Source organism: Drosophila guanche, unplaced genomic scaffold (genome assembly GCF_900245975.1).
Source record: "Drosophila guanche unplaced genomic scaffold, DGUA_6, whole genome shotgun sequence".
Lineage (NCBI taxonomy): Eukaryota > Metazoa > Arthropoda > Insecta > Diptera > Drosophilidae > Drosophila > Drosophila guanche.
In genome coordinates, this window is record NW_022995743.1 from 17,546,999 (window position 1) to 17,691,177 (window position 144,179).

A 144,179-nucleotide genomic window follows, 5' to 3' on the forward strand; every position below is an offset into this window, starting at 1 on the left:
CTTTCCGGGCATAATTATCTGTTGCAGCAACTGCTGGCCCCTTAATTACTTGGCCGACTTTCGATGGAAGTTTATACAATTTGCGACCTTTCTCAATTCTCAATTCTTTTGCAATCGCCGCAGCTTCCTTTTTACGACCTGCGTCAGCGTCCGGCTCTCCGCTCCGCTCCCTCCGCCAAAGCGCTCATGCAAAAGCAATTTCCTGAACTTTTTGTCCGACCACAAGCACAGGCACACTCAGATACACAGATACTCAGATCCGTGTACACACACACACACTCTGATACCCGCTGAGTCGCACACACAGATTAAGTCGGCGACCCCACTCGAAACGCATTGGCCAACTTGGATGCTTCAGCACTCGGAAACCAATACGAATGCGATTATGCCTCACTTGGATGAGTGTGTGTGTCAGTGTGTTTTTGTGTGGCTTGGTGAGCTTGGGCTCTCACATGGATACACACATACACTCACTTACAAATTGCGCGCTGTAAGTAAGAAATCATTGAGGTTGGTCGGCACACTAATGGAAAACGACAAGCGGCATGTGGGCAAACGTTTTGCCGTCCATCTGCCCCGTCCCTTGCCCCTGCAACTTTCAGCCCATGGTTCTCTCGGCGAGGGAAGGTTGATTTCCCTCTGTCCTCTAGCCAGATCCGTGCACGTCGCTGTCGCCGGATGTCGGCGGGCGATAGTTGTCGTTGTCAGCCCTGTGGGCTGTTCCCTGCGGTCGGAGTTTACTTCACGATTGGGTTTGGTTACCGCAAAAGTTTAGTTGCAAGTTGCGGCAGCCATCCTTCCCTACCTTCGACGGCTACTGCTACTCGTCCACCTCTCCACCAGTCCACCAGTATGTCCAACTGACAGTTGCATTGCGGGATCAATTTGTTTGCCACTGATTCGTAGACACGTCCTTTGCTTACCCCCGATGTCGCTTTTATCTGCGAATTCTGAGTGAAGTATGTCATTAGGTCCCCTTCCATTTTAAGAGTAGCCTCTGCCTCGTTTCTAGGATAGGTAACAGGAGCGGCAAGGCAACGGCAAAGGAAGAGGCAAAGGTAGAGGGAGCCAGAACCAGAGCCACAGCCAAAGGCACGTGACATTAGCAAAGTAAATTCCACTTAGAAATGTGACACAATTCGGGCATCTTTTAGCTAAGTGAATTTGAATGCCGCCGAGCCGAAGAGAGCCAAAGAGATAAAAGAGCTCTTGGAAGGGCTCTCTTAAACTCTCTGCGCGCTGGAAGTAAGGCCCAACAGCTGTCAGTGGGAGTTGCATCGCGAAGTGAAAACGAAAACGAAGGCGAATGGGACCTCAAAGCTTTCGCGAAGCTTTCGCTCTCCGCAGAACAGCGCATGCTTGGCGCTGGCCCGAAACTGGATTCCTGCCTGGCCTGCTCACGGCGGTCGTCATCGTCGTCGTTATCCTTTCAGTTCACTTCGTATACTCGTTGAAAGCTGTGCACGCTGCGGAAGCGACAGCATCGCCCCTCTGCCACACGGATGTGCATACAAAAGGCAGTAGAAGCAACAGCAAAAACCAGAACGCCAAAGGAAAAAACAAAAGGTAGCCTTTTAACACAACAATAACAAATCCGGAGAGGTGTGAGAAGAGGACGAGGTTAAGCGCTGCCGGCGGCAAAAGTGCGTTTTGAATTTTTTGAAGCAAAGTAGTAGAAGGAAGCTCGAAAGAAATAGCAGCGTATCAAGTTCAAGACCGGCCTACAGTGCCGTTTCGTTTCGTGTCGTACATCGTTGTATATCCTTGAGAACGCATCTGTGCGCGTGAATTTCGCTCTGTGTGTGTGACAGTGCAAGAAAGCCACAAGGCGGAAAATTTGCCAACGCCTCCATGTGAGCAGGCAGCTGGCCGTCGACTTTGTGTATACGTATGTGCGTGTGTGTGCGCGGCCTGTCCTGCTCCAGTGCTCCACTGCTCGACACATTGTCAGCGCAACTCTGTGATGCAGCTGTAAAGTCAGCAGTGACAAAAAGTGAAAGCGGAAACGGAAACAGAAGCGCCAGAGAACCGAGTGGTACGGGCAAAAGCAAACGCAGAGGTGGAGGCAACTGCAACGGCAGCGGTAGCGGTAGCGGCAACGTTAACTGCGACAACTGTGAAATGTGCGGCTGCATTGTTGTTTTGTTAGTACTTTGACCCAAATCGTATTGCATAGCATCGCATCGCATTGCACTGAACTGTACTGCTTAGGATAGCATAGTATAACAAAGCATTCACTGCCAGGTGTGTCGGTGTGTCGGATTTGAGAGCGGACCTGCATGCATGACCGATAAGCTCAGTTGTCACCAGCAAAAGAAAGTCGCGAGTGGCAGGTCAGCGTCGCCCGATAATCAGACTGCTTTTTGAGAGAACCATCCACAGCTTGCCGCCTCTCACATGTGAGTATGACACGTGCCTTATGTGACTTTCACTTCCACTTTTACCTCAACTTATTTTACAACGCCTTCTGGCTCTTTTGTCTTGGATTATTTATGTATGTGCGATCTGGAAGTTTTTGGCTTTGGTTTATGGCCAGCGGCAGCAGAGAACTTTACCTCTGCCCAAGACACAAACAGTATATGCATTTATGTTTTGTTTATTAGCTTAAGAACACATCATTATTGTCGATAGGTAAATGTGTACATGGATATATGTATATATAAGGGTTTTGGGTGAGAGCAGAGAGCAGAGGGAGGACCGAGATTTAAGGGTGTAAAATGAAGGTTTTTGGCATCGAATTATCCCATTATCTAATGGATATCTCGCCTGTTGCTCTGAATGGACTGCTAAAAATAATGTATATAAAATGTAGGATATTGTTAATATACATACATATATGTATTTAATATATTTTTATTAAAATATTGTCACTCTTCTCACTTGGAAAGTAACATTCGGATTTTCCATGAATCGAATCTCTTAAATGAAAAGGAATATAAAAAGGAAAACATTCCTCTTAGAATGTAAATTTAAATTTCAATTAAAAATTATATTAAAATCATTTTAGATATTAAGTGCTCTTACTGAATAGAAGAACGCAATTTTTTCATATTAAACGAGATTCTCTCCCGCTCAAAGTAATAATTGTAATTAGAGCCATATTCGTAATTCATATTCTGAGAAATTGTTGAAATAGTCCGGAAATCTCTGTCGAAGCGTGAAATGCATTTAAAGGGGTTACATAAGGGTTACCCGTAATTACATTTCTCCGAGTTAATCAAAATCGTCAACGTTTATGTTGACTTCTGCTTATTTATGATATGTGGCGACGCCCCGGGAAGTTTTGACAGATCCTGCCCCAAGGAAACAAGACGAAGGGTCCCGCACCCTCTCTACAAAGATTATGTACCAGGTTGCACACATACGCACATGCTGATTTGACAGTCGGGGGTCTGTACTAATGAAATGACAGAATGAAAACATATGAAAATTGTCAAGAAAAGCGATATATTTGTATACACAGAGGCAATTCCTGGGAGACACGGCGCTAATGGGAAAAGTCGTTGTCGCGGCTACGTGCGACAGCCGGCGGCAAACCCACTGCTATGGGTTTGTTTGTGGGCCAGCTTTTAGAATAGGTGCGTAGACGCGTACTTGGAGGAGCACGGTGATGACAGGGGATGACGTCCCAGCTCTGAAAGCCACGCAGAAAGCAATTAAATGTATTTCCGCTTCGATGTCAAAATTAATGTGAATTTGATATTAGACGGCGCACGCATACACACACAGACACACACACACAAATACGGGACAAAGGACAGGATTCCCAGGTGTTTGGATGCATGGGGCGTGGCTGTCCTATATCAATGTTGGGCCACTGTCATCGTGAAATCCAGCAACAGGCGCAGGAGCATTTCGTCACCTCGGGGCCAGACATTGAAAGTCTCCTCGCCTGTCTGCGTGTGCGTGTCCTGTTCCAGCTCCTGCTCCTGCTGCTGGCCTTGTCCAAGCAAAGTCGGCCTAACCTGGATGTGGGCATATTTTATGACCTCCATTCTGACACTTGGTGCGAGGTTTAATGAGTGTTTTGGGCATGGGTCGAGTGCGTTATGCTCTGGTATATTTATCATACGCCCCGTTGTGTCATGCCTTACTTGGAGCCAGGGCGAAGCCGACAAGTCAACTTGTCTCGATAAACATGCCAGGGCAAATATTTAAATTGGAGCACAACCAAAAAGTGGATGAAAACAAGGCAGAATGTATTTTTACTGTGTAGATTGTTATTCCGACATCTTGTGTTGTCTTGTTTCTAGATTTGATTTGATTGTGTGCATATGAGTGGTACAAATGTATGTATGTATGCATATGTGGATGTGTGAGTGTAGGGAATATGATGCCAGCTTTTTGCTTGACTTTCTACTCTAGACTCTCAGTTTTTCCTCTAGTTATTTATGCAAAATATCCCCAGGCATAATAGCAAAGGCAAATAAAAAACAAACAATATTTAAATAAAGGATTACAACTCGGAGATGGAACAAAAACAGAAATGGGAGCATGCCCCGTTGGACGACATGTAAGTTTGCCATTTAGTTATAAGCTCCTCCACTTGGCCGGCTGCCGACTCGGGGCACTGGATCATTACGTAGACTGGCTGGCAGCCTGCTGGGTCTAGGTCCTGCTGCTCCTCTATTTTATAGTGTCTCCGGCGAGAGAGTCTTTGTCTTGATTTTAAATTCATTTTTATTCATTAGACTCCCCAGATGATTCTCTTTTCTCAGAGAATGATGTCATGTTAACCATGTCGCGTCTACACGCACGTTCCAGGCATGACGCTCATGACCCACACTAGATGCTGACATTTGTCGGAGCGTTTGGGATCTGGATTGCATTGTCATGAAACTCCAACACGAGCCATTAAATATTTTATTTCATTGGAGGACGGCTAATCATAATTTGAGGCGCTGCTGGCTGTTCGATTTTCTTTTCATGACCGCCTCAAACAGGGCCTCAAACGTTGCCAACTTTTAATTTCCATTTATTTTTGAGACTTTCGCTCGGGCATGGCTCCTTCCTCGCTTATCTGCGTGCCATTGTGCATTGTTCCGCTCCTTCCATATGCCCGCTCATATCGGGTGGCAGACTTGTGTGCATTCCATTTGATTGGAAGTTGCACTCTGAGATTGTTACCCATTCCGTTTTCCATGGTCGGACAAAGAGGAAAAGTTTGCAATTGTGCAGCGAATCGTTTCAGAAATAATCAAGTCTGGCCACTCCGGAAGTCAATCAAACCAGCGGCTTAAGCAGCGCATTGCATGCTTTATAGCTGGAAGTCAGATTACACTCCATTTTACATAAAAATCATTTGTAAGGCGCAAAAAAGTGTAACGCTGTCAATATCTAAATAATATCGCTTTGCGAGCGCTTAACAGACTATACCCGTAGTGAGGACTTTGCATAACCAATCCGACCGAGACGAACGCGGCTCAGGCTCTCATCCAATTGCTGACTGGAAAAGAACACAAGGTCTGGTAGGCAGCAATAAATAATGATGGATGGCCCGGGCCCCACCTGTTTGTAGCCATCAGCTGTCCAGCCTACATCCAGAGTTTTGTTTTCCGTTTCATTCTGCCCCATACTAGGAGCTAAATTATTGAATGTATCAGCTAATTATAGTAAGAGCCTTGTGTTCTCTATTCTGTGTCCCCTGTCCTCTGATTTGTGTGTTTCTGTGTCATGTGTTGTTCTACCTTGAATACAAACATTATATTAGCCCTGAATGAATTATTAACAACTGTGTCAGGCGGTCTGCTAACGAGATGTCGGGTCTGTCTGCTTTGGCAGCCTGGTCTGGGGCGTATGTGTAATTTACGGACCGGATGGCATAGGCAACTTGGCTGGACACTTAAATTTTCTGTTGCTATGTGTACTTAGGCCTAAGCAGAAAATCATTAGTTAAAATGCGCAAATATCTCTAACGATTTTATTAGCCAAGCAGCAAGTAATTGGCCTCAATTAGGTCTCTAATAGTATGGCCGTAGAGAGGCGCTGCATTTGGTCCTAAGCACACACACACATCAGCCAGCTACCTCTCATTTACGTCTGTGTGAGTGGGTGTTCAGATAAAGACAGAAAGAGAGCATACGAGAGCTGAACGTGAATCAGTTCCTGGTCTGGGACGTCCTTCGTCCGTGTTGTAGATACCATGGGGATTTACCCAAAGCGTGAATACGTTTTGGTTGCTCGTTAACTAAGAATTACCCTGTGTGCCCTGTGCCGCACTGTATGTGTGGGAAAGCTCTTTTTTTGTGTGTTTGGTGTCCTTGTGTTTAATTTCGACCCTCGTTTACTTAGTATTTTTATTGAAGCCATTCTTTCGGGTCGTCGGAAAAATAAGGGGCAAAAAAAAACTACAGAGACAACTAAAATGTTGCCACTCCACTCAGAAATGTTCTAAGGCAAGAGCCAAGAAAATTGTCTTAAGTCCTTTTCCCTTTCCCACTGAATGCAGCGAGTATTCTTTGAGCTTTTGTGTTTTGTGTTTTTTATACTCGGTACTTGAAGAGTAAAAAGGGTATATTGTATTTGTGCACAAAGTATGTAACGTATAGAAGGAAACGTTTCCGACCCCATAAAGTATATGTATTCTTGATCAGCATCAATAGCCAGGTCGATTGAGCCTTGTCTGTCTGTCCGTCCGTCTGTCCGTCCTGATGAGCGCCTAGTACTCAGAGACTATAAGAGCTAGAGCCACCAAATTTTGCATCCAGACTTCTGTATGCTCACACTGTTACAAGTGTATTTAAAAAAAAATGAGCCCCGTCCCCTTCAGCCCCCGCAAAATGGCGAAAACCTGAAGATAAAAGAAAATTAAAAACGCCATTCCGTAGGGAAGGACCATATCTATCAGACCAATTGGGTTCCGATTGGATAATTATTATAGCCAGAATGAAGAAACTAATTTGCAGGGACCAAACCCACCCCGTCCCGCAGCTTATATTTGTTTTTTGCAAATTCTCTCATTCACACTCTGCTTCGCGCAGACAAAGGAGCGTGTTGGCGTGAGTAGTGTTGTTGATGTAGATGACAGATGAAGAAAAAATGTAAAATTTGACAAAACACCGCTAAGGTGCAGATATAGTACTGAGTGCCGGGTATAAAAGTTGTGACGCGTAAGAAGCATCTCACACGTCCCTTCTCGTTGTATTTTGTTTTCCCTTCGCTGGTTCTTTGTGAATATTTTTATTGTCAATTCCTTTCTCCATCGGCAGTTATTTCCTTTGCTCTCGGCGCACACTTTGCGTACAAAAACGTGGCGACAGTTCTTGCTGTACGCCAGCGCTCTGGACTACTTATGAAGAGACAAGCTCACGAACGGAACAGGGAATAAGTTCCCACAATTTATTATTCCGACTGACCAAGCGCAAACAAATAATAGCCAGATATACTCGTACATTATCGTACATTCTCCTCTCCGTTTCGTTGCAGGCTTTAATTTTTGACTTTGCTGGCTGGTCGTGCATTCCTGATATTTTACTCGTAGATTGATTTTTATGGAGCTGTTTTGCATACAAATATACACAGAACAAAAATCAAAACTCATTATTGCAAAAATTCAGCATTTGAATTTGGAATTGAAATTTATGGAGCATATCCCGACACTGCCATGAATAAACATTGAATAAACAAAGTTAGTTTCGATGGATTTAAGCCGCGCCTGAATTCAATCAAAGTTCCCGAGTAAATCATTTCACAATGTTATGGGATGCACTAGCAAAAGTGGATTATTCACAAATCGCGATGTCACTGGTCCTCTCTGGTGCATGTCAGTTGCTCTTTGTTGCATGGCAATTCGTTGGCGAGTTCAAGGTCCTTGTGGAGTCCGAAGATAAACTTGCTGGGTCGAGGAGGCACAACAGAAATAAAAAATGTAAAGGGCCGACAAACAATGACAGGGGCAAATGAGCACACGACATGAAGACTTAAAAACGGAGAACAAAAGGAACATCGAGCAAATGAAATGTGCGGGATTGTAGAGGAACGAAAGGACACTTGACGCCAGCAAAAACTGTAGCTGAAGAAATGGATGTCTGCAGCGCTCTTTCAGCAATTTGGCAGCCAATGAACTCTCAAGTGAAATTACGAAAATAAACAGTTTTCACGCCTGCACTGACTTTAATGCCAAAGGATGCGAATGTTTTCGGCTGGAATGATGTGAAGGCATCGCCAGGGGAGAGCTGCTCTTCTCCATATTCACTGTCATGTGATAAGCCTCTGGATGCTGCGGGTGCGTGCCAGAATATGCGTCGTGTCAAAAAATGTTCTTGGCTTTTCTTTTTCCTTTGCTGCTGCTGCTTGTAATGCGAGCTCATTACCATAAAAGCGTTGCCTTCGCCGCACACATGAAAGGGGTGGTGTCTGGGGGTGTGCTGGAGTGCCAGTGTGTGAGTGTGTCTATTGGTATGCATGCACCGTCAATGGGCAAAGGCAACTTATAGATGTCTTCAATTTCAGTAATAGCACTTTGGGGCCTGTGGGATTGGGCCGAGCTTGAAAGACACTCCTTTGCCGAAAGTTTTAACTGCTGCCTGGTGGATATTAAAGTGTATTGGCAGTCAGTCTGCCAGCTGCAGGGTATAGCCAGCCGATTATATCACCACACACACAAAGACTTTAGAAATATTGCATATGGCTGGCTGGTCGTAGGGGATTTGGCCATTAAGTCAGAGCCCCAGCCAACGCCAACACAGCCAATATTTACTATGTGCCCGGGGGTACGGGACTGGCACTGGGACTGGCACTGGCACTGGGACTGGCACTGGGACTGGGCAGAATTCATCAACACATCGGCCCCAAATATGGCAGTGACTGCTCCCTCCCTGCAGCTATACTTGGTAGGTAAAGGAATTTCTTGTGCAGCACTGAATGTCCCAGCCCGAACGCTTCAAGAGTTTGAAAATATGGCAGGAGGGCAGACTATGTATGGTATAAAGATGTTATGGAGGAAGGGAATACGCAAGGCATTCCAAAGCTTTTTGGCCCAAATAGCTGCCACATAATCTACAGACAGAACCGGTCGGTGTGGGATTGACTTGCGTTCAATTCCAGCTCAAGCAAAGGCTTCCACCAATCCTAGAGAATTGATTTTTTGTGCGCCCAATTTTTAGTGTGTGTCTCTCTTAAAGTGCAAGTATGAGAGGAGGACAGATCATGGCATTATTTTCGACAAATGCCTCGATATATACACGTAAACATACCCATAGCTCGTATCAGAGCAATCGTTTTTTATCTAAAGGCGAAGCGGCTCGTTGGCCCTGCTGAATGGCCATCTAAACTATATTTGCAGACCCAATGGCCGCATTCGCATGCGGCTTGCCAATGCCATTATCCGTTTATGCCTTCACTTTATCATAGCGTTCGAATGCCATTGCTGCGTTCCATGGTCAGGTTTTATGAACTGGAACAGAGCTTTGGCCAGATATTGGTGGCACCAAAGTGTGGTACCCTTTTCGGCGCACTGAATCCTCCTTTCCCTGATCATAACCAATTATGTTTTGCGGCTTGCGGCCTGCAGAGCGGAAATTAATTTTGTGCTTTGGTGCAACTAATTCGATTATGAGCACTCACTCGCTCCACATCCATCCAAGCCATGTCGTTCCCTGCTGCGTGCAACATCTACACTAGCACCCAGACACGTAATACAAGGATTTGTGTGCGTGTTTGTATGTGGAAGAATTGTTGATTTGCATTAATGGCTATTCATAATTTATAGCTCTGCATTTTCTGGATTGTCGCGTGTATGTTTTAAAATATTGCGCACAAATTAATTTATTGCTTTATTATATTTTTGCGCGTCATAAACTTTGATGGTGCTTCCCTCCCTTCTCTTCGTGTTAAATAAAACAGCCATTGAAACGGAATTCAATTAGAATTAAAAGTGACGTCACGTGCTTCTAATTAATTAAATTAGGAAGGGAGCAAAGCCGGCAGCGGAAGCTGCTTGGGATATAAATAAGGAAATAAATAAAATTCACATTTACCACAGGCCGAGTAAATGAGACGGAAACTGCAGAGTAGCCGATGCTGGAGACCAAAAATAAAAACACAAAACGGAATCCTATCTGACCATTAAGAAAAGAGTACACTAAAAGAAACATATATATCTCTTGTGGGAATCGATGGGGAAATTTAAATTAAACATTAATCTTACTCCATTGCATTTGTGTAGCTTTGGCATTTCTTTAAAAATGCAAAATATATATTTGATTTAATTTAGTGCACTGAAAAGCGATCAGCAACATTAAATAATATTTATTTTTTTCTATGTGTACATTATTTTAGTGGAGCGAGTATTTTTTGTCTCTTTATTTGGTTTATCGATTGCGGGCTGATGACTTTATCAACAAGCGATGCTTGTCTCGTCTCGTTGCCATCTTTGGTCACTTGTTACGGTCGACACACTCATAACACTCGCACAAATACATACATATACACAGAAACAGCCATTCAACTTCCATTTACACAGAGGAAAAGTTCCCCGCCTTCTCCTGTGCCGCCGTTGGCAATAGCCCCGCAGCGCATGTTTTTGGTGGCTGCGCATTTAATGTTGGGGCTTTCAGGGCGTTGTGGCATTTGCACGCTTCATTTGACATAAAGAGCAAAAATAACCTCTGGCGATGGCCATGGTCTAGGCTGCGCCTACGCCTGTGCCTGTGACTGTGGCCATGGCTATTTGGACGCAGATTAAGTATACGCCCCGTGTTTGTTTTGTATTTATTAATACGCCTTACCATCCCTCTGGTGTGGTCAGAGTGGAAATTTCCGCGGAGTTGTTGTTGAATTAAATCAAAATATAACCTTGCAACATACAGCCACCAGTGTCGGTTGTTTTTTAGGGGCTTTTCGAACTTTCTGGAGTGTTGGGATCTAGCCATACAGACGCTGTGGCCACTGCAGCAGCATCATCATTAGCATCTGAAGCTGTATTTAATTTTCAGTGGAAATTTCGCGGGCGATGTAAAAATAAATAGTCTGGCAATTGAAATTAACATGAGTTAAATAATTGAAATAAAGATATACTGTGGGAAAACGATATCGCATTGGATGTTGTCATTGATTTTCAATTAGCATAAACAGGCAATAATTGCAGCAATGTGCAAGAATCATCAGCAATATGGCCTCACCTCACGATGAACGAAGTATATAATTATGTATGTTGTGCTATCGTTTTCATCGAGCAGACCGCACATACACACACACTCATACACACACACAGTGCTTGGACACGTGGAAATTGTATTAAATTTATCCGTCAGTTGCTCATTTCGAATTGGTTTACGTGCCATGGAAGGTAAATGGCTCACAGCAAATTAAATTGACTCTCCTTCTATTTTCTGAAATGGCTAAAAGTGCTCCTGGACTGTAGAATTTAGACCGGGCAGGGACTGGCACTCACAGATTTGATCGCATGCGGTTTCAGTAAATTTAATTAATATTTGAAATATTCATTGGCACTTTTGCTAATTGCAATTACACTCTTATTCGTGGTCGCCGGCTCATCTCAAGTTTCCAATCTCAAAGCGATAACCCTTGTCATTGGCAAACATATTTACCTGCTGTTAGGTGATTTGTCATCTTTCGGCTTGCTTACACACAAGAGTCTGTCGAGGACGACACTGTCAACCGAGGTAATTCAGATAATTGAGAAAACAGAATTCCGTTTGTATGCAAACAAAGGAGCCTCTTAACATCAACAGCGCTATATAAAAGGAAATGAAATACAATAATCTAACACACAAAGGAAACCTGGAAAATGAAAAGATTCTCCATTTTTCCTGCCATTTGTTCTGCGCCAGTCATGTGCACAATTTATGTGTCGCCCATGCTGGAAGAAGCCGAGAGACACAGCGAGAAATGCAGAGAGAGAAAACGGCATCATGCATGAAACAAAATCCAAACATTAAATTAAATTGTACACGTCCCAATTTAAAACTAAACAGACTCAGGCAGGCACTAAGGCTGACGCTGAGCCAGAGTGGAAGCTCTGGACTGGCAGCTGTTCGGTCGGTCTCGTACATCATCAGTATGTGGCCATGGCAGTGGCAATGGCAGTGGCAGAGTCCCTTCAAATCCCTTCTGCCCAGCTTGGTCCTGGAGCGCTTTTCCGAGGAGGGCCAAACCCTGCACAACCGGCTGTGCCACAATAAATCACAACATTTTCAGATGCTTACACAAATGCCTTTTTGATCCTTAATTTTCTGATCAAATACGTGACATTAAATATGGTCGGAAAGGAGCTAGTACTGGGCCGGGGTGGGGCTTAGGGGATGCCAACTAACAAATCGTTAGGATGTTGAAAATTGAATGAAAGCACTGAGAATACGAGTATCCGGCATTGAGCTATTGACATTTCCCCCAACGCACAAATCTCAACGTGGTACGAAACAAAGCGGATGAATTTCTCAATCCCAGCCGCTGCGAGTCCCTGCACGATTGTGTTCTCAATAAGTATCTGTGTATTTCGTATTGGATTGCAGCAGCAAAAACACCAGCGCTTGTATTGTAAAGTTCACTTTTATGACTGCATGAAAGTGATAGTATCCCCTAACCAGTGCCATAGCCATAGCCATACCAACATTCGAACTCATAGTCGTAGCTATTGCTTACAATGTTGCTTGCATGGGCATGGGTCTGTGTCTGGGTGTGGTTTATACGCTTGCTTACTTTTCAATTTATTACGCAACATTAAAAGCTGCTTTCAAGATACAATCACACCCACACACACTAGAGTGAGTTCCGATTTCTGTACTGTTCTGTGTTGGATAGGATATACGGAGAGGGAATCAAGGGAGGATTCGTATTGTATTGTCATTTGACAAAATGTCAATTGCCATGACTAAGTATTAGGAGCTACATTTGTGCCCAAACAGAAAGATGCAACAAAAACGTATCAATGCTCAATAATGCAGAATAGTAAAAAAAAAAAGATTAAAAAATACAATTAAATAACATTACATTTGTTTTTTGTTGCTGCAGGACATCATTATACGAAAGGGGTAAATAAGGTATATTGTATTTGTGGTCGGAGCAACGTGCGGTACGCACAGAAGGAAACCATTTCTGTCTGTTCTTCCATCTTTCCGTCCATCTGTCCGTATGTATTTCTATTTGTCCGTCCGTTTTTATGAGCGCCCCCAACAAAGAGCGAAAATCTCTCATATCCACAATTCTGAAGATTAGAGAAAATTGAAAACGCTGTTCCATAGAGAATATCCGTATCTATCAGATCCCCGAATTAGGATCGGAAAGAAGAAATTCATTTGCAGTGGCTTCCCCTTACCCATTCCTGCTATGCCTATTATTTCTTACTGTTGTCATTCTTTCTCCGAAGTTTATTAAGCTTTGGAACGTAAACATTTTTCTGCGCTATTTTTTGTACAAAATATTGACTCTAAGAACTTGGGAAAGGTCAAAAAAAGTATATCCGAAGTCTCCATTTTTTTACAAGCGCACGCAATAAATTATTGCTTATTTATCTGTCTATCTAATTTGTACCGCAAAAAAAATCGTAAATATTGCATTTGAAAGTCGTATACATATGTAACTACATATGTATTTCCCAGACGGTAAACTTAAATAACTATGCGATCAGGTTGATTTTTTAGCTGCATCAAATAGCTTTTCAGAACCGCTACCTTTTGAGAAAGCTGTAACAAAAAATACAAGTTTTTAAACATTTTTTTTCAGTAGTAAATAAAGGTGAATTGATTTTCATGAAGAAAAAAAAGTTCGATTTTGTCGAGTAGTGTAATCAGAATGAACATCATCTGCCAATCTCTTTCAAAGGATTCTGCATCTGAAAATGCTGATGCCTCGATTGTGCCTAATCCAATGATGCACATTCAGGAGTTAAATGAAATTAGGCGAAACTAAACTAATATTTACTTAAGTCCTGAGTTCAATGTTGCAGCTCGTCGACCCTGGCATAGAAATCAGTTCCTGCAACTAATACGACCTCGCATTATCGCTGGAAGCTGCATAATCGCCAAATTGGGCTGCTAGTGAAATGTTTATGCGGGGCATAAATGGGGCATATATTAATGTTTCTCAAACAGCGCCAAACTTGACCTGTTCACAATTATTGGACTTGTCGAGCGTGCCGTGCCATTTGCGTTGAAATTGTTGAGCAAAAAGGAACCACGAAAGGGAACCTCGCAAAGACGAGCTATTGGCCCCTTCCCGGCCAAGTTCGATGCTCTTGCAAGCGTTATCATTACATGTTACTAGGTATGCAGCATGCCTCAAACATTTCGCAAAGCCCGCAACTTTGTCCAGGCAGAACTTTGGCCATGTTAAGCTCACAGCTGCCACAGTCAGAAACCACACAACCCAACCCCTTTCTGCTTGCTCCAGGCTTCAACCTTCGGCAGAGCCAAATATGCAAATACACACACAAAATTATAATTATTATAAAATTTGGGAAATGCCTGGGATACTAGCAACAACAAGAGCAATTTCACGTTGCTGTCAACGGCAGTGTGGCAGTGCTCTCAACACTCTTGCCACAAAGCCAAATGCCAAACGACAGTGGCAAGGTGAAGCCACCATCTCTCCATCTCCATATCCACCTCCACCTTTCCCACAGTCACCACCCTCGCTGAGAACCCTTTTAAAGTTGCCAAATTTTCACTGTGACTGGCAGAACATTCAAAAGGGCCCCACATTGATGCCTTATTTGCAATTCTTTCCCATGAACCGGGAACATTACCAGTTTATGGCAGTGTGAAGGAGGGAGGACGAGAGTACAAACAAAGTAAAGGAAGAGCCCAATTTAATAAAATTTCGATTTGCAGGCAATTTGGCTTAATTAGTCAGCTGGCCCGAATTGTCAAGCGGCGATTAATCAGTTTGTCCCTAATCAATATAATTTTTTCTTCCGGCAAACCCAATCAATGTGAAATTGCGGCAAGAATCAGGGACTCATTGGAAGCCAAAATTAAAAATGTCCCTATCCTAGATTTCTGACCAGCCCTCCGTTTCGGAAAATTTGTAATGAATTGCATTTAACGGATCGACGAACGCCCAATACCCAAACCAATCCCCCATACCACATCTTCTGGCATCACAATAATTTGTCTATTCAAAACTTTTTCGCCGTCTACGTCGCTTTGTGTTCGCGCTCGCATTTGCCTTTTTATTTGCATGTCATTTATTTTGTTAATGTTCGTGAATAAACAACCACAATCGCTGCGGAATGAGAAAAGGAACTCTTACTAGGCAGCATTTAAGCGGCGTCAAGTCAACAGCTTCGCCAGCAGCAGCGTCATCAATTTCAATTTCTACTCCACTCGGCTTCAGGGGGTGGTACCGCTTCCGAAGGCAATAAGTACATATTTCTGCTAGGTGGGCATGGATCCAAAAATATGGCAACAATTTATAAGTGATTCATCATTGTTTATTGGCTTCATCGATGCGCAAAGCGCTGGCGGCCAAGTCGTGACCAAGAAATATGGCAGACATTTTCGGCTGTGGCATTATCAAGCTGAAAGAATTGCCATCTGAGCACAAAGGTGCAATATTTGATATTGTGTCTTCATTAGTTCCAGATTAGTCTGATAGCAAGGAGGATATTTATGTTTAGCCCATCAGTATGTAATGCAAACTGGCTTATAAAAATCAATCGGAAAGGAGCCAGAGACATGGTGGAGCGCAGACAAGCGGCCACGACTTTTCAACACTTGACGACACTTGCAAGCCGTGCCGTGAAAGTGCTAGCCGTGAAATCCTCCCAGCCCTAAGTAGAATTGGCAAAAATGGAGATATAGATGGGAACCGGCTGACAATTGCAGTTGTCGTTGCCGCTGTCTGTCGACGCTGCTGCCAGTCTTGAGCCTTGCAGAAGTTTTCTGCACAAAATGCAAATACGAAACTTAAATGAAATGCACTTTCGCATGCCCGAAAATGTAAACTTTTGATTATCAAACCGGCTGTGTGTGCTTGTGTGTGCGTATGTTTGTCCCGAATAAATTCCCTGGCACAATATTAAGTGCAAATTGTTTTGGGGCAATTTTCGGGCTCGCTCGCTATACGGCTGGGTCCTTTATTTATTTTATGCACGCCATGGCGACAGCTTAAGGGTCAAGCCCAAGGAATGGAAGGAACGCGCTAGGAAAGAATGGAGTGGAGTAGAAGTAGAACTTGCCAAGGCGACGACTATTTCTGGCAAAGCGCTTTTCTATTAAAATTTTCATTAAATTGAAAGCAATTAGTGTGAGGAGGGGAATGTGCCACACAGCCCCGAGCAAGCTGGAAAGCTCTCCACTTGCCAGTTGCCACTTCCTTCATTTCGGTGCTGCTGTTTGTGTTTTGATTATTGTCTGAAACTTGGGCAGCAGCTGCAACTTGCGGCACATCATGGAGGCCAGTACTGGCTGGCAGGCGAAAATTGCGTTCAAGATAACAGCAGCCATCATCCTGCCATCAAGATCCTTGACAGTCGGGTAGGAGGCTGGACCCTCAAAATTAATTTGCTGGCCGCCTGCAGCGACAAATAAATTCGTACCTGGAACCATTTGGAATGCCCCAGCTGCGCTTTACTTGTTGGCCATTTTCATTTTTACAAAGCCATTTTGTCAATTGCGTTAAACACTTCCGGCTAAAGAGATCACTGAACTAGAAATTGATAGCGCACGGGCACGGCACTATAACTTTTGATGGCCGACATTATGTGGGCAACACAAAGAAAGGAATTGATAGCAAACCGTTGACAGCTGCGCTGCTTATTAAGCACTTTGTGCGAAAATCCTATATACTCGTACAGCCGGATAGTCTGAACAGACGATGGCCATTTTTTTCATGCTGCTACAACTGCTGATGTTAACACAAAATCGAGCAATAAAGTATTATTTATGTGTTTGTTTTATCTCAGTTCAAAATTAAAGTGAACTTGGAGTCGTTGTCCGTTTTTTGGATGAGATTTAAATGCTTAATGCACACCCAGACACGTGACTGTTGAACTTGGCTTTTGTTGTATCCAGTTTTTAACATTTTCCTGCATGTATTTGACATTGATAAACTAAATTCCAGTGAGAAATATGAAAAGTAGAGAATAGTCGATGAAAAACAACCACACAAGCCCCTCCCAAAGGTCCATTTAAATTGTTCACCAAACTGATTCACATGCTTTTTGGACTCGTTGGGCTTTTTGAAAATGTTTTTTGTGATTGGAAATTTTCCGTTTTGCCATTGAATATGCCTTTGTACCTCCAAAGCTTGAGTCGTAGCCGGAGGATACTGAGTTGTTTTCCTGCTTGCACGTGCGGACCCTAACGCAGCTTCTGAAAGGCAATTGGAAATTCGAACTTGTTTGGAGGCATATAAAGAATACCCAAGACGTCTCCACAAGGTATAATTCTTCTCCTCTTTAAAGTGAGTTTGCCAGGAATTCCTTTGATGAATGTGGGTGAGTAGAGAGGACTAAGTAGGACAGCAACAGCCAACCCAGTTCTAATTCTAGGGACAGGTCTCGTGAGTACGAGTATGTCAATATTTCGTGCATTTTGACAGGCGCACGCACCGTTCCGTTATTCGTGGGGAGAGAAAGTGAGTGGTTGGGGGCTTTCCCGTCAAGTCTTCCCACCGCACGCGATTTTTACGATGCTTAATTTCTGTCACCGAGCCACGCTGCTATTTATTTGCATATTTGACATGGCGCACATTTATAATTAATTGTGCGTTTAACGGTTAAATTTATACTTTATTTTTTGGAAATGTATATTCTTGCGATGTGCCGACATATCTAGGAAACCCCGATCACTCGCCAAAAGCCATTCTGCTCCCGCTGACTCGGGACTATTTCTGATTGCAAAAAAGTCATAGTAAAAACACAAATAAATAGCCAATAGCCCACACCAGGTGACAGAGGCTACGGACGATGGTCTGGTTTGGTTTGGTCTGGTCGGGACTAGTTGTCATGGCAATTGTAGGCTCCGGACTTCATCCCGGCACTGGCTTCTGCCAGGCAGACACACTTAATTTATCAACATCTTTGCGGTTGACAGTGACAAGGCGGAGCGAGCAGCAGCTGAGACTTTCGCTGCTCTAATTGAATTTTCCCCGCTTCTCGCGAGTTAAAGTGCCTCAAGTTCTTCGCGAGAATTAAGCACCAAAAGCGAACTTTGGGGCGGACGGAACATACCATGCCCTTGCCGCTGATGAGTGTCAGCCTTGTCTGTATTACCGTGCTCTGAGGCATACATCAAGCCACGCATTGACATGCATCGCGCGCCTCCCCAACGGATGGCAGGGGCATCAATTACGCTGCGATGCTGAGCAGCATCCGATGCGACGAGTCGTCGGCACTAAAACGGATGCCAAATGACGCCCCATGGCCGATGCTAAGACGTGCAGCAATAAATTAAATCCCTCTAAAGAGACTGTGAGGCACCACATGCGCACACATGTAAGCATCCACAGGAAGAGGCATTCAATAAATAAATTTATTCATGACTTTTCGTTTTCATTTCAACTGGCAAAGAGGCTGTGCATATTGTCATATTTGAGTGCTGCCAGGATGCGTCATAATAAATGTTATAACACTCCGGAAGGAGCAAGGCAAGAAGGAACACACAAAAATGAACTCAGTTATGTATGCATGTATGTATATGTATAAAAATTCAAATGTAAGAGTGTGCAAACAGAGTTGAATTCTTTGATTTCTTGCAACATTCTTTCGGAGTGAAGCGATTTTGGCTTTCGTTGTAATTTGCTGAGGCCATAAAAGTGCATGAGGCCAGATTTTCTTTTCATTTATTTTTGGCCATAGCAAAACAAGATTCTGAACTAAATGGAGTGCCACTATAACCAGCATGGAGGCAACAGAATCGAAACATCGAAAACTCAAAATGTCGAGAAACGAACAAACAAAATTTCATTTACAGCGCCTCGTAAATTGCGTACACATCAGCAGCACTAGTTTACAGTGCGCCTGTGAGAGTATCTGTTTTGCTGTTCTGGGGGTGCAACAAAAATGTTGACTGTATGTGTGTCAATGCCGTTGACGTCTAGTGAGCGTGAAACAAATGCAAGCTATAAAATCTCAAAAGCAACAAAGCGCAATGCCAAAGGGCGGCAGTGAGGAGCGTTAGAAGGAGGTCTCCAACGAGCGGTTCTTATTTGTATTTGTACCATAAGCAGAGCAATGGCTGCCAATGGCAAAGACACTCACAAACACACACACTCACATGCAGGAACAAGTGCACGCACACACACTTGGCGAGATGTCGTTAAGCTGTGCAAACAATTTCGCGGAAAAGGGCATGAAATTCTTTGCAGCCAGCCACACCATCGCCATCGCCATCACCATCACCGGGAAGGGAGGCAACAGCACTCGTAAAAGTGTAAATGGGAAATTAGTGAGTTCACATAGCCAACGAGAGACTTTAATGGGGACTTGGAAAGCATTTTATGCGCTTTCCAATATTACAAAGTCGCGGCTTGTCAGCTGCAAAAAGGCAGTTACTTCTTTCTATTTATAACAATATTTGGTATAGCCATTCCGTTCTCCGCACAAGTGGCACCTATTTAATTGAGTCCAAAACTAAAAGATAATAAAATTAATAGACGTGCATTCGTCCTGTATTCAATACAACATTTTATAAATCCGATGTAGAGTAGTTGCTAGTTTTAGTTGGGTTTTGGTTTTCAGTTAAGTTGGTTGCCAAAAATGTTCTACTTAATTCCACCGCTTATCACGATGACGCGTGGCAAATGTGGCCTTTGTATTTCAACGATTCCTGCTGACTCTGAACTGAACTATACTAACTGTACTGGTTCGGGTAAAACTGGCATGGTCTTGGGTTGAGCCGCCTGCAATGCTGATGACTGTCAGCGACAGTAATGGAACGCGATTTTGGCTTCCCGGTTGCTGGAGAAACTTTGGCTGCTATCCCCGTTGCCATGGACATGCCCGACATCAACAACATCGGTCGTGTAATCACTTGTCATGAGGCTAAGCTCTGGGCCGCCACTGCCACCCAGATACCCCACGAAACGGTATGCTTTGCTTATTTGTAAACACTTGGCCGTTACGGCTTCTCTTCCCATACAAACAGAGCAGAGCGAGAACAGAAAACTCGTGGAAAACTTATGGGAACTTATGGGCCCCTCAGTTTCCTTGGCTTGGTCGCAAAAATTGTGCTTTGAGGTTTTGCCCAGCCTGTCAGAGAGAAAGATACACAGAAGGCTCTTTTCGAAAATATTTTGAATCACAAGTTGCGCAATTTATTGAGAAGATAAATTTTGCCGTTCTTGTTTTCCTGGCATGTTGTCGCTCAAAATTTGGAATTTATATGAAAAGTTGTATAGTCTTCACTCTCTCTTTCTCTATATTTCCCTTATTTACTCTCCTGCTCCTTCTTTGTGGTGGTCCTTGTGAGATCAAAGTAGCGAAATAAATTAACTTGAAATGTTAGGTACGATAAAGCGCAGCCGATAAGCGGACCAACATCGGCCGCTTGATGGGAACTTTCATGGCCCTTATCGCCATTTGAGTCGACTCAAAGTGTGTCCCTGCCACTGCCACTGCCACTTTCTCTCTCTCTCTCTCTCTCTCTCCCGTATAATTGTGTATGTTATTGTTGTTGTTCCTTGCGCATGGCGTGTCCTAATGCGGGGCCTTGCTGGTGCAAATATGTCAGGCTCAAAGCGCCGTTCCCTCGGCCGTGCAATTGAATTATTGCATGCCGTTGCTAATTCCGCATGTTTGCCCCGTCCTGTAATTAGCCGAGCCCTCATTAATTGAAGTGACTGTCACAGGCAGGAGAGTCCTGGGGAGTCTGGGCATATGCACACACCCGCTTCAGTAGCTATATAAATGCAATCCTATGCAAAGCCATTCCACCACTAGGCTATACTCGTACTCGTGCGAGCGTGCAAGGCAATGGCAGTTGGCTCTGACCTGATGTTATCCCGTGCACGGAGTGGAATGCATTATTAATTTGCATTGATGCATGCATATGATCAAAAAAATATGCATTTAACGCTGCTTTGCGGCATGGTGTCCAGCAATTCGGTTAATAGAGAGGCCTCACCAGGCTAGAACGCTTGAAATATGCATGTATCGGAGTTGTAGAACACAATGAAAAGATGGAAATGCATTTTTGTATACGCTTTGTCTGCCGAGTACTTTAATATTTTTTTTTGAAATACATTTATATTAAAAGAATCGTAGACTTATTTGGTGTAAGAGGCCCAGAATTTACGGGGATAGTGTCCGACGCTCCGGACAATGTTAAATGACAATTTATTATATTCTCATATTGTCATCAGTCCCGGAAAGGAGTAAGCCCAAACCTCGTTGAGACAGGAGGAACTACCGTTGCTCTTTGCGATTTGGAGTACTGTGATTTTTCCGGCCTAGACAGCCGATGGCCGATCCAATTGGGGCAGGCCGGAACTCCGTCCAGGACTTAATAAGCGTAAATATTTGCACATAATCATCCTTTTTCGTTGGGCTGGCGTGCTTCTCGGACTTGTGCATAATTTTGGTTGAATTTCTGCAGCAGCACAATGTGAAAATGTTTAAATATTTATGAAATTATGCTAAAGTTTCAACAAGTCATAAATCTCTGTTGATGTTTGACTTTTTATGCAAAATTTATTTCATTTGCATAAAAATGGCTGACAAAATATTTTCCCAGCAGTCGTGTGGGGACAAGGGGGAGTGGAAGGGCATTGCTGTTGTGCCAGGGAACGGAGAGGGCACAACAGGGAGCGCCAGCTGAACAAAGATACACGAAATTCAAACAATAAACACTAACAAATGCCCCACGAACAACCCGGAGCGCACACCTGTCCACGTCCACTGGTGGACTCCAGGGCAGCCCCAAGGCTGTTGTGTGAGAATCTGTTGTTTCTGCCATCGCTAGCCCCCCACGGTAGTTCATCCCCGCTGACGCTGTCATAAACACGAGAGTTTCCCAAAAACTTTTTCACGTAATCAATCACGCTTCATTTATTGACACGAACAAAGGATGGGTCATTTAGCAGAATGGACGGGGCCTGAGGTTGGTGCCGAAGTTTGGGTTGAGGCCTCTCAGATTTCTAGGCTGGTCAAAAGTTTAGCATCCCTCAAATCTGACCCGCAAAGCACCCTTTTACTAATCCAACTCGTTTGCTGCCAAAGCTCACACCTGCGAAAAGGTGTTGGGTAGATTTACGAGTACGTCAGGAAAATATTTGAGTACACCATGCGACGCCAACTCACATGCGTCATGTCATGTGTTCGGCAAGGGAAATGTTGGCAATTTACCAATTACTGAGCGATTATGCGCAGGACAGAGAGGTCCTGCCAAGAAGCTTGCGAATATCTCATTTACTCGGCCATGTACAATTATTTCGAGTGTTCTGCAAGCGGATGGATGTTAAAGGCAGAGGGGATTATTACTAGATAAATTCCATTGGAAAAGCATCAGATAGGTTGGAATCGTGGCGGCGATGTGCAACAAATTGCAACCAACCAGCCCTCATGTGGGATCTAAAATGATGAATGGCAGATTGCACAGCTGCAAAGGCTCTCCATGTTGTCAGAGCTGGCCCAGAGCCAGAGGCAAGTGCACAAGTACAGGCCACAGAGGCCGGGCTTGGGGTGGGCCAGATCAGAGTCTGATGAAAGTGAATTCATAAAGCCGCATTTAAACTTGGCATAAAATAAAAGCCACTGTCACAATGCCAGCTGTCAGTTTCCGACAAAGCCAAAGGCAAAGGCAGAAGAAAAACAGAATCAGAGACAAGGGTAATGACAATGACAATGACAATGTCAATGGCAAAGGGAGCGTGGCAAATCACTTTGTGTCTTCTGCAACTAATTGCACCTCGTGAATCATCCAGAGTGGAACAGAAGCAGGCCTCAGGCATCGGGTTCTCAATCGACAAAATAGGAATAGTATTTGCTGAAGCATCTTGAATTCCAATTATGTGGTCTTTGAGTTGGCCAAGCCACAAAATAATGCGTGCAGCATAGAAGAGGATATGACAAACAAACAACTACCAAGCAGCAACCATCGGAGTGCTCTCTTGTTCGCCACTGACGGATTTCGGTCGTCGTCGATGCCTTTACGCATTGTTGTTTTAAGCTGATTATGGAATGTGCGGAACGTGTGTGAGGCCAAAGCCAGATACCAGTACGATATGCACACCAAGAACCAGAGAGAGAGAGAGAGAGAGAGAGAGCGCGAACGCGAACGCGGCCCTTCATGACAGTTGACAGTTTGACACAGAGCCGCAAACAGGGAATTCGATTAATTTTTGATGAATCAATGTCAACTCAACTACTGCTGCAAATCTGTGAACTGTCAGCGCGGCTGCAGGCGATGGGCCTCCGGCTGTCCAGCAAACCCAGTCCTCTGACGGCTCTGGCGGCTCTGGTGGTTCTGGCGGCTCTGACAGGCGGATGTACGCGTATCTGGGAAGGTGGCATGCCGAAGGTCGCTGCTCAGTTTACCCTTTTGATGGAGACACGTAATGTCACACACGCACTAGCACACACGGATACGCATATCGGTGACACACTGCATAATACAGCGTCGTAAGAGAGAGAAGGCGTTATACGGATGGCGAGAGTGGCTTCGTGGAGCCTGGAAAGAGGAACCACACGAGCATTACGAGCCTTTTCAATCCTGTTTTTTGGGCAGATGATTTCCTCGCCTTCCGAGGCGTCGGCGGCAGAAATTGGCATATCAACTCATATTTTCTTTCGCATCAAATGGAAATGTTATGCCGCCGCGCCCCAAGAAAGTGGCGAAAAGTATGTTCGATATTTTTCAATCAAATTTCCGCAAATGTCACGTATACGCAGCGCAGCGCTGGCTGTACATACTTATTAATAATGCTCGCAGGCTCCGAAAGCCTCGACGCGGCGTTGGGAGACCGAGACCGAGACCTCTTAGGAGGACCAGGCACCAGCAGAAGCAATGTTGATAGCGCACTCGCCCCCCGACATCTCCTTGTACATATGTATGTATGTACGTGTATGTACACATACAAATATGTACGAGTACGAGTAGTGTTTGCGTATTAAAGTTCATTCTTCAGTCGTTGCCAGCGTCTGTTGCCACATTTATGCCCATTAACCAACTTTGCTTCAAGCATTTTTGACATCTCTGTGCTGGTGCCGGAGATGGTGGTGCTGCTGCTGCTGCTAGGTTCCTGCTAAATTTTTGATGAACTCGAAATTGCCGATGACAGGGAACCGTGCAAATTTTCAGCTTTGCTGCCACTCCCGTCACGGATCAGGGAAACACTTGGAGACAGCAGTGGTGTCAGTCGGAAATACTTGGACATATTTCGGGGAGCTTTTTATGCTCGACAGCTAAATATTTAACAGCGCCGAGCAATTTCATTAATAAATATTTTAGCCAGCCACCCGGTTGGTCGGAATAATATACGAGTGCGAGTGAGTTTATGTATATGGAATTCATTTTCGTGCCTGGTTTAACAGGGTGGTGGCATGATTGGGACATCGTTCGGAGGAGGCCAGTGAGGCACGAAATGAAAGCAGATTCTAGTGAAATTGGGCAAATATCTGATAAATTAGTCCTGGTCGGCTTTATTATGCAGGTTTCATCTGAAAAGGAGGAGCAACGAACTTCCAGTTCGAGTGCTCCTGGCCGCCACTCCAAACAGGCTAAATGAATTCTGGGCACGACGGGGCCTGCCACAAGGATGCTGATGCGGATGAGAAATGAAGCCAGGCTGTCCCTCCCCTCTCCATCTTCTGGTGGGGGGCCCGTCAGCACCTTTGGCATTTATTTATAGTTGTGGGCATCCCAGCCAACGTTGTGCGTGGGGGATATGTTGTATGGCCTCCTCTCCTTTGTTCGGGCTGCCCGCTTATGCGTGTATAGCTCGTAAATAACAACGCCGAAGACACATGCCACTTTATGTCAATTATTTTGACAGCTAACAAGAGCAAATATGCAGCCAGGTCGACGTTATTATATCACATTTAACGGCACAGCCCCGGCACACACACGTGGCAGGGCCATCAAATAAAACTAAGGGAACATCCGCATCCCCATCCCCATCCCCATACCCACACCCATGCCCATTTCCATGGCTATGGCTATGACAGGTGGGAGTGGGACTTCAGCTGGAACACTAACTTTTTGCCTTCTACGTGTATGCATTGTAATACGCATTAATCTGGGCGAACGCTGAGGTGTCGGACACAATGGCTCAAATAATTCATAGAAAAGAGGAGGCCCGATGAATGTATTTTGTTTTCTTTTGATTTGAAGTTATTGCTTGAAGTTTACTTGAGTATACGTAATGATGGGACGGTGTGCACAGTCCTCTTTTAAAGAAAGGACACTGATGGTTTATTTATTTTAAGTTATTCATAGATTATTCCATTTGAGTTGGTTTGGCTTAATTTAACAGATTATACAATGTGTGTAGTACGAGACTCTGGCGGCGACCCCATGCGCCCGTCACTCTTTCTCCCGTTGCAACTGAGTACTCCTGCTATCGATATATTAGGGTAGAGACAGACGATTAATATGTGTGACCGCTTCTGGTGTTCTTTTTCCCTACAGTACCCCAATCGGATCCCACGGGTGAAAAAATGGTTTTATGCTCAATGAATTGGTACCTACGTATATTGACTTTTACGGTATACATTCACTACAGGATTGTAGTTAAGCAAGCCAAAATGTAACAGAATGGAAAATGTACGATTTATCGATTTCCCACTCGCTAATCCGGGTTGTGTTTGAATATTTAATGAGCTCGATCCAGACTAAAAGAACAAACAATTAAACCGTATCATTTGTCAAGGTTTAAGTTGCACCATGCCTCTGACGACATAACCTAGAGAGGCAGGGTTAGAGTGGAGTTCCCCAAAGGGTCTGGCCACGGCCATTAAGTACATAGTACCAGGCTCACGTTGGACTCTACACGTATGTACATCAACTGCAAAGGGGCCTCCCAAGCGGTAATGAAGTTATGTCATGGCCTTGGGCTGCGGGCGTGGTCGAAAGTCCAGGGAGTGGCCCCGAATCTTCGATGCGGTGCTGTTGCTGGGGCTGCTGTGGGGTCATATCAGAAGGCGATTTAATGAAATTACGGTCAGTATTAATCAATGTCAAGGCTAATTGAGTATGAAAACAAGCACGGAACGGAGGAAAGAATGCAGCATGTGAAAAGGCTCCAGCGATTGTCCCATGCATTGCCCTACCCATGGTCGGGCGGCCGTTCCTCTTGAATCAGCGTCAGCATTCATTAGACACATCTGGAGACAAGAAAAAACTCAACCTGACATCTTAAAAGGGTTTGTCTGCCGCTCCCTTATCCGCATCCACATTCACATCCATCCACGAGTCTTTGTCTACCATTTGACATCGACATCCCTGAACGACCGTGTGTTAACGCACGCTGACGATGAATACCTGAGGAACAGAAATGTGCGAGTTGCTCGCCCCTCGAATTCTCCCATAATTTGTATTATTTCTGAGAGGGTGACGACGAGTGGGCAGGATTTTTCATTTGTTCATTGGTTCTGCTGCAGCTGGCAGTGGGTCCTGGCCAGTCCTTATCCACGTCCCCGTCCTCGCTCTGTACTTTCTTTGCTTCATTCCGCACATCGTTTGTCAATCGTAAATTGTGAGCTGACAGGGACAAATGGCACTGGAAGTCTATTTTATTTTCCGGCGATTGTGGCAAATGAAGTGGAACGATTTTCTTGATTCCTTTTTTGTTTTACGAGCGGAGGGAGCACCCAAAATTATTGCCACAACCTGACTGTCTTGGCCAACATGCTCGTCCATGTCCATCCTATCCCGTCCCGTCCCTTCCCAGCCCCGCTTTAATGCCTAATGTAATCAGAGCTGATGGCAGCTACCGAAAGTAAACATTTTGCACATGCAAAATGAAATTGGGTGCAACGAGCAATGTCGACAGCTTGCAGCTGTCAAAGTGCGGGACATGGGCAGGGAAAGGGGCTGCCATTAACTTATTGAATTTTAGCCAATTTAGCAGCAAGCACTTAGCAGACCACACAGCATCGCATAGCAGAGCATCGCATCGCATCGCATCGCATCAGTCTCTCACCAGAAGGAGAAGAAGCTGCAGAAGCACGAGCGCACAATTGCCCGGGGGCATGTGTCTGTCTGTTCACGGCCATGTCCATGCGGAAGGCTGGCTGCCACATCAAGTGGCGGTCCAATTTAGTGTGGCAGCCCAGCTCAACCCAACTAAATCAAGCTGTGCTGCCCTTTCCTTCCCTACCCTACCCTGCCGGAGCCGTTGCACTGGCCACCTGTCAAGTGCATGTAGATAAATTTCCCAGCTAATGGTACCGAGCGCCCTGGCTAGCCGCAGAGAAATGTGGCATCTGTAGCTCCAGCTGGAGCGTTAGCCGGATCCAGAACCAGAGCAAGAGCTGTGATTGTGATTGCGAGAGCAAGTGCAGCCGGGAGCTGTTTAAACTGCTACAAAATACCAGTGATCCGGCGAGAGGCGAGAGGCAGCTACTCTCACAGTTAACTTAATTGAAAATCACAAAAATTGGTCATTCCGGCACAATGAGCAAAGCAGCCAGGGGGAGACTGACAGAAGGGGGAAAGACCCGCAAGAGTGGACAGCGGCAACGATAAATGGCAAAGTGCACGGCAGGAAGCGCAAAAACAACATGTTCGGCAAATTCAATTCGCTTTAAAGGCTCAGCGCTGAAAGGCTTTTTGCTGTACAAAAAAACTCCACTGGAACGAAGCGAAACGAAAACTGAAGTTAAGTTAAGTAAAGTAAAGCAACGTAAAGTAAAGTAAAGTAAAGTAAAGGGGGAAAAAGTGAAGTGGAAACCCGGGGCCATGAAAAACACACTCTTGGCTTGTGCAAACCATTTTCACTCAGGCCGTGCTGCCACTTTTTTTCGTCCGTCTGCATGTTTAGATAAAAATAAACTTTTAAACACAACTCGTAGAGGATCGTTCCGGTTTCCACGCTCCACTCACTACTGGCATCCTGTGAGAACTGTGGCAACCTCACAAATTCCAACATTAAATCAGTTGATGGCTAAAACACCATCGTGCATTGTTTGGACTCCCCAAAATAAACTCAAATAGTGGCAATCGATTTTGATGTGCCACCCAGGATGCAGCCATGTGTGCATAATGGCATTACAATCCGTTTTCAAAGGAAAAGCAAACCACCCACCCGCACAATGAATCCATCCCATCGAACTTATTAATAGCACGAGTTGGGACGGAGGACGGGGACGGACTTTGGCTCTAATTTGCCTCTCATTTCAATAAACCCTTCGCTGGCAAGTAGAGTCTTGAGCTCATAATTCAGTCCCAGGCTTGGGCTCGGGCTACACTGGAGCCTCACAGCTTGAGTCACGAACCCCGGCCTAGCAAATTTATACTCGAGTTCAGTGGCACTCATTTTTAAATCTCCCAGTATCGGCGGAAATTTATGAGATCCAGAAAAATGAAAACATAAACTTGTCAGTCACACGTAGGCACATAAATTGCCAAGGGTCCCCGTCGGCTGTCACTTGGTTGCGGCATGTAATCCCAGCTCATAAAGTTCAATAAACTTGAGGGGATTATGTGACCGCTACCTCCTACCCATGACGCCCAAGAGGCCGAGGCCCTGCAGGAACGGAAGTGCACTAATTTATGGGATGGGATCCAGCGATGCTCGTATCTCTTTAGCACTGACCTTTCGCCTGGCCACACAAATAAATAAAATAAAATGTCAAAATGGCATAATCGCCATCGTAAAATGCGGCTCTGGAGGCACAATTCAAATGAATGAAATTGGGCATACCATACCGGCACTCGTACCGTGCCCACTTTCAGTGGTCAAGGATGTGCGGCTGCTCCTTTTTAAATAACTCTCCACTCTGAGGTGTGTCCATGCATGAAAATGGACATGGATACGGGCACGGGTACGGGCTGGAAATGGGAATAGTCAAGTTGAATGCTGTGGTAGGGGCATGGAATTGGGATTGGAATACTTTGGGTCAAAGTTTTACTTAGGTACGGTAGGGGTGGTGGATGAGGTAGTCGTAGGGACACACGAGTTCACGCCCACAATGTGCCACATTTTGAATAAATTCAATTTGTTTGCAGCTGGCCATACTTAATAAGAGGTCATTTCATGTCATGGGCCATATGGCTAGGATAGATGAATGAGAGGCATGCTCCAATAATTTCATTAGGAAGAGAAACAGGATCGCTGTCGGAGAGCCCGCAGCTAATTAGGCGTTTTAAATGTCAGACGAGGCGGCTTAAAAGGGATAAAGCTGAATTTCTCTGCAACATATGCCAGAGGCGGTCGGTTCTTCCCAGTTGCCGACACAATATGGCCAAAACAAAGCTCAATATGCTCATAATCAGACGAAGCTGCCAAGCTCCCCATTAATTATGCATGTGTGTGTGTCCGCAGCATATGGACAAACTAAGTCGAGGGGCGGATGAGGAAAGAGGAAAGCTACCGAAAGTAGCTGTCATTTAATGGGCTTAATTAAATAAACAAATGGCAGCGCGCTTCTGGCCATAGTCGCATTAAAAGTGTATGCAACACAGAACGAGAGTGGACCAAGGGATTCGCGCAAATGGTAGCACGGAGCACAACCTGGCCAGTGAGCATGCAAAATGAATCGGGATGCGAAAGAATATTAATGGATTTTAATTTGTCAGTTGGTACGCCCTGCCTCTGGTCTCTGTTGCTAATCGAATATTTAATTAGTTTGATGCCCACCGAATTGGCTTGAAGATTAGCAGAAGTTTGAGGGAGCATTGTTCTCGCGGGTGGAACCCACCCCCCCCTAACATGTTCTAATCCCAAACCCAAACCGAAACCAAAGTCAGAGTCAAAGGCATTTGCAAGATTTCTGATCGGTCAAACAAACCAAAAGAGTGGGACGGGGCGGTTCGGGAAAGGTCCACCGCCTGGGTCCTCTGTGACCCCCGAAATGACCTCAGATACAAGATTGAGAACAAGAACTAAATTTCTTAAGTGCTTTCATGTGCCAAGTCAGAGCAGCCCCACGGGCCGCCCTCGCTATTGCCGCCAATGATGTTTGGAGTGATGGGCCAGGGGGCGATGGATGATGGGTCTTCGCCGGACCCTTCGTCCTTTTACTTTGGCTTACTTTGGTTTGTTTTGCCTCTGCTTTATTACACTCAAATCATTTCCAAGAGTCAACTTCAGCGGCCTGCACCCTGCGAGAAGGGGTTGAAAACAATTCTGAAAATTTATTTTCATTAATTTCAATTCGCTGTAAAAGTTTGCTGGCCCAAACAGAGCGAAAAGGGAGCAGATCGGGTGAGACAAATAATTACTTTTTCGGATTGGACCAGCGTGTCCTTTTTTAATTATTTCGCCAGAAGCTCTGTTGCCTCAGCTCCCCTGAGCACGCGACTAGCGAGGCGAGCATAATTAATTTATTTCATTTTTTCAGAAGAACGTTGCCAATATTTAATTGAAACAGCACGAAGAAGGAGGCCTTCTGATCTACTCTTTGGTCTGGCTGACAGCGGATTAGGAGACTGCCATGGGTTGTCTGACTCTAACCCGATGACAGGCCCAGTTCCAGCTCCAGCTTCAGCTCCACTGAAGTGGCATTGGCGAATGATGACGCTGATGTTGGGGAAATGAGACTTGGGCTCGCGCAGTCTGATTGCACTTAAGCCGCTACAAAGGGCACATAAAACAGACTCCTGCCCTGCCCTGACTAGGATTCAGAGTCAGAGTCAGATTGAGATTCACATTTGCTTGCGATCCACCACCTCCTCCTCCTGCTGCTTCTGCCGCCAAGCCGTAATGTCAATAACATGCAAACTGCTGACGCCTAGGCTGACATCCCTGACTCAGCAGGCGGCAATCAGGCCGGCTCGTTCAATGTCAATGGATGAATGTGTGTATGTGTGTACCTTTCCCACCCTACCCTCTCTGTCTCACTCTTTCTCACTGACTGTATGTGGCTGTATCTATGCGCAAGTTGGGGGTCTGCTGTTTGTGTTGCAGGCGCAGCTGCCAAACACAACAGACGCTGAAAAACTTTACTCTGTTTGCTCGTCCTTATCGCTGGGGGCCTGCACTTTGAACCCCGAATTCGCACCACTTTGATCCCCTACTAATTGTGTTTATTTCTTCTATTTTTAGATACCATCATCGTAGCGCTGGTAAGTAAACGAACGAGAGAATTCCCAAAAGATATACGTGTATAATGCCCCACAGTCCTGTGCACTCACAGTCCTTCCATTAAGACTTGATAACTGTATCGATTTATGGGAACTGGCATCCGCCAGTTTCACATGCAGATGGACTGCTTGACATGAGAAAATTAATTGCAATGCTTTTGGTTAATGAACTATTTGAGCAAAAAACCCAATAGTATCAGCTGAGGTCACAATAGGAGGAGGAGGGAGGATGGCACTTGGGGCAGTGGCGGTGGCAGAAAAAAAGGACAATTTGCAAAGTGACGTCAAAACAATTACGTGCAAAAATACGCTTGATAATAAAATGAAGTGGAATGGCACCCAGAGCCAGTGCTGGTGCCAGTAGGCGGTTCTGGGGAGTGCTCGGGCTCTGTGAAATGCTGGAACGTGTTCAAGTGTTGACTTTTATAAATTGTGCAGTCGTTTCTCCTCTTCTTTCTGGGTCTGGGGCTGGTTCTGGGGCTCCTCCTTGAGTTTGCCCAGGTGAAAATGTGTTGGCGTGCACCCAACTTGGTCAGCAATTAATTACGCCTGCAAGATGGAACGACAGATAGATATACATAGAGACAGACAGACAGATGGATAGTCAGTCAGGCAAAGTGTGGATGCCCCAGCTAAAGATGTCTTTAAACCGTATTTAGCTAGGCCAAGCCAATCAGCTTTAACTGGCTGGAGCTGCTCTTGGTGGCCCAGATTGTTCAATAGACTACTCTGACTTCCCCGCTGTTGCCTGGCAGCAGCTTTGCTAGCATTTTTGCCTACCATGCCTGGTACTGCCTCTCAATGATATTCCAGCAAAGAAGTGCGGGAGTGGAAGAAGTGTCCGCTTTAGTTTATCTCGCCGCAGTGAGCGTTAAAATAATTGCAGGCTTTCCGTTCAGCCTTCTGTGATTCTGTTTCTGTTTCCCCTCCTGCTGCTCTGCTTTCTGGAAATGCTGTTTTCCAGCCCTTGCCGCAATTAATGCCAACAGATTAATTATACGCATGGCTGCATATTCTGCATGGGGTGTTTTTAAATTTATTTTTATTTTCTGCCGCAAACGCAACAACAAAAGCGGCAACCATAAAACCACAAAAGAATCCAGAAAAAAGCGAGTTAAACAAAAAGGGAATGCGATGCGGGCTGCTCCTAATGAGGGGACATTAGCCGATCCTCTGGTCATCGTCGGAACCCTAATTTGGTGTGACAAGGGGTATGAATGTCGGATAATCAAGTTGCCAAACTCTGCCTCATCCTTCCTAATGCCCCCTGTCGAGTCTGACAGCCTTAAGCATATTTTAAGCGACTGCAATTTGGTATTGATAGGTTCGAGGCAACAGATGTGGCAACAATAACTTTGTGTCACGAGCAGGGGCATGGGGAGTACCATAAATCTTGGCGTTGTTGGTATTAACATCACATCCCATGTGTAAAAATGTCAACACGCGCGGGGCAGGGAAAACTACTTCAGTCGGGGCTTCAGTCAGGAACAGAGCCACTCGAAGGGTCTGCGCAGGTGGTGGGCGAAGACACATGTGAAAGGCGTTCGGGCGTGCCAGGACCCCGGTTTAAGGGTCACTGGCCCCTTGGCTCTGGCACTCGCTTTGATTTATTTGCATTGGCCGTGAGAAAAGCGAGGCGTATGATTTATGTTACGACGGATTATTCATTAAAACATATAAATAAGCGACGGCTGTCGTTCTCATATCATTAGAGAATACAACGCACATTAATTGCACATAAAAACCTCCAGAGGAAACATTAGGAGCACTATCTGTGAGTCCACCCAACCATTGGCTTCCCGTCATTCAAAAGTGGAAGGGCAGCCAGGCGACAATTCGCAGATACTCATACTTCAGAGGCCAACAGCAGCTCCAGACGTTTACTTTGTCGTATAAAGTAATAAAAATGTTGTAAACGACATAGAATGGAAGTAGAAAACTGCCTCGACCGGGGCAGCAATGCTAAGCCAGAGTCTGGGAGTAGTAACAGTACGTACTTATAGCCAAGCTGTACGGCAACATGGCGTATTAAATATTATAAAAGGCAATTTGCAAATCTCATATAAAACCACACGGCAGAGACCGAAATCTCCACCACACACTCAGGCATACAGCCACACACACAAACACACATAGCACGCCACCAAGTCACGTGGGTGGGGTAGTCGTAGTCTGCCGGCAATCATTAGCAAGAAAAGGCCGTAAACCTACAAAGGAGAAGCAAAACAAGAAAAGGATAGCTACGTACGTGGACCGAAGGGTTTAATACCCTTGTATACCATATTCTTCCCATTTGGATACAGGTTGGCTGAGCTTAGAGGAAAAATGCAGACTGTCTTGACAATAACAGCTTGAGATCCTTTCATCACTGCGTGGCAAACATATACTCAATTGTAAGATACCCTATGGAGAGTATAATTATATCTAACAAGTGTAAGCAGTCTTCCAAGGGCCAAGAAGGATGTCGGGGCAACCGCAGGATTTAGCCAAAATCCCTTGCCAGATGACTTTGCCATGAAGCGGAATAGGGTAGCTGGAAAGGGAATACATACATTCAATTGCATATGCCAGACGCGTTGATAATTGTGGTAGAATTAAAAGATTTTGCCAGGTTGTTGGCACAGGTTTTGTTTGCACTGGGTGACTGTAATTAAAGACATCATCTTCCCGTATGCTGGCTTCGAGAGGAGTCCTGCAGGTAATTACCATTTTTATGTACTTTTTCATTATGGGACCGAGCCAGTGAGTAAGAGCTGGATGGCATACAATTTAAACTTGATTTATGCTCAAGATAATAAATTCAACAATGTCAGGCGAAGAGAGCAAAGAGTTTATTCTGGCCTTTTCACAGGGCGCCTCTTAACGCTGGATTAATTTTATGGTTCATTCGATAACGATGCCTAAAAGCTTTTTTTAATAAACCAATTTTAAAATGTTGTCCACATGTGACCTGAGCTTTGAGAGAGCTGATCCAATTTGTTGGGCTTGCTCTGGTTAAATTAATAAGAATATATGTATATTCAATTAAATATAACATGATAATATATGGCATCAACATCTTCCTTCCTTCGACTATCGCTTAAGAGCCCCCGCTTGAGTATTGTAATTGAGATTTGTCCCTGTTGTTGGGGCAGAAACCAAAAGCCAAAAGTGTGCCTAAGCTGATGATTAATGCATTCGCTAACTGCAGTCGGATCGCACCTTCCTGTGTTCCTGCTCTGTTTGCCCTCTTGGGGGATAGACACTGTGCGGGCAATGCATTTTTAATGGCTCATTTTTTCGCACAGGCTTATCATTTATTGATTGACTACAGTTGTGCGGAGGCCCCATTAATGTTTAAACACTTCAAAATTGTGACTTATTGGCGTGTGCATGTATGATTTATGGCCCCAGCGAGCTGACGTCAATCAAGCCGAACAGCGTCCACCCTCATTGTTTGCCCAAAATGAAGCAATCAGGGCTCCTCCGCACCAGCTCCGCGACCGCAATGAGCCAGCAGTCAGTCAGTCAGTCAGTCAGTCAGAGCGACAGCTTGAGTAGTGAGGACTCCAATCAAACTTTTCCAATAAAGTCTTTAGCCTAAAGACAGTGGATAAATCAAGCAATCAGCCAGCGAAAAAGGGCTGCTCAGGCTTTGCCTTTCGCACTAGCTGTGGCTCGAGTCGACTGAGTGTGCGTGCCAACAGCTTCCGACATAATTTATGGCGTGCTTTAAACTTGCTGCCCAAAACGAGTCTCTGGCGGATACGACGAGAAAAAACGCGCTGATACCCGTAATATGCGGCCGTATGGATGAATCGAAAATCAGGCCCAGACCAGTCGAGTGCCGGAGAGTGCGAAATTTAACTTTGTCGATTACACCGTCGAGACTACGCTCCGTATACGTAATAATGGGCGAGAACAGACAATCGACATGGTAGCGTGAAGAGTGTGAGGGGGGCCTGCGTGCATAGTTTGATGTGGAGCGACTTTGTTGTTAATAAAAAGGTTGGCCAAGCAAATGAAAAATACTTTTTTCCATCCCTGTATGGGTTGTTGGCCAAATTGACTTAATCCAAAATAAAAGTTTAGTGCTGAGCCAAACACACACACACACGCACCCATAAATGTGTAGACAGTCATAGGCGCACACAGGCATTGGATTTTTTACTGCCGAAGGAATAAGGGTTACGGGTTGAGGAGGGATGTGGAGGGCGTAAACGAGCTAGTTAGGATCTACGGAGACATCTAAAAACAGAGAAATAGAATGGAGGCAGCATGTTAATTTCCCAGGAAACGCACGATAAAGTTGAATGCTTTTTCGAAAACTATTTTACTTTTGGGCAGAGAGCAGGCGGCCTTGGCATCGGCATCCTTCTGTAGGACGACTGCTGCTGCTCCTTCTGCTGCCTGGAGCCCACAAATAAAAACCCAAACAGTCGTTATATACATCACATTCTGTATGGCTTACACTCACCTAGCAAACATACGATATGTGCAGCAGGTCCGTTCAGAGAACCTTTGGCCCGACGGATTCGGTAGGACGCTTCAGAATTGAATCAAATAAAAGGGGCAAAAGTTTTAATAAGGAAATAAATTTTACGAAAATGCTGAAAAGGCAACAAGATTTACGATGCACAAAAGATAAATTGTGCAAATTCTCACACACAAACACACACACGTTCGAGACTGGGGAAACTGCAAATGAAATGGCAATTCATTTATTACCCCGTCAGTGTTTATGGGAAGCAAATAACTAAAGCATACATATTCCGCACACATCTGCATAATGTGGGGCAATTACATTTAAAAGATCATAAAAAGAGGTGGAGATAAGACCGAAAAAGCAATTCGAATTTAAATGCCCCTAAACAAGAGCTCAAACTAAATAATGAGGCCTCTGCTCGATTGGATTTCAGGGCAAGCCGGTGACTGAGAGGAGATGGAAACCAAAAAAAACCGCATAATTTCCGCAACCAAAAAACACAACTGTCTTGCGATGATTTCCACTTAGTCTAGTGGCTTGCTTCATCGTGTTTGTGTATCTTCTTCAGGCTCATTTACAACAGCGTCTAGGAATTTGGTGTTACCCCTGGGAGCGAAACAGAAACGTTCCAGCAATGCTGTTTGATTTGGTGCTCGGATTGCATTATCTTCCATTATTTACGGCCTCTCTCCTTTTGGATGTGGCGGGCCTCCTGGGCCATGGGAATTAAATATTTTCGTGTGCTGCAAGGGATACACACTGACTTTTTACTTTCATTTGCATTCGCATTCGCATTCGCATTTGCTTTTGAATAATTATACTCCCGGTCTTGCTCTCGTTTTCATTTTATTTAAGATTTGCAATTGCAGCTCTCTGTAATTAATTAAAATATTCAATGCCCGCAGCGGGACTGAAGAGCTGATCCTGGGTCTGGGTCTGGGTCTGGGCCTGGGCCTGGGCCTGGACTGCCGTTGTCGCTGACCCTTGGCTCTTGCCATCAGAACTTTATCTGGATTCGGGCCTCGGGGAGCTGACTGTGGGAATATTTTTGGCAACGGCCGGAATAGGAAGAAGTCCCTCCAGCTATCGGGTATTCATCTCCCATCTCCCATCTGGTAGGATTGACTTAATTCGGGATGCTTCCTGACCTCCTCCCAGCGCCTACTCCCGCTTGCCCGTTTTGTCAGCTTTATAATTAAGGCAAAAGTTAATTTTTTTGGCTGTGTTTGTAGTATGACTCAACTCCATCCTCTCCAGGCCAAGCCCAGGCTGCTTGTTTGCATGCTATCCGGAAAACTCATTATTTTTAAATGGAACTCTTGCTTTGTGCCGGGCTTACTCCGCTGCCAGTCCCACCTCTCGCTGTGGCCCGACCCTACGATGATCCCAGTCGCAATTAACTCAAGAAAATAATGTTGCGGCAATGACGAGCAGAAATGTAATATTTCTGCCCCGTTTTTCTAGTACGAGTACCGGCTCGGCTTCCCCCTCCATCCACTTTATTCTGCTCTGCTCGGCTTGAGAATGCTGCATTTGTAATGGCTTTGTAAATGGAAATGAAGTGAAAGTCTGAAGAAGATTTGATGCTGTCCGTATGTCAATTGCATTTCTACACTCTCCCAGCAACAGTCCAAGCTCTAACCCGTATGGAACGGGGCCATGTACAATTGTCCCACAATAATTATAAGTAACACGATGGGGAACAGGCGGAAACGTCGCATTGACAATGATTTCCAATGAGGCAGCTGCAGAAATCACAAAGCCCTTTGAACACATGCATTTGCCCAGCCAAAGGGCCCAGCTAAAGCTGCAAGGAGCAGGTAATGGCACGGTGAGGGTAATTGAAATGTTTGAGTGCGGGCACGAGCTGGCAAACTATGCGGGGCAATGGCAGGTGAAGGGTTGGGGTCGCTGCCGGTGTCGGGCTCTCTACCAGGCTTAAGTTTAATGAACCCAGCATGCAATCCTGGAAGAGATCTCCTGCTTCCAGAACCCGTTCTCTTAAATGATTGCATGCTTGGCTGGGATTTGCTTAATTTTACCCTGGCACACACACACACACACGCACACACCTACATAGATGACTTGGTGGCTTCACACATCAGACTTGTGTATTGTGGCATTCCCCCCCACGATGTGTGCCGTGTTGCTGGTGCTCTTCCAATTCTACGGTTATGGCAACCAGGGGAATTCAGTCACCCCTCTGGTTATTGCCAGAGCATTTCGCTCGCATTGAACGAGGCGTAGCACGAGCCAGAGCAATAGCAAAGCAATATCGAGAAGTAGAAGCAAAACAGCTAATCAATAATATGTAAATCTTTGGCACTTCTTTCGCATTGTTTCCGCCGCACTTTGAAGTTTGAAGCATAAACACCCAAGTCGAAAGTGTAATGACAACACGAACGGCAAGGTAAGCAGCTGGCGCCAATTGGGACTATAACGCACTCGCACACTTCACCGAACATTTTCGGGAGTTTTGTTTGATGTTTGTAAGCTGTGCATCCATATCCATTTCTTCCCATACATCTATACACGTGCTCTGATTCTGAGGTGCAGATATTCGGGCGATTTTCTAATGCCTTTCATAAAAAGGGAAAAATGTGTGTCGCTCGGGGAGCAATTGGCAGTTGACGGCGGCTCTGCCAAATCCTACCAAGTCCTCTTCCCAGCAGCCCCGATATTAGTTCAATAGTCATGACTGTCCAACTGTTTCGCAAAAGCCTCTGAGGTCGAGCCCGCCGCTGCTAGTGGCCTGTCCATTTCGATTTCTATTATTTGAGGCGTGCTTGTAGGCGGTCGAGACCGAATGCGAGCCCCAGCTTTGCTGTTTGCCTGCCTGCATGCTCGTTTGGAGGGCAGTTTATATTGGTTGCCCCTGATTTGGCATCCATATATTCTGCCACCAAATCCCCATCCTCCCCACCCGAAGCTACATTCAATTCTCTGATCGGTTTTTAGAGGGGAACACACACACACTCATACACAGATGTATGTGCATATGTACATACATATATTAAAATCCGTTGGCTGTTTTGCGGTTGTTTGGCGAGCTCTGAAATCGCCTTAGGAAAAATATTGACGCTGGCAGCGGCCTCGACGCCCCAAAAACCGAACAAACCAAAACCAAACACGTTCTGGCGCTCCATGTTTTACTGCAGTTTTTGTTAGGAGTTTTATGTGGCCATCTATAGACGCGCCGTTGCCTGACTGCCGGGCTGACAGGCTGCCGGGAGGAACTGGGTGGCTCTACCACAATGGGCCTCCTTTTTTGCTGTTGTTGCCTAGCTGTAAAAATCATTTTATGAGTTTGCATAAAATTTTGTGGTTTTCACGCCCATGTTTATTGGGCGCTGCAGCATATGCCACCATTGTCGGGGACGTTGTCATCTATTGATTTTATTTTTTCCCCACATCCCCATGCCATTCTCTATTGCCAGCTGACTCAGATGGAACTTTCTCTAATAAAATTTGTCCCCGCCGCCCATTGTCCAGTGTCAGTGCATTTTTTAAGCTTTTCGTTTTTGTGCGGGGATGCGGGGATGCATTTTCCTTTGTCGAAACAAAATGAATTTTCGCCTTAAAGCCCCTATCGTCGGGAATTGGCTTCTTCTTCGATGGTGTGGGAGGAGGGCATTGAGCTTGAGCTGCCCGTATTTATTGATTTCGCACTCTGAGGAGCTAAGTGGTCCGCGCTCCGTGCTGGGGCCGATAATACGGCTCATTAAATGATTTGGCCACGCGTCAAATAACCATCAAATTTAATTTTCCAAAAGGCAGGGCACTTCCACGGCTGAATTAGGCATACAATTCGACGCCGACACCTGCTCGTCATGGCCTTCTGCTGGTCCCAAGTCGCACCTGGCTGCCCTACCCGGTGTCGTTCTAGTAATTTCCCGTCCATTCTAATGACACAGAATTTTGATAAGCATACATTAGGCAACACAGAAGTTTGTGTGTTTGTAATTACCAATCACTATAAGCCAGCAGGATAGGGCTCTTAGATAAGTTTATCCAAACGAGATTCAGCGTTGCTTGTTTCGATTCGATTCGATTCGATACAGGACACGTCTGCAACTTGGTCTGCCGGCGGCTATAAAATGGCATTTAAATCCCTGCCATGAGAATCCGACCCAAGCCAAGCCAAGGAGAACAATTAATACTCGTGTATTGGTTATGCAACAAAAACCTTTTGTTTTTAGTGCCACTCCAGAGCACTGCTCGAGCTTCAACAACACACACACACATCAAATTGAGATCCTCATGCATGCCTTAGGTAAGGTTTTGGTAGGTTTTGGGTGGTGTGGAAGCTTAGAGTGGTGTGGTTTAGTGCGGTGTTCCCTGCAGGTAAAATAAATTATTATTTATTACGGTCATTAGAGCTTAATGGCGGCAATGATGTCCACCACGCAACGGGTAACGGACCAGCCGAGCCACGGGCAACGTGGCCGGGCCGGGCCGCGGACTTCCGCCTCTTAATCGAAAACGAAAGAGAAACATTTGCGGCCGGACAACCTTTCTGCCGTAGTCCCAGATCCCACTCACACTCCCCGGATCCCTTTTTAATGGCAACCGGTTCACATTATGTGGCCTGCGTATTGTCCTTGAAAATAGTCCGCATGGCTGGAGCGGACGGCAGCCGACAACAGAAACAAAACCGAAAATAAAGAAAGAATGCCAGAATGGAAAGAAGAAAGAAATGCGGTATGGAAAGCGTTTATCGTAAATTCAAGTCGTTATTATCTGGCCGGGAGGTGTCGGCGTGTGGAAATATTTATGCATTGCTAAAGTTGTGGCCCGGCCATCATAAATATGCTGCTGGTGCTGGGCAGAGTAGGGAAGGCCCACAAAAAATCAGGCCCACAAACCCTTGCCCCAACACCAAAGTGTACTCGGGGCCACCCACTCAGAGGGAAAGGCATATTAATGGTGCTCCGCCTGACACATTGTAAATTCAAATGCATTTCTCACGCTCAGCCCGAGGACTCTGCTTGGAAGGCAAGGAAGCGAGCCAAAAACTTTGCCCAAAGCTTTCACCGCAAAGTGAAAACAATCAATCAAAACTCAAACACACACTCGCACACACACACTCGCACACACACACATCCACATAGTGAGATATGCAACGTTTGGAGGCGAAATTAATTTCATGCATTTATGAAAGCGACAATTTGCATAAAACAGAGACCAAGATTTCGAGCTGGAGGATTTCGTGGCAAAGCGATAAAGAAAGTGAAAGCTTTTGGCCCAGATGATGGACTACCCGCACCCAACTGGATAGCCAGAATCTCAGCTTTAGCTGAAATTGATGGCCATAAAAATAATTTAAAGCTTATAATTGATCGAGGAATTCGATTATCAATCAATACAAATATTCTCTAAATATTTGAGCTGATTATGGGTTGCATTGATGCGCATCTTCATGACTCTCGTGGTTATGTTGCACAACAGTCAATGGCACAAAAGGTGGATTAAAACTCATGATAAACTATCTCTAAAGAGAGGATCGAATGGGCCAACCCAAAGGGGTCAGTCAGACCAACTGATCGGTCTAGCTGTTCGTTGGCACACCTCGAACAGCCTTAAGGTGCTTTCTGAGTTATATCAAGAATACCACAGCAATGTCTCGTCTTTGGGGCGTTCGGTTGGAACTGGCAGTGGAACTCTTCTCTGTTGCCCGGCCGGGCACACACGGCTGAGGCGCATGTCGCTCTGTGCGATCTGTGTAAATTTATGTTGCGCGTTTGTATGTTGAGTTTATAATTTCTGACACCAAATTGCATGCACATTTCCCTGACGTGTGACTGTGTGCCATGCAGTAGTATGTGTGTTAGTGCATGTAATTGCGCTTGTAGTTGGGTGTACTGTGCGCGCTTCCTTCGCTGGTACAAGTTTCTTTGCGTTCTTCTGCGTTTTGTCCCTACTCCTCTGTGCCTCTGCTTCTTTGATAAATGCGCATAATTTCAGTAGTTTTTCTTGAAGGAGCAAAGGAGCGAAGGAGCGAAGGAGCGACGGAAAAGTTATCCTACGGCCCAGCCCGGCGCGACCCAGTCCCGTTGGGAGTTCAGAGTAGAGGTGTGTTTGTGTGTACTTGTGTATGTAATAGTCTTGCTGCTGCGCTTTATTGTTCGCAGTGCCGCGTTAAACATTATCCCGGATGGCTGGCGTGGGTGGATGGGGCTGATGGGCGATTGGGTGAATGGGGGGATGGGTGGGTTTCAGTTGAGTTGTCTTGGCGCGAATTATGAACACGATTACATGACTTTATAGTTGAAACTATATGTTCATATGTGTGTACGTACGTCTGGCGCATAGTTGCCACTGCTGTACCCCCTGCGATGGCGGTAGGCGTGTCTGCGGGGTGTCTTCACATATTTATGAGCAGCGGTGCGCTGCGACATCGCCTGTCGCTGGCTTAATGAAATACCTGCCAAGATTTATGTGCCGGGAAGACACACGTGGAAAGGCAAAAACGAAATTAATTTTCTATGAAAACAGTGCAGTCACGTATTATTAGTTATTCGGCGGCGAACGCTCCTGTCAGGGTACAGGCAGGATGCAGCAGCTCCCATGATGCATCAAGGATAAGTCCCTGTAAGCCAGAGGGGGCCCAAGAATACTAAAAAAAAAAAAAAAAAACAGAGACTAATGGTCCGGTGGTTCGAACCAGAGCACAGAAGATTACCTCGGCTACAGCTCGGATACAGAATTTACATACTCCGCCAGATGGAGCACATATGTACATAGGTACATAGGTTGTTAGCTTTACTCTGCTTTTCTAGGCGCTATTATGGAAAATACATCGGTAGCTGGTTTTATTTTTTGTTTTTCAGTTTTCAGTCAGCTTTGAGCTTCTTTGAGCAGCTTCCTTTCACCTGCCGCTTGCCGCATGGCAGTAAACTGTTCCTGCCTCTTTCCGGCAAATAATTCAGCTGAAAAATTCATAAAGTTGCCCCACACACTCTGCTATCTGTGTCGCTTGTGGGGACTTCCTCTTTGTCCCCGGCCTGTGATTGCTGCTTGGTGTTTCGTGCTTTGTGTTTTTCTTTAATTGTTTAGAAAATAAATCAGTGAACGGGGAAATAAGTTTACAACACCACATGAAATAAAAACGAGCGAACCAGTCGCGAAAATGGAGCAGTCAGGGCTGGCCGTGGAGTGGCGCCGGTGTGTGTGGGGAGGGGAGTGTGTGCTGCGCGCTAGCGTCGAGCGGAAACGGAACTAACAAAGCACAAAACGAAACAAAAATTCCCCAAAAAAATAGGCGAAACTCAACTGCTAAAGTAAGAAAAATACAGAGAACAAAAAACGGCAAACGAATAAAAAAAAACGAACAGAAGCGAAGCGAACGGAAAAGCAAAATTGCCAAACTAAAACTTTGCTGCAGTCACGACAGAAAAGGCAAAAAAAGAAAATGCTGCACGAACCGTGGGGTCTTGATGGGTGTGGGATAAGGGGAGGGTATAAATAGAGTAGCACACACACACACACAATACCTAGGCGATGGCTGGGAAAACTTTGGTTCTTTTGGCCTGTAACAAGCGTGGCAAAGCACAAAACAATTTACGAAAATTTGTACAATTTCTAAACTTAAATAAACACTACGAATAGTTTTATTTTTATTATTACTGCCACCATTTTTCTTTATCCCCCATACCCCCCACACACAAGTACAAACACATACCACCCATCACAAAAACACGCGGACACACGAAGGGTTCGAGAAAATGGGGTCTTAAATATTTTGTGGCATTCTTATGGACGCCTTAAAGCAACTTCCTGCTATGCGGGCTGTCGTCAACTATTTCTCTGCTTTGCAATTATAGATTTTAATTAAAGCTAAATGAGCAGCTCAAGGCTCGGCATGCCCCAGACGCAGGATGGGGGAATGTGTGTGGCGGCGGTACGGTGCAGCGTGTCTCAAGTTCAACAAACTGTCCTCGCAGACACGCAATGGCATGGAATAATTCAAATGTGGCCAATGCACTTTTTAGTGGTAAATTAACAAGCGCAAAACTTGAGACCAAGCCCGAGCAAGCGGCGTGGCGACGAGTTTCAGAGCGATGGCGCGCAACGGGCTCAAATTGAAAAACTTTTTCAACTTGCAAGTTTCGTTCTCCTTTAAATGTTGCTAACAAGTTTCCAGCAAGGATTCATTGCACCCCGCTGGCAAACAAACAAGTTTGCAGCACACACAATGCGATTGGGAGAGCGAACCGGCAAGCGGCTTAAACGCCTCATCCTCCGACCCTCGTCCCCTGTTCCCTGTTTCGTACGCGTAATTTGTGTCAGTTTCAAAAAGAGATTCATTTGTCTGTGGAAAGTTGAAAAGCAGTATGAATATGGAATCAATAGAGGAAACCAATAAATAAATAGAAAACCTGAAGATATGTACATAGGTACATGCACAGTGGTATCTACTCGTACATATGTACTACATACATACATATGTGCAATGTTTTAGCTGGGACTTAGAAGCGATAGTGTTATATCTATCAGATGAGCGCTTGGGATTAGATTTGATCATTATTTTAGCTGTTCGGAGCAGCAGCAAATATATAATTGTTAAGATCAGCTCGACTTGTTTATATTTATACTCTCTTTATAATCTCTTATATTAATATGCTATTGTCGCGCTCATCGCTCCCTCACAGCACTCGTCTCACAGTGCTTAAATTGCTTCGCCCTTTTCTGCGGACCAGTCAAAAATATTGTCGATCGCCGCTCATCTCCGAGCAGTCCAATTATTTTCTATGTCCAATGCGAACCCGTTATTTTAATCGAGCTCTAAATTAATGTGAAGTTTAACGCACCGAATCGTAGTTCACGGCCACGCCCCCTATCAATTGTATAAATTCGTAAAATAATAAACAAATATATCAAAAACTAAAACGGAGAATAATTGTCGTAAATGTGGAGTCAGAGTTGCCGAAAAAGCTCGGCAGCTTCCAACAATAGCCTTTGCTTATGCTTGCTTTTTGCGTGCTTTAAAGTGCATGCAAATTCTGATGCATGCGCGAACAATTGGTCCATTATTAGAGTCGTTGATAGGACTCCTATGGCTGTAAATAAAAATTGCGAAAATTAAAGCCATTCAAGTGCAGCGTAGCGGAAACGGAAATGTACGCAAAACAATTACCCGAACACAAGAGATGCAAAATGGCCACGCACGAACACAGACACAGCTACAGCCACGCATATACCCGTGCGTACGTATGAGTGGATACAAGTGCATTCAGTGTAACTACAATGTCGGCACTTCAAGGGGAAAATTTATATAATGCGCATTTTTATGCAGGCACTCAAGTGCAATTGCAATCAAAATGCGCTACGCGACGTTTCCATTTGAATTCGTGGGCGTGTGCGTGGATACGGGCGGGAACAATAAGCTGATCATCCACATCCAGCAGCCCACAACGCTGGCCACAGAATGGACATTGTTACGGCTTGCTGTCCCATTTATGGCATTCGTAATGCTATTTGACATAACTTTCCTGCTCTGCAAGGGAAAATGGCAAATGGATTCGGACGAGAGACCTCCCTCAAATAATTATCTAATTTCGCCACAGGCCAATGTAATTACGATAATTACAAATGCTAATTAAAAGGCCAACCAATGCGGGGAGCACCAAATTGATTTTGGCTCAGCCAACTTTTGAGAGCTGCAGTTAGTGGCCAAAACTTTTGTACCGAAAACTGTGTGGCCGCCGCTGGAAATTAAACGGAAGTGAATTTAGTTGGTTATCCCCCGCAGCGTTGAGCAAGCAACACCCGCCGAGACAGAATTCCCTGGTTTGATAGCAGTCCATCATATCAATCATACGCAGTGTGATGCAACTTTTGGTCTCTTCTGCTGTCAGTAAATGGCTAACTCCGCAAATAAACATTTTAATAATTTACTATCCATCGCAATTACTGTCAGCAATAATACACGGTCCTTTCACATACTTATTTATGCATGTTCCTGTGTGTCTCTCTTCTCTCTCTTTCTCTCTGAATGTTTACCATTTTGGCATGCCGTTACATTTCCGACAGCATGGCCAAACGACTGCAATAACAATATGGCCAGGCTCAGCGCCCCATCGGAGTGCATTATGCAACTAAGGCATAGCCAGGCAGGACCAGGAGCCAGAGCGAGAGCGAGAGCGAGAGCTAAAGCCAAAGCCAACGGACGAGCAGGGCGAGAGCAAGAGCAAAAGCAAGAGCCAGAGCCAGAGCAGAAGTCAGAGTCAGATGACATGCTAAACAAAAGCTACAAAATGAAGTATGAGGTCAGACCAGAGGGAAACAAAGCACGAAAGAAAAGCACATGATTGTCGCTTGAAACTTGAGCCACAGCAACTAACCTCATGACATCAGCTTTTTGGTTTTCAACTTATTACAATTTCCATATAACCTCTAAAGCGCCAGAGGAAAGAAAGAAATATCCAGAAAGAGGTGGTGGAGGAGGGGAAACAGAAGGACGACTGTTGGACTACGAGAGTGTGTGCAAAATGCAAACAAATGCGCATATGCAGTGCGAGTGGAATGAAAGGAGAGCACAGCAACATAAAGAGAATGAGGAAGAGGATGGAGAGGGGGAAGGGGAAGGGGAAGAAGAAGAGAGTGGGCAGAAAGAGGCAAAGGCATGGCAAATGCCATGTCCTTCAGCGCTTGCCCTCGCCCAGGCACTAGGCAAAAGCAAAGGCAACAGCAAAGGCAAAACTGCTGTGGGGGTCTTTAAGTTTTATGGCACCATTGTGTCAAGATAATAATATGTACGTCTATGTGTGCAAGCTGTGTCCGTGTGTCTGTGAGCGTGTGTACGTGACTGCATTTAAGTGCATAGTTGTGTTGAGCAGCACTCACACATTGAGAATTCAGATACATAAACAAGCATTCCTCTGGCATGACATTTACTCTGCGAATTACTCTAAACTGCTGCATTTGTGATACTCGTACTCATACTCTTACGACACGGCACGAGAGTGCGAAAGAAGCAAAGTACCAGCAAATATCATGCTATATAATCGTACAGTATATGTACATACGAACGCTCAGGGCCACACCATTAGATCCACAACCCCAAAATACCCCCAAGGATCCCACCCATAAGCCGGGCAGTATAATCAATTTAAATGAATTGTACACGAGTGTGTCATAAATTTGGGCCGCATGACATTTGCTAATGTTTGTCCATGAGAGCGCCGTTAATTAAATACCATCGCACACTTGGCAAGCGTGGCGAGCGGAAAATGCGGAAAATCAGGAAATCGCAGAGCAGAGCCCCGAAAGCCGCATAGTTTTGTAATTAAAATGAGCGAACGCTTTGGCAATTTTGCGGGCGAATTTCAATTTTAATTTATGTGCACAACGCTTCTCAGACTCGGATTCATTGACGCTGTTTGCTCGACAAGTTTAACACAGACCCGATCATAAAACGACGAAAATTTAAGAGCTACTCCATATTCAGCTCCTGCTCCGATATAAACAAAGAAATAAATATAAAAAACTTGAGAAATAAAAAAAACCGAAATAGAAGAGCGAAGAAAGAGCGACTCAGCAGATAAAAATGAGAAGGGACGTGAAAGACGCTTCTTACGCGTCATAACTTTTATACCCGGCACTCAGTACTACATCTGCACTTTAGCGGTGTTTTTCACATTCGGGGCGGGGTGGGTTTAGCCACTGCAAATAAATTTCTTCATGGCTATATTAATGATCCAATCGGATCCCAATTTGGTAATCTGATAGATATGGTCAGTCCCAACGGAATGGCGTTTTTACTTTTCTTTTATCATTTTCGAAATTTTTTAAATACACTTGTAACAGTGTGAGCATACAGAAGTCTGGATGCAAAATTTGGTGGCTGTAGCTTTTGTAGTCTCTGAGATCCAGGCGCTCAACAAGACGGACGGACAGACAGACATGGCTCAATCGACTCGGCTATTTATGCTGATCAAGAATATATATACTTTATGAGGTCGGAAACGCTTCCTTCTGTGCGTTACATACATTCAGTTTGTGCACAAATACAATATACCCTATTTACTCTTCGAGTACCGGGTATAATTATGACATCGTACAAAAGTTTGACCAAGTTTCCAGTGCTCTTCGCTTTTTATGCGCCGAGCATAAAAATTTAAATAAACTCACTCACGCGTGCATGCAAATAAATACAAATTTAGGGAGTCCCAGACTCCACCCTCGAAGCTCTGCCGGAGCCATAGCCACACTCCTACTGAGTGGTGTCCAGCATTCAGGTCCAGCCCGGGCAATTGTTCAGCCATTCATTCGTTGGCCGCGGTGGGCGCTTTGCATAATCTCGGACAAGTTGCTCCCGCTCGCACTGACCTATAAATAATGTGGCAAATTTGGCAGAGCAATAAATAAATTTCATTCTATATGCAAATGAATTACAATCCCCGCAATCTATCTAGCCAGAGTTTTACCGAACAAATTAATATTTTAATTGGGGAGCGATATTGGTCCACATCTTTAAGATCTTAAATTTTCGTCTGGGAATCTAATACTTATGCACTTTGTTACCCTCTTTCTGCTTTCCAGATAATGGTCTGGGTGCTACCACAAAACTCTACAAAGGACTCTCAGAAAAAGTGCTGGTGCTCTCAAAGGACATTACATTAGAAACGATTCATCATCGCCCCTACCATTGTTGTTGCCAAAACAAAGCAAGAAAGCAACACGAAGCACGCACTACAGCAAATTGAATGTAATTTCAGAAAAAGCGAGTGTTAATTTTTTGCCGGCTACACAGTAGAAGACACTATAGATACACCCACTGCCACGGCTACAGCTACGGGTACAGATACAGATACTGAGGCAGCTAAACACAGACACAAATGTATGTAGCTTAATGTGCTAACGCGCTGTGACATGAAAAATGATGGAGAGCATGCAAGTTGTGCCTCCACGCAGCTCCTAGAGAAGAAAGGGAGAAAGAAACGAACAACAAGCTGCAAATTGGCGACGTGTTGCAAGTGGGGTAAGGACGTATTGTTGCACGCAGGACAACAGGCGGCATCAGACAACATACAACAGACAGCAGACAACAGACATCGCATTGACAGGAGACAACAAAAAAGGCAACGCTGCGCATTGGAAGAGCATCATTTATCAGAGGCATCTGAGGCAGCTGAGAGCAGTCAGCATCAGCCAGGCATATGTGCGCCGGAGATGCTGGCATTGTGCAGTAGCCGGAGCCGGAGCTGAAAGGATTCTGCGCGTTCATTCAAAAAGCCATTAACCCTAATAATCAGCCACAAGGACCAGCCGCACAACACTCGCCCGAACCGCCGCCTGTCGATGTGCCTGCCCCAACGTCTAAGATCTAGGCAGTAGGCAATAGGCAATACGCAAAGAAGAGTTTTCTGAACAGAACAGTGACTGGACAGGATCGGAACACTAGGGAAGCTGCCACTAATGTTGCCCCCACGGCTGCCGGTCCGTCTGCGGCGGCCCATCCATCTGATGGAACTGAGTATCCTTCTGCTCTGCGTGCCGACGCTGCTGCTGGCCACAACACTCGAGCCAGGTGAGTACTGGTATTCGTTTACTATTCTGTCCCTAGCCCGTTTATGCTCCTACCAAGAATTTAATTAGGGCTATTTCTTCGGCCATGAGCACTCGCCGGAGGGCCTGGCGAGAGGCTTAGTGAAGTGCTAAGTAAATTAAAACCAAATTTATTCGCTCTGCTCTACTGCCACTGCCGCGCTGGCCCATATAATATCCAGTTAGCCCAGTTGCTGCTTAAACTCAAAGTAAGCAGCAGTTTATTTTAATATTTACTAAAAGCCAACAAATCGTTACAAGCCCCATCCTCATCCGCATCCACCGAATCCTCCTCAGTGCTACAATTAAAGCCCCTTAACGCGGAATGAAAGTCGGCATGGAAACTTTGCCAATTTACGGATTTATTATGCTAGAAATTTTATTATCATCGGCTTGCCGCTTGCCATTTCCTGCGTGCTGCTGAGAGATGGCTTGGCCAGGCACCTGCGGCACAAAGTTTCGACCGAAATTTTTCATTAACAAGATGGGCGATGCAGAAAAAAGTGTAGGTTGAGTTTTTAAATGTTTGCAATTCATTTCGTAAATGGGATGCAGCAGAGCGTTGTCAGGTAACACAGGCCCCTTCGAACATTGCTGAAGAATGGGAGAGCAGAGTTAGGAGAGGGATGGGGAAGACAGGCAGCTTTAAGCAGCTTTCTGAATGCAGCTAAGCAATTTAAATCTTTTGGCAATTGCTCTGCAAACAATAATTAATTTTTCATTCGCATCGCCTCGCGATTTGACCTTTCGCTAATTTACTTTGAATGGGCGGTAACGCCTAAAAGCGCGCCACACCCAAAGTATTCGCCCTCTCTCTTCCTGTCTGTATGTGTTCGTTTGCGTCACGTATACGCATCGTTAGACCGTCTAAGTTATGGCCAACACGTAACATTCACAAATAATAAGGATAATGAAAAATACACAGGGGAGAGATTAGCGTTGAGGGCACCGCGACCCACCTTGTTGGCGGTCGGTTCGGTTGCTGTTCTTGTGTGTAGCTGCTGCCCTTGTGGCTTTGGTTTTGACCTGAAAGTGCCACGCAAAGTCGGTGCTGCCGCGATGTTTCCTGTTGTTGTTCCGGCGGTCGAACGCGTTACGCATAAATTATCCGCCTCCAACGAGGACACCTTATCGAAACGCGCGGCCCGCTCATTACGCAGCCTCCAGAGGGAGATTGAAGGTGGAAGCACGGCGCCTCGGTGGTTCGGAGGGGGAGAGTGGCTGTGAAAACAAACGTAGCTCGCGTGACAATGCAAAAATTGAAAATTTATTGCGACGCCTTGTGGCTTGAAAATCGTTGTCGAACAAAAAAGTTTCCCAAATTGACTTTTAAAGTGCGCACAAAGCTGAAAAGGAGGGGAGCTACGAGGGTATAAACTTTGAAGCTGGAATGACAATGCGCTTATACTCTTATTGTAGGAGCATCAGGTCACGGCTAAACATCCCGAATGACACGGAATAAGAATGGAAGTTTTCCTATAAGATTAATATTTCATAGTGGCATTGCAACCCAACAGGTTAAGGGACCCAAACCAGCTACATAAAGGGCTTCCGCAGACATATGTAATACTGGGGCTTCTAGCGCAGCACGAGCTTCGCAAAATAATACCATAATTTTCACAGTCAATGCCAAAGGCGTACAAAGTCTGCTTAGCCCTTCTGGCTGACAGCCCGAAAAGGTCACATGCGCCTTCTTCCTTTCTGTCTGTGCCACATTTCCCTTACTCAAGGTCGCTGGGGCAGCACACGCGCACGCACTCGAGCATTTTCCAATCTTCCGTTCGCACTCCTTTTACCTTTGGCTCACTCGTTTCCATGCTGCTGCTGCTGCTGCTCCCGCTGTAGCTTCACAGTCAGCTATTTTACAAATTTGCTTAGCGGTTTTAAAATTGAGCTCATGGCGCATATGAGTCTGCGGAGTGCGAGGAGGTGTTATGCAAGACGATGCGATCTTTGGCTTGCGGTTTAAGGTTCAGGTTCAGGCTGTGCCATGCAGAGCCGGGCAGCTTAAAAAGTGCTAAGTACTTGTGGGCCAAGCGGGAAAAAGAGCGTCGACTTAAGCGGCTTTCGTTCTTAATACTCTCTCAAACACATGCATACACACACACACAGTGCCTGGCATTAAAATATTAGAAATACGCAGAACTAAAGACAAAGGCGGAGTCAACGACAGAGATGTATATGGAGATGGAGACAGCGACAGAGACAGATAAATAATAATTTGAAACATGACAAGTGCGCACAACTACAAAACCAACAAGGACAATAACCAGTGTGTCGTGACTTTGCGCCATACGGCTTAAACGGTCGAAGGGAGGGAGTGATAAAAGGATGGAGGAGAGGCAGTGTGGCAGTGTGGCAGTGGCACGGACGGGAGATTGACAAGAAATATTTATTATTAATAATAAACATGCGAGCATGCCAGCCGCACTTGCTGACTTCATTATTTATCGCATTTTAGTGATGGGTGGGCAGGGCCGGGCCGGGCCGGGCCAGGCGATATCGAATGAAAAATGCGATGAACGAAACGAAAACTTATGTATTGCCAGCTTTTTCTGCCACTTCCTCCGAGCCATCCGGTTTGCCCTGTGGGGGAAGCGAAGGTGTGAGAGGAGAGTGAAAGCAAGTGGGCTGGGCTTTGCTGGGCGGACTCTCTCGCTCTCTGTTGGCAGTGCCGCCGAGGACCTTTTTCTATCGCTTCTTGCGCAAGTTTTATTACTGTTGCCTACTTTCAGGCATAATATAATTCACACGCCTAAGCCGCAGGCAGCTGACATGCGCACGTAGGGCCACAGTCGGAATCGGATTGGGAGTGGGACTCGCTCAGAGCAAAGAGGATGCGTTTAAATACGCGGCTTTAGCCTTTTTATTAGCAGTGCGTGTTTTTTCACTATTATCGAGCTCCGCCCGCTCCACACGCCACGCTCTGCACCACAGCCACAGCCGTTGCCTCTGCCACTTGACCTTACGGTATAGCCATCCCACTGTGCGTTCTTTGGCTTTGTGTCTGAGTCTTAGTCTGAGCATTTACATTCCTCTTAACATTCGCAATATATTTCCACTTGGCTCTTGCCACATATCCAAAATGTATATGTGTACATATATTTATATCTTTGCATTTGTATGCATGGCAGGCCCACACACACACTCGCACCCAAACACATAAGATAAAGATATATGTATGTCCAAATACATATATACCAACAATTTATGTTGTCCTCTCTGACCGCCAAAGTTGACCTGACCCATCATAAAGCCGCCCCAAGTCTACTTGAGACAAGTGGAATCGCCTTTGTCTTCCTTGAAATATTTAATGCTATTAATAGTTTAAAGCTTCGTATGAAACGGCTGAAGCTGATACGATGCTCCCCGACACGTTCCCGAATATCATGAAAAACCTCATCCCATTTGGGGACAGTGGAACAAATTTAAAATCAATGCAGCGTGACCAGAACTTTGACGTCACTGCGGACTGCGGCCAAATAAATAACATCGGTGCTAACAAAGGACAATGCACACACAGATACGCACCAATTCAAGTACGCATACGCAAACACAAACACAAACCCAAGCACCACTGTGGCAGTGTGTCTGTGTGGCACTGCATACGCATGCCTAAAGTATGAACTATAAAAATTTACGAGGCAATAAAACTGTGAGCTCGCTTCGCTGTGTTTTATAGCCGCCAGCGAGCGTTGAGGAAGGTGGAGCCGTGTATTTTTCCCCAGCCTGCAAAAAACGACACTGCGCATTTTGTATTTCTTGGAACATTTCTTGTTCGAAATTTCGCAGAGCTCACATCGCATCCTTGGCTGCTGAAGTTTTCTGCATTACGTTTGCCTGATTGATTGAGTGAATTCCCCCTTTACAGCCGACTTGCCCCAACACCCACAGACACACTCCAATTGGCAGCAGCAGCGGATTAATAATAGATAGATAGTTCACCTTTCAGCGGCCATATTCCAGGGGCTTGAGCACGCAGCCGAAGCAGAGTAAAAGCAAAGTGTACTCAGCCGTAAATTAATCTTCAGCGGCTAGACGGACGGATGGTCATCTCCGGACTGTCCGACAGCGTTACCTAGCCAATCAAAGTTTCCTAATTAAAAAACACACTCAGAACTGAAAGTGTAGCCACTCTGACTAACATTAAAATTCGCTGCTTCCGAAAGGAAGCATCTTAATAGCGAACTAAGCAGCAAAACTTGCTCTGTTTCAACTGTTATAATACTCATCAATTTGCAGAAGTTGTGCTCTCCAAAATGTTTCCTTTTTCCATAAGTTGCAGAGACTCTTTGAAATGAAATGCTCCTGCCACAGTGAATTCACTTGGGCACAGCAGTCCGACTTAAACTGATTTTAATTACCAATTAAACAAATTTATATTTCAAACATTTTTCTAAGAAGTATAAGTATACATATATAAGTATCGTATGAGAGTGCTGCTTTCGGCGAAAGATTTTGCAATCCTTTTCAGATAGCAGATAAGTCAACCTGTATGGCGTGTCAGGCAAAATAAACACAAAGACAAATTAAAGAGCGAGTCTTTTGTCAAGTTTGAGTGTCTGCGTGCTCTGACGTACTTGTAGGGAGAAGGAGAACGGGAAATCGATAAACGCCATGTAGCGGCAATAATCATAAATAACACGCTGGGACCCCCGGTGTCAATCAAACGCTTTATTATTTCAACAGGCTTAGATTTTAGGTGAAATCTGAAATGAAGAATAGAAGATTGTGGCTGAGCTCGGGTCTGAGTTGGCTTTTTACTATTAAAAGGCCAGGCACATCCACTTGGCAGCTACTCCAGCCTTTCACTTTGGCTGATTGCATTGAAATCAAATCAATCGGATTTGTGGAACAGGACGAGAGTCCTGTCGGGGTACGGGAGGAACACTAAACACAATTTGCAATTGCACTTTCCACTCCCAACTCCACTCTCGAGTTGGTTTTGTCTTACGTCCTGGCTGCTCTTTCTTTGATTGCAGATCAGAAGTCAATACTCACAGATAACGACTGGAAGAAACTATGGATGCGCGGCGGTATAAATGCCGATTCCAAATTGGACAATAATCTCGACTCGAGCGACAGTCCAATGTTTGAGGATAGCGAGGTAAGTCCGACTGACGGACAGCCTTTGTCCCACAATCCCACAACCCCAAGTGCAATGAAGTGTTATTTGAATTGAAATTCGAATTGAATGGACTGCAAACACAGGTGCTACGTGCTGCAGGCAACCCAGCTCCATTACAGCAGCAAGGACAAAGCCAAGCAGGGTTCAGGAGTGTCCTCCGTCAAAATGTTAATTTTGCTGCACGAAAGTATGCAAGCAGAAGAGGAGACATTCTGACCATTGGATCGATGCCAGTCCAAGTCCAATAGCATCGGGATAACACTAATTACCAGCAGGCATGAGGATGGGCCCGATGTGGATCAGGATGAACCCGGCACTGCCAGTCACTGCAGGGCATTGCCCGGCAATAATTAATCTTTAGTGCTTATTTATAATTCATCTGCACTGGCTTCGAATCTAATTATAAAAATGGCAAGCCCACCGCAACCACAAGACAACCAGACACGGACACTGGCCCGGTCTCGGACCCCGTCCAGACCCAGACCCAGGCCCAGATCCAGATCAAGACAAAGCGGCCACTTCCGAATTCTCGGGCCCGACTCTGATGACGTAGGGCTGTCGTTGTCCTTGCTCTGGTTCTGGTTCTGGCTCTGGATCTGGCTCTGTTTTGCTGACTAATTGTTCGGCTTGGGGCGCGTTTCGTTTTTTATTCTCCCTTCGACGCCATAAAAAATGAACTTTTAACTTTTTGTCTTGTGTATTCTCTCTCTGTTTCTCCCCTTCTCACTTTCTCTCTTCTTCTGTGCTCACTCCAACACATCTCCAACAGCTGATGGCGCACAACACAACCGTCCAGCTGGGTGGCACCGCCTTTCTGGTCTGCAAGGTCTCCGGCGTGGATAGAGTGGGTGTAAATTGGGTTTGTTTTTGTCTCTTTAATTGTACCTCGTCGAACGACGACAACGACATGCCTTCATTGAGTTCTATGTGCACACAAAGCCCTGCTTCCTCCATTAACATCCTGCATCCTCCTCATCCCTCTAATCACTCCTCTGCATGCCATGCATACTCGTAGTTTGTGTAGCTATAGACAAGCGTTTTGTTTAGTGGCTGCAAAATTGAATCTCCATCTAGCCCAGCAGAATGCCAGAGATATGTACATAGGTACCAGTGGATAGATAGAGATCTGCTAGTAAGTACAGCTGCAGCTGCAGCTGCAGCAGCAGCTTTTCTATTTGCATTTTCCGCCCATTTTCCCATTGTCAGTCCCTCCCTTCCTCGTCCCCGTCATCGTCCTTCTTCCCACCTTCGTTGCCATTCACGTTTACGTTTTCGCTTTCGTTTCCCATTCTAATTATATGGCGCTTTCATTTTGTTTTTTTGAGTTTCCTCGACTGCTGCACGCAAAAGTCTAATTTGTTAAGCAGCCGAGCACGAACATCGGACCCACAAGAGCTTAATTTGTAGCTGAAAGCAAACGTTTGGCAGGATGACAATTTCGGTACACATTGTTTGACATTCTCCTGGGTTAACAGCCAATTAAGCGTCACAATGGACACGCAAGGGACGACGTATTGCAGTTGTTGGCAAAAATATCTAGTAATTAATTAGCCCACGGCTGTCCGCACTTTGTTCAGATCATCTGCGATTATGAATTGGCCATTAAATTGGGTATCTGCCATCGGATAGAAGATACCACCTAAAGCGGCTGTTGGTAGAAGAGAAAACTTTTTTGTCCCGGTCATGTTCATTTACATATTTTCATTCCAGTTTATGCATTTTCAGGTCAATGAATCTCCAATTAAATGACACGTACTCACACACTCGCATATTCCATTAGTTGTGTTTTTGTGTATGCATTAAGTTAGTGGTATTAAAAGTAGTTTTTCCCCCGGTAATCACATGTCGTATTTCATTTTAACACAAGCTGCCACCCAACGCAACACCCACAAAACGACTGCGTTGATTAGCTTTTTATAATCACATTCCTAGAGCACTCGCATGTTGACGCTAATTCCATAACAAGCCCCTTTTATGTTCCACACTGTCGGTGACTGTCGATAAATGTCGGTTATCGGACTGTAATGCTAAGTTATCAATTTGTTCGGATCGTTAATTGTGAGCCCGTGCGTGCCGCTCTCCTCAACAGAACCAAATTTCTTGGATACGTCGCCGGGACTGGCACATCCTCTCATCGGGGGCCCAGCTCTACACTAACGACGAGCGCTTTGCGATACTCCACACGCCCGGTTCCAACATGTGGACTCTGCAAATAAAGTTTGTACAGCGGCGGGATCACGGCATGTACGAGTGTCAGGTGAGTGGGCGTGGCAGGTATTGGGTGTGGGTGGCTCCATATTTTATGCATACGGCGCAGTTGAAAGTGAAATTTGCATACGCTCTCGTTTCCAGCTGTCTTTTATTCTTTCTGTCTGGTTATGTGTGCGTATACGCAATATTGAGGTTTTTGGGTTTTTGGGCTTTTTGGGCTTTTTGGTTGTCGCTGATTTCACGTCACGTCGATTTGTTCGCATGTGCATGATTTAATTGTAAAATGCAAATGAAGTTTTATATGCAAAAGTTCGATTTAAGGAAACTGCCCCAGGACATCTGGTCATCTGTCGTTGGCATTGGCTGTGGCTGTGGAATGCGCTGGCATGGGCTCTGCTGTGGGAATGGGGACTGGGGAATGGGAATGCGCATGAGGACATGGACATGTCCGCTTGTCCGCCCATCCGAAACCATGTGACTGGCAGGCCAGAGGCTGGCACGGAACAGTAAGGAACATAAGAGCAGAGCACTCGCAAGAGGAGGACGGGACCGACAGATAAACTGGACGACACTGACAAATTTTGGCCAGTGACTGCACCACAGTCGCAGCGAATGTGCTGCAGCGCGTGCGACTGAAACTGTTTCTGGCACTCGTCGAAGTAATGCACAAGTAAACCCCAAAGTCATGCGAATGCAAATATGGAAAGGGCGTGTTTGTAGCCAGGAAAAAAAAACGAAAGCAGCTTAGGAGAAGCAGTGAAAAGGGTGAGATGTGGGATCCAACGACAACTAACAGAAAAGCAACAAAGTTAGACACTACTGAAATGGACACTTGACAGTAACTCTGTTTGTGCAGCAGCACAAGTGCCACTCCTGCCTGGGCTGGGGCTGGGGTTCGGGCTTGGGCTTGGGCTCGGGCTGCTTTGACTAGATGGATATACATAGACGGAGGGTATAAGGGCTGGGGATGGGGAAGCAGTTTCGGAAACGTAGCTTCAATTTCAAAATTGTTTGCATGCAATTTCAATATGAGAAGCCGCATACCAGGGCCCGAGTCAGCGAGTCAGTCGGGGCAGCCAGCCAATGTCCTCTCCGGAGTGGAGTGAGACGAGAGCTGCATGCAAATATGCCGAAATGATTATTTTTCCCTCTCCATTGCTGCTGCAGAACTAGCAGTAGCAGTAGCAGTAGCAGAAGCAGAAGCAGCAGCAGAAGCAGATCCGGAGCTGCTGTAGCGATTGCTGCCTGCCGGATATTTTGGAGGAGCAGTTGGGACATGTAGGAAGCGACGGAGCACTTCCCCACTTATACAGAAAACGTTCGTTTTTGTTTCATTTCTGCGTGCCAAATTGAAATTGTTTGATTTGCATTTCAATGAGTGCAACATTTCTTGCACTCACAACGATTTCTCGACAGTGTGCGGGCTAGAAGCTGTTTCTCGATTCCTGCTTAGAGTTTACTGGGGCATTAAGACTGGAGTTGATTACGAATACCAATCGCACTCAATTGCCGCACTTGCTCTCTGCTTTCTTCATAAAACATACAGGTCTCGACACCGACTGGCATCATTTCGCACTTTGTGAATCTTCAAGTGGTTGTGCCGGAGGCCTTCATACTCGGCTCTGGCGAGCTGCATGTGGACATGGGCTCCACAATCAATTTGGTTTGCATTATTGAAAAGGTAAGACCCAGCCAGAACTAGACCATGAGACTGCAGAGTGGAAAATCCATCTGCATTTTCTCCGTGCTGTCGGACTGGAGCTCAACTTTTCTCTTTTCGCCTTTCTACCACAGAGCCCAACACCACCGCAGTACGTGTACTGGCAGAAGAACGATCGGCTCATCAACTACTACGATGCCAGGCGAGACATCTCCATAGAGACCACACCGGGGCCGAGGACCCAGAGCCGCCTGATCATTCGTGAGCCGCAAATCACCGACTCGGGCAACTACACCTGCTCTGCCAGCAACACGGAGCCGGCGAGCATATACGTCTTTGTCTCAAAAGGTACGGGTAGTAAATGCAAGAGACGCTGTCTGAATGGGAGTGGGGCCACAGTCTGGTGGCTATATTGAGTTTCCCCTTGATTTTAGCATTTAAATAGACATTGAGAGCATTTTGATAATGATGATAGGACGTGTAAATGAAAATATGCAAATTGCGCGATGCCTGCAGCTTATTAAAATTAAAATGCCAATCCCCGGGAATGGGACGATGCAAATGCACGAGCAGTGGCGCTTCTGCTACTGCTGCTCGTAATTGCAATTTCTCTCGCTACCGCTCTCGCTCGAACGAAACAAATTCTAATTCGGATTCAAATTTATTCCGGCTGTCACTTGCAGGCGACAATATGGCGGCCATCTCCAGGCGGAAGACTTCCTCGGCCGATCGCCTGGCGCACATATTTAGGTCGATGCTGGCGCCCTGTCTTCTGCTGAACACTGTAGTTGTGAGGTAAGTGCGGCTCAGTCAGCTGCCAAAGCAATTGCATCAAGTCGCTAACTGCATGCAAATTCTATATCTTTTATCTCTTGTTTCGCCCCCTCTCGCATCCTCAGACGCATCTTCCTGACCTAAGCACATGGCTGGGAAAGCTGGCCAGCTTTCCACGTGGAAACGTGCGAAGTGCTCGCACGATTACAAACAAAAATCCTATTTAAGCTATTTCAGTGTTAGACTTAAACTAAACGGCCACAGCGGGCGGTGCAAGATAAATAACTAAACGAAGAAACGAAAAACAAAACCAAAAGAAGTAAAAAGAAACCAAAGGTAGAATAATTGCTAAGCTAAGCTCGGTGCAAGCTTCAAAATCAAGTGTAAAAATCATGCAAACCCAATCACAGTCAAAGTACGTTACGTTTTTATGGGTATCGGTTCTCCTCTTACGGTACCGATACTCGTATGCGAGTATGCATTTACTCGTATGTATGCATGTGTGTATGTATGAGCATCCCGGAACGTTGAGATAAGCCTTAGTTTACATAGTTGGGAACACACTTCCCCCACCCCCGCCCCAATGATTGTGTACTGACCAGTATGTTGACGAATTTTGATATGTATTTGTATGTGAACAACAGTTATGAATAGGTTTTTGTTAACTTGTTCACCATTATACTCCCCTCCGTACTCCCTATTTACCATTGAATGAATCCGGATGCTGCGTTGTTTTTACTGGCACTCGTATGAAATAGTTGAACCGAAAATGGATACGAGTATTTTGCTATAAAATGTCTCAGTCGGAGTCAGTAGAATGCCTCATTCCGCATCACATCACATTACTCTCGTACGGAAACGAAATTTGCATAAGTAGCCAATTTCAGTCCATTAAATCAAGGTATACATACAGACAGGCATACAAACATGTATGGAGACATAAAACACAGACATTAAAACACTATTACAACTGTTACTAATTGCAAATTGAAAACTAAAAGTATAAAAGATGGCAAAGGGCACGTCCAGCCCATAGAAAAGGCCACAACAAAAATAAAAAATCGGAACGATTTCAGAGCCGAGAACAACAACATCAACCTATGATAATTAATTTTGTTATTAAGTTTGTAAATAAATTTCATTGCAAATGGCATGGCACCCACACATACGCACACACAAGGACACCCGAACAGAACAATTCAGAGGCAGAAAAAAGCGTAATTTAAATTGTGTACATAATCATTGAAACCGTACTCAAAAAAATGCAGGCTGCAACTGACTGAAAGTGGGAAAAATTTGAGTTTAGTCAGGCCCAAGGTATGCATTATGGGGGTTTAAGCTGTCAGAATAAAGCTGTAATTAATTGCAAGCACTCATTAAGGGTAGAGCGGAGGAGGGAGACACCTAGCTACATATAGATTAAAAAGCGTAGGATAATAAAACTTCATCAGTCAGCCAAATCCGGGAATTCCTTCAATTCATCTCGTTCGTATCTTCAAAAAGTGTCCATTTAATTTCCCACATTCTCCGGACACCCATCTTCACTCCTAACATCACCTAAACACCTCAATCGATCAAGCCAGGAAAGCAACAAACATCTACGTAATATATAAAGTATGTACAACCTCCCGACTGTTTCTTACACTCTGCCCTCTGTCGCAAGGGGCAGCAGTCTACAAACATATACGATATATCACAATGCGGCAGTTTCCCCGAAATGCAATCGGTGTGTTGTCAGATTTAACCAACCAACAAAGAAACAAACAAGAAAAAATAACTAACATTCGTTCAGTGTCAGTACGTAATTTACAACATAAAGCTGTTGAGAGATACTAATTGAAGTTTGAATAGATTCCTTAGTGTAAACCGAAACCAAAATCTTAGCGTAATCATTGAACCATAGTAAAAATATTGAAGATATTGAGAAATCCGAAAACTGATAGTTACATTCCCAGAGTCTCCTTGATGTGTTTGCATGTGTATGCGTATGCCCAGAGCCCGTTGAACAACTTCTACTCATTTTATTGGATTGAATTTAATCGAATTAAATTTAATTCAATCGGATTGTATGGAACATTTAGTTGTTTTCCACTGTTAAGCATTTTTCCACTGTAAATATTTTTTATTAAACCTTTATTGTGAATGGCTAATAGTGGCCAATCGATAATTATCGATTATAATTAATTAATTATAATAAATGAAACCCACATATGGCAAAAAACAAAAAATATTATAAATATTGTACTTTAGATAAGAAGCGGAAACATAGCGATGGATAATTAAATACAGAAACAATTTCAGAAGCGATTCAATTGTTTTCAATGTAAATGCTCGTGCGCATAAATGTAAAATTTCAACTTGCAACTATTTAATGAATATGAATTTAATAATAATAATACATATTAATAAAAGTAACCAAAACCAAAACGAACAAAAGATACATTGTGCTCGCACACACAGATACAAAGAATGAGAAACAACAGATAATACTGGATAGAAAAGGGGAAATATGATGGAAAACAAAACGAATCAAATGCATTCGAATAAATCAAGTGATTATCATGAGAAAATAAATGTAATTTAAATAATAACTAAGCTCCTCTGTTTTTTTGGTATCTCCGGCGGGGGGAGTTCTAAGGGCAACATATTTTGTTTTTGTTTTAGGTAAGTACCGGAATGGCAATTGGCAATTGGCAATTGCCAATCAGACCAGTCCGACGTCCACTAAACTTCTCGACAGATGCCAATTCGAGGAGCATTGTGAGGACGGCGCAGGTTGACACGCCATAATTGGTCTCCAATATCCACACAAACTGTAACAGTTGAATAAGAAAGGGCGCTACTTATTTGTGGAACTTAGTACTTTTTTGGAACGGCGCGCCAATTATTTTTCGACATTTTCCTTAAGCCTGGCAGTTTACTCTCTGTCATCATTTCATTCAGCAACGCCCTCGTCGCGGTTCATTTTGCCAGCAAAAATGTTGCACTTGGGCACACACACACAAATATGTACATACTTAAACACAACCACCTCCACACTCTTGAATGTTGGCCAAAATCAAATGCATTGAACGCTGGCGCTCTAGCCAAGAAGCAAACTTTTGTGGCCACCAAAGTTTTCGGCAAATCAAATGAACCCCGAGTAAATTTGCCATGCACAAGTGGCAGGTAGGGCCGGGTCTGAGGCAGGCCAGGCTAAAAAGGAAAACATTCAACTGAAAAAGTAACGGAGAAATTTCAACAAGAAATTATAGTGTACACACACCAACAGGGAGCCGGGTCCAACGAATCCTTCTTTCTTTTTCATGCAGCCAAACGGGCGGAATTGGCTGTTGACAGCCCAGAATCGAGTGTGTCGAAATACTTCGACGTTTGAGAGATTGAAAAGTTTGCCACTTTTTTCTTTCGATTTGCCGTTTTGATTAAAAAGTTTCGCACGAAACCATCCCGACAACTCAGGCCTTTCCACAGTGCTACCTAATTTCAACGCCCTCCTTCCAGTGCCTACCGAGTGCTAAGGTCGAGCAGATAGACATATTTAGGCAAACATGCAGAGTTGCACATGGGTACACATGGGAATACATACATACATTCGAGCGCACACACGGCCACAGCCCACACGGTGACAGCTGCTAAGCTAAGCTTTTGGCCGCCTGTTTGCTTAAAAGCTCAGTCCCGTGACATCAATTTATGGTAAAGCTGTAAAAATTGTAAATAATCGAATTTTCCAATGCATTAACTTTAATGGCATTAAAAAACCCCTGACTCTCTTTCCCGCCTCTGCCGCACAGCTGATGCTGCAACATACGCGACAACATTATTTCATAAATATTTTCCTTAACAGCCTCGACTTATACCTTTTTTGCATTCCCCCAATAGGAAGACAGTAAAAATCCTCAAACTTCTTATCAACGGGAACTGATTAAAATCTGATTGGTCAAACTAAATCATAAAGCAATGGGACTGAACTTAAATTTTAGACACATGAAGTGGATATACATAAAAAATCAGTCGCAGCAATGTATTTGCTGGTAATCAATTCTTAATCAGTAGAATTGAGGTGCAAATTACAGAGCAAGAATTTAAGTTTCTACTCAGTAAATGTAGTATGGAAAACGGATGCGTCTTCCAATTAAGGACGCATTTTTCATTACATCCGCTCAGTTGGGTAGGCATGCGCTGCAGTATTTGCTTCCCACGTTCCGCATTATCATTCATTAGGAGGTAAAGGTAATGGCAAAGCCAACGGGAAGCCACATCAATCACAGTTGAAAGGACGAATGTGCACACAATAAATTTGAAAATAACTTGCAATAACTGTAATCAAGTGTGTTGGGGCAGCACCCACCCACCCCCAACATGCGGGATAGCAACTTAAAAGAAAGGACGGGGAGAGGAGGGTAGTGGAGCAACAGCGAAACAGAACGCAAAACAATCATTCAAATTGCGCATACGCTCCGCGGTCACAGGTGCAATCCGACAAGCATTTGCAGGCTACCAGGCATTAACCTGTCATGTTTCCCGCTGATGCTAGAAATTATTGTGCATTTGTGTAGATCCGTGCCGCACGGGCGTAGTACTAGTCGTTGTAATTGATTGGAAAGCACTGGTACTTTGTTCTGCTCGGTTTGTTTCGGTTTGGTTCGATTCGGTGGAGCAAAGCTCAGCGCTCGCATACAAAATCTGCCCTTGGCCTGCCTTATACCCTCGCCCCGTCTATCTAAGCCCCCATCTGTATCTGTCTCCGACTTCTGCTACTGTTGATGCCCCTGCCCGGCGCCCCCTCCAGAGCAATTGTTTAAAAGCTTTTGCAATATTGCTGGCCACAATGTGGCAAAAGTTTTTCCAGCTGAAAAATGCGCGTATCTCGTGTTTAGCACTTCATATTTATTACCTGTCGAGTGCACTCAAATCACTTGCAGTTGTTGTTAGGTCATTGGAAACGGCACTGCGTTTGGCTGAGGTTGGGCCGTGCTCTCGGCGCCAGCGGTAGGGCAGCAGTTGGTCAGCAAAACTTTAGCCCTTCAGTGTTTTGATAAGCATAATTGATGATGCAACCGTGCAGAGCATTGAGAGGGTGAGAAAAACGCAGAACACAGAAGCACAGGCACAACATCAAGAGCTGGAGCAGAGGCAGAGGTGGAGGCACGAAAACGCCATAAAATAAAGCCACAAGCCATTTACGTTGCTGCCCATACCCAGTAACAGAAGAAATATTTTTTCACATATTTTATAGCACATTTGTGTATTGAGTGCAAGTGCTGAAAAAAGTTATCATCAATGGCTGCCGGGCGCGCTGCTAGGAGTGCATCATCACGTCCATGCTGTATTTCACCCTGCATACACACACACACACAGAAATACACACACGCACACTTGCCCTTGCCTCCCTTCACTGCCACTTGGGTGGACTTGCCCACTTGCCCACTTAGACGAAGGTCGAGCAAAAAGTGCAAGTATAAATTTAATTTTATGTTCTTGGCATAATTAAAAAAGTTACCCGCATACACTCGTCGTATGCAAACGGCTCTGAGTGGTATAATGTAAAAGCACTTTATTATTTTAGAGTACAGAAACAGAACGGGAACACAAGGGAGTGAGCGAGAGGGCAGTATAATTTGTTTGCTTAAAAAGCTACAAATTTAATATGAATAATTGTTTGTAAGGAAGAGATTAACAAGTTGATGATGGAGGTATGCAGATATGTACGGGTATAAACGAGTTATAGAGTAGAGAATAAGGATAGACACCCGATCCAAATAAACGTTGTCTACTTTGGGGGCACTCTGAGCTTATTCCAAACTAGCAAGGCCACAATCAACTGCCTCATCATACATTCATGAACAGAACCAAAAGATCCAAAGCCATATTAACTGACACCCATTACTCATTAAAGCTTAGCCCTTTATACAGAGATTCACAGATGTGAGTACGAGTATATGCATTTTTTTTAGGTAAGTCGAAATCATTAATTTTAATGAACAGGATATTGACTGCACTGGGATCAGGGTATACTCGTATATACTAAGCTAAAAGCCATACGTATGGTGTGCCCCAGCGGAAACGTACACAGACACACGCCAGAAATTGCGGCACGGACATGAATACGCACATCGGTACCTCGGCGGCAATGGCAACTAATGAGCGTCTCCTGGGTGCGGGTGCGACTCCGACATTTGCAGATTGCATGTCGCCAAGCGGAACTTAATTGACACGCCAGCCATCAATGTCAGATAGGAGGCATGGGCATTGGCATGACATTTTATATGACCTTGGCTTGGAATTTCAATAAGAACCCAGGGGTTGCATACTCACTTTATCAGCTCCGCACCTTGCACGTATGTAAGCTGTACATACGCTTCCGCCAGCGGCTGGCTGACCAATTTGGAGTCGTTGAACTGTCTGTCCACCAAGAGAGGGGGGTTTCTCTTAGGTCATTACATAAGCCCGGGCTGCCAGTTGGATATTCTTTAGTACCTACCCCCCGTGGCCATCACCCGTCCCGCACGTGCTTGTTATGCAAACAAGCTGCCATTATTCAGACGCTTGTCAGGAAGCCTTCGACATTCTGTACTTATAATTTGTTGCAAGGCAAATAAACAATGTCTAGAAGTGGCAGGGCGGCAGATGGGGGCAGGGGGTGGTGGATCAGACCTTTCTGAGCTGCATGCAAGTCGAATCCGAGAGAGGCCGGAGGGAGTCTAGTGTTTTGTGATGGCATCATGCATGTTTTCCATAACCCTATCCCATATTTTGCGGCATGCAAGGGGTCTGGTTATGGTGCTCGTGCTCTTAAGAAATCAAATATGTAAGAGCCGCACACACACAAAATTCAATACACACGTGCATATGTACTGATATACACTCATGCAATGGCGCTTTGAATTTCCGCTTCCGGCTATTTTAATATTATAAGCGAAGGCATTTTGTGCCGTGCTCAGCAAAAGAACCTAAAGCAAAAGAATTACCTGGAGCTGGAGCACCAGCTGACGGACATTGCACCATGGGGAATTTGACCACTTTTTGTGGCAAAAACTAATAACTTCAAAACGAAACAATATTTGTATACCCGGTACTCGAAGAGAAAATAGGGTATATTGTATTTGTGCACAAAAGTGGATTTGTGTATGTACATATATATGTACATATATTCTTCATCATCATCAATAGCCGAGTCTATCTGTCTGTCTGTCCGTCTGTCCGGCCGTCGGTTTTTTTTTTTGGTCACCAAATTTTTTTCTCCACACTGCTGTGTAGTTTTACTAAAAGAAAGAAAGAAAACTAAAAACGCAACTCCGTTGGGAATGACCATATCTATCAAATAACTGCATTGGGATTAGATTGCATAATTATTATAGCCAGAATGAAGAAATTAATTTTTCAGCAATTTTTTTTTATTTTGTACACATTTTCTCATTCCACACTCTACTTCGTTTAGTGTGCAAGGGAACGGTGGCGAGATAAAAGAGCGTGTTGACGTTACTAGTGATGTAGCTGTATATGACATGTGTAGAAACAATTTAAAATGTCTAATGTAAAGTTACAAAACACAGATATACCAACTGAGTACCGGGTATAAAAGTTGTGACGCGTAAGAAGCGAATCACACGAACCTCTCGTTTGATTTAGTTGTTTGACGTACAATCATTTTAGTCGGTATTAGCATAGGTATTTTTCTTCAGTGTAAAATCTTATTTTCTTTAGTTTTTTAATTTTATCAAACAAAAAATGACAGAATTATGTTGGGCAATGCTATGTTTAATATAAGAGGCGTGCCAGGATTTTTAAAAATTCATTTTTTTTGTAATTTAATTAATTTAAATTTAATTTATTAAATTTAATTAATTTCGCTACAGTGAAATGAAACGATGAGTCCAGGTACAAATGTTACTAAAAATTTTGAACTCAAAAAGCGAATCACACGTCCCTCTCGTTTGATTTAGTTGTTTGACGTAAAATCATATTAGTCGGTATTAGTATAGGTATTTTTCTTCAGTGTAAAATCTTATTTTCTTTAGTTTTTTAATTTTATCAAACAAAAAATGACAGAATTATGTTGGGCAATGCTAGGTTTAATATAAGGGGCGTGCCAGGATTTTTAAAAATTCTTTTTTTTTGTAATTTAATCGCTACAGAGAAATTGGTTGGTCGCAGACGATGAGTCCAGGTACAAATGTTATTAAAAATTTTGAACTCAAAAAAGAGTTGTTTGCCGAACGAACACTAGAAATATAAATATTTTTAAATATTCAAAAATAGAGTCGGATTTTTACTTTGAGTTCTCTGTATACTTTAAAAATACTACAGAAATACTTAGTGTCTTTGTATTAAATTATTATATTTACATATTTATATCATTATTATAATTTTACGATTCTACACGAATTTACCCAACCTGCACATTTTCTTTCGATTTGTTTCACGTTTCCCGTGAAATTTATCAAGTTGATCGAAAAACGGTTCAGCAAATCTCCTAGTCTTATCTCAGAAGATCCTTTATCCTTCTCAAAACTAGTGACAGGTATTACCGCTTAAATGCAAAGGAAATTTACATTCTCTCTTCCAATTTTGTTTTCCGCTTAGTACAACAATGCAAAACAACTCAAAATTTCCAAACCTTAGGTTTCGCCCTAAAAAGTTGAATTGCAGAGAAAGTGCACAAAATTGCTGTACATTCATAAAGTAGTCTGCCGCCACGAGGTGTCACTCTTTTTGTAACCCTTTTCAAAGAAACATTTTCGTAACAAATTTATGCTTCTTAATCGACTGGACACAACGCAAAATATATAAAAGAATATAATCCAAGTAAGTATAAAACACATAATTAAAACCTCTAACATTGGTAAGCTCTGTTAAATTTTGGACACATAACTTAGAAAATCAATGTTTTCGTGTACATCGCTGTTAGAAATACATTATTTCAGGACCTTTTCATAAATGGGTTTTTGACAAAAAAATGGTCAAGTCCCCCATAGTGCTTGCACGCATGAACATTTGTGTATGTGTTCCTGTGTATGTGAGAGAAAGAGAGAGACAGAGAGAGAGAGAGAGAGAGAGAGGGTATAAAACAAATGCTTATGCAAGCAAAGCGACAACGAATTATGAAAAAATATTACGAATCAAGCATTTTTCCTTCGTTTTTACATTTAAATTAATAGCCCTGCGGCCGTTTGTGTTTCATTTTCAGAATCGCATAAAATATTTCCCTACGCTAAGATGGCTCTATCGCCATCCTCGTCATTGTCATCATCATCATTATCGTAGTGTCCATACTACTGCCATTAATAGTGCAGTCTTACATGCGCCTCCTGGGCTTCATGTCGCTTCACTTCGCTCAACTTCGGCTTCGGTTTAATTGCCGAAGCGAACTTTGCTTTTATGTTTGACGGAAAAATCCACTTTGCTGTGATATCCGGGACAAAGCTGTGCAAAATTAAACAGCTCGCCAGGTCGAGAGGGCCCTGCCGCAGCATTTAAAAATGCGCCAGCAAGGCCAAGTAGTTTATATTCATTGCAAACTCGCCTTCGCTGGAGCTGGAGCTGGCGCTGCACTAACTTCAGCAAAGATTTACGGCGAGCCCTTAGCCGACTCATTTCAACTGCATTTACTCGTATGTGGCACGTTGCTGAGGTGTTAAATTTGCCATTTGCATAATTGATAAAGTCGGGGGCAGATGAGGGGACAGTCTCAGATGGAGTCCGACACCAACACCGACCTAGAAAGAGGTGGGGACGTAGACGCGGACGGACACGGAGTTCAAGTTGCTGGCAAAGTGCTTAGCATGCTCATTTCTGAATTTCTGACCTATGTCGGATGTCCGCATGTCATTCTCATGGCTCTGGCCCCGGCTTGGCAGCTCCCTTGGCTCCGTTTTCTTTGCCGCATAATTCAGATTTGAACCATTATGGGCCACAAACTTCCGGTCGACCTGTGTGAAGCGTCTCTGACGGTGTGCTGGTGTGCGCCATTCCTGTTGGCTGAGAGCCACTCCACTCCACTCCACTCCCACTTTCCATTCGCATTGGCATGCGGTGAGTGCATAAATTTTTAGCACAACTTTCTCACGTAGCAACTGCAGCAGTCCGAGTCCTGGACATTGAGCTGCCTTCCTCCACTTTTGATTTAGTGACGACTTGGAGCGGGTATTGCACTGTGCATCTGAGCCTGTGTTTGTGCTTGGGAGAAAAGTTTTATTAGTTTGTGCATTGTTCGGCACTGCCAAAGGAAGAAAGAAGCCTCAACTGCAGGCAAGTCGACTGTCGCATCCGAACTTCTGTTGGAAAGATTCAACTTTGGTTATGAGTTCCCTTACCCGAACCCTTACCCTTACCCTTACCGCTACATTACCCAGATGGCTTTGTCAAAACAGATCGGAGCTGAGCAACTCAGGTGTGGCCTTCAATCTCTCTCAATTCCCTTAGCCATTGGCATCTGTAAACTAGTACAATTGAGAAATAAAATACAGATGTATTGTACGAAATATCTTAGCAGTGACTCATTAAAGAGCCTTATTAGAGAGACTCAAACTAACTGGCGATAAAATGAAGCGTGAGAGAGTGCGGAAGAGACCATAAAACAGAGGCAACTTAATAAAAGAATGTCCAGTGAGTTTGGTAAGGAGCGAAGCCATCCCACAGGAGTCGTCAACACAATTCATCATCTTGAGAGCCGCAAAGTTTATTTATGAGCCCCGCTTCGGATAAACTGTTTATGTATGCTCCAGAGGAAGCGAAGCGAGGATAGAGAGCGCACGCCTAGGGCCAATATTGACTGGGCACAAACTTAACCAAGTTGGACTAGGCAAAATATATTTTAAAGGCAACCAAGAGGGCGGTCTAGTCATCTATTCTACCTTAAATTATTCATTCGCTGTATAGTATGTCACTTTCCTTGGAAATCTTTCTATGGTGGTGAAGTGACAGTCGTCAGTGCGTGCCTGTGCCTAATAAACTGAACGCAAAGCTCAGGGCCTCCTCCTCCTCCTCCGCCTCCGCCACCGAATCCGCATCCATCATTCGCAGGAGTGAGAAATTACGCTGACTGCCCAAATGTATGCAATAAACATTTTTCAGCTAACGCGCGCCCTCACACACACACAGATACTGCTCATCATGGCCAAGCCGCGCGACGTCTATGGGCAGTGTGAAAAATGGCAGCCAGATGTTGGTAAACGGTAAGCGAGGGATGGTCATGGGCAGAGCACAGACACCGGGGAACAGGCGCTAGTTATTAATCTGCAGTTGGATTCGGAAGCGCGAAATGAGAAGCACTCGTCGGCATTTAGATGTTCGCTTTGGGTGCAAATAGAGCCCGAGATGGATGGGTCATCCAACAGAACGTTGTAGCGACTGGCAAACTCAATGCACCAGCATCAGCATCGGCATCAGCAGTAGTATCAGCAGCAACTCCACATCTCCTTCCCAGGCGGGAAGGTTGCAGTGTCGAGCACAATTCCATGCTTAATCGCCTCTGGCGCTGTGAAATTTAATTTGCCACTGATTGATTGCGAGCGATTTGGTGTAATGTCCCCAACGGACGTTGGTGGAAGTCTGTGTTTGGGTATGGCCCCCTTCTTCGGCTCAAACTGTTGGCCATTGTTATGGGGCGGGCCTCTTGTGAGCGCCATTTGACTTTTGACTGCTCGCTCGGTCGTCTCCCTCTGTTCGTTCGACTGATTGAATGCTTTTTTGGTGTCCGAAAGCGGAAAAAATGTATTTGCTTGTTCTGCTCATTGAATATTCGGAAAATCGAAGGGAGAGGGTTGAGGGTGGAGGGTGGAGGAAGAGCAATCCAATCGGTTGGAATTTTCTTTTTTCCCCTTTGAAATTTCTGCTAAAATTTCATCACACACACACACACACACGCATACTCACGCAAAAATGTAGCCTTAATGAAATAAAATTCCAGACGGCGCTTTTGTCTTCCTCTTGGCAGTCTCTTGGCCCGGTTCCCTTTCTGCGTTAATTTATTGTCCTGCATTGAGCATCTATAAGCATTTTTATCTTAAAGTTTGCCAAGTTCTTGTCGATTCATTCAATGGCACTTTATTGAGTTATTCCCCGGCTCCTTGAAAAGTTATCTAGGTTTTTGCAGCTTGTCCTTGTCGCTCTGGATTTATTTTTTTTTTTTTTTTTTTCATTTGGCTAGAATATTTTTTATTATACCCCAAGCTAAGAAATTAGCTTGCACATTTCCTGGCAGTTTATACACCGAGACAAAGGACCAAGAAGAGAACGCTGAAACTTGCCTGACATTACCATTCTTGGCAGATCTCTTCCCTGCCAGGATTCTTGGCCATTATTAGAAAATGCTTGGCAAGGCCAAATTGGAATAATTGAGATGTTGCCAAGGCGCCACCAGCATAGCCTGAACAGTGCCAAAATTTATTTTCATTTCAAAGTTTCCGAGAATATTAATTCCTTTCTGAGCGTATCGGGGGACAAATCTAAATTAAAAGACATATACAACTCAAATCAAATGTCTGTCAACTTCTGTCCATCCCATGTCCGGTTTTATGCTCTTTATTGGCTTACAAATAATCGAATATTCATGTGGTCTGCTCGTGCTCCCTCTGCTGTCGCCACCGTATCCAGCTTAAGACCTGTGTCCTGCCACTCCCAGGAGCTTAATTCGGCTCTCCATCAGATATTATTAATATATCCTTTATTACCTTCTGACTGCCACTGAGACTGAAAGCAGGCACCACTTCTCTTTTGAGCAACAGCAAACAGCAACTACAGATGGAACCCGAATGTCGTCCTTTGGTAGCTGAAACATGGATTGTATTTTCAGTAAATATTTAAATGACATAACTGGCTGGCAGTGTGCGTATGTCTTCATAACCATCATACATATCATACTCAAAGGGCTCGAGCAGTATACTATGCTAACGTATTGCTTTTCATAAACATGAAACACATCCCCGTCGCTCAGCTCCACATTCAAATAAAGTTGTACTAGATTTTGTGAGCGAAAGCAGTGAAGCCAAGTTGGCCATCACAGACACAGCCAAAACTGCGACTATCGATGCCAGTTGAATGCAAATGCTAGCAACTGGGAAAACGGGTTTATGAAACAAAAGATATTTTCCAGCAAGTTGGGGAAATTGTATGCTCCTGGGAGAATTTTTTTCTACTCTATTCTGAGCACAAACAAAAATTCAACTGCAATGTTCAAAAGGAGTGCCGTAAACTGTGCGAGAAACGCTCGCTTTGAGCATCACTCTGTCTCCTGAGGATGTGTGCACCGAATACAAGAGACCCGCACATACGAGTACATTCATACAAACATACATATCTAAGAACACATACACTCCCACAGAGTGGCTGTCAATCGAGAGTGAAGAAAAAAACGTAGAAAAGTTGACGATGCCGCATCGCCGAAGTATGAAAATAGTTCGATTGTGGCAGGGAAAACTGCTGCTGGTGTGAATAGACAAAAAGAAGGCAGTTGCCTTCTTGCTTGTAAGCTAAGTTAAAAATTTGACGGGAAAAATCGGGACGAACATGCTCCTAATTGACAGGCACACTGACGCATTGCGTATACCAAGTGTATGGCAAGTTTACCTTCCCTTTACCACCCATTAGAAAGCGCATTTGCTTGCGGTCCGTGTAACTAAATAAAAAGGCAGCACAAATGAATGACTCAAAGCCCCGGTGCATTGAAGTGCTAGTAGTTAACATCAATCTGTACAAACAAATGCGCCCCTACCTGCACACATCTTCCATTGAGAGCCATCTACCATATGCAAATGGCAGGCGTGTGGGCTGTATAGCTGCTGGATGCTGAAGTGGAGGGGTATGGTATGAGTGCTGAGGTCAGCCAATCAAGTCTCTGTTTGAACGAGAAAAGGTGAATTTTAAAGTTTCAGAAGCAGCCAGAGCAGGAACAGCAGCAGCAGCAGCAGCAGCAGCTTTGTGGTTAGTTCTGTAACAAGCAGCTGGGTTCTTTGGGAAAAAATTAGGCAGCCTTCAGAGCCACCTTTTCAATGGAAGGTGGAGAAAGGAGTGAGAGAGCGAGGGAAGGGCTACGATGCAAAATGCAATAAGCACAAATTTCAGACCCGTCTGCCATTAAACGAAGCATGCATTTCTCCGCAACGACAACAGTCGGCAGTCCGCAACAGCCAGGCCATGCTCCAAGGGCCAAGAACAGCTAGGCAGGGCATCAGAGTGCCGGGGTTTTGTTGTCCATTTGCGTCAACAGTTTTATACGAGCACCACACACACACACACACACAGGCACAGGCACATGCAGAGAAGCAGAACAAATAGAGATGGAGCAAGAGGGGAGAGTGCTTGCTATTTGCCAAGCAGTTTCAGATAGATACATAGATAAAATTGAACTGGGATTTGGGGATTGCACAAAAGTAACTGAGCAAATTTCCGCAGCTAGTTGAGCTTTTGTGAGCTGCTGCTGCTGCTGCTGGGCTGCTTTTCAACTTCTGCTTGAAACCAAGCAAATTGAATGCTGATGCACAGCATCAGAATCAACAGCAGCGGTGGAGGCCACTAAAAGTTGGCCAAACTGTAGAGACGTGTGCGCTTGTTAAGTGGCCAAAGTGCGTTCAATTTAAAGTGCGCCCATAAACCAGCTCGGGTCCATGTTCAGCAATTAAAGACAGCGCAGACAGAGGCATCGGGGATGCTGGGGCCCCTGCTGCCCCTGCTGCTCCTGCTGGCGGACAGCAATTTACAAACAACAGGAAATTGCATTTAGCACTCGACGCTAATTCACACCGGAAGAGCAGCGACACACATCGAGTCCCTCGCATCGCAGGACGTCTTATGGCGCTGCCTGCGACTGTTACTGGGACTCCGAATCGACCCAAGAACCGTCCATGAACTCGCCGAGGGGCCACATACAATGTGCAGCTCCTTTTATTAATAATGCATCCGTCACTGTTGGCTGCTGTTCTGTTCTCCTCGCAGCTCGCGAGTGCTTTCCTTTCCTCTCTTTTCCCTTCATTTCCTATTTGCAGGCAGTCATTTGTAGCAGCAACAACAGTAGCAGCAGCAGCAGCAGTAGTATCAGCTTAAATCCTCATTAGTGCTGATTTAAGGTTTCAAATTACACTCTGGTCCAAGAGGACTGTTTCCTTTGAAGCTCTACTATGTTTATCAGCTGGCAATTGAGGACATTGTGAAATAAAAGCCATTCGTATTGGAACAAAATTATTATTTCGTTCAGATGTAACAGGAAAAGTCCTGTCTCACGAGAAACTTTAAAATCAAAGGGCGAAAGTGCAACTACGAAACTACCCCAAACAACAGGGGCATAGTCAAGGACATGCATTTTCCGCCTAAAATCCCAGCCCATACCCCTATATTGATCAGTGGCGAGGGGAGAATGAAACCCCACTGCAGTGCAATAATTTATTGCGGCTCCTGCATTTGACATTTATGGGCTGGGCAGGTAGCTGCCAAACGCCCACAAGGTGTCAGAAAATGTGTGGGCGTGGCCGATGGCAGCGACTAAAAACCAACGGAGATTTGATTTCGACAGAACCAAGAATTCCAGTTCTTTGTTTTCGAAATGAGACATGAGAGCTGAGGGAAGTCAAGTTCTTCTTACAAACTCAACAAACTTTTTGCTTTGAGAGAACTATGAAAACTCTTTGAAACTTTTAGATGCAGTCTATCTCCCGAGTGTGAATGTCCATTGGCAAGCATGCTATTTGAATGATATTCATTAAACATTCCACTGGAATTTTATTGAAAAAACAATGCAGAAAATCAGCTCTGTACCGCCTATTAGCCTGAGATTTGGGTCTACGGATATTACAAAAGGACTAAAGGATTTTCCTTTTCTAGTTCCAAGTTTCAGAATATTCGTATGAAAATAAAGGTTTGAAAATTAAAGAAAAGAATATAGGATAACTAATCAGAATATTCAGAGGCTCAGTGGTTCTTAAGTATGGCCTATGCACTTGTTAAGCCGAAGTCTGCTAAGCAGATAACTAATTTAAAGAACAATTCTAGTTGGTTAAATAAGCCGAGAATATCATACTTTGGAATTGAACGATTCCATTCAGTCGAACCATGTCTCTATATTTCGTTGCTTATTTTCACTTGTGAACTAAACCAATCCAAATTCGGGCCTGCATTTCACACTCGGAAATTAAGCACAGACCACAACTAATCCTATTTTAGTTTTATTGTTCGCCGTCGAATATTTTCCCATTTCCGATGCGATTTAATATCATGTCAAACATAAGCTTTCCTTTCTTTCTTTGCTTTCTGTGTTGTTGTTTGTTTTTATTGTTTGCCACACACACGCTCACTCGCTCGCTCACTCGCTCGCTCCTCAACGTACGACAAATTGTTTATTTTGGCGTTTAAGTTCTCCTTTTTTTTAATACTTTGCATTTCACTTTTATTTCGGTTTCGGGTTTGCCAATCGATGGCATTAGTGAAAAATCAATTGAGCGATGGCAGCAATCAAAACCGTAAGCCACGAAACCAAAACCGCACATCAGTTGTGCTCCTTGTTTGTTGTTGTGTTCGCTTCACTTTGACTGCCTCAGTGTGTGTCTGTGTGTGTGTGTGTGTGTGTGTGTTTGTGTTCTTGTGTGGGTGCACGCGCTAGGGTGAGTGGCTGGGTGTGTTTATGGGTGTGTGCGTGAACCATGTGCGTGTCTGTTTGCTCTGCAACTTAAATCGCCTTTGACAGGCTTGTGAAATATTCAATTTTTATTAAATTGAGCACTTTTGTAAATTTATTTTAGGAGAAATAAAAGTGGAATGCGCATACGCCTAGTGAGAGGGTGCTGCCTACCAGTTCTTTGCTTCTCTTCCACTATTTTTTATCTGACGAAAAGTGGCTTGGTAAAAGCATGTTTCCAGTTTTATACTATTTGAAAAATGTGCAGTTTTAAGAATTTATTTTTTAATGTCCAAAGCAACAGACACCCAGTGTCTTGGCAACTATTTTGTTTTCTTTTATATGAATGGTTGGCGCATGTCTGGCATACTTGTATTCTCATCGGGCTGCAATGAAAAGCGAAATTAATTGAGCACTTTCTGTTTTACTCCGCACTCTGAAGTCCAATCCCTTCTTCACTTTGTCGTCTATTTTCTGTTTTGAATATTTCTCTCATGCACTTGGCCCCCTGTCTCTGGGGAGAGACATGCGAGAGGGCCATTTGCATTCAGTTTTTCACTTTTTTATTGTCTGGTCGCGTTTAAGTTTCCGTTTCGGTTCGCCTTCACTTTGAGTTTGAGTTTCGTTTTCTGTCACTGGATGGTGTCTTTTCTTGTACTAAATTACGTGCAACTATTTTGTATGTCCCTTAGCCGCTGCCTTTGTTTCAAAAGCTGTTGTTTCAGGAGATACTGACTTCTTATCGCTGCAAAAATAAATTTATCACGTTCATTTGAATGGGTTCCAAACGAACAATTCTGTGAGGCAATAAAGTGCGAAAAAAAAAAATTTCTTCGTAATCTCACTTTAATTTGACCCAGATCCACAATAGTTCAAAGAACCCCAACTGTGAGAGGAATCGCTATGGGCTTCCCCTGCCTTTTATTTTTCCTTGAAATTCCATTGGTCTAACAAGCCTGCCAAGCAGGTTTTTCTTTTATTTAATTCTAAGACTAAACAGCTCTTTGCATTTTGAAAAACTTGTCGGAAAAGCCACTAAGCCCTAGACACGACACTCACATGCTTCATGCGTAGTTCACATTAATTTCACTTTCTTTCGCACACACACACACACATACAGAGAAGAGAATCGACTTTAATGATACATTGTAGTGTGGGGGGACGGGGGAACAAGTTTGATATCAACATAATTAGTCACGTAGCTGTTATGCTTGTTTTAATGTGACTGCGAACGCGTTCATAATGCTCCATTATGAATGAGTGTGTGGTGTGGCATGGGGCAGGGCGTGGGGCAGGGGTCACAGCAGCTGCAAATGCTATAAAATAAACAAATTATAAACGAGGAGGAAGCGCCAAAGATTTCGCTGTAGCTGTGGTCTGCCAATAACTTGTAATTAACGTTATTGCCACACGGCTGCCATTAGGGGCACTGCAGATGGAGTCTTGCGGTAAGAACCGTTGTCCAAAGGTTACATTTGCTCCCATCACGATTCGCACCCTCTAAAATGGTCCGACGAATTTCCGTCGCTCTTGTGGCTTCATTTAAATTTATTTTACCATCATAATTACGCGCATCCAGAACAATGAGCGTGCCGTTGATGTGGGAAATGTTTTGGGTTGGGTTCGGTTCAGCTGCACAGTCGCTAAGTAGTCGAGGAAAAGATTTCTTAGATTGTATCCAACAGATACGCGGCCTGCGCAGCAGCAGTAGCTGGCAGATTTATGCACTCACCGATGCCGGGCAGAACTTTCACGAAAGTTCACAGACCACAGACCACCGCTGCCAGCAGATACTCGCTTCGGTTCGCTTTGCCTCGACTCGACTCAAACGTGAGCGTAATCGTGCTACGTGAGACGCATGCGTCCGTGGCTCCGCCTGTGGGTCTGGCAGCGACACTACAACTGACGCAGACGTTGAGTCGAGTTCGGTTCGAAAGTAAAATTAGCAACTGCGTGAAAATTATTCAGCTCTCGGGCCGTATAGAATATCGGGATGGAGCTGGAGCTGGAGACTGCCATTTTGCCGGCTTTTGCATGCGGCAAGTTGAAACGAGCTTGAGAAAAGCGACAGGCACGTAATCTGTGTCTCTGGGGTAGAGGTACAGTCTGGGAGTTGAAGTTGTTGGAGGTGTTGAGAAACTGTGCTCTGACCTTGCGCTAGAAAATCCATTTGAGGGAAACTCTCTGAAAAGCGAACGGAGGCTGTGCTGGGGGCTGGGGGCTGGGACCAGGCCACACTGCAGCCTGCCGCTGACGAACGCTTTTGTGGCGATCTTTTTCGAATGGGCGAAAGCTGAATGCCGTTTTGGTTATTTTCACCCACGACGACGATGGCAGACGACGCTCGTCAAATGTAGTGTAAGCAATGAAAGCGCTCAGTTGGCTGGCCATTTATCAAAAGGCTGCAATTGAAATGCTGGGCGCACATTTGGCTTAGAAATCTGCTCACCGCTCAACAGAAATAAAATATGTGTGTATGTATGTACTCGTGCCACCAGCAACTTACTTGGCCAATCGAGCAGGGAAGGTGGCAGGGCCGCCCTGTACAGAAGGGAATACTAAAATCTCCCATAAAAACTAAATCGCAAGAGTCAATTTCCACACAGTGAAAGAGAAATGGCAAGCTAGAGAGGTGGAGAGGTGGAGAGATGGAGAGAGATAGCCAAACATTTGGGCACTAAAGTAGTGAAATAATTTTCGTTAATCGAAAGTTGCGACGCACGTTTAAGTTGACTCTGCTGTGGCAGGGCCAAAACGACTCAAAGAAAAAAGCAAAACGACACGCTGTGCTCATAAAAAGACAATAAAAAAGTGACATTTTGGCCAAAAGCTATTGGCATAAACGGAAGCAGGGAAAAAGGCAACAGGCTACGGGTCTACAGGGCAGGAGGAGCAAATCAAATCACAGCCAAAGTGGAAAACAACAATGCCGTAGCAGCATTATTGACAATTTACGTGGACTTGACTCTGACACTCGTACAAACAGGCACTCGGACATACGAACATTTGTGTTGGCTGTTGTGTTTTTATACCCGGTACTCGAAGAGTAGATAAGGTATATTGTATTTGTGCACAAAGTGAATGTATGTAACACACAGAAGGAAACGTTTCCGACCCCATAGAGTATATATATATTCTTGATCAGCATCAATAGCCGAGTCGATTGAGCCATGTCTGTCTGTCCGTCCGTCTGTCCGTCCGTCTTGTTGAGCGCCTGGATCTCAGAGACCATAATAGCTAGAGCCACCAAATTTTGCATTCAGACTTCTGTATTCTCACACTATTACAAGTGTATTTCAAAAATGTGCCACGCCCTCTTCCGCCTCCGCAAAAAGGGCGAAAACCTCCCAAAGCTACAATATTGAAGATAAAAGAAAACAAAAAACTCCATTTCGTTGGGAATGACCAAATCTATCACCAAATTGGGATCCGATTGGATCATTATTATGGCCACAATTAAGAAATTTATTTTCAGTGGCTAAACCCACCCCGTCCCGCAGCATATATTTGTTTTTTTTTTTTTGTGTGCAGACGCTGCCTCTGCCGTGAGTTTGGAGTGTGTTGGCCTAGGGAAGGGGGGCGAGCTAAAGGAGCGTGTTTGCGTTTTACAAAACACCGCTATGGTGCAGATGTAGGACTGAGTGCCGGGTATAAAAGTTGTGACGCGTAAGAAGCGTCTCCCACGCCCCTTCTCGTTTTTTTACGTCTTTAACGTCCGAATGGCCGTCCTTCCGTACCGTCGTTCAGACTGCTCTTGGCTGTTGCTTTCCGCTGTTTACTGTTGCCTGTTGGCTGTTGATTGTTGGTGCCTTGGTGTCTCTTCCCACACGCTACGTGCAAATCAATTGGAGAGCCCGTGAAGATGCTCGTATGAGTGTGCTTTTTTGGCCAAGAAAAGTGCTTTATAAGTGCCACTCCATCAAATCAAAATCAGCCGATTCAACAAAACGAAAGTAGTTTGTTCTATGCCTAACGCTATTAAACTTGATGGTCGAATGAAAACATAATTACACGGCCCGCAAGCAGCTGGGCAACGGGTAGCGGCCTAACCTTTCCATTATGCGAAATTGAAAAAAATAAGCGCGGAACAGAGCCGACAAAGACACCGAAAAAAAGCTGTCCAGAACATGATGTGTCGTTAGCCAGTTGGACCCTGTGGCTATAGCTTGATTATAGTGAGCTCCATGAAGACATGAAGCTCATCCAAATAAAATTTATTTAGCAGTAGCAACATTCGCAAGCACGCGGTAGCCATTCCGTGGCAGTGACAAGAACAGCACGAAAACAGACCAGTCGTCCCACTGCGTCAGCCCATCCCAATCCCCACTTCCTCTTCCATTTCTGGTTTCCCAGTGCCTTCCCTTATTCATTTGTATTAAATTAACCACGGGGCTACCATTACCATTATCGGGAAATGTTGCATATTTGATTTTAACCTTTTTGTCTTACGTATAACTCGTTAAAGATCACCATCACAATATGATTTTCTTAAATGCATACAAAATATATCTTTTGTGTAGGGTATCACATTGAACACATAGCTAAAGTCACACTGCTGCTTGCTTAATTTTCGTCTTTCCTCAGCCGAGTGTGATTTTTTATTAATTTTGTATGTGTTTCTGGGTCAATTCCACAGACGGAAGCCGTTTGACTAGAATCCACTTTTGCCACTCTTGCGCGCGGCTTTGTGTGAGGAGACGGAGACCCGTCCCGCCCCTCCCCTCTGACTGGCAAAAAGACAGAGAGATATTATTTTGAGGGCCTTTGTTAGCTGCCTTTCTTAACACTTTATTTATTATGTTTTTCGCGGACTTTCTTTGTCAAACTATGTATTTTTTATCTTTACGCCTTTATTGTCTCTTGGATGGAACTTGCAAAAAAGAGAGAATCGCCATGAAAGGCAAACCTATAGAATTTTGAGTAATAAGGCTTTTGCTATAATTAACTTCGTACGCTTTGACTGGGTATTTTATATTGAATTCGAATTACAAAAAGATCGAGGGAAAAGCAAATATCTTATAGTTTGTTGAATAGGTGTCCGACATGCCAAAGCGAGCGACTTCTGCCGACATCAATAGAAAATGTACGGAGAGAACCAGACAACGGCTGCGCCAGGCTATAAAAATTTGTGAAAAATAACTTAAAGCCAAAAGCAAGTCAATTCGTTTTTTCCTCTCTTCCTTTTCGATGTAGGAACTCTGTTTTTTCTTTCATTTTCCTACAGCAGAATAAGCAAACACACAAATATACAAAAGAAAGAAACGAATAAAAACAACACATTGACAAAATAATTAAATAATAGCCCCAGAGCGCAGTCAAGCAGTGCAGTCGCCTCGCTGTCTCCTTTTCAGTCGCTTTTGCTGTCGCATTTGTCAAAAAAAGAACTAGTAGGAATCATATTCGACTCTGATAAAGAAGCAACAGAGGCAGCGAGCTCAGCGAGTCCAACCCAACTGTCCAACTGGCTCTTCAGAGAGCCAGCCGAACCCGAGATGGAAATGAGCCAGGGAGAACATAAATAAATAAAATTAAATGCAGCATGCCCACTTAAGAGATGAGCATGCAATTTTAAATAAGAATTAAAAGCACAAAACTGTCGAGTAGCGCAGACACAGCCAAAGAGGCATGGAACAAGGCTTAACAGTTTTCCGTTTCAAGTATTCCATTTATCCGCCGAACGGAACATTCTGGTGCCCCTCCCCACTCCAGAGACAATGGTCCGAAGGCCTGCCTGCTGCAAGAGTATCATCCTCAGCAACAACGGCAGCCATGCAGCCATGCAGCCATGAAGCCATGAAGCAATGCAGCCATGGAAACCTCTAAACGAATCTTCAATTACAAAATTGATTACCATTGAAAATTGAAAATTAAGTACAGTTTTGAGTTTTCAGCATGCTCGTAATTACAGTTGAGCTCGATTGAGAGGCGGCCAAACCAAAGTGCACTGTCATTAGACAGGGGACGGCTCGGTTCGTATCGGATCGAATCGAATCGCCTCGGCAATTGTTCTACCGTGTTTACCTTTAGAATGATAAAGTGAAATAGGCAAAGTCCACTGCTGACAGCATGTCCGCTCGTTCAGTAATTCTCTGCGGCCTCTAGAGAACCAATCAAGCCAAACGTCAGATTAATTTCATTTAACGTTCAAGTAGCATTATACAAGACTACTCCTCCCTGCCCACAACATTGACAACAAAGACCAACAACGACTTTAACGACAAGGGACAGTGGACAGTGGACAGGGGACGGTAGGCCCACTGTGCAAGCATTGCGGAAAGAGGAGTGCCTAAAGGACAGAACTCCCTATTCGCAGGGGCAGATTCGTTTTGCATTATTTTGCTTGTCTGTTGGTTCTGCTCCATTCTTGTGTTTGAATTCTGTTGACAAACTGGGAATGGAAATGGAAATGTTCGAGAATTGAATTTGGTTTATCATCAATTTTATTGTCACTAGGCATTTATGTGCGATTATTTTAGTTGTTTGCTTTTATCGTCCAGTTCTGGACTAGAATACAATGCCGCTGGCATCGACCCGATATGGCTCGTAGCATTTAATTTATAGTTGAGGCAAACGCCAAATTTTGATTTATTGGTCCAAAGGTTATTGACCACCATTGACTACCACTATGCTGGGCATATTATTCAGTTGTACCTCCACCTCTTCCAGCTGGTTGTGGTTGTTGTTTAATCACTACAATTATGGTGGCTCTGTCCCGATTCATTTATGCGTCCAATACATGACGGCGATAAATCATCACCGGAATTCAAATGAAAACCCTCAAACACTTTCCTATTCTGAAAGCTAATAACCGAACCAAGAGTCCAGGCTCTGGACTATATACTATAGAATAGAGTATTCTATACTATCCCAACATCCCAATTACGCGTGCATTTTACTTCATTGTGTGCATACAAGTTTGCAATTATTTGAATTTTCCATCCCCCAGAAACCTAAAAAATGTTTCCAATACACGAAACCCGCCTGCAACTGTTGCACATTTCTCTCATTTGTCTGTGCCCCCTCCTGTTCTTGCAGCATTCTGTTCTGCTGCATTCAAGAGGATTGCGGTTAAACATGCAGCAACAACAACAGCAACAAAAAGTGGCAAACAAACAAACAGCAAGAACGTAGACAGAAGTGGGATATTCATAGGGGAATATTTAAGGCCCATCGCCCAAACACGCAACGGGCCATTCTGAGACCGAAACGGTAAAATGCGTGCTCGGATGAGGCCCGGCCCAGCTCCCAGCTCCCAGCTCCCAGAATCTGAATCTCCGACCTCTTGGCCATCCTACCCCTCTTACCCGCTCCCACAAATCGACTTCGAGGCAATGCCAGTGGCTGAGGCAAGGCGAGACTCGATAAGTCTAGGTGAGTCTTGGTGAGGCCCAGGTGGAGCGGGCCTGTTGGAAACTTTTGCTTATTTAACTGTTATTTCTTTATGCAGACCACAGAGTCAGCAACGGGAGCTGGAACAGCTTTTCATTTTTAACTGCTAGACGTGTCTCAGTAGTTTACTGTAACAACGATGAGCGCATGTGCAGCAGAGGCAGAATCAGAAGCTGAAGCTGAAGCTGAAGCAGAGGCGGCAGTAGAATCAGCGGCAGCAACACTTGCCCCGGGGCCAGAGATTGTTAGCCCGATTATCAGTCAGCCAAGCAATCGACTCGACTCCATTCACAGTCTCACTGTCAGCATCTCCATTTGTCCATAGACGCAGAGCTCACTGTGCCGAGCACATGTGCGAGCATCTGTGTATCTGTGCTCTCGAGTGTCTGCGCGTCGCGTCGCTATGGGGATTGAAGTTGTATTGGAGTGCAGCTTCGTCGGCGGCACAAGTGCATTTCACTTCTGCTTCAGCGCGTATTCTTGCAGGAAATTAATTCCAGTGAACGATGCCCCGCCTCTCGGTGTGGAGGCCTGTTGCTGCCTGCTTAAGGAGCATTTAACGTAAGCGGATTTATGTGAGAGGTTCAGCTGAGCATCTCATTAGCATGTGGGTGTCGACTGCCTGTGAAGACGCGGATGGTGCCTATGTCGATGATGATCAAGCTGATTTCCAGCTTACTCAGAAGTTTACCGTGCCCGTGCCCGTGCCCGTGGCCCCAACCATTGCATGATGATTATGTTGATGCATCGTCACAGTTGCACATGTGCATAACGGTGCAGTCAAAGGCGCGTAATTGATTTGTCATTCGGCGGGTCTCTGGAAACGCAACCAAATTGGAGAACCAACCCAATGGGCAAACAAAACCGTGCAACCCAAATCGATAATGCATTTTAAATGAACAGACAGACAGACATGCATTTGGTCGAAAATCCAATTGACGGTGCAGGCAACGGGGTCAGAATGCAGTAGTCTCGTCAATGTGTTATTATTGACAAATGAAAATGTCAAAATGAAAAATTAACTGCAAATCAACGGCTAAAACCGCAGCAGGAGAAGCCACACCAACAAATGACAATTGAAAATGTCAAAATTCACGAGCCCAACAAACGTGTAGAAGAGGTAAGAGGCCATGCCATCATGGGAGACTGCGCCTGCGACTGGCCAAATGGGCGTAATGGAGCCGAAGCCATCCGAGTACCAACCAACTAACCAACCAACCAACCAACCAACCAAAAGTTGCATGTTACAAAAGGCGCGCTAGTAAAACGGTCAGCCAAATTGTATCGCCAGCAGCAGCGCCAGAAAGGAGCTCGAGCAACAGCAGTAGCAACTACAACAACCATACCAACAACAACATTGGTGGCATGCCTATGCCTGTCATCGATGGCCAGTGAATGCCGACACTCAAACAGCGCGACATTTGAATGCGAGTGCCACCGTGTTGGTGTTACTCGTGTTGTTGCTGCTGCTGTTTCTGTTGCAATGACCACTTGATAAATGATAAATTAATCTGGTATTGCCAAATGGCATAGTTGCGCCCATAGAATCCCCTAAGAGAATACCAACCAGTGCAGTGGTTGGTAAGCTGGCGAATATGTCAATGGGAATCATCGCCAAGTACCAGTAGATTGTAATAAATGCAATAGTTTTCACCAGAACACAGCCTCGATTTTTCTCGATTGCAACTTCAATCAAATGATAAATGATCAATTAATCGGGGCTGTTGTCAAAAGACACATCTGTTCTCATTGTACACAACAATTCACTAGTTGATATCAATTGTTGATAATCAATGAAAAAGGTTCCTTCAACTTCAATTATGTTGCTTCAAAGAGCATTCAAATTTGGTTTTATCATATGATTAATATTTTCGTGTTTTGGCACTTGAATCGTCGACAGCCGGCGAAGGAAATCGCTTCGAAGCATCGAGTGTCGCAATTTTCAGCATGCATGCCTCGTCTGTGGGTCACAAGGACGTCGCGTCGTCTGTGGCAAACAGACAAAAATTGTACAATCTAAAATTGGTCGGAGACTTGGTAACGCCTCCGAGTGACCAACACCTAATATTTTTTTCTTTTCTCCGTTTCTCTACACTGGTACGGTACTCCGATCACCGCTGCAATTAGTGAACTTGCAAATTTAATTTTATTTGCATTAGGTGGGCTCTGACATGCTAGATAACTCGTTTTAATTAGTCGATGAGTTTGTTTAAAGAGGAAATTGAAAGTCATCAATGGATGAATGTGAAATCTATACGAGTATATTTCGATTCACCAAAATTCGATTCACCAGAGAATATAGAGGAAAATGGTATTAGGAAAAGGAAGATAAATTATATTTAAGCCAGGAGCGAGGCTAAATAAAAACGTTGATACACAAATATTTGCACAACACTTGATTCTAAGGTAATAGAGGTAAAAGCTGCAGCAACACTCTCAATTTGGTTAGATGAGCACACACCGATACACACTCCTCTTCACTCTACTCCATACATACGACAGCAGTCGTAGCGACAAATACACACACACACACAATCTGACCAGATCCAGATGCACGTCCAGAGACCTGCTAAATGTTGCTTATTTTCACAGAGAAAACAAAATCAACAGAAATGCTAAATTGTTTAATTGAATTTACCGCAGATGCGCTTAAGTTGCTAGTAATTTAGCAAAGCCATCTACTCCTATTCCCCATCTACATACATACTTACAACATGTGTATCTGTAACTTTGTGGCGTCTGTATCTGCATCTGTGTCTGGAGCTGATGGTGATGCTGAAGCTGAAACTCTATTTGCAGCGTAACTTGTAGTTGCCGAGACGTGCCAGACTCTCCAGCACATGGACTTGATTGTCGTCGCAATACAAATAGAGCAGCAACAATGCCACGGCAGCAGCAACGAGGATAACCATGGCACAGTTGCGGTGCAATGAAATGTATCTATAAGTTGCACATCTGTATCCCAATGTGTTAGCAATAGTTTGTATGTTCATATGTATGTGTATTGTAGTGTGTGGCTTCTTCCTGTAACTATGCATTAAATTGAAAACGGCAAAGAAAGTGCTCCACAGACGCCAGTTGCGTTGCCGTTGCTTGGCTCGAAGTTGTTACTTGGTTCTAGATTTCTCCCAGGCCCAATTATGTTGCTGCTGCTGTTCGACGAATATTGTGTTTTGTGTGCATCTCAATGTGCTTTCCTTTCTCAATTGGACAGTTTTGCTATGCGGACTGTCTATCTGTCCAGCTGTCCAGCTGTCCCACAGTCTTTCCCTCTGTCTCTCTCTATTCATTGCTCAATGGAAGACCGATAATGCTGTTGGTATTTAAGATGCCTGCGAGGGTACTACCTCATAAGCTGGATGTCAGAGTTCGTCGCGATTTGCATGCCTGCAAGAGGTTGCACAAGCCTCTTGGCTTTTGTAATGTTAATTAATTTGTGCTTAGATTTTGGGGCCCAGAGCGCGCTTCTATTCTACGGCTATCATTAGTTAAAAGTTAGCTGTCGAAGGCTATGACCATTGAGTGACCAGCGAATGTTGGGCAAGTTGACACCTGAACCGACTTCTGTTTCACTTTTTACCGCTCTGAGTTGGTTCGTTTTCGGTCTGGTTCGAAGGTGGGCTTAAAGATCTTGTTCGAACTGCAACATTTGCCTCATCTGCCGCATCTGCCGCATCTGCCGCATTGTGGCTGGCACCTCGCTCTTTTCTAAGAGCAGAGCCAGCACGAGCCCGCGCGCGTGCGCAGCCGGTAAACTCTCTTACGAGCCAGCCCGAGATCGCTCGGTCTCTCTTTCTTTATGCCACACTCTCTGCAAGCTGCTCTGCGTCTTGACCATTTATGTGCTTTGAGAGTGTGTTTGTCCGTGTTTGCGTTAGCTCTTTTGTTGGAAGCCTCTACTTTTCTTTCGTGGCCAACTTCTTGGACTTTCTTGGCAACATGTTTAAAAGTCTTTTGGAAGCGCCAACTCAACGTTCAGTTCGCTGTGAGCGCTTATAGCGTTTGGTGCGTTTTAACGGAAGAATCAGTGCCTAACGAACCGATCCATTAACCAACCCATTCACCACGAACCCACAAGCGAACAAAAAAACCACAGCCAAGCTGAAACAAACTAAAGGATATAATCCATGCGCATGCGATGCGATTATACATAAAGCTCGTCTACAGACATCAAAAGTTGTGCGTGCAATGAGCCGTGATTCGAATGTGTCACGATTTTAATTAAATCGCCAGTTATTAAAAGAGTTGAAACAAAAACAGTTGCATTGAATTTCATCGAACGTGAACCCCACAACAGAGACACGAACAAACAAACAGCGCGTTGCACGTTGCACGGTGCACGGTCCAAACTTGCATCCACGGCGACATCGACATCCATATTCATATTCAGCGCGCGCGAAATTCTTTCTGTTGTTCCTGTTGCAGCAGGACTGTCCTTGTCGTATTGTTTATGGATTTGTCTGCCTTTCCCATTCATGAATTCCTTCTCCTCTAACACGTAGCAGCGACATCAACAGGTAAGCCTTGCATTCCGCCAGGATAAACTTTGCTTAAAATGTTGTTGGAACAACTAAAGCGACATCAGTCAGTGTCGGGTGTTGGGTGCTGGGGCAAACCAAAGCTCCTGGGCCGCAATCACAGCCATTGCAATGCTAGGGCCAAGCTCTGGCCTGTATCCGTATCCGCATTCACTGACACCTCCACGTCCACACCCACATCCACATCCACATCCGCAGCCAAGTGTCGGCAAAGCGGATTACCATATAAATATTTACAAGCTATAAAATGGTTTCCCTCTATCTTGGATGGGTGTGCTATGATGTCCTTTCATACATAGTCCATAATGGCATTGGCCACCTTAATTGGATGATTTTATCTGATCTGGTATCTGTTGAGACGTTGCTGCTGCCACAGCGACCACACATAAGTGAAAGAATGAAATGAAAACTTGTATTTAATTAAGGAAAAGGAGTGGAAAAGAAATGAGGCAGCGGCAGTGGCAGTCTCCAAGCCAGAACCAAGCCATAGCCAAAACCAAAACCAACCCAAAGTAAGACAAAGCGGGGAGCAACAAGCCCACGGGGCAGGCGCGTAAAAAGTCAACGGCAGCAGCAGCAGCAACAACAAGTGCAGCAAAAACAAGTACCACATACAGATACACACACACACAATTTACACAAACACACATTCAGAGAGGGAGAGAAGAGGGAGAGAGACAGATACCACACACGTGTAACTGGAAACAAGTTAAAATGCCTCGACTACATTTGGTCAAGTTTACATGAAGCAATGGACAGGCCACAGTCCCGAGGCCGAGAACTGTTCTCCGATTCTTGCCCAGAGGCAAGTTGATGTCGAAACGGGCGTTACCCGGTAGAGAGCGAACGGCGGCAATGTGATTTTAATGAACTACTAAAAACTAAACCCCAAACAAACATAAACCGACTTGACTCCCTTCTAGATTGCATTATGACCCCACTTCCCCTGCAACGACAATCAGCAAAAGCAACAGCAACAACGGTGGAAAGCTTGGCAAACAATGCGGCAATCTGTTTTATATTTATGCAAGCATCCTGCCACCATTCCCAATCCCAATCCCACTGCCAGCTGTCCGTCGGTGGACATTATACTCAGCTCTGTCCATGGCCAGTGCCATAGAAAGAGCCAAAGCCTGGTAAGAGACTTAAGCCGACAGCCGCCAGTGCACAAAATGCAGAACACTTTGAGTTACTTTCTAAATAGCATTTTACTCAGTCGCTGTGGCAGTCGCAGTCGCAGTCGCAGTCCCAGTGCCTGCCCCAGCCACTAGCTGGCTGAGATTAGTGCAGTTACTACAGTTGCATCCACATCCACAGTTGCCGTTGTTCTTATTGCGGTTGCTGTTACTGTTGCGGTTAAATAAATAAAGCAGCGTGACTCCAATGGCTCAGTCCCAGCTTTGGTCTCGCAGTCACTCGCAGTCTCAGTCTCACATCCATCTGCGTTCACTTTGGTACTTCTTTGCAAACAAGAGATTCCACGGCAGCAACAATCAGCTGCTGCGGAGCTGAGATGATTTAGAAATTATAGATGCGTTCACTTTGCGTTCCAGCCCACTTCCTTTTGGCCTGGCCCAATTAGTCGTGGTCTCGCCTCCCCTTCCATGAACTACTGCTGCAGGCCGAACCCAACCCAACCCAAATGAGCTCTCAACTGTTCGAGGACTGAGAAGCTGAGAGGCCTCAGCATGACGTTCCGTCTCATCTGACACTTTGGCAATCATAACTTAGCCAAGATTAGCCATGGTCCTGACTATAGCTCCTTCCTTGGCTTGCTCTCTGTCCCTACTTCCTGGCCTAGTGCCAGTATGAGCCAAGACTTGGCTGAGCTCTTGCATAAGCAGCTGATAAACTTGCACGGAGTCAGCTTATGGCGAATGAGCACGCCAGCACCATTAAAAACTGCTGCATTTTAATTAATCAAGTTAACAAACGGAGGCAGTGCAGCAGCATCAGCATCAGCAGCAGCATCAGCATCAGTAGTGGCATCATCTGTCAACAACAATGCGCGCCACAAACTAATTACATGCTTCCCTGTGGTGGAGTGTGGGGGGGAATGAATGTTAGTACTCAGCGGCGAATAGCAAGCATAAGACCAAAATCCAAAACCAAGACTGTGCGGGCGGGCTCTTCGTTGAAAGGTTTGCATACGATGCGGCTGTGTGCAGTGTATGTGCGATTACCAAATTAGATTTCTGTCTAATTATGGCATTGGAACTGCAGCACAACAAAACTCGAAGAAATTGCAACTGAAATGAATAGTCTCGTTGGTGGCAGGCAAAAGTTTGCTCAAACGACGACAAGCAAAACTCTGGCCAAAGTCAGGAGAACTTCGCTTGGCTCTGGCTCCAGCTCCAGCTCTGGCTCTGATTCTGAGGATACAGCACTTAATAATAATTAAATAATTTTCGCCAATTATAGAGCCAGAACACAGCACACGCACACAGCCATATAAATGGGCTTGGCTTAGACACTGCATCTGTATCTTTATTTGCGTCTGTTTCTGTCTCTGTGCCTTTATTTTTTCCCCTTGTTTGCTACTGTGCATGCCAAACTAATAAATAAGATTGCTTTTAATGAAGAAAAAGAAAATTGTTGCTCCAGTTCCAGGCCCAGTGCCACTCTCCGCTAAGATTCAAACTCAGATGTAGATTGTGCTTCGAGCCAGCAAGAAGCCAGCGATTGCAGTTGCAGAACAATGTTTAACTTCGGCCAAAGACAATGCAAATAGCGCTGAATGATCCTCCGCTTCAGTCTGGTTCTCTCCTTTCCTGCTGCTGGATCTAATAATCGTATGCGGGTTCAATTTAATTTGTAATTGAATATGGAAACATTATTCAAATGGAAATTAAACACAAATCTCAGTAATTACTCGGGATAATAGGATTTCTCATTCCCCTCACTCTCGCTTTACATTTCAGGCATTAATTTGGCCCCTAGTTTCAGAAGTTTCATCCAGCAGGCAGCAAGGATGTATGTGCTGCTGCCTTCTGATGCTTGTTACGGAGCAATTTCCCGTGGCAAATTTTGTAGTCACCTGCAGCTTTGCAGGCAATGAAAGTGTGTTCTTGGTCGTCGGTTGCACGGCTTTAGGGTACACACATAGAGACAGGTTAATTTGAAAGCATTTGAAAGTTTTTGACGCTAGTTACCGAGTATTTGGGCTTCGGTTGCAGCCCGGCTGAGTTGGAGTCAGAGTGGGAGTCAACAGCAAAATGCAGAGGCATCCACGTCATGGCCTGACGTTGACTTGTGGTCATATTGCTGGCAATACGAGTACGAGTACCAGTACACCCATTGCACACCCCCGATATGTGGCACATGTCATGGGAAATTTCGGTGAGCCAGTCAGCCAGAGTTGTGCAATCATGGGAGTGAAATATTTTACTTTGTTCATTGCAAATTTATTAATAAACATTTTTCACTGTTGCTCGGCTAACGACACGGCGCGACGGTGAGCCAGACCCCGAGCCCCTTTGCCAGCTTCCCACTTGGCGCTGTGGAATTTTTAATTTAATTTATATATTGGATTGGTCGAGGGGAGCTCGAGTTGCGTGCATTGCCAAGTTCTGCTTCTAGACGGTTTGGCCTTTAACTGGCCCAGAGCTGGCAACGTGACGCTAGACACGAACGGCGAAGGAGCACCATAAACAGAACCAGAGAGGTGGAAGCGGTTGACCCGCCTTTGTTGTCCCATAATAATTTCATTTGTGTGGTACAAGTGGAGATTCGGAATAACTCATGCGCATCTGTGTTAATATTATGGCAGTCTCTGCTGTCGGACTACCGACTACCGAATACCGAATACCACTACCACACTACCGAACGAACCCTTTTCGCAAGCCCAACCCCACCAACGAGCCGGATGACTTTGAACTTTTGACACATTTGGCAGTTGGCTGTCATAGTTTGCCATGGGGTAATAGGTCACTGGGGAATTCATGCTCGGCTGGAACCAAGTCCATCCCTTTTCGGCCGGGAAACAAGAGCTCCTCGGCTACATAAATTCTTTATGCCTCAAATTATGAGACTTGACCCATGGCCCTGCCCAAACAAAAAAACAAACAAAAGCAACCAAACACAAGAAACAAGCAGAAACACAGACAGACAGGCGGACAGATAGACCTGACACACTGACGCCCTGACAGACAGATTGTGTTTTGCATTTTGTAATCGGTGGACAAGACTCGAGATGCTATGCCCCATCTGACCTTCAGTGGGTGTAGCACTTCTGTTAACTGTGTTATTAAGCCTAATTAAGCGGCTTATTCATCTGTCGCACTCATCCCAAGCGTCTGCCCCACAAGCCAGCCCCAGTAACCACAGGCCACATTTCATCATCAGCGCCCATCGAACACACAATCGCTGGTTGAATGCCGCAATTTATTTTGTATCACATTAAGAGGGGGGCGTAGCATAGCATAGCGTATTCATTCCATTGTAAAAATGCTATATAGCTTACAATAATATATTAATAATAACAATACAGTACAACAGAAAATTCGATGAACGTTATTGCGATTTTCTTTATCAGCGTTTATGCAATCACTTTCACAAAATACAAATTGAATTACCATTGCCATGTCCATTTCCATTCGTATCACACGAACAAAAAGGTAAACAATCAGATGGATGGAGGAAGGGAGGGAGGTCGAGGAAAAAAGTATCGGAAAATGTAATTAATCATTGTGCAAATATTATTCGCTCTTGTGCACCCGACTTTAAAGCATTAATTGAGAATTTCATTTGCTACAAGCGGTGCATGTCAGAGATAGCACTCAACTCATCCGGGATGATTAATTTGTTGACCCTTTGAGCGATGCATTTAGTGGCAGGATCCGACGACCTGACCATCGCATTCATGAGTTGGTCAATCAGCACTTAAGAGCTTTTCCGAGCGGCCGCTAACAATATGCTTGCTGCCCTTGCCACTGCCATAATCCATTAGAAAAAGTAGCAAATTATGATTTATTGCACTTTTCCCGAAGAGTGGAAAATTTTCATGAGAGCCACAAAGTGTGCGACCGCTCCAAAGCATGTTCCGTTGAAAGGAGACCCGAGGAGCAGCTTTGGCAGCAGAAGGCCAACGAGGAGAAGGAAAATACGAAGGCGAAGGCGAAGGCGAAGGAGCTGCCGCTGCGGCTCTCATAAAAGGCAACACAAAAAAAAACTCCTAAGTAGCATACGAAAATGTAAAACTCTTGTAATGACGGTAAACACCACCTCTTCGCTCTGCATATTTATGGGTCTGGGAAAAGTTTTTGTTTCGTTTTCGGCTATGGTATAATAAGTATACTTGTATATAGTACACTCCACTACTGCATTGATGATGTCGCTGCATTTGGGGAGGAGGGATCCCCTAACCAATTAGTGCTCCATTTACGAGTCAATTTGACAGACCAAATCTCAGATCTAAGGTCGCCTGAGTCCCAATTATACGCACAAGAAATATGCGTGTTTGTGATCCGTCTCGAGACTTGTGTTTTTTTCCATGCTTAACGAGCACACAATCGGGTCTTGGCCTCTCTGTTTGGACGCATTACTCGTACTCGCAGATAATGGGTTGTCCGAGTATTAGATTGGTACACACCCGCGGCTTACAAAGCCAATGAAGCGTCAGCTGAGCATCGGCTTAGTTAATAACTTTGACCGAAATACCAGAGACCAATAACCGAAAAGTAAGTGTCATTAGCATATATACTTAGCACAAGAACCTGTTTCCCCTGTCACTCTTTGTTGTGTCTGCTGTTAGAGTGCTCAAAGAAAAGAAAAGAAACTAAAAGAAAGGCAGGGAAAAGAAGAGCAGCGCAGCAGCAGCTGTATGGAAATGGGTCAAAAAGTTTCCAATTGATTGAATTTCATTTCAATTAGCACATCCGAAACGATGAGCAATATTGGCATATATGCAATCAACAATTTTATGGATGAGAATCAAGTGCCAGCCTCTCCGCTAGATTGATGTCTCAATTATGGCTGCTCCAAAGCCGTCAAGAATGCAGCTCGAAACGGGCACAAATTGAATGACTTGGCATGCAGAAGGTAAAAAAAAAAGCAGAAACATATATACAGACGGAAACTGAAACATTGGTGGCGATGACTAGCATGGCTTCCATGGCAGCTGGCGAAAGGCGCATAATAAACCATAATGACAAAATTACTATATTTAGTATGCTAAAAATCGGTCAAAGTGTCAGTAGGTTGTCCACCACAGTCCGCCTTCATTAGTAGCCAGCACACAGATAGACAGACACAGGTCTAGGCAGACACAGATCGCTGATGATTTTGCTCTCACTTTGGCCAAAACGCCTGCGCTAAGTAACATGATATTGCAATTTTTGGTATTAACTTCTTTTCACCTGAGCGATGAGTCTGCACCTCTTCTGCCGCCTCTTAGCGACCTCTTCAAGAGCATGTCTAGGCCAGGCATCTGCTTCTGCTTCTGCTTCTGCTTCGGCTTCTGCCGATTTACCGTGCGTGACCAATACATGAAAATCTGCCGTTTCCGCACCTCTCTCCAACGTTTATCATTTCGTCGCTTTGCTTCTCCCTCTAGCTCGGTGAGGAAACTTTCATTTTTGCCGCTGTAGAATATCAATGTACAATGGACATAATAAAAAGCGTATCGAACACATCAATAGGTTATTGGCATATTTGTGCTGGTTTCTGTGGTTGTTGTACTTTACAGCGCTTTGTTTGTTTCCCCATTCATCGTCTGCTCTCGAGTGGGCACAAGCGGCTCAAGTTGATTGCTAGAGCTCCTCTCGACGTCTTGGGTTTCCTCTCGACGTCTTCCTCTGGCGGCTGGTGGCTGGCGACTTCAAATGCCTGCGCTGTGGTGTATATTTTGACGCGCTTTGAGAGACGGTGCTCTTGAGGGCTGTAAGCACCGTAATTAGTAGCAGCTTAGCGGACCGCAAACAATGCAGAAGCCGATCAACATGTGTCGTATTGCATCTGGCTGCATCTCTCAGCCATCGAGAGTTCGTGACGTCGACAAGGGCGGCACTTGGTTCGACTTACACTCAGAACAATAGTAGAGGAGAACTAAAGAGTCGACAGGGTCCCCAAAGTGGCGCACAGGCAAGAGAGCCAATTCGGGAAAGAAAACAAAAATAAACTTGCACAGTATGTTTGTATTTGAGCCGATGAATCAAAGTCACGACCCAAAAGTTTTCACAAGTTCATTATTATTACCCAGTATCTAAAGCTGAACCAGAGATACCGTGGAACTCACAATTTTCTGTCAAATTATAAAAGTAACGTCGCACTTGTTCCGAAAGTAATAGTTTTTAGTACATGCTCGTTTGTCTAAGTGTAGAAAATGTATATCATATTCACCAAATATTCATTTAAATATGTAAAGAACAATTGATGATAACAGCAGAAACTACAGCAGCGTACAATTCATAAGGCTTGGATCGCTCTCCTTCCTTCTTCCGACTGGAGCCAACACCATATTCCCTCCCAAGTTATTTGCGAATGCCAGGTATGCAGACCTGGACACAAAGATACCCACTCACACAGAATTTTGAGATGATTTTTGGTAACGTTATAAAAATTGAAAGCTACGCATTCAGGTGACCTACATTCGCAGCATGCCAGCTCCAGATCCAGCCTCAGCCTCAGCTCCAGCTCCAGTCGTGGCTTCTGGTTTGGCATCAAGTTCATGTTGCTGTTGTTTTCGGTTTATTTTTGGTTTTTGGTTTTTTTTTTTTTTTTTGGCCAGGGGCTTGTTTTGTTCGCTGTCAGGTATTGGAACATGTTGGTCCCCCAAAAACAACGGCATCAACAGTGTCTGGCCGTTTTATTTATGCTTTGGGGCTCTCTTCTTTCATTTTTGGCTTGAAATCAATCTCTCGGCCATGCCGGAGCAACTTAAGTATTTCAATTCGTGTAATTTTGTTGCTTACTTTTTGCGATGCCTTTTTTTGTACACAAGTTGAATTTTAAATAAAAGATTTGACGCTTTCGTTTGCTCCGAAGAATGCCGCAGGCAAATGCGATTTTATTGCCGCCCACCTTTTGTGCCCCGGGCTTTGTTAACGTCATTATTAACTTTTGGTCATTCCTTTATTGAACTTCAATTAGCAACGACCCAGCAGGGCCGCATTTCCGCCGGCACTTCAACCAACTCTACTCCCCACCGATGCTTTCATTCATCTGCCTTCTGCTTTTTTTACATTTTTGGGAAAGTGAAGCAATTAAATTTTAATTGCCATGCCAATGAGGCGACAGCAGACAACGACAGACCATCGATTGGCACGTGCAGCGCCAATTGGCAGGGCCTAATTATGTAAAGCAGCCGCAAAACTAACTTATTCACTGCAAATTACTTATATTCCACTTAATTAATTTACTCACCCCCTTTACACACCCACCCACTCACCTTCAAACCTTTGCAGGTATCCCCCCTGTAGAGATGAATGCGCGGCTAGCGGACTAGACTTATTTGGTGAGTGCTAACACAGAGTTTCATGTTGAATTTTAATAGCTGTCAAATGTAATTAGAATATTGGTTTTATACGGGTGGTCTTTCTGCCTTTCAGTAAGTATTTTTAACACCAACACAATCGGCAGTCGATTCAGTAAATTCATTCATAATAAATTCAAAAGTAAACGCAGAACTTAGATTTTACATATATTTTAAGACAGCTTAATGCAAGACTTATCAAAATAAGAAATATTGTTTAACAATCTACGTATAAAATCAAATAAGTGCATTATAATAATCCAAACAACATTTATCATTTGACTTTAAGATACTTCAACTTGCCCCTTAAAAAGGAAATCTTTTATTTCTGTAACAGCTGTAATTAAGCACAAACATTTGAATAATATTTAGCGGTGCTCTGTGTGATTTTTCAGTTATATCCGTTTAGATTTAGGGAAAAAGGCAGCTGGTGGGGGGATTTGCATAAACCCCCGTGAAGGTTTTTGATACCCGGTACTCGATGAGTAGATAGGGTATATTGTATTTGTGGGCGAAAGTAGATGTACAATCATATATACATATGTAAGGCACAGAAGGAAGCGTTTCCGACCCTATAAAGTCTTGAGCAGCATCAATAGCCGAGTCTATATCTGTCTGTCTGCCTTTCCGTCTGTCTGTCTGTCCGTCTTGTTTGACACCTGCTCCTAAGAAACTATAAGAAATAGAGTCACCAAATGAACACTCATTTGATTTCTACTGAATCAAGTTTGTTTCAAAATTTTGGCCCGCCCACTTCCGAAATTTCATTTATTTTAAAGAAATGAAAAAACTAAAAACGCAATTTCGTAGAGAATGGAAGAGAGAGAATTTTAAATCTTACATTTTTTGATGGTCTGATAGTTATTATATCAGACCATCAAAAAATGTAAAATTTTAAATTCGAAAAATTTCACTATGGCTCAGTATACTGACGGACGCGTACGAAGCGTCTCACAAAAGTTCCTACTCGTTTAAAAGTGCATAGTAACTCTATAGTTTTGCCGCACACTGGTAAACACATATCTGGTTCCAGGGTCCAGGACCCACACACATCCCAACACTAAAATGGATTGAGAGAGAGGGAGACTGCATGCCCCAGTGCATCAGCATGGCTAAATGGGTATGCAGGTTTGACATGTGGAAAAGTGAAATTTATTGCTAATTCAAACTGCCAAAACTTTCAAACATTTTATTGAAAAGCAACGAACACGAGCTCTGCCAACCAAATTATTTCGAATGTCAACGGCGAAATCACACGGGCTGCCAGCTTACGCTTGCTGCCACGAAATGCAAATAAAATCAAACATACAGCGCTCACAGGAACGGCACGGACTTTATAGAGAGTACGAGTATCTGTCCTGCAGCAACATCAATGGCAACAGCAACAACAGCCGCATCTGCAACAACAATCAACAGGGCGAGCTGCCAAATGAAATGTTAGGGAAAATCAAACATTTTTTGCACATTGAGCTTTTAAGCCGCTAAGGGCAACCGGGAGAGCAGGCGAACAGCGGAGCGGGTTCGAGCACATGTCACTCTTCAGATACTCGTACTTTGATGTGCGTCGACCAAAAACAAACACAGTATGGCGGCTGTCATAGCTCTATAGTATAGAGTCTAAACCACTACGTCCATACTCCGCGATACCAAGTTTGTAGAGTTCAACTGTCCATTTGTTTGCATATAAAAACAGCCCGTCGAATTGAAATGTACCAAATGTATTTGTACATAGAGGGTATAAACATATATATGTATGTATATATGTATGTAGAGGATTCTTTCAAATAAGGTCCAGTCTGAGGGCCTGAACCGCAGCGCTTTTCCACTCTCCTGGCTCAACAAACAGGCGGCATCGGAATTCGCGACGTGGGTGGAATGGAGAATGCAATTGGTTAGCTTTAAAATTCAAGTATTGAAGAGAATGTCTACCGTATTTAGTGTTTAAGTAGGTTATTAAAAGGATTATCCTTTTAATACGTCATAATACATCCTTTTATTAAATAATTACATTTTAGAAATCCACGTTTAATTAATGCCAAATGAGGTTTCACACAAAATATACTCTCACGCTTAAGAATAATATTATTATTACCATTACTATTCGAATTATTGTTCCCATTATTATTACCGTTATTTTCTCTCTTCGAAAGTCTACCCATTCAGTCAATATGGCATATTTTTTATCTCAATCAAATAGTTTTTTTCTTATTCAATAATGAAACCGAATTGAACTTCTGGCCGAGTAACAAAAAGTAAATAGCTCTCTGAATATTTTTCTGTATTTCTTTTTTGGGCAAACAATTTCGAATTTGCGTTGAATTCTTTGACGGAAAACTTTTCTGCAGCCGATCGAAAAAATTTAGAAATCCCGACCATTCCATAGACTTTGATTGGATCAGCGGGAGGAAAAAAAGAACAGAGAAACAAAATAGTTAGGAGGCAAAAGTCGAGTATTTGGCACACTCAAGCCGCGTATCCGGGCTAATGAAGCTATTAGGAACGGCTCTGTTATTGACCATTATTGACACTGCTCTGCAGTTGGCTCGGGATTCGTTGGTCCTTTTTGGAGGACGGGAAATGTACGTTTTCCGCATCCAGCTACAACAGTACAAATATTTTTTACTTGATTTGTTCGGCGTCCGTGCCCATTGCCCACCCTGTCCTGCCGGAGTTGGGAACGAGTTTATGCCAGTTGGTTGATTTCTGTAGCATTTCCGTTTTGTTTCATTTTAATTCTCGAACTGCTCTTTGACCATTTTTGATGGCAAGCGCACAAATACACAAATACACAAATACACAGAGGAAAGGAGAAGGGGATAGAGGAGAGTCAAGAGTCGATGGTCGGTCTGGTTCAGAAAATGAAATAAAATGTTTGACTATTGGCGGAAGTGCGCCATAAGTTTATTTCTTGTGCGCCATTTTGTTTACATATTTCTGTGACTGTGTGTGTGTGTGTGTGTGAGTGCTGCAAGCTCTTGGCAGAGGCCGATTGCTTTTAGTTTTGGCCCTGTGTTAGTGTGTGTGGCTTATTGGCCTTTATGCGCCATAATGTAACGGAAATTGTCCAAGTTTTTAAAGGCATAAATATTTAAGTCCCCCGCTGCTGTGCTGCGAAACTGTTGCTGCCCCTAGCTAAATGTTCAATTTACTGCCCCCTAGTTCCAGCTCCGCTTGCAGCTGTAAGCATGTACTACTGCAAGTACATGTACGTATGTTTTTGTAGCCATAGCAGCTGCTGGCAGCCATTAATATTTTTCAACTATTTGCATAAATTAATGCGCGCACACAAAATGTTGCCAAAATATTACCCAGTGCTCTCTGCTCGTTGGTCCTTGACTGTTCCTCCTACTGCTGCAGCAACTTATGGTCCTGCTTCTCCCACCCTTCAACTCTTACGAGTGCAAGTCTTATACACAAACAGACATATGTACATACATACGTATGTACATACGTGCATACGTACGTCGCCAGGGGCGTGGCATGTGGGTCAGATAAACTCGGCTCAGAAGTGCTTCTGGCTTAAAGAGACTTTTAACAGCGATTTAAAGCGCCTTTGTTTGAATTTGAGTTTCGCATGCGCCAAAGTTTTTGCATACGAATTTGAAATGAAATTTCATATCGGCCGCTGGCATATTATACCTAAATATGTACATACAAGCATGCAAATGTACAAATGTTTGTGTGTCCACAATATTCCGTCGAAAGCTTATCTATTCTGGCACATGATGGGAATCCTTACAGCAGGGCGTTAATTCACAATTACATATATATGTATGTATGTATGTTAGTACATACATGTGCTTAAAGGGGGGGAAAGGTAAGTGCAGCTGCTGCTACAGCATTTTGATGCAACCCCAAAATGCATAATTTGCTCGACCAGGCATGAGAAACCTTCTTGGAAGTGGGTGCGGTGCCCAGAAGAGCACATAAATATGAAATTACTGTAATCCCATTTACACTGAGCTCAATCTAATTCCTATTTGTATATCTGACAAAGCATAAAGGCGACCTCTAGCAACTCCACCATTGACTTTTCCCACTCACATCTAGAAATTTGAATTTCTAATTTCTAGTCAAAATTTTCACCCGCTGCATCTAAATTTTCCCCACTGTTTCATGAGAGTCGCCTAGTGTGGCTGGGACTGGGGTTGTGGCTGGGGTTGGTAATGGGGCTGGGGCTGAATGGTAATTGAGTTTTTAGTAGCTGTTAGCGGTCCCACACCAACTCTTTGCGCCACTTAATGGCAAAGATGCACATATAGGGCAACATCAAACACCAGCGCATTGTTGTTCAAATTAACTATGTGCCTGTGAAGTAAATGTGTGTGTGTGTGTGCACACAGATCCACGCGAAGTACGCAGTGAAGTACGTGCAACGCTGCGTAACCCCGAAAATCACGTTTGCCAGGCACTGAAATGCAAGTTGAAGTTCCATGCCACAGACAGCAGGAGCAGCAGCAGCAGCAGCAGCAGCAGCAGCAACGCGTTGCAACGTGAGAGGCAGCGACAACCAAATCAAATTTGCACCAAAAACCAAAGGTAAACTTTGAGCGCTACTGGCGACCACACGCACATACATAAAAAGATCCACACAGCTTCACGCGTATGTACGTGCATATGTATGTATGTATTGCATGTAGTAATAGCAAACACATACAGACACACAAATTCGCACGTCGCTTATTTGGTAATTTGCGTGAGTGCGAAAATGCATTGCGTGTTTGCCTAACCTGTGTGTTAGTGTGCTGGTGTGTGTGTATTTCCTGCTGCAAAGTTCATAAACTTGAACACACACCTGAGGCCACAAGCCTACGAGGGGGACACACCCACTGGCACAGGCACAGGCACAGGCACAGACCGCTGCGATAGCGCCTTAATTGAGTTATCCAGACATTTTTGGCAGCAAACTTTAAGCCCAAGTGCGGTCAGAATACTAGTTTGCCCAAGTTCCTGTCTGTGGCACAATAAATTCGCATAATAAATGGGCCACCGTTTAACTGTGTCAACAGCAGCCGGGCCCTGCATCTCAGTCTTGGCCTGAGAGGCTGTGAGGAGTGCAGCAGCGGCAAAAGTGTAGCAGCAAAAACTCAAAATGACGGCACCAGCACCTGCACCTGCTCTGGCTATGTGTACATAGCTCCAGCTACGAATTCTCATCCATACAAAATGGTAAACAGCAGGCTAATGTCCAAAAAGATGCGCCACAGTGGCCAAGACGCAACCCTGGGTAGAGGAGGTGCCGTGGTGAGGCTGAGGGCCCTGCTGTTGACGTTGTCATTGCGACGCCAGCAACAGCCGAGCGAACGGCGGAAATTATGCAAAATAGGAAAAGCAGCTTTGCCGAAACTGAAACTCAGCTGCAGGCACTAAATTATGGTCTCCAGCAAAGCACTCGACTAAAAGGCCATGTCAATGCAGGTCAGCTCCGGAAGCACGATAAAAAGCGAAGAATGAAGGTCGCTGAAAAAGGCTTGATCTGCAAAAGGCTTCAGAGATGATGGACAACTTTATTTAAGATTTATTTTAGGACTTCGTTCATGAATATCAGGTTTATATTTCTGACAGGAAATTGGGTTCTACCTTTGGCAGCTCAGCTGCGTGGCTGCTCTACTTAGCCAAGCAAACCAATCACACCTATCTTGTTGTCCTCTCGGGAATGGACTGTGCATGCGAGTATGTCCAGGCCACAAATCTTCATAACTGTCCGCACATTTTGGCATCGTTACTTTGACCGCATATCTGTGACACAGAAGAACGGGGCACAAAAAACTTCCTCTGGGTATTTGTCAACACAGTTTGTCCCTGCTTCTGCCTCTGTCCCTGTCCCTGTAACTGAACCGGAGATAGAACCGGCGTCTGAGGCAGCAGCGCCAGTTCTGACAGCAAATAAAATCTTATCTGAGGCGCACGCGTTTAACTGCCATTGTCAGAGCCCAGTCCCAGTCCCACTTTAAGTCCCCGCTCCAACTCCAACTCCACCTTCAGCTGCCAGGGCTGCAGATAGGTGGCTAACTGATTCACATGAAAAATGGTCGCACATAAGAGTATATATATAGTTTGCGCCTTTGGCTTCAAAGCTGCTGACTGTTCACACGCTAGGTAGCCAGAACAGAGACCAGAGCAGGAAGGTCATTTGCATGCGTTTGTTTGCAGTCTTGATAGCGCATACGGCATACGGCATACGGCAACCAGCAAACACCAACCCGCAGCTATCTTTCGCTTTATCCTGCCGTGGATGAGGATGTGGTTTGGTGTGCAGGTGTGCTGGTGTGCTGGTGTGCAGGTGTAGAGGCAGGCATCCCCGCCCGACTCATTTGGATGTGTAGCAAGTTTTGTAGTACCAAGAGATGATGCTGGGTCTGAGAGTGGATGCCTCTGGTTGTTGCCTAGCCATCGTTGGTGAATTTAAAATGCAATTAAATAATAGATTTAGCTCAACTCGGGCATGGCCTCATGTAATGCGAGCAACTCGATTATGATAAGCCCCACCGACTGGGGTTAATTAACATGACTAATGCACTGGAAGTGGCTGACTCACTAGTCATCAGTCGTCGGTCTAGTCTCTGTTCCTTTGAAGACCAGTTGAAGACCTAGCAATTACGCCCAGCTGATAAAGCTTCGGGGAAATGGTGCAAGTCATGGCTCAAAAGGACACGGATATCCCATAACATGGGAAGCGAGTGTGTGGTCCATCGCCATTCTCAGAATGACTGGACAGAACTAAAAAAGCATTGCCCTTGGGCAAGGGAATAAAGCACTCAAACTCAAACTCACACTCACACACACACTCACATACAGCAAAGGCAGCCTAATCCTTTCACACACATCCCCACACACACGCTCAGATTGCAGGACAGCGGCCTCTAACACTCGGACCAAAGAAACGCAGTTGGGCATGAAAGGATACGACGCCCTTTATGTATTGCTCGGCAAAAGGATTTTGTGCACCTTTCAAGGTCCCTTTTTTACAGTTTGTTGACTGTAAAGTCCAGGAATGAATGAATGCTTGAATGCCTTATGATTGAATGTGCCTGTGTGTATTATGGTGGCAGGGGGGAAGGACTGTGGGGATCCGTATCTGCCTCTCCAGCAGCAGCCCAAGAATCGTCATACTAATCAGCCGATGCCAGAGGCCAGACTAGAGGGGAATAAATTGAAAAATTTGCTGTTTTGCTAAAATGTGTTCGAAATCAAAGTGTTTGCAGGAAGATTCCTTTTACGTTTTTCTCCCTGCCCACAGCGGGGGTCAGTCCTTTTGCTTTTGCATTCCATATGCCACAGACCGGGACGGAATGGAATCGAAGTGGTCAAGCGCAAAAGGTCGTCCATGTGGAAGTCAAAGGCGTAGCGGCATTAAGGACACGCTTGTTAGTAACCAAATTTGGCAGAGTCCACTGCCTCGAGTATTCACAGTGTCAAAGAAGGAAAACAAAATATTGCTGATGCTTCCGAATGTTGTCAATGATAATTACTTTAAGTGTGTGCAGTTCATGGTGCCGAATATTGAGAGCATCTTTTTTGGTTGTCAGCTTAAATCATAATCCGATTACCTGGAGTTGGCTCCGAGTAACACGATGTTTTCAATTAATATAGAAGAAATACAACAAATTATTGACAAGTTATTTTCGACTTTCCAAGTAAACATACCTAACAATCATTTAAATCTTCAGTTCTTGCATTATGTACATCATGTATAAGCCCGGATACAGGGTAACCGGTAGTCATAATGCAGCCTTTAGCTTTCCCACTTAATACCATAAATATACGAACTGAAATTAAAAATATGATAATGGCCAGCAATAGCATAAGAGATTAAGCGGTGCGTTGGTTCTCTTCTGTTTCTCTCACATTAAACCTTTATCAATGCGAGTGCGAATGAAATGGATACGCCACCGCGTATCATAATATATGGTATAAATCAGGCTGCAGTCAGGTCCACAAAGCAGGAGGCAGCCAGGCAGCCAGGCAGCCAGGTCTCCCCAAGTGTTTTACTTAATTAAAGCGATATATGAATGCTTTAAAGCATTCGTATTTCACGCAACAAGCAGTTGTTGCCACCTAATTAATGAAAATTATGATATGGTTGCACATCGTCTGGCACTTCGCCCAATCTCCTCCAGCAGCAGCCCGGTGCGGTATGCCGTCCAGGACAAATGCAAATGCGATTCGTGTCGTGCACGCGCCATTTGATAAATTGCCCCAATCAGAAACTTGTATGCCACGTAAAGCGTTGCTAACAAGTTTCCCCATGCCAATGTCACTGCCACTGCCACTGGTGCTGGTGCTGCAAGATGCATTTACAAATCACGTATACGCCACGTTAGGGCTTTTCGAAGTTTTTGCTAATTAATGTCAAAGAGTTATATATTAAAAGTCTGCAGTGAGGTCCCCGTCCACGTGTCTTAATCCCGCACACGCCGGAGCCAACGCCGACGCACACGCCCACGACCTGGCCTCATAACTTTGACAGTTGCCCCAGCTGCAGCCGGAACGTGTCCGGACTCTGGACTCTGGCAAGCTATCGAAATCACAGCAGCGATGACAGTGGCAGGAAGATCTAACGCTTCGATGGGCAACACGTGCAAAGTCAAACAATGCGACTAGAAGCATTTATTGTTACAGCGAACAAACTTGAGAAACTATAAAGCCAACTTAGAGCATCTTCGCCCAGGGCCCTGGATTTATTTATGTTGAAGTGTTGTGCCCCAGTTCGGTGTCAGTTGCAGACATGCTACGGATACCGGCTCCGTCCTGTCCTGTTCTGTCCTTCATAAATATGAAGTCCACCTACACCTCCTACACACAGAGGAGTCTTCAGCATCGGATCTGGGAGGGGACGAAACAATAATGCTCGTAGAACCAGCGAAAGAATAGACAGGCAGATAAGAGCCAGAAAGCCAGCTAAAAAAGTTTCATAGCCAAATGAAGATTGGCATAGAGATATGCACGTGATTGGAATGTAATGCCGAAAATTATATCGAACTCCTGTGGCGTGCACAATCTTTGCCCAAAACAATATATGTCATCCACACACACTAACACACGCACTGACAGGGGGATTCACACTCACACATGCATACATACTCACACATCCGGAAGTAGCTGGGCCAGAACAACCGAAAGGCGGCAGGCAGCGGCACAAGTTCACGTGGCGAATAAATGGCCAAAGAATTGAGTGAGTCCCATAGAGCAGCAGCGAGCGGCACTGGTAGCGGAAAATAAAATGCACATTAGCCAGGCCAGAGGCGCTCAACTGCCAGAAGCAGCAGCAGCGGGAGAAACAGTGCCGGACATGGCTAAGAGGAAGGAAATTGTTACGTCGACCGAGGTGGAAAAGCAGCCCAAGCAGGCAAAGCAGGACCAAAAGCCAAAGTGAATGCGGGTGTTGTGAAAGAAAAGCGCAAATCGAAATAAATAAATAAAATCAAATGTGCTGTGCACAAGAAATGTTCCAGTCCCTGGTCCCTGGTCCCTGGTCCTTGGTCCCGGCCTCGACCCGGTTAGGTAAATGGCAAGGGCAGCTACTGGGGAGCTCTGAAATAACATCTTATGAGCGTCTGGAGGTTATGTACATACATACATACACACATACATATATACGCAGCGTACGTAACGAAAACGGAAACAGAGCGATAAACTTTTGTTAGTGTAGCCCATGCCAATCCACACTAAGGGACCGACCGCGAGAGCGTAAAAGTGCGAAAGTGCGAGCACGGGAGAGCTCTGCAACTGCCACAGAAAGACAAAAGCAAAGCGCGTCCAAAAGGAGGTACGGTGTAAATGGTCGGCCAAGCCTCGCATTGGCTCGCTCAGTGCAGCTCTCGCTGCCCAAACACACACCCAAACAACAACAGAAAGGAGCAGAACGAAACTCAATTCAGATTCAACAGATTGCCTGTGGTGTCCTGTACTGAACTGAAATCTCTATGAGGACACTCTGCCTTGTGCAATTTAAAGTAGACGGCGACCCTGATTAAGTGGTCGCTGCTGTAATGCAATTTGCTTTAATTTCCTTGGAGCAAACGAAGACTGATTGGGCGCCAGTGTGCGTTTCGCTCTGTGTGTGTTTCGAACAGTAAATCCAATAAAGAATCAATGGCTAACAAGCAAAAAACAAACCGAAATAAGTTTTGGTGGCCTTGGTGGAAAATCTTAATTTTCCACAACACACAAGACGTGACACATTGCTCTAACCAGAGCACTCGCACCAGCCTCAGCAACCTGGCAACATGGCAAACTCTGCACAACTTTCTAGAGGCAACTGAGTGGGTGTGTGTGTCTGGTTGCGTGAGTGGGTCATTTGATGGCCGTTTGTCTACATGGTTTTTATTTCTTGTTGATTCTGTAGCCTTAAAACCAATTTCGTCTGTATTTTCGTCACACGCCACTTGGCAAATAAATATCCAAGTTGTAGGTAGTTCCTTCCTTTCTGGAGACCAACAGTTAATTCTCGGTCTCGGATAGCCAATATTTATTTTGCGGTTAAGGTGCCGCCGAACCACTCCGACATAAGCAAGCATGCCCAAAAAGGTGTATTTTCTGGTAATTAAAATGACATTGGGGACCAATTAGTCCATCAGTAGGAGAGACCAAATAGCAGCATAACCATAGCAATGGAAATTCTTCAATACACAGCAAGGAGCTGGGATCAACCAATGCATTGCAATCATTGCAATGATAGGAATTCGCGAGAACATAAAAAATATTTCAGCAGTATGATAGTATTTTATTAATTTATCCGCTTTGTAGTCGAGTACAGGTGCATGTCCTGTACGAAGGACCTGCCAGACACGTCCTAAATACACTTTTGTCGTTTGATTTATAGTTGGACCGAAACTTTTGGCAGCCCGCAAAAAGTATTTTGCATGTGTTGCGATCCCTTTCTCTGTGTCCATGTAAATGTTCCAGTGATTTGTTTAAACAAACGTCCAGTTTTGTCTGGGTGTGTGTGTGTGTGTGTGTGGAGCAATTTGGCTTCGCTCCGTGTTTCGTTTGCATTCGTGCGCTTGTCTCTAGAGCTGTCAGGTCCAATCTTGAACCAAACGGAACCTGAACCCGGATCGCACTTCTTCTAGTGTTTGCCCCTCTTTGTGTCCTTGTGGGTGTGTTTGTGTGTGTTCCCTGTATGTGTGCCTGTCGTCGTCCACTTGTCATGTCACTCTGCATCATTGTCGGTCCAGACAATGGCATGCCCGACCAATCTGCTCTCCTCCCTAACAACCTGGCAGCATCCCATTCCCCTTCCCATCTACATCCCGTCGCAAGCACTCGAGGGGAAAGCTACTTTTCACCCACTGCATTTCATTTACATTTCAATGGCGGTGTAGAAGAGAAGGACGAACCTTTTCTGTTGCCTTTTACAGGACAGGACGGACACCGCTGACAATCGTAATTTACCGTTACAAATCAATGGCCCAGTTATGGATCTAACGAGTCCCCGACGCGTCGGTGGGTGGGAGTTTGATACATTTGAAAGATACATTACTTAAATATACTGAAATATTTTACGAACAATTTATGTTAATTTTGTTGTTCGTTTTCCTCTACTCGCAGGCCACAGTTTAGCCATAAAATAGGCGGACCAAAGAGAGGGAAATTATAAAAGAAACGATAGTTTTTGGGACCGAAGTTTGGCATACCCTTACAGTGCGGCACTCATTCAAGAACAAATATACTTTTATTTTGACCGGTCCCTTCCAAGCCTAGAGCCCCTCTACAGGCAGATATTACCCATCCGATCGAAACTAAGGGAATGGGGTTCACAGAAGAAAATCTACATGATTATATTATATCGACAATATATCCATGTAGCTCTGACTTCTTTGCTCTATTAGGGTATGGCCACAAATACCACAACAAGTGGAAAAGCGAGGAGCATATTTTCATGGAACGACTTGTATATATATGCGCGATTTTTTCTACATTGACCGGTAATCGTTTAGCTATCTGAACAGACACATATAAGCATGCACGAGTACAAGTGCGAGTATCCTTGGGTTTGTACGTGATGTGGCAAAGTTTTTCGGGTTCAGAAAGCGAGCAATAACTGGGGAGTTGTGGGGTGGAAGATTGGATGTGGCATGTGTGTTGTGGGTGGTGCGTGTGTGCTAACATTTTGACAGGCAGGACTTAAAGTTGTCAGAGCACTCTTTAGCCATTCTCTGACAGCCCGGCTGGGTGCTGCATGGTGGATCCTGGATGCTGGATTCTGTTGGCTATTGTGCTTATTAACATATTGTTTGTTATTTTCCCTCATGTCGCGCCATTGACAATTCATTTGTGTTATCACACGCACACATACGTAAAGGGCTTAGTGACATAACAAAACCCCGGGGAAACTGACAGAATTGTTGAGGGAAGTATTTGCACAGATTTCTGATGCTGATAGCAAGTGACAGCCAACAACAACGTAAAGCCATCAATGAATACAACAACGAATCTAAGTTTAAAATGAGCCACACTTCCCATAGACCTTTTCTCCATCTGGACAGATACAGGCATGGAGAACAATTTTCACTTCATCCCACTCCAAACACCTGGAATATACGAAGAACCTGGAATTTAATTTTAGTAATTTAAGCAATTTTGAGAATTCTAAATAATAATATAATAGAGCAGGAACTATCCCCATGTTCAATCTCTCGCTTAGAATGGAGGCAGAAAACCAGGAACCTAACCACCTAGTGTGACGACTGCACTTTCTCGAGCGGCACTAGCTGCCAAGTAATCCCTCAGCATGCAGTCTGGTGTCTTCCAATCGGAGCCAACACACTATTGTTTCCCGTGGTAAATGCATTAATTATATGAACAGAGATTTATCTCCGCTTGTCTATTCCTTTGTGCTCGTTTCCGTAGGGCTGCCTAAGAGTCTTATAATCGCAAAGTATAACCCATATTCTGGTGTAAGCCACCTCAGATTTCTGCAAGATAGAATCCAGCAGCTGCTCTCACTACCCCACAGCCCACCCACGCACACACATGCAGCTGCACCCACCCTGCTTGTGCCCAAATTGCCAGCCACTTAGCCAAAGGCATGCCTTACTGCAAAGACGTTGCCACCAATGGCATTAGCTCTTCTCTCGCTGCTACCCTACCTACCCCGCTTGGTCCGATGCGGCACTCATGTGGCAGCTCGTTATTATTAGCATAATTACAGGCGTATTAGCGTAGCGAGCTTCAGGTGCCTGGCAATTTACCTGCCCGTTTATGACACGGCCTAAAAGTGTGCCACATGCTGAGATGCAACGCTGGCAGCGCTGCCCTTTAAAGTCGTCCTTAAAGCAGACCTTGGCTTTATGCAAATGGCATTCCCTTTTCTTGCTCCCTCTCGCTCGTTCTCTTTGCCATATACTCGTACTGTTCATTAACATGGCATTAATTAGTTTTTCATTTCACTTTACTTTGCAGCTTTCGCTTGATGTTCACGCAACAGACGCGTCACGACTTGCCGCATTAGACGGCAACCCGACAGCAGGACCCTTTCTGCTCTCTGGCCCGCGAAGGACAGCCAACCAATTTTTAGATAAGTCCGAAGCTAAAATAAAAATAAACGCCCTGAACAGGGAGTCAAGAGAAGAGCACAGGCGAAGGATCAGCAGAAGGACGACAATGCGTTTCGAGCGCATTTTACCGCTGCTTTGGCTCTGGGCCTGGACCTGCCTGGGGCCGGCCACAGCCTATCCAAACACGCAGCAACAGCAACAACACCAGAAGCAACAACAGCCGCTGGTCACCTATTCGACCACCTCAACCACATCATCCAGCCAAAGCAATGGTCGTGCTTCTGGACCACTCCTTCAACCCGCCTTTGTGTATGACGCGGCCATGCCCCAGCAGGACGAGACATCCCACTCCCAGCCAAAGACAGAGGCATCGCCATCAAAGAAAGTCATCGGTTCCAGGTGAGTACACACACTGGTTTTTGTTGGCATTCGCGATTTTAGCTGCTATTGCGTCAGGGACAATGGTCAGTGGATGAATGGATGGATGGATGGGGGGATGGGGGAATGGAGAATATAAGGAATATTTTCATTTGCCTCTTTGTTTCCCACGCCCACTTGTACTTGGCCATTGTTGCGCCCGTTTCAACCCGTAGTTACTGTTGCTAGGGAAAATCTTTTGTTTGCACAGCTTTTTGCCATTTTTGCCACTAATTGAAATAGAATTTTCCTGCTTTTCTGTTGTTGCTCCCACTTCCACTAAGGCTGAGGTTGGGGCTGCTGCGATTGAGAGTCGTGGGTCGGTCGTGGGCTCTGGTCAGTGCGGGCACATGCCTCAGTATTTTTAATTAATTTCCTCGCCAGCCACAAAGCGTGCAAAACGTTGCATACTTCGCGGCCTCGCGCTTCTGAAAGAAAAGAGATGGAGACAGACAAACTGTGAGATAAAGAGAGAGAGAGAAAGGAAGAAAAAGTGCGAGACTAAGAGATTCGGTTGCACAGCTAATTGAGTGCTTAAATTAAATCATTGCTAATCAATTGAGTTTCGGTGAGTAATGCTTTTGATGCTACCAGACTATGGCGCAGAATTCATATTTCCTTATCCTTTAGCGCTAAAGAAATGACCAAAAACATTTAAGGTCAAATAATGTAGGCGAAAAAATAACAATTTACATTTTTGACAGCGTTTGTTCATGGTCTCCTTTAAGTTTTTTCCGCCGCAGTTGCAGAGGTCTCCGGCGCCAGCTGCTGGCACTGGGCCTCCCTGCCTTCCATGTGCCGATAGTGACTGCGAGCTGTTGTCACTGTCAACGGTACGGGTGATAGTGATGATATTGCTGACAGCAATGCAAATATCGTATTCCGATCCGTCGGTCGGTGCAGCAACATTTACTTGCATTCATTTGATTATTTCTGTCCAATTAAAACAATTACAAAAATTTACTTGCCAGATATTTTTCGAGCTGTGCGCCACAAATACGAGTAATGCATCCATTCTACACATCTATACGGCATGTACTTAATGCTTTCTTCAGATTGAATTCGGCTGCAAAATTTATTTAAATAATTGAAATAATCATTTTAAGCCATGAGTCTAAAATACACTACTATTAGTTTCAATTTGGAATTTGGAATCAATTTTTGGTGTTAGTGCTGAACATTTCTCTAGCTTTCCTGGCTCTAATCCCACCCCAAACACAATTCCGCGCTTGGCTTTTCCATGAAGGGATTTCTTTGCATAGCCCTGATGACTCGGACGACCTCTGCAACCTCTGCACACGCAAATGTACCTACATCCATGGCTGGCAGTAGCACATTTGCATAGTGCATAGAATATACAGACACGCGGATGGGAATGGGGATGGGTATGTGGATGTTTGTACATATGTAGTATTATGGAAGCAGGCAGCTGTATATGACTAAGCACGCATCGACTCACGTGCTTAAATGTTAATGATGTGCTCATGCCGCACGCGGAATTACTTTCATTCTGCACACTCGCAAATGGAGACTCTTGTGCGGGCTAAACTTTCAGCAGATGCAGATGCAGATCCATTCTGGGGCTGCATGCTGGAATGGGAATGGCGGAAACCGTCGACAGCGTGACTTTCAGCAGGAATTGCACAGTTTTCCATTTTCCATTAAAATGCCAGCGTCTGCGCCGAAAAGCATGCAGCATGACTGGCATAGATGGCGAGCCAAAGGACACTTTCCTGCGGTATATATAATAGTAGTCCTACCACTGTGATTGACGATTTCTCGGAAACTAGGTGGCAGGAGGCATTTGCAAAGGGAAGACGTGGCAAGGATATTACATACAAATAGAGTAGAACTAGAGAAGACTTGCCATTAATCATCATTTGACGTCACTAACATATGTTTCCTCCCTCTCCCTCCTTCTGTTAGTGTGGCCTCATCGGTTGGAGCAGTGGTGCTGGATGGCAACGAACCACAATTCACTGACGCCCTGGGCCACAAGGTGCCCAAGCCGCAGCCCTCGCTGCAGGTGGCCAGTCCCATAGATCTGCTCAATCCGGACCGCTATGAGTTCTATACGTTCGACGAGCACGGCGAGCTGGTGAAGCGTCTGATGACCATGCAGGAAATACAGAGCATTGTGGCCAACGGTGACGGGGAGGGTCCCTCCATCATACACACAGCTCCGCCGCTGTCCGAGCCCAATCCCGAGAAGAATGTCCAGGACATTGTGGACAGCGTGCAGAGTGTGCTGAACAAGGAGGTGGCCTCCAGCTCCGCCAAGAACAGTTCCGGCGAGCTGCTGCTGCCCCTGCTGGACACCCCTGATGTGTCCTCCTCCTGGTCGCTCATCCTGCCGGCCATTTTCGGCAACACGGGCGGTGACCTTTTCCTGCAGCAAAAGCCGCAGCAGATTGTGATGACGCCCGAGTCGGAGCTGGTGGAGGCCTCCACCCAGGCGGCGCCATCACCATCCCCCTCGCGGGCCACCAAGAAGCCGAAACCCGCCAAGCGGAAGCCGGGCAACAAGCGCAAGCCCCCCAGCACCAGCACCACCGAAGTGACGCCGCAGGTGGTACAAGAGGAGCTGGACCCCATGGAGTCCGTGTACACGGGCATGCAACAGTACCAGCACGTGGCCGCCAACATGCAGGACTTCGATCTGCTCCACATGCAGCCCATCTACCAGAAGCTGCCCAGCACCACGGACAAGCCGGAGACAACCACCCGCCGAGTGTTCTACAACAATCAGGAGATCATCCACACGCCCACCTCGTCAAGCAGCGCCCCCTCAACCACCGAGAAGACAGTCCTTAACCACACACTGGCCAAGAAGCCACCAAACGTGCACAGGAAGCCATCGCAGCCACCACATAGGGTGAAGAAGCCCACTAATGGGGTTGAAGCGGAGATAGGAAGTGGCACCACTTCCCTGCCCAGCGGCGGCAAGCAAAAGGTGAAGAAGAAGACAACAACAACAACAACGACAACAACGACAACACCACCACCTGTGCCCCCAACTGAGGCAGCGACGAGCCAGCCTGAGCCAGAAGTAAGCGCTGCAACAACCACAGTCCGTACACCTGCTGCAACCACGCCCAAGAAGAAGAAACGCAAGCCCACACGTACGCCAGGCACAGGCACTGGAGCAGCCAGCAGCAGCAAGCCATCGAAGCCCAAACGCAAGCCAACCTCAAAGCCCAAGCCAGGGCAAATACAGGCGGCAGAAACAAGTGCACCGCAGGTGCAGGTGGTCACCCAGAAACCAACAAGGCCCCAGCGTCCAAAAAAGAAGCCCAAGCCTACGGCCACACCTACGCCTACGCCCATCACGACCACTACGACGACGAAACCAACCACTCCAGTGCCAGAAACAACAGTCACATCAGCCGCAGAGGCAGAGCCAGGTCCCACACAACCCCCAGTTGTGATCTCAACCAGTACCATGGCCAATACTCCAGAGCCAGAGCCACAGACAGAGCCGTCGACGTCAACAACAACAACAACGACAGCAGCAACAACAAAGACAACGACAACGACAACCAGGCCGCCCGTGGTAAACAACCAGAAGCCGCATGGAAAGCCAGTGAGCTCCACCAAGAGGCCACCAAATCTTCACCACAATCGCATCCACAGCAAGCCGGTGCACACGACTCTGGCCACTCTGACGGAGGCAACTAAGTCTGAAAGTTATGGACTGGTCAATATAATTGCAACTCAGGCCACAACCACAACAACCCACCACCCACCAGTGTATCCTGTGCCAAGCTACAATAAAGATGCAGCTCAAAATTTATCCACTCTGTTCGCTCATGTCGATCATTCCCCCCTGAAAAAGACGCCGTTGCCTTCGTTAGCGCAGCTGCAACAACAATTGCACCAAAGCTCGCCATCACCAGCTCCACAGTTGTCTCCAGACCAGATGCTCTCGATGGATCAGATTGTGCAGTCCCTGACACAGGACCTCTCCGCCGCAGACAAGTCGGATGGTGATGATCTCGATGGAGCGGGCAGCGTGCCAGCTCTGGTCCCAGTTAAATACGAGAGCGCCGAGACCCCTGAACAGATGCAGACGTTGGCCAACAAGAAGAAGGTAACAGTGACCAGCAGTACGACAACATCAACAACGTCAACAACAACGACTCCCAGAACGACGACTACTGTCGGTACGACGAGAAAGCCACTCATCGCTCACTATGGAGGAAGCACTTTGGCCACCATGCTTTCGGAAGAGGAGGAGAGCAGCGAAGTGAAGCAGTCCACAGACTCAGCAATGGGAGATAAGACGATAACGACACTCAGCAGTCTGGAGGATGAGCCGGAAGAGGAGACTCCTGTGGTACTGATCACGGCCAGACCGCAGTACTTCACTGTCACCCCGCAGCCAGTTCCCCTGAAGCCGTTTGTTCAGACAGAGAAGGCAACCGAGGAGGAGGAGCCAGAGACCACGGAGTTGCCTGGAGAGACGCAGTTCCTGGTGACCACGCCTATGGCTAGTCTGGACGAGATCGAAGCGACCACCGACAAGCCCGTAGTCGAGTCCGAATCCGAGTCCGATCATGTGGTGAAGTTTGAGCCGCTCTATGCGGATGTGCCGGAGGCAATTGTCACCGAGCTCAGTGAGCCAAGCTCCACGAATGGATACAACCAGAAGACAGATGGGGCAGGTGAAGAGCAGGAAGTACCGACCACAGAGCAGGCACTGCGTCTGCCTGTCTCGGAAAGCAGCACTGCCGCCGACATCGATGCGGACAGCACCGAGGTAACGCCCATGATAGCCGACCTGGTGCAGCAGCTCAATCTGGAGATGCTGAGACCGACGGACCAGATATCCATGGCAAACTTCCAGACACAGGCTGCGACGGTGGCCTCCACCCTGGTGGATGGCAGCAACACCCTCGTCTCGGATGTGTTTATGAACTCCAATGAGACCAAGGACGAGCTTGATTTCCTCATGTCCGATGTTATACAGCAGATAACCCAAGGGGATCAGTACAAGCCACCAGCCAAGGCCCATCCCGAGGATGACTCTCATCGGCAGACCAACTATGCCCAGCTGAACACATCTTTCCTGCTGCAGCCAAAGCCACAGCGGCCCGAGGAACCACAGAAGCTCGAGAGGCCACAAAGCCCCGGCGTGGTAAACAAAGTGGAATTGGAGACGACAACGGAGAAGCAGCAACAGGAGAGCACAACCCTCAAACAGGAAGCCACTTACCCGAGCGACGCCTTTCCAGCAAGTCCCGTCCACGTGGAGACGAGCACGCACCGGATCCCCATCCTTTCGCTGTCCCAAATTTATGCACAGCAACAGCAGGATGAGGATGATGAGCAGCAACTGTTTACCAACGAACGACTGGACCTGCAGAGCCCGCAAGCGAAACCAACTCAAGTGCCGGCCAAGCAGGAAGCCATTCCGATTCCCATCACCATCACCAACCCCATTGTAGAGGAGCCCGCAGGAGCCACAACAGACACTACAGAGACTACAGACGCTTCCTACACTACGGGTGCCGCTGAAGCCATCACTGAGCGTATGCAGTCAGATGAGTTGAGCCAGGAGACCTCGGCCAGCGAAGAGTCAACGACCAACACCAACACCATCACCAACATTGTCGAGAGCTACACGGAGCGCAGCGAAAGTGAAGAGCAAATGCCCGAGATGTTGACAAATGGTTACAACGAGCAAATTCTGATGGAGACCAGCTCCAGCTCCAGCACAGGTCCGTCCGGCGAAGGAATGGAATCCATCTTTACCACGGAAAAGACTGCAACGGAAGAACCAACAACGGACGCGACCACCACCAGCAGCAGCAGCTCTGTCACGGAAGCAGCCCTGTCAGAGGAGCAGACAACGGCGACAAATGTTTACCTGGATACAGATGATGCAGAGGATGCAGAGGAGCAAACATCAACATCGGAGCAGCAGCTACAGACAGAGGAGGAAGCACAAACAGCAGATCTGCCAGCCAGTGCGGAGGACAGTGCCATCAACGCGGCCCAACTCCTGCCCCAATATTCCGCACAGCCAGTGGATGACCAAGACCAATCAGAACAGCAGCAAGAGGAGAAGGTGGTGGTGGTCACAGAAATTCCCGGAGATACGTCCGTGGTATCATCTGAATCGGACATGTCGCTCAGCTCCGAGCAGGTCACGGAAAAAATCGAATTGAGCACGGTGAAGTCTCAGCAGCTGGACGACGAGTCAATGGAGGAAATATCTGATGAGCTGACAGCTACCATTTCAGAAGAGCAGGACCAGGAGCAGGAGCAGGATGCAGAGGGCTCACCAGAGTCAGCGACAGAGACAGATGCGGTGACAAGTGCACAGAAATTGCAGCTTGACGACGAGGATCCATATGTGAAGCTGGGCGAGACGACGGCCAGTGTGGTGAGGCCGCTGCCCCAGCAGGACAAAAGCTCCATAGAAGGAGGCCCAGAGGAAGACTCCTACAAGGTGTCTCTGCCCTTGGCCAGCTATGGCAATCAGCCAGGGGACCAGTCAGATGAGGAGGATGAGGATGATCAGGCAGGCTATCAGAGCTCCACCAAAGCGTCCACCACGACAACAACTCCCACAACAACCAGCACTACGAAGCGCTTAAATACCTTGAAGCCGGTTTCTTACTACGTCCAGCCCTCACTTCTGACAGGCTACAACCAACTAGACAACCAGCCTCCAAAGGGTCTGCCCTACAATGCCAACAATGGAGGCCAGCAATTGCTGTCCTCCCAGTCTCAGTCCCAGTCGCAGCAACGACCGATGCAGAGACCCGCCTCACTGACCAATCTGATGGCAAGTTCAACACAAGCCACCAGGCCGCCAGTGAAGCTGGAGCCAAGTCCGGAATCCTCGCAGGGTCTGGAGGCATCCACGGCGCACATGGACGAGGACCTGCACTCCTTCGCGAGGCTCTGCAACGAGCTGGCCTTTAGCTACTGGAAGGCCATCACCTCGGAGAAGATAAGCTCGGCCAGGAGTCTGGTCATATCGCCATTCGCCCTGACCTCCATGCTGTCGATGGTGTTCCTGGGAGCACGCGGCAGCACCTCTGGGGAAATGAACGAGATCCTCAAGCTGGACGACATGGTGACCTTCAATCCGCATCTGGTCTTCAAGAACATAACATCTTCGGTGGAGCAGGCGATAGACAGCGACATAGCCACGGCCGCCTTTGTGCGGGAGATCTTCAGCGACCGCGCCAACGGCAAGATCCTGCCCTTCTTCAAGGAGAAGACACAGCAGCTGTACGCGGGTCACGTGGAGGAGGTCAACTTCCATGTGGTTAACGACATTGTGAGACGGCGCACCAACCTGCTCGTCAAGCGGCACACCATGGGCAAGGTGCTGGAGTATCTTCGGACAAACAGCGTGTGGGTCAATGGCCCTCTTGCTACCATTTCGGCTAATCTATTCCAGACAGACTGCTCCCACGGATCCACGAGCGAGCGGGATGGGGAGATGTTCTTCCAGGTGCATCCCACTGTGCGCCAGCGCCGCTTGGTGCCCATCCCAGCCGTGCTCTATCGGTCCGGCTTCACCGCTGGCTACGAGCCAAAGCTGGACGCCACCATCGTGGCATTCGGGCGCATCCAGGACACAGTGAGTACCATCTACGTAATGCCCGGCCACCAGAGCTCCATATCGCCTATGGACAATCTGGACAGACTCGAGCGCAACCTAGTAGACATGGCCTTTGGGGAGGCCCAGACCTGGAGCAGGCTGCTCACCTCGCTCATGGATCGCCCTGGAATGGAGGTGCAGCTGCCGCGCTTCTCGCACCGCTCCTTTGTGAATGCCTCGCTGGGGCTGCAGAAAATGGGCCTCAAGGGTCTGTTCAAGTCGGACTTTGCCGATCTGCGGGGACTGACTGGGGCCGGGAACAAGGACATATTCCTGTCCGACATGATACAGATCAACACATTCAGCACCTGCGGCGAGGAGAAGATCTCCGAGCACCACCACGTGGAGATGTATCCTGCTCCTCCGCTGCGCAAGCGAAACAAAGATGTGGAGAGCAGCGATGACGATGCCTACGACTCCTCGGAGGCTGCGGTCGACTTTGGCTCACTGGTACAGGAGTCGGCCCTGGGACGCGGCTTCTACGACGATCTGCTGGACCCGAAGTATCTGGAGCTGCCGTTGCCGCTACGTCCGCGCCAAGCGCGTGTCCCGGACGCGCCCCGGCTCCGCTTCGACAAGCCGTTCCTCTACTTCGTCCGCCACAACCCCACGGGCATGATACTCTTCATGGGACGCTTCAACCCGCGCCTCCTGCCATGAGTGCACGCGCCCTAAAGTAAGATAAAATAGCGACTATCAAGCAGTTTTCTTGTTGAATCCGGGAAAGTGAGTTAGTGAATTTACTATATACATATTTTACTCGTAGCTGCCTACTGAAATGCCAACCATTAGGCTAACTTAATCATTAATGAATGCCCTTTGCTGTGCCTTAATCCCGTGTCGTCCCGGAACCGGAACCGGTCCGATCCGATACGATCCGACCTAGGATCGTACTCGATACGAGATTGATGCGCAGCAAACGATTATGTTTGCCATCCGGTCCCCCCGATTACCCAGAGTAACAATATTAATCAGAAATGTTTCTCAACTGTTTTAAAAGCATTCTGCACCAATTCATTCACAATTGCTAGCGTTCGAGTTTGGGATTTTCTTCATGCATCCCGCGCATATTCATATTTATATTCAAAAAATACACTTTTTATCCCGACAAAATGCAAATGTAATAGCAATCGTGGAATGCGTCAATGTTTTGGCAACTGAACAAATGTAATTTAGTAAAATAAACCGTACCAATACGTAAACTAAAAGTTATGTATGCTATTATCTAAGCCTAAACGAAAAACTTTAAATAAATAAATATAAATATTACAAAACAACTCTCGTCATGGTAGAGGCATTTGATTCAATCGAGGAATGTTCAATGCAATCGAAGAGACAAATATTGAAGCTTGTCCAGAACTATAAATCATCCATTTCTGCATTTACTGAATGTCCAAGTATCAATTATTAAGAAGAAGTTTAATAATTGGGCAAGTGGTAAACAAGCATCCAGGGTAAAGTCTGGAGTCAAAGTCAAATCAGGAACATTTTCTAGATACGAGTATTAACCCTTTTGAATGGCTCACAATAAAACCACTTATGAGGAAAATTAAGGGAAAATGCAGTCCAAATTGACGAAACATGATATTTGCCATTCAAGGCATGCATTTTAATATCTACCCATTGCAATGGGTATCAATGCATTGACAAGCCTAGGGGATCCTGCTGAAAGTGCACTGATGGCCCCACACAAAAGCGGTCTAAAATCAAAGCAGGCAGACAGAAAAACAGTGTGTACGCTCGCATATTTTAATTAATATTTAACAGGAATATATGTATGTAAGAGAGGCTTATAGTAAAATCGGTCCATTTCACTTTTGCTCGTGTTGGATTCTGCTTTTACGTGTACATATGTAGGTACATACCTATGTGTACCTATGAGGAGTCGCTGCGAGCAACTTTGATAGAGTTTGGCTCCTGTTTGGAAATTATTTTCGCTTGGGTTCTGCATACCCTTCCAGAAGGCTTTATGACTCTCCACAAATATGTCCTGGTTTGATATTGGTCCCTAATTGCAGAGAGGGTATCTAAAAATTCATCTTTCAACCATTCGTCGTTTCTCTCTTGTTAGATTTTTTACAGATGTTGTTGCTGTGTTTGGTAGGAGTCGGACCGGGTGCGGCAGTAGATGTCGAAGTGGAAGGCTGCTCTCTTGCATCCTGCTCTCCCAGAGCTTTTGTTCGTGTTACTCTTGTTGGTCTTGTTCTGTCGGGTTTTATGCGGTTTTTGCAGCTCACACGTGCCAGCGCGCGTACCAACACATGTACACAAATGTGTATGCGAGTAAATATGCATGTTGCATGTGGCAGGTTGGGATGCATGAACAAAAAATCTCTGAAACAAGAAGCATACTTTTAGGCGGACCCAGCAAAACTCCCAACAATTGCCAGCCAGCCAACTGTGAAGAATGAAAAGGGCAGAAAAACCATCAAAACGAACCAACAACTAACGACTGCTTAGTGTCACCCCTGAGGATGTGAGGATGCGAGGATGCGAGGATGCGAGGATCCAACCGGCCGTCAGCGGTGTCAATGTTTTCCAAATAGACCATACACACGTCTGTGGCCAGATTATCCAGCTCTACAGTCTACAGTGTACAGTCTGTGCCCTGCAATAGCAGGATAACAGGGCCGATGCGATGAATGCAAAACGCAAAAAAGCATGGGCTCCACACACACTTTATTATGCCACTAATTTGTCATGCGAACTGGGAGTCTCAGCGCTTCTGCACCGTACAACACTCAAGTGCAACTTATTTCGTACTTTTGGCGGCAGTTGTGAGGCTTCCGCGCACCGTTTCCGGAAAAGAAACATCTCTCATTGTGCCCAGCGGTTGTTGTTATGATGATTGTTATTATGATTGCATATTGTATAATAAGAAAAGTATTCCTTCATCTTTCCCTTTTGCGCTGCAGTACTCGGCTGGACAATGTTGCGACAGCTGTTGGTCTGCCTGCCTCCCTCCCTTCCTCCACTGGCCGTAGGGGAGCTTATTGTAATTGTTGTTCAACGAACTTTTCCCTTTCCTTTCCTTTTCTTTACTTTAATTTCCTTTTCCCTTACCATTTTGCGTGTTTTGCGTTGTCCAAGGGTGCTGTTTCGGCATCGGATATGCGCAGTCGGATAGGATGCCTTGCTCCTTTTGTTTTTCTTAATGCATTGTAAGGAGTGTGTTGCTGTCTTCGTTGGCACCTGCCGAAATTACGTAAGTGCCACTCGAAAAGGGAAAAAGCAACAAGGCGACAGTGACAAAAGAGCCGGGCGCCCGTCCGAACCCTTTCAAGTACACTGCTTTGCTTTTGTTGCCCTCCTATTGTTGGCAATCTCCTTATTATATTTGCATTATACTGTTGCCGTACTTTTCTTCCTTGTGCTGCCGTTTTAATTATATGACAAACATTTCCCGGATGCCTGTCAACATACAGTACCGTACCGTACCGTACATGTATGTGTACAGGTAAATGGTTTTGGTTAGTTTGGTGGCACATCTAATGAGGTTTTTTTAGCGAGCCGTGGGCGAAAATAAAACTAAAATCAATATGCGCACAACTCTCCACACGCGCTCCAGGAAGGAGAAAATTGTTGCACGTCTAATGAACCAGCAACAACAACGAACCACAGTCGGACAACTCTTCGCTACAAAAAAGATACTAATTAATTTACATTAGCAAATTGCAAACGTGTAACAAACATTTTTTATTAGCACATACACCGCTTTGCCATGACAACCCACGGCTGCAAACCCACGTGGCTCAAAGCGCACAAATTTATCTAATTGGAAGCTATGGATAATGAGATTAATTCATTAGCTAGAACTAAAGTTCGTTATGTTGACTTGGCAACCTGTTTAAAAGAGCACTCAAGAATCTTTTGCAAACTTCCAAGTTATAGAATGGAAAATAATTTAGGGGAAATCTTCTTTGGCCATTGAAGCTTTTCCTAAAAATCTTCTATAATACAGCCCAACAACAATCCCGTTTATGCAGTCAGCTCGGGTATCAGGAATTTGCATTTTCTATTTAATTTTCCAGAGCTCGAATGCATCCCCCACAAATCCTTCGGCTCGGCACAGAGGAGCACAGCACAGCACAATTTCCAAGCCAAGCATTTGTCCAGACAACTGGGGAACGATAATTCGAAGAAGAGAAAATGGCATCAGGAACAACAGCAGTGCCAGTGCCAGTGTCAGTGTCAGAGACAGAGCCAGAGCCAGAGTCAGTGCCAGCAATGAAGAAAGCGAACGCAACACTCCAAGGATTAATTTGAGCGCGGAAAGTGAAAACGCAGTTTCAGTTTTCCCCGCAGCAGAACAGAGCAGCGGCAGAGACATGAAATTTATGTTATATACTTGTAGCATTATGTGTTTGCGGGCGTGGAGAGCAGTGAAATTGGGGCAGCCGTAGAATCAGCGACGCAGACAAAATCAGAGAAGCAGTCAAGCATTGGCTCTGAACTAGATACGGCGCAAAGCAGACTCCCTGAGATTTTAAAATGAAATCATTAGCAGGCAGCTGCGTCTGGCTAACGTATGATATATGTATGTATATTGAATCTGACCAGACCAGACTAGACATGACAAGCCAGCAAACATGCATCGAGTGTGTCCATGCAGCTCCCACTCACTCGGGCAAACAGGGAGCTCCCTTTGTCCCAGCTTCCATGCATGCGGCTAAAGCAGGCAGCTCGGCATGGGGCCAGGAGCCATATTCAGGATCCAGGGCCCATCCAGGAGTCTGTGTCCACATCCCCGCCTACGGCTGCGGGCCTGTAACAACAGAAACAAGGACAAGGACATGCACGAACCACACACACAAAAGTGGTTTCTAAACTAGTTTTTGTTAGCTGCGCTGCTGCGATGCTCAGTCATTCGATGGTCAGTCTAAATCCACTACAATCCCATCTTCGTTATACCCTTTCCAGATACTTGCGCAACTTTCCTGCCCAAAGGGAAGAAGAATTCTTGATTAAAAATATAAAACTGAGTTGACAAGACTAGCTAGCAATGAATCTGGCTAATGGAAATCCTCTTTTCCTACCCAATATAAGCCGCTGTGGGAAAAATAAATTTATAATTGTTTTCCTATATCCGCTGGATGCATATGCTGATACAGCGAGGGTATCCGTGCGTATGGGAATGGTCACTTCCTGTGGGTATCTGGATGGATCTTGCATGTTCTGCCCCGCACCACAAACTCTGATTTAATTTTTCGAAAATTGTAAAATGTTCCTTTTTCTGTTATGTTCTGGTGTGATCCGCTCCGTGCCGTCCCATTCTGTTCTCCTGTGTTCTGCATTTAAAATTAGTCGCTTGTAGTCGCTGCGGTTGTCGCCTTTGTTATTTCTGTAATCGTTGTTATTATTCCTGTTGCTTTGCTGATACTGCTATTCTTGTTTGCGGACCTACCGTTCTAGTTTTTCAACTATTTTGCAGCCTGTTTTGTAATTAAGTTAAACATTGGAAGCTGACTGTCCGCCACAATGCCATTTAAGCATCATATGTGCGGTATGTGAATCAATTAGTCGATTCTTGCCGTTTTCCTCCCAAAATATTTCTACAAAAATGTGGAAAATTATCCGATTACATTTGCCCAACAATTAAAGGCTAATAGAAATCACAATGAATACAATCTCTCCACGTGTAATGATCTACGAGTCGAAATGACAATAAATCAGAGAGGCTAGAGAGATGTATGTATGTATATACATTTTTTCACATTGTTCAGCACATTGTTCAGTACAAAAACAAAAAGTTACAAGAAAATAATTTTATTTTTGCGTTAGTAATTCTTGTGTATAAATCCCGTTAATTAAAAGGCAATGAAACATTGCAATTGGCAAACAATCAGAAACACCATACAGTTTTCTAATTAGAGATATATAAATTCTTTGCACTTTTGCTTCCGCTTTGCCGCTTTGTTTGTGTGTCCATTACATATTATCTTTTGGCATTTATGTTCACTGGAAGTGCATGACGCTGGTACGTTTTGCACTGGGGTTAAAATTTATTGCGGTAAATTGCAGCGATAAAACGAATACGAATCTAATCACAAACGAACACAGTAAGAGAGGGTGTAAAGAGGGAATGGCCAACAGGGAAGAACAATAACACATCAAAACAAGTAATTGAACGGCAGTCAGCACAGACATCCCGACTTTAAGATACTTAAAACAAAAAAATAATTTTTTTGGGGATTTGCAAGTTATTTTTACCAAGTGTTATGTGTAGGAACAGGAATTGGTACCACTTTACCTTAAGAATTCAGACAACTTTATAAATGAACATGAATACAGTATACCCCTCCCTTTTCCACTACTGGGTGTATTAAACTAACGTGCATGTTTGATTCAAATTAATGTGGACTTTCATGAGTATTCCGGTACATACGGATGAGCTGCCGATCCTTGGAAAACTGCGCTGTTTTCATGGCAAATAAGCTTTCATAAATAATGAAAAGCGGCAAATCGATTGGGCCTAAAACACTGCAGGAACAACCAGAAGCAACGAGGCGTACAAAAATTAGTAGCCCAGGATTACCGGCAATCATTTTCATTGTGTGCATTGGACGTCATCACTCATACTTTGATTGCATCGTTTGCTTGACGTGGTGTGTACCCACCAGACCTGGACATGGAGCGGGCCTACGGGACTGCTCCTCCCCCACTGCCTGGACAACGCATGATTGCATTTGAAATGAAAGGCTTATTTATATTTATAAGCCCATCATCGTCATCATCATCCAGCTGGGTGGCAGGTAGAATGGGTTTTCAGGGGATTGGCAAGGGAATAGCCATTATGAAGTTGGCTGGATCCAAAAGTCTATAGACGCTGGATCACCGAAAATCATACATTTTAAGATTTGAAGTTGATTATTCCACCAGAGGCAAATTGGAAATAGAGTGACCTCCAAAATACGTAATTTTGGGAATATGTTTTAAGCAAATGCCAACGAATAGAAAATTAATAACACGTAATGGTAAATATTGGAATATTTCTGTGCTTTCGATGGGATGCCAAGCAGCCAACCGTTAGTACTTTTAATTTAAGCATGCCTCATGAATAGTGGGTACCAACGGGTTTCCATGCTTAATTGCAATTTAAATTGCCGGTATAATTCAACACTCGTTTGGGAAGCATTCGAAAAATATCCGATCCAGGAGCTGCTAGGGACAGTAGGGTTGGATGAAAGCTTGGAATGCTTAAAAATTGAATACGAGAGCGAAAACTAATTTGTGGCAACTGTGCAAAAGGGGAAAAACTTTCCGCAGGCGACTTTGACATGTGCCCGAAATACGTTTTGGCTAACTCCTTTAGCCTCAAGCCAGGCGGTCGCCTGTTATCTGCCATCAGGACACACACACGCGGGACTTGGCGCAAAGGATTACCACTCCTACGTGCAGTCAATGGCACAACTAAAGCAGATTAAAAAAGTTTCAAATTTAAACCGAGCGGCGTATTAATTTATTTAAGACCCCTAAATTATATCCTTTGATGTAAAGCACACACATTCCTTTGCCCTGGCTTCGGCCGAGCTCTTCCCCGCTCCCAGAGTGTATTTTTTATATTTCTGTTAGGATGTTATGCTTAGCCATCCACACCCACAGCCTGCTACTTTTGGCGTATGTAATTACATTTTTACCCCATACATGCCCAGAAGAAAATCGACAAAAAAAGACAGCAACTCAGAAAAACTACGCGCGGCCTAGGATATACTCCTACATACATGAAAAAGCGTAAATTTCACTCATGCAGCAGTTTTCTGGCTTTTTATAGCCCAGAAATGGGTAAAGAAATCAAGCAAATGCTACGATGCTCTGCCAATTTTCTCTTTAAACAAATTGGGCCGAATATTTTCCGATTTTAATTTCATTTTTATATGTTGGTACGTCCCCCATTATTATTTAATTTCTTAGCTATTCATTGACAACAATTAGTAATTCATATTGCCATTTCTTTTCATTCAATTAAACTACAGCCAAGTAGTAGCACAAGCACGAAACCCCCGAAATAGTTTAAAAAATGCTTGACTACAACTGCTAAAAAGCTCACAACTACAAACTGAAACCAATCAATCACTACTACCATTTTTCGTATCTCTTCGTGTCTAACTTTTTTGACAGTTGCCGTCTTATAAGGATTGCTATCACATCACTAATTGGGACATATTTTTTGTGGGAAACTTAGCGCCAAGTCCAAATGCCCCGATCCGGCTGAGTGTAAAGCGGGCGAAGTCCGAAGTCAGGAGAGTAGAGACTGCCAGTCGCAGCTGTAATGTGCACATATATACGTACATATGTATGTATGTACGTATGTGCATACATATGTGACCATGTGTGGGTGCGGCTGTGTGCAGCGTGGCGGAAATAATGAAATTATTAACACTTGAGCAACTTCCGGCTAAAAAACAAAAGCTCTGTAGCAGAGGCAGCAGAAGCAGCAGTAAAGGCAGAGGCAGAGGCTGTATAGGCACACACATAAGTACACACAAAAACGGCTGCTGCAAGACAAAAAGCAAAAACTTGCGAAATACATTAAATGAACGAAAGAAGGCGTATAAACGGCCACAAAGAGGAGGAAAAAGAGAGGAACTGGTAGGAGAGGCAGCTTGGAACAGAGGCCGAGCAGTGTGGAGTAGAAGCAGTCATAATTGCAGTCCAAACTTGGCTCAGGCTCGGCCACAAACACAAGACTAGAGCGCAAAAAAACAGGGAGAAAGGGAACACAGAAAAAGAGTGCAGAGAATGAGAGAAGCTAGCGAGAGAAAAAAGGAGAAAAACAAAGTGTTCGGGAAAAAAGCGTTTCTCGATTTTACGCCAAGCAACAGACTGTAAATTTTTGAAGAAGTCATAATGGAGACGTTGGCATATTTTCTATAAACGAATTGTGGCCTTCCATAAACAACATCAAGTATACGTCTGGCTGTGCAGACAAAACAAGCAGCAGGACCAGCACAAGGACCAGCAGCAGGAACAGCAGCAGGCAAAAAGCGACGGATGCCACGCGGTGCTCGAAAGAGCGCTGAAGAGGAGTGTGGGGTGGGAATCAGGCAACCGGAAGGAGCACACAACCCTACGTTTAATGCGCTTGCATGAATTCGAAGTTAAGTCGTGTAATTAAAAGACAGTTGCCTGGTTGGTTGCCTGCCTGAATGACTGGGTTAACGCAGCTTTCCTTGCTCGCTGCTACATGCGTACACGCCCCCACCCGTTCCTCAGCCCAATCCATTAGGCCATTAGCCTGTCCAAGTGTAAGTGTTATGTACGTCATTAGGCGGTCATCAGTTCATACCCAAATAGCGCAATCGGAAGTTGATCAGGCCGACTCGAAGTGCGACTCCTCCGGGAAAGCGCTTTCATTTGATTATATTTCGGGAATTTAATGCACTGATCCAACGCCGCCGTCATTTTCCAGGCCGTGTGCATATGTAAATGAATTTATCCTTTGACTTGACTCCACTCGACTCTACTCTACTCGCCTCAGCTCGACTCAGCACTCCTGCCAAGCTTGAAAGACGCCGTAACATGTTAAGCCAAACGTGTGCGAGTTTATGCCGGGTTAGTCAAAGACAAATTCCTTCTGCACAATTGTGGTAGTTTCTGCACTGCTCACATTTCATTTACTTTCTTTCTTCTCTTCGTTTTATGGGGCTTAAAGCCAACTGCTGGCTCTGGAGATTGTGTATCGCTGTCCGCAGATAAAGTCAGTGGGATGAACTCTCGAATTACTCTTTAGAATCACAGTGCCTGTGATCAGGGAGGTAAAAAGGCTAGCTGTTTTCTTTTGACAATATAAATTAGCCATGTGCAGTCCGTGAACGGAAAATAGTTCATAAATTATGTTAACGTGGTGCCAAATCCTCCAGTGACAACGACGACGACGACGACGACGATGGCTCTGCTTAGCAATACAAACAGCGAAACTTTTCAAATTATTTCTGCACACTCATTTTGTGCCCATTTTCCGAAAATTGTCAACAATTTTCTCCATTGCTCCGAGTCTCTCCCTGCCCTGAGTGTCGCTCTCTGTCGTAGTGAGGCTCTTTTATTTTCCGAGTGCATTTTCCTTTCAGACCAAAGTTTCGACTTCCGCTTGCAACCGAATAAAATGGTTTTCCCCTTTTTTGTTGCTACCACCACCGCCCGCCCCCAGGAAAACTACGGCGCTTGCATTTGTTTATCTTTTTATAGAGCGACAATTTCGTAATGAATTTATTACTGTGGCACGCAGCAAGGGTTATGCATAACGCGATACGAGAAAAAAGCTGAAAATAAACTTAAATTAACTTGGAATTCACCCAAGGACGAGATTTACTATCAGGATATAGTGCAGCGCATTAATATCACAAGCAAACTTTTCCATCCAATGGACTTTACGCGGGTTACATCATTTTAAAATTGAGATTGTAATCCAGACAGTCAGCATCACGCTTAGTATTTTCAACACCTATTTCAATGATAGGATTGCTAATGCAGTCGAAACTAGTATAATCTCGCTTCTTAAATGCTTTCAAAGGAGTGTCGACTTTGGCTACTTACTTTTTACCACTCTTGAACAGCTGGACAAAAGTATATCTAACTCCAACCTCAACACTCTGCCAGGGCCAGCCTCCTCTACGTCATAGTTTGCCTTGTTTCCGCCCCAATTGCATGGCGTATACTTAATTTTGATATTCACAGGAACATGTGTGCTGCGTGCGTGTGTGTGTGTGTATGTGTGTGTGGCCTCGCTTAAATTAAATGCGTTGATACGCTGCCGCTTACAAAACATCGAACAATTCTTATACAAACCATTTGCCACATCGTGTTCCAGCACCTCAACGGTCGCTGCTCGGACTGTCCTCGGAGCTTGGTCCTCCTGTAGTCTGCGTGGGTGTGTCGACGCTTTTACACTTAATTAATTAAACGTAATTGAAAATCAAATAAAATGGCATCCAGCTGAGACAATAGACTGTGTACGGCAAGACAATGGCGTAAAATAGCCATTGATTCTGTCATTAAGAGGAAATGAGCAAAATAATGAAGTGCAGTTGAATGCACTTTCCTTCTGCCCACTTCTGATGGTCCTTTCTCTCTCCCTCTCCCTCTCCCTCTCTCTCTTGTATCTGCGGCAGCCGAATCTGCTGCTGTAAGCTTTATGAACTGCCTCGACACCACGAAAACGACAACTACATCGTACACACACGTAAGTGCAGCAAACACTAGCAGCAGCTGCAAGACAATGCCTGCCGCCGCACCGTGTCGCGCCTCGAGACCTCGAAACTTTGGCGAGTGCTCTTGTCGGGGCTGCTGCCTTACGAGTATATGCCTTACATGGCTTGAGTCCTCGTATTGGCCTTGTCGTTGGCCCTTAAACGATGACAACTTCAATTGCTCTGCGGGCCCTGATTTGTGGGAATGGCAGCAGAGCGGGGACCTTGTTGCTGGGATGTTTACAGCACCAAAGTTGGTCACTCGACTGCATAATTAATGGGGTGTGGGTGCCTGCTGATTGATTTGCCCATGGCTGCGGCAACAGGTAACTTCGCTACTAGGCCAGAGCCTGGCCAACCGCTGTGCTCAGTTGATTAGCTTTAAGCACTCGAATCGACTTTAAAACGCAAACAGCAATTTAGAAAGCGACAGGCAAAGGGCCTGGACGGACGACCCCGTCGTTGGTTGAGCAAAGAAAACCGAGAAGCTAAAGAGCGCAAGAAAGAGGGAAAGAAAGAGACGGAATGCGACTGGAGAAATGGAAAATTAATTACCAGAATGCAAATTAATTGCTGTCCGTTTGCTTGCTTGCAGCTTGGCAAGCGCATAAATCTTGTGTCTGGGAACGTCGCTGACGATAGTCAGCCTCGAGGGTGGAGCCCCAACAAAGAAAGAAAGAAAATGTAGACAGCCACACATACACACACACACAGCCACATGTGTGCGCAACAGCACCCACCCACACATGCATCGCAATGGCAAACAAATTGCCTAACGCCGCAGCAGCAGCAACGAGGCGACCAAAAATCTAGTTGTGGCTTGGGGCCAGCTCCGGAATGGCGATGGGTGGTGGTGGTACGACCCGACTGGTTATGCGGCGGAGTTTCGAGCCATAGCGCTATGTTGGTGGGTGCTGTTTGGGGTGGCAATAATGCCACAGTAGGCGGACAAATGAATGGCGACCACCGCCAGTGCTAACCACCAGATCTGCCGTGGCAGTTCTCGTTCATCGCCCGCGCTGCAACTGTCAGTTGCGTGGGGTTATTTGCCACAAACTTGAAAGGAATTAGCCGCGACAAGTGCGATTTTTTTAAAGGCTCGAATGCTCTCGAGGATGTTTAGCAGATAAGCAAAATTAATAGGATAGCGGTCTGACCAGACCACGACTGATAAAGCCCATGGGGAAGTACGTTTTAAAGCCGCTTAAACGGCTATTGATTTTGGCTTAAATATTATTTTTTGTAATCATTTAGCTGCCCCAAAGTGATAATAGTCCAAAGAGTTACACTTTTCACTTGCATACCACGAAAACTGTCTAAATACTTTTTAAATTAAATCTAACTGCTTCTAAGAGATCACGACTGACATTCTGAAATATAATTTTGGGTTTCCAATTTATTTTTATTGAACGTACAACCAGAAACTCAACACAGACTTAGTAAGGAAGTTCGATTTTCGATGCGGTTGTAAATATCTAAACGAGCTCCGACTCGTGTGTTAACAATTACAGACCACACCAAGTGACACAGTGAATTTTTCTGAGATTACGGCATTACGGGCTTATAAGTAAGCTCAATTACTCGTACATATTTCAATGTTATGTACATGTGTATATCCGAACCATATATGATGTGCTTATTATCATAAGTTAATTGCTCTTGCTTTTGCTGTTGTTGCAACTCTTCCGTAAAAACAAAAACAATAAGCAACGCAACACAGAAGACAAATAACATAAGCCGCAGCAAATTTAAATACATATGTCGCCTGGCATTGCAGTCGTTGCTGGCGTGCCTCTGCTGCTGCTGCTGCTATTTACGTGGCCTTATGCGGCAGTTGCCGTAGCTGGTCGGAAATTGTATTGCGGCCAATATGGTAAATTGCCTTGAATCTACCTTAAAACCATATTTCAACACTAGATTACGCAAACAGGCAACAGCAACAGCAGCCGTAGGAGCAGCAGCTACAATGCGGTAAGCCATTACACCAAAATACTATCATAAAATTTCGCGTAAGCGTGTGTCTCGGCATTTTAACCAAAACGGGGGGTTTGGCGCTGCTCCTGAGCTGTCGCTCGGGCAGCTCCTGCGAACATGCCACACAGAGCCACACAGTACATAAAGTGCATACTGGCACGGGTCGGGATGAGATTGCTGTTGCCAGGATTGCTGCCACTGCTGATGTTGTTACGGGCTGCGGTTGCGCTTAAATGTGCCGTTAAATCTACAGAGAAAGAGAGAGCGAGCTGGCTTAGATTTGGGCACTGGAATAACCGCACAAAAAACGGGAGGCAAACCTTCAACCGGAAAAATACCTACACTGCAGCAGCACCAAGCCCCAGCTCGTAAATCAAGTCCGAGGCAGGGCTGACGGGAATAGGACCTTTTTTTTGTGTACCTAGTGCAAATCATTCATAGGACAAAAGCTGCAAAAATATGCTGCATAACAAATGCCTCATTAGCATGTTGCCACAAGACATACATAGACACACACATGCTCGCAGAAGACACGCTTGCCACATGGAAATTCTTTGGTTCTTTTGGGCTCTCTTTTCTCTCCCGCTTCCCACAGTCCCTTGTCGATTCCTTTTCATACCCGGTACTAGAAGAGTAAATAGGGTATATTGTATTTGTGCGAATAACGTATATATATTTTTGATCAGCATTAATAGACCAGTCGATAGAGCCATGTGTGTCTGTCCGTCCGTCTGTCCGTCCGTCTGTCCGTCCGTCTGTCCGTCCGTCCGTCCGTCGTCCGTCTTGTTTGTCGGCCAGTTCTCAGGTACTATAAGAGCTAGAGGCACCAAATTTTGCATCCAGACTACTATATCATCGCACTGTTAAAAGTGTATTTAAAAAATTAGCCCGTCCCCTTCCGCCCCCGCAAAAAGGCGAAAACCACCCAAATCTACAATTTTTAAGATAAAAGAAAACTAAGAAATTCCATTTCGTAGGAAACGACCATATCTATCAGATCACCAAGTTGGGATCCGATTGGATCATTATTATAGCCACAATGGAGAAATTAATTTCCAGTGGCTAAACCCACCCTGTCCCGCAGCTTATATTTGTTTTTTTTGCACATTTTCTGATTCACACTCTGCTTCGCGCAGACACGTCTCTGCCTTTGCCTCTGCCGCATCTCTGCCCTGACGCTGCAGTGTGTGGCTCTAGGGGAGGGTGGCGAGAGAAATGTTGTAAATTTAGATCACAGATGAAGAAAATATTTAAAATTTAAAAAATAACCGCTAAGGTGCAGATGTAGTACTGAGTGCCGGGTATAAAAGTTGTGACGCGTAAGAAGCATCTCACACGTCCCTTCTCGTTTTGTGAATATTTTATTGTCAATTCCTTTCTCCATCGGCAGTTATTTCCTTTGCTCTCGGCGCACACTTTGCATACAAAAACGTGTCGAACGTTCTTTCTGTACGCCAACGCTCTGGACTACTTATGAAGAGACGAGCTCACGAACGGAACAGGGAATACGTTCCCACAATTTATTATTCCGACTGACCAAGCGAAAACAAATAATAGCCAGATATACTCGTACATTATCGTACATTCTCCTCTCCGTTTCGTTGCAGGCTTTAATTTTTGACTTTGCTGGCTGGTCGTGCATTCCTGATATTTTACTCGTAGATTGATTTTTATGGAGCTGTTTTGCATACAAATATACACAGAATAAAAATCAAAACTCCTTATTGCTTAGTACTGACTTAGTACTCATCAGTACTGAGTGCCGGGTACAAAAGTTGTGACGCGTAAGAAGCGTCTCACACGTCCCTTCTCGTTTCTTTGTTGGCATTGCACTCGTTTGTTTTTTGTCATCATCAGAGTTGCATTTTAGCATAGAAAATTGAGCTTTTGCCAAACTAACGATGAACTAAAGTATGCAAATTTATTTAACATACCCTTACCCATGAACAAAGAACACGGCAAACGGCACATTGCAGCGGATAGCGATTCATGGCCGGGATGCCTGCAAGAGAAATTGGGTAAGAGAGCGAAAGTATGGCAGAACGAGTGGAAAGAGACTGAGTATACACCGTATGAAGAGTAGCTAACAAATGTATACGGCTCCCAGTACATAAACAATCATCGGGATCAGTGTGCCCCCGTCCGCATCCCCACAAAACTGTGCGAATCAAAAGTCTGCAATATTACATAAAATTGGCGGAATTATACGAGTAATTATAATTACAACACCACCATATGTACATACCTACACACCATGTACCTACTCGTGTTCAACACTATTAATTATAGTTTATTATTATAATTATAATAATTGTACTTTCTTTAATTGTGCTTCTATATTGGGCATATATTTTGAGAGTGATGTATCAACAATATCGATCAGATATCAGATCTTCGGCAACTCTTTAATGTAAATCGAACTACGACAAGCATTATACCATTTTTAAGGCAAGATATTTCCGGAAAACATTTCAATTGTGGCTGTCTGCATACTTTTGTCATTGAGTGTGCCGAGTCAGCCCAGGCATGTGACATAAGGTGAACAGAGAGAGCGTTAGAAGCCAGAGAGAAATCTGCACATTTCCCAGCCACACATTTCATATTGTCGGCACCAGCAAAGAGGCGTCCCACAGTATGGGGAGATGCTATGACGATAGCGATGAAGATGGAGGAGAGAAGAGAGAAGAGAGGAATGAGAATAAGAGGAACCCACTCTCATATATGTGCGACTTGTTAGTTTGTGTTAGTGAAAGCACACATGCATGTGAAAACCGCTTTCGTTTCCGTTGCAAGAAACAACTCGAAAATGGCGCACGGCATGGCGTCTGCCCTGCTCCAGCCATTGGTGCTGCTGTTTCTGCTTCCATCAGATATGTAGGTGCAAAAAAGTGGCAACTCCGGCTTAACAGCAAACGAAAAAAAGTACATGGAGCCAGGGACAGGTGGATGTAGAGAGATGACAATCAGGCAGCCAGGCAGACAGTCAACGGAGACGGAGACGGGCGAACACTGAAACTTGACAGCAGAGGTACAAAAACAGCAAACAAAAAAAGATGCAACCATAGAATCTTCAACCTCCAAATACCCTCACAGATAGATCGTTAATCAAACATATATTTTTGTATTTTTAGATAACAAAATGTATCACTGAACGGTGTTACATGTTTATCTACCGAGCATTAGTTCCTTATGTCTAAGAAGTCTTTGTTCTGGCTATATCGAGTGGCTAGTCAAATATATAAATCCAATTGTATCTTTTTCCACAGAGTTAAGGTGCCCCGCCCGCAGGGCAAGGGTATATAACGAAATGGAAAATGGAAGATACAAAATGCAGGCAACAGAGGTTCGTGCAAGCTGAGAAATAAACAGGAGCCCAGGATTTTATTTGTTTGGCGAGTTGGTGTTGTCGTTGTCGTTGTTGCTGTCGTTGACTGTACTCCTCTACCCATCGCTTCTCTCCAAGTCCCAACCTCTACCCGTCGTTTCCCAACGGGGGTGGGGGATTTTCTCCTTCGTTTTTTACTTTCATCATGCAGGTAAAGTAAATTATGCGACGTGCAAAATCAATAAATCAACACGTTTATTGCTGTAAACGTATTTGGGTCCTGTCCCGTGTGGATATTGGGGTTCCTTGGATAAATTGCTGTTCGTGTAGGACGGCCACAGAGGAGGGCACGGAGGGAATAGAGTTCTGCTGTTAATGCATTTATAGCCGCGAATGAAAATTGCATAGCAACACAGGCAGCACACAGCGGGCTGCAACCATTTGCCAATGAATTGCAAATCTGAGCAAAGCATTCCTCCAGCATTCTGTTGCTGTGTGCTGTTGTTGCCGCGAAGGCGCCAAAGTCTATGCAACAGCTGCAATTCATTACAAATGTGATTTCCCTTTCAAGGGCGAAACGCGCGGAAAACTTGCTGAAATTTTCCGCGTAATTTTCAAGCTCGGTGCCTGCTCCAAGAGCGATGCAGACCTCCTCAAAGCCAACACTCGCATACAGACACACCGCATGCACATACAGATACGCCACGTACACACACACACACAGAAATGCATTCGGATTTCCATAGTTTCGCTTGAGATGGCGATGGTGCTGGCGTTGGTGCTGAGTGTGTGTGCTCGGCATACCTTTGGTTTGCTTTGGCACATCGCACATCTTGAGTGCTTTATTGTTATGTTTTAAAATTCAATGAATTCTAAAAATGCTCCACACCCCTCCCCACCCATTATGGGAATGATGCTCCTTTACACCCCGGTTGCCAGTCCAGCCAGGCCAGACCAACAACAATATCAACGACAACAAAAAAGTCGACAGAATTTGCAGTCAGAACATTAACAATAGCAAAAGTGTTTTCTCCTGCACCCGCTCCTGCTCCTGCTGCATTCGTTTATTTAAGCCATATGGGCGCTGGCTTGGGCCAGGCACAGAAGCAAACAAGGTCAAAGAGGTACAACAGAGACAATTGGAAGCAATGCGAGTAGAATTCAAATGTAAATGCAAATGCAGATGCAGACGACGCCAACAAAATGATGTCAGAGACAGCCTGATTAAAGCAGTCTGCAACATAAAGAATTAAATAACTTTTACATATGCATACCTAAAGCCTTGAGAAGTGTCATCAAGGGGAGGAAATACAATTTAAGGATTACAACCAATCAGAGACACCACAGGTAGACTTGTCAAACTAGATTCGAGATTTCAAATTTGTTTTTTATACATAAATAAAAAAAATAGTTTAGCATTGCAAGTAAATCAATGCCAATAAGCAAAACGCTGTTCCTTTTTTAACATTTTGCACATTATTCATTTAGTTCATTCTCAAATGAAACACAACTTACGATACACGGTCAGTAGCAATAGTGAATACTGTCCAACCTCTGGTCCATTTACATAAGCGTGTCCGTTGATGTGTAGGTTGTCCGTCCATCCGTCCGTCCGTCCGTCCGTTAAAACAAAAAAAAACATGACTCAATGCACTTGATAAACATGAAATTGCTTCGAGAGCTGGACACACAAAAGAAACCGATGCATAAATTTTCGGTGCTGGGATCCCTGCTCTGGGCATGGACAATGACAAGCCAGCAGCAGAGAGCCGAAACACGGACCCGGACCCGGATCCGGACCCAGACACGGACACACGGACCATAATTACGGACCGGGCAACAGCTGCCAACGGATTGGGTCTGGCGCCTGCGCTTATGCAATAATAATTAAGCGTGCTCTACGTCCTGGGTATGGGACCCAAAAAGTGAATGAATGCAATTCGGCCGCCAGAGGCAAGGCTCACCACACATGGCATTGACTTATTGTGCCCGAAGGCACGGCAGGAGACGGAGCTGCAGCAGGCTCTGAACTCAACCAGGACCTCGAACCATGAGCAGGTCCAGGGTCCTGCGTATATTGTGTAGGCCACGAGGCAAATGTCTCTTTTGTGGCTGTTGATTTCCAGCTATTGTTGTGCCCAGCCCAAGCCCCAGCCCAACCCCTAGACCCGGCTGTGCCTCAATGGACAGCGTCAGGCATAATTTTAATTTCAAGAAATCGCTGCGCTTGACGTCACTTGATGTGCACGCTGTGCTATGCACCGAGGCTGGACAATGAATAAATGCTCGGAAGCCGTCAGACACTTCATCTATTGTTGCCGATCCTCCTTCGGCTCCTCCTTCTCCTTGTCACCCATCAGCTCCTGCTTCAATTATAATTTTGAAGTCCACCACCACCAAGCAATCAGCTCACTTGTATCGCATTACATCAATAGAAGCCAGCAATTTATGCATTTCCCATATCTAATTGTTGAGGTTGAGGTTGAGGGCCGAGTTCCGAGTATCAGCTTCATTCACTTGCAATGCCAATGTCCATTTTAATACAGACATCATGTTCCATCATAATGATGAGGTTGACCAACAAAGGCTACATCATCTGCCTTGCTTCCGTGTTCATTGGCCCTTCCTGCGTAATGAAGTGCATATAATGTGCAACTCCATTGTGGCCTGCAAGTCGTGCGGGCACGTCATTAATACTGAACTGACTTTCCAGCAGAGTCCCACAAGAGTCGCCAGATGCACAAAGTACAAATCATTCAATTTATCACAGCCAGGACAGCCAGCCACTTTTGCACTTGCCATGTGATTCCATCAAGTTCCGGGACCGTTCTGGCGAGTCGCTTGCCAGTTCCTTTAATAATATAATTTGCATGAGAGCCTAAGTAAATGGAAGCTATGATGATAAATGGTATGAACATTTAATTTCTTATTTGAAATCTAATTTTAGGCAAAAACTCTGATCAATTCAACGAAGTTATTCCAGTCACGCATGAAATTAAGTTATTTAAGGACACTTGGTGGAACTATTCGATTATTCGAATGTCCCTCTTGAAATAATTACAATTATATTATAATATAATAATTGTTACAGAACCTGATCTCTTAACGATGTATATATACATGCATTCATATTTTTTTAGGCATTCCAAGACCGTATGATTCGAGTGCATAAATGTATTTAACTTTTGCTCCTTTTTATACCCTGTACTCGCAGAGTAAATAGGGTATATTGTATCTGTGCACAAAAGTGGATTTACGTATGTAAAGCACAGAAGGAACTATTTACGACCCCCTAAAGTACCTATTTTCTTGATCAGCATCAACAACCGAGTCTAAATATATCTGCCTGTTTGTCTGTCCGTCCGTCTTAAAAGGGCGAAAAGATAAAATAATCGTTCATACCATATCTATCAGATCAGATCATTGTGATTATATTGGATCATTATTATTATAGCCAGAATGAAGAAATTAATTTGCAGTGGCTACCCCCACCCCGACCAGCAGCTTTCTTATATTTTTTGCACATTCTCTCTCATTCCACACTCTGCTTCGTGCAGTGGGGACGAGCTAAAAGTGCGTGATGGTGTGAGAAGTGATGTAGTTGTTGATGACAGATGTAGAAAAAATGTAAAATTCGAAACAGATACACTGACTGAGTACCGGGTATAAAAGTTGTGACGCGTAAGAAGCGTCACAGACGTTCCTGCTCGTTCGTTTGTAGTTTTGGACACACGCATTCTGTGCAATTTGTGTGTGCACCCATACATATGTACATAGGTACATCTGTCCGGATCTTGGGTAGTGCCCATTTATGACTTGTCATTGACGTTCCTGGTGGGCAGGGGCAGCTGGGTTCAGGGCAAAGAGAACTGGCACATGGATGGAGAAATTCAAATGAATTTTTGCGCTCGCTCCTCAACGCTTTTAATTGAAAAACATTTTCGTTTTGGTTTCGGTTTTGGTTTTTGTCTGCGCCAGAAAAACGCGCACCAGCCACTTGCTGGCCATAAGCCTCTTTCGGCTCCGGCCTCCTGCCACTCCCTACTTCTGCCTGCTGCCGGCTTCCTCCTGCCTACTGCCTGGTGGAAAACAATTCCACCGCAAGACCATGGACCGAATATGGGCATGCGACGTACTGTGCGCACGCGTTCGTGCATAAATTCCACCAAGTGTCCATTTTTCTGATTTGTGTGCAAAGTTTTTTTTCTTGTTATTTGGCCACCGCCGCCGCTCTCCGTTGACTGACTGCCCCGGGATAAGATGGAGATGGACTTGGAGATGGAGGGTGTGTCCGGCAGGACTATGAGATGTGGATGGGGATGGGGATGGGGGTGGGGATAGGGATGGGGATGAATGGGAATGGGGTACCAGAACAAGGAGTGGTAAACCAGAGCCGGGAGTCTTGTTTCCTTGGCTTGCTGGGCGCATGCAAATGCGAGCGCAAATAGAAAATGAATTCATTCAAAGAAGTAGTAAGAATTTTCTATTAAATTTCCGCGGCCAGAAAAGAATTGCGTACAAACAAGAAATTAAAACACAAGAACGAACGTTTTGGGAATTTTTAATTAAAGGAGAATGCAAAATGAAACTAGAAAATTCCCAAACGGCGTTTAATCAACGCTGGAAAATCCACTTTTCGGTGGCCATTCCATACACCACACCCCGCTGCCCACAAGTGGGATGAATCCGTTTAAATCCCTACCAGTGTTAGCTTCTCATGTTGTCTTTGAGTCATTATCCCTATCCGTTGTATGATTCTGCTCCAGTTGATGGCCATTCCGAGTGCACTGCTTGAAGTAGTCTTCGGCATCCCAGGCCTGTTGGTCGGTGGTGCCCCAGATGATGTACACCAGGTTGCCAAGGAAGAAAACAACGGCGGTCAGACCGAACACAATTTGCCACTGACTGCGCGAACCCTGCAGAAAACAAAACATGAATGGAAATAGAAATAGAAAGCGTTAATGGAAACTCTTTCGCAAGTCAATCTCCATTAGATTAGGACTCACCATATCGGTTACAATGACGCCCACGAGCAGGGGAGTGAGCAGCGGGAATATGTTGCCAATGCCATTCACAATTGCCATAAGCATGCCTGAGTGATTGGGCGACATGTCGATGATTGTCAGAATGCTGCCGATGCCGGAGCCGGCGTTAAGGCCCGCGTTAATGGTCATCAGAGTGATGGCCAGACTCGTCTGGCTCTTGTCCAGGAAGCCGATGCCAATTAGCGCCGCTGCCGGGCCCCAGTACGACACAGTGTTAATGGACTTGCGCAGCGTGGTGAGTGACATCCACTGGCGGGACATGGCTACATCGGCAAACACCAGATACACGTAGGACATGCACCACATGGCCAAGAAGGGCAGCGCCGAGTAGAGAGCGTTGCTCTTGATATCCATCTCCAGAACGCCGTGCATGTACGAGGGCGTTTGCAGCTGCATCGTGGAGTTGGCCCAGCCCTGGGCACTTCGCACAATCAGCAGGGCATAGAACGGCACCGAGCTCCAGATGGCGCGCCACGGTATCGGAATCTTCTGGGCATGGAAGCCGTCCTGCCGCCTCATTGAGCGCTCTATGTAGTCCCGCTCCCTGGAGCCGATAAGATGCGAGCTGGGCGCGTGGTTCGACCCGAGGGTCAGCCAGAGCAGGCACCACACTCCGCAAATGCCAGCTGAAACGTAAAAGATGCCTGGCCAACCCATGGAGCTGTTGGCGATGAGGCCACTGATCGCCATGGCCATTACCGAGCCACAGTCGGCGCCCGAATAGGCAAACACGCCCAGGCGGTTGCGATCCTCTGGCGGCGACCACTTGGCCAGGTGCTCGTGGATGCAGGGAAAGATCAGACCCTGGAACAGACCCGCCACCACCCGGATCACGCTGAACGCCTTCCAGCCGCCCCAGCTGATGCAGAAAGGGGTCAGGGCACTCAAGATGGCCGTCGCGAAGGTCGGAATGAATAGCACGCTCTTTGCGCCGAAGCGTCTGACCAGAAATCCGGCCGGAAACTGGGTGATAATATAGCCCCAGTAGAAGCTCGACAGAACATATGACTTCTGCGCCCCCGTCCAATCGTACTCCTGCAAATGGAAAACGTGCAAGGGTTACCCCTGTTACTCCTCGCTGGCATCGTGCCACAAACGAGTTTAGCTCACCGGAAAGTCGAGATTGGTGGTGGCAGCATCCGTCATGGCCACCACGGCCACACTGACATTCAGGCGCGCTATGTAATTGGCGACGATTGCCAGGAAAAGGAGCAGAGCCTGTAGGTGGCGGATGCCAATCGGGGGACCTACGGGCGGAAATTTGGTCAAGTTGGTCAAGAATTTCACAATCGATGGCAGTCGTGGCGCCTATTGGGAGGGGCCGGGCACTTTTGTCACAAATTAATTGATATTTTTTTGTTCAACCCACATTTACTGGGTGCATGCAGTGCGTGTCATAGCTGGAAGGCCACAGCTATAAGTGTATATTTAAGGGAATTGACAAAAATAAATAATTCAAATGCCAATCAAATTCCAACTACCAACTAAACAACTTTTCCAGCTCACGAAACGCACTGTAAACACAAGCACCAAAATATTATTTTTTCGGATCCAACTCTTTTGGCGAGTTTATTGACCAGCCTCCACCGTGGCTTCAGGTTGAGTCATAAATCAAATCGAATCAGCTGCTATAAATTTAAGCGTGCCCCAAATTCTAGTGCGGATTGATACAAAAATCTCCGATACGAGCAATACTGAGTATCGAATACATTCTCGATAAGCAAGTATAATTTTGTAGATGCAAGTTTGGTTCCTCTTGGATCATTTAAAGCATTATTAAAAATAACATTTTATATTTACTCTCGCTGATTTAGCCTACATACATCGACATGCTTACATATACAAATATAATCCAATCAAATATGTATTCAGAATACTTTAAGCGAATCGTTTTAATTTATTAACTCCGCCTAACTTTGGGTTGGGAAGCCTGCTGTTTTGGTTTATGGGTATAACCGATTTATCATTGATTTTTTGCACGTTGAGTTTGCTTTTTCTTTGTGAATTAAAAGTTTATTTAATTATGCCCCGTAAATTTGCAATTCCATTTGATTTTGTAAACACTTCACATGAATTGATTACCAATGGGCCATCCATATGCATTCGTTGCAATCCGCTTATTATAATAATTGTATTTATTAGTTGTTCCACATTTCCAATTGGTTTTCTTTTTCTCACATTTCTCAAAACTCGATGCTCAAAGCACTTTCGGATTATATATCAATTCATTCACCTTTCTGCTCAGCAACGGCTGTCATTGTATTTAAATTAAAGTTCAAGTTGGTCATCTATGTGGATATACATATGTATCAACCGATTTCTCTTTCTCTGATATAACAGAAGAAAAGTGAAGAGCAATTCCAAAATTTCCGAAGCTGGCCAGACACCAGACAGAAGACAGTCGCGTCTACGCGTGCCAATAGCTGAAATACTTCTGAGCGCGTAATTTAAAGCTCTGCTCCAGCGGATGGCGATTATGGCGGCAATTAGACATCGACACCCAGATTGGGGCTGTGTTCTTTTATTCGTTTTATCATGCTGCTGATTAAGCGACGCGATAACTGGATGCTACCTGCCGCATTCCCAGCCCGCTAACGTGTCATTTGTAGGCTTATTCCAGTGCCGTGCCACCACTGGTTTTACAAGCGGCTTTCATGCAAACATTGGTAATATAACCCAGACACAGAGCGCCCTCTCAATTTTTGCGATCTCATCTCTCCGCTGTGGGAATTGTTATTGCGGAACCGGCACCGTCACCGTCACCGAAACGAATCGAACCAAACCGAACCGATCTAACTCAACAAACCTGCTATTCCAAACACAAAACATTTTTAACATGTGTATACTCAGTGTACAAATTGCAGCAATTTTGTTATAAAATCTGCCATTAAGTTAGTGAAAAGCTAAGCTGCTTGCACATGGCATCGAAAAGTGTTTTTGTGGGGAGAACCCACAAACCGATTGATTGGATAATCGAATCAGACGATAAGCAGGGTACTGCCCATAGTAAAAGGCTCGACTACGATTTACCTTGTAGAGTTTCACAAAAGTGTTCTGATATAATTTAGCTTCTTGTGCAGTTTCTACTCGTGAACGCAGCTTTAACCAAAATTAATCTTTAATTTTGATATTCACATTATTTCCATCGGTATTTAGCTTTGGTCTGATATTCTTTTGCTGCTTGGATATCACCTTGTCTATGCGATCCGTTACTCTTTGACACAAGTCCCTGTGCATAACTTTAGCATTATTGGAGAGATCGGGTAGGTCTTTCACGTCTTCCTTTTCGGAACACTCCACAGAGCACTTGTGCAGAAAATCATCGGCATCCCATGGTTGCAGCTCGCTCGAACCCCAAATAATGTACACCCAGTTGCTGAGAAAGAGCACAAGTGCTATCAGGCAGAACACAATCTGCCACTGAGAACGATTCGCCTGCGGAAAGAAATTTGGAAGCTGGAAATGGAAGATCTAAAGCTTTAGCTGAGTAGTCGCACTCACCGGATCCGTAACAATGGCACCCGTAATGAGCGGATTTAGCGGCGTAAGGACGTCGGACAAGACACACAAAATGCTCATCAGAAGCGCAGAGTGGTTGGGCGCCAGCGCAATGATGTTCATTGTTCCGCCAATGCTGGAGCCGGCACTAAGTCCCGCCTTGATGGCCATCAGCGTGACGACCCATCCGGCATTCGTTCGGTCCAGGAAGCCGATGGCAATATATAGCAGAGCAGGTCCCCAAGTGGATACCGTGACGATCCATTTTTTCAACGGAGTCGGGCGGATCAGCTCCCCCACTATAGCCATGTGGGCGATGAGGATATACACATGGGACATGATCCATCTGACAAGATAATGCAGCGACGAAGTCAGACCGTTCTTGGTGATGCTCATATGCAGGACACCATGCAGGTACGAGGGTATCTGCACCTCCATTGTGGAGTCGTCCCAGTGATGAGCACAGTTGACCACTACCAGGGCACGGAACGGCACTGACGAAATTATCGCCTGCCAGGGCACGGGTATGTCTCCCTTTGGGCATGTGTGACCACTATTCAGGGAGCTCTCAATGTGGTTCCGCTCGACATCGCCAATCCAATACGAGCTGCTGGGGTCGTTCTCTCCCCAGAAGAAAAAGAGCATGCACCAGCACAGGCAGGATGCTGCCGAAACATACGAAATTCCCGTCCAACCGATAGAACTGTTCGCAATGTAGCCACTGCCGAGCAGGGCCAGGACTGTACCGCAGTAAATGCCCGAGTAGGCGATTACTCCCATTTGTTCGAGCTCCGCTGGCGGGGACCACTTGGCCAGATGCTCGTGTCTGCAGGGTACCATCAGGCCCTGGCACACACCCTGGCACAGCCGAATCAAACAGAATGCCCTCCTATCTGGATACCCAAAGGCGTGCAGACGCTTAGCAGGGCTACGACGAAGGTTGGCACGATCATGGACATCTTGGCCCCCAGACTTCGGACCAGGAAGCTGCCCGGAATCTGCATCAGCAAATATCCCCAGTTGAAGCTGGAAAGGATGTATGATTTCTCGGCCTCTGTCCACTCGAATTGCTGTAATTGCATAATGGTCATAAAGGTAGCCATAAAGGTTAACCCAGATGAAAATTCTATTAAGATATGGTACCGGAAAACTTTGATTGGAGGTGACTTTCTCCTCCGTCATGGCCACTACGAGCACGCCCACGTTCAGGCGGACTATGTAGTTAACGGCCAGGTTGAGGAACAGTAGTGCCGCCTGCACATGGCGAATACCCAGCTGAGGACCTGGAGTGAAAGAGAATAAGGCTTAGATCAGCTGAGGAAAGATGAAAACCTACCCTAGTCAATGCATGGAAGTTGACGACTAAAGACACAAAAAAGCTTAAAGTCAAATAAATTTCCTGAGCGTATAACCTATTATTCAGATTCTTTTGTTAAGTGAAGTAATTCCAGTCAATAAATTATTCATGTCTTTTATGGACTTAGTGTATTTGGAGAATTTACACTTACATTTTGCTAACATCACTTTACCTTTTGCTGCCATTGGTTTTCTTGTGCGATAACTAACAGATCGGAGACATTATCCTGTGTTCTTTGCTGAAAAATTCGACAAGATCCAACCGAGACACAGACCCATTCGATCCGCACAGCAGCAAAAGTGCATCTGAATTTGACTTTGAAA

At 45.1% G+C, this 144,179-nt stretch overlaps 5 protein-coding genes and 1 long non-coding RNA gene across 11 annotated transcripts; 2 read left to right on the forward strand and 4 right to left on the reverse strand.

The window, feature by feature from the left end:
* Nucleotides 1-1,451: 1,451 nt before the first annotated feature.
* LOC117587291 (zwei Ig domain protein zig-8) lies at nucleotides 1,452-60,855 on the forward strand. 5 transcript variants are annotated; one of them, XM_034277882.1, is made up of 10 exons: nucleotides 1,452-2,399; nucleotides 31,108-31,127; nucleotides 48,154-49,141; nucleotides 54,141-54,265; nucleotides 55,056-55,145; nucleotides 56,376-56,543; nucleotides 58,044-58,178; nucleotides 58,292-58,505; nucleotides 58,841-58,952; nucleotides 59,057-60,855. In XM_034277882.1, exons 3-10 carry the CDS (start codon nucleotides 49,030-49,032, stop codon nucleotides 59,073-59,075), a joined length of 975 nt encoding a protein of 324 aa, XP_034133773.1. In that variant the 5' UTR covers nucleotides 1,452-2,399; nucleotides 31,108-31,127; nucleotides 48,154-49,029; the 3' UTR covers nucleotides 59,076-60,855. The 5 variants fall into 5 exon arrangements, with proteins under 5 accessions (XP_034133773.1, XP_034133789.1, XP_034133809.1 ...); XM_034277898.1 differs by having other exon boundaries at nucleotides 55,056-55,136; XM_034277918.1 differs by having other exon boundaries at nucleotides 55,056-55,130.
* On the reverse strand, nucleotides 44,312-64,968 carry LOC117587309. The gene is made up of 3 exons (XR_004574052.1): nucleotides 64,957-64,968; nucleotides 61,657-61,660; nucleotides 44,312-44,566 (listed from the first exon to the last, which is right to left on the reverse strand). It is a non-coding gene; the product is annotated as an uncharacterized LOC117587309 (long non-coding RNA).
* A 10,269-nt stretch (nucleotides 64,969-75,237) lies between these two features.
* On the reverse strand, nucleotides 75,238-75,406 carry LOC117592559. Its single transcript, XM_034286434.1, is given in 2 exon segments — nucleotides 75,238-75,285; nucleotides 75,287-75,406. Coding segments are annotated over 2 exon segments (168 nt in total).
* Nucleotides 75,407-86,896: 11,490 nt separating this feature from the next.
* Nucleotides 86,897-118,728, forward strand: LOC117587009 (mucin-5AC). 2 transcript variants are annotated; one of them, XM_034277430.1, is made up of 5 exons: nucleotides 86,897-87,440; nucleotides 95,864-95,913; nucleotides 109,339-109,832; nucleotides 111,777-113,254; nucleotides 116,141-118,728. In XM_034277430.1, exons 3-5 carry the CDS (start codon nucleotides 109,540-109,542, stop codon nucleotides 118,129-118,131), a joined length of 3,762 nt encoding a protein of 1,253 aa, XP_034133321.1. In that variant the 5' UTR covers nucleotides 86,897-87,440; nucleotides 95,864-95,913; nucleotides 109,339-109,539; the 3' UTR covers nucleotides 118,132-118,728. The 2 variants fall into 2 exon arrangements, with proteins under 2 accessions (XP_034133321.1, XP_034133313.1); XM_034277422.1 differs by having other exon boundaries at nucleotides 111,777-118,728.
* Nucleotides 118,729-138,501: 19,773 nt separating this feature from the next.
* LOC117591816 (putative inorganic phosphate cotransporter) lies at nucleotides 138,502-141,474 on the reverse strand. Its single transcript, XM_034285151.1, has 4 exons — nucleotides 141,235-141,474; nucleotides 140,112-140,248; nucleotides 138,963-140,036; nucleotides 138,502-138,872 (listed from the first exon to the last, which is right to left on the reverse strand). The coding sequence occupies exons 1-4, from the start codon at nucleotides 141,287-141,289 to the stop codon at nucleotides 138,672-138,674; spliced, it is 1,467 nt and encodes a 488-aa protein (XP_034141042.1). The 5' UTR covers nucleotides 141,290-141,474; the 3' UTR covers nucleotides 138,502-138,671.
* A 431-nt stretch (nucleotides 141,475-141,905) lies between these two features.
* On the reverse strand, nucleotides 141,906-144,144 carry LOC117592696 (putative inorganic phosphate cotransporter). Its single transcript, XM_034286661.1, has 5 exons — nucleotides 144,008-144,144; nucleotides 143,643-143,782; nucleotides 143,387-143,569; nucleotides 142,503-143,351; nucleotides 141,906-142,436 (listed from the first exon to the last, which is right to left on the reverse strand). Exons 1-5 carry the CDS (start codon nucleotides 144,039-144,041, stop codon nucleotides 142,113-142,115), a joined length of 1,530 nt encoding a protein of 509 aa, XP_034142552.1. The 5' UTR covers nucleotides 144,042-144,144; the 3' UTR covers nucleotides 141,906-142,112.
* Nucleotides 144,145-144,179: the final 35 nt, after the last annotated feature.

Excerpts from the sequence above, each read along its gene's own strand:
- LOC117587009 (XM_034277422.1), top strand. The coding sequence starts at position 109,540 with ATGCGTTTCGAGCGCATTTTACCGCTGCTTTGGCTCTGGGCCTGGACC. Across the intron at positions 109,833-111,776 it reads AAGAAAGTCATCGGTTCCAG|TGTGGCCTCATCGGTTGGAG; the intron begins GTGAGTACACAC and ends TCCTTCTGTTAG.
- LOC117592696 (XM_034286661.1), bottom strand. The coding sequence starts at position 144,041 with ATGGCAGCAAAAGGTAAAGTGATGTTAGCAAAAT. Across the intron at positions 143,352-143,386 it reads CTTTGGGTATCCAGATAGGA|TGCCAGGGCCTGATGGTACC; the intron begins GGGCATTCTGTT and ends TGCCAGGGTGTG. Across the intron at positions 142,437-142,502 it reads GTGCCATTGTTACGGATCCG|GCGAATCGTTCTCAGTGGCA; the intron begins GTGAGTGCGACT and ends TTCTTTCCGCAG.
- LOC117587291 (XM_034277882.1), top strand. The coding sequence starts at position 49,030 with ATGTTGCCCCCACGGCTGCCGGTCCGTCTGCGGCGGCCCATCCATCTG. Across the intron at positions 55,146-56,375 it reads ATAGAGTGGGTGTAAATTGG|AACCAAATTTCTTGGATACG; the intron begins GTTTGTTTTTGT and ends TCTCCTCAACAG. Across the intron at positions 56,544-58,043 it reads ACGGCATGTACGAGTGTCAG|GTCTCGACACCGACTGGCAT; the intron begins GTGAGTGGGCGT and ends TAAAACATACAG.
- LOC117591816 (XM_034285151.1), bottom strand. The coding sequence starts at position 141,289 with ATGACCAACTTGAACTTTAATTTAAATACAATGACAGCCGTTGCTGAG. Across the intron at positions 140,249-141,234 it reads AGCCGTTGCTGAGCAGAAAG|GTCCCCCGATTGGCATCCGC; the intron begins GTGAATGAATTG and ends TTCCGCCCGTAG. Across the intron at positions 140,037-140,111 it reads CCACCAATCTCGACTTTCCG|GAGTACGATTGGACGGGGGC; the intron begins GTGAGCTAAACT and ends TTCCATTTGCAG.